At 37.9% G+C, this 144,179-nt stretch overlaps 1 protein-coding gene across 2 annotated transcripts; it reads right to left on the bottom strand.

The window, feature by feature from the left end:
- Positions 1-68,667: 68,667 nt before the first annotated feature.
- Positions 68,668-131,772, bottom strand: AHR (aryl hydrocarbon receptor). Of its 2 annotated transcripts, XM_083867963.1 has the most exons (11): positions 131,646-131,772; positions 123,916-124,103; positions 92,524-92,639; positions 88,961-89,050; positions 87,047-87,170; positions 82,723-82,853; positions 81,650-81,852; positions 79,913-80,022; positions 77,198-77,339; positions 75,165-76,422; positions 68,668-72,001 (listed from the first exon to the last, which is right to left on the bottom strand). In XM_083867963.1, exons 1-11 carry the CDS (start codon positions 131,699-131,701, stop codon positions 71,846-71,848), a joined length of 2,574 nt encoding a protein of 857 aa, XP_083724089.1. In that variant the 5' UTR covers positions 131,702-131,772; the 3' UTR covers positions 68,668-71,845. The 2 variants fall into 2 exon arrangements, with proteins under 2 accessions (XP_083724089.1, XP_083724090.1); XM_083867964.1 differs by lacking the exons at positions 123,916-124,103; positions 131,646-131,772 and adding an exon at positions 117,771-117,862 and having other exon boundaries at positions 68,669-72,001.
- Between the last annotated feature and the right edge of the window lie 12,407 nt (positions 131,773-144,179).

Genomic DNA, 144,179 nt, shown 5'->3' with positions numbered 1-144,179 from the left:
TAGGAAAGATTATTTTTTCATTAAAAATGTGATAACTTTTGGTTTTCTAATAATTTTTCTTCTAATAAATTCCTCAATTTTTCATTATGAGAGTTATCACTAGTAAAATAAAAAGAAATGATCTTTAACTGGCAGAAAATTATATGGTTTTATGGTAGACAACAACTTAGCAGAAAATAAAACAAATTTAATATGCCTGCAAGATGAACTGTTGTTTTTTAACTTCTTTCTGTATGAAGACATATTTGTATTCTAGATCTGTGAACTGAGAAATAAATATGTTGCTCTTAGGTATTTGGCAATGACATCTACATAAGCACTATTTAAAGAAAGTCTGTGTTGCAGGAAATATGTTACCATTTTAAATGTTTTCCCTTCCCTTTCTCTTACTTTTTCTTCTACCGGACCTCTGCTTATAGTAGGGCTATATTTTTACATAAGGCCAGGTAAAACATGTGCCATAATTAAAAGGGAAATCAAACTCATCCAAAAATAAAAGCCAATTAAATATTGAGGCCCTCAGTGGAAAGATAAGAATGATATCATGGTAGAAAGTTCAGTGTGTAAGAATTGGATATCTTGTCAAATGAAGGAAATAGCAAATGCAAAATGTCAACACTTCGAATCCTCAGCAGTATTTGCTCCATTTAAAATGGCAGACAAAAAAAGACAAGAAGGTTTTGCTGAGGAATGACATAAAATGGAGAAGTAATTTTTACATTGTACAAAATCATGTACACCCTTTTTTTTATTATTATGTGCAGTTCTGATCTTCAGTACCCTGGGACAGTGAAGTCAAGGTGCTGACTTCAAATAAAAACATTTCAGGCATATAGCAGCTGTCTTCTGTAGAGGGATTAAACCAGCTGGGATTCCACCCTGCAGAGCTGAATGCTGCAATGCAGTGATAGGTTGAGTGCAGTGAGATATGACAAAAGCTTACACAATTACGAAGCGAGTAGATAAACAAAATGGGGAACTGCTCTTCACCAAATTTCACAGTGAAAGGACAATCCAGAGTAGGAAACTACAAAGGGAAGTGGATACCAAAGGAAAAGTAGGGAGAGATTGCAACAATTCTGAAGGCTGGAGAGAAACAGAAAGTGTATACCACAGAATTATCATTATCAGGTGTCAGATTCTCCTCTCACTGTGATTTCAACTCCGTTTGACTGACCATAATGTTTCACAGGAATACAGTCTGGAGACTCCCATGAAAACATTATCATGGGATTCACACAGTGAAGCTGTGTAGATGTTTCATGAAACTTCCATTTTGTAGCTTTATCCCATTATGGTTTTCCAGGACAAAATAAGCACATCTGGAACCACAGCCTTCCCAACCTTCTCATGTAGTTGTTTAGTATGTAAGCTCATCTACTTTTCTCAAAAATTCAGTACTAATGAGTGCTGTTATGGAAGTCTTCTGCATTCTATTGACTGTGTTTTACCTTGTGTAACATTCTTCAGAAAATCTCTGTAACAAGTGATTATCTAGAACAACACAGTAAGCTCCTCATTGTGAATTTACCTTGATGCCTATATTAAAGAAGAGAACATTAAAAAAAAGGGAAGGAAAAAAATTCCTATGCCTGAAAGTTATTTGGACAGAGTTTTGAGAGATTTATTGGAACTCTACATAAAAGCCTGAGAATCATGTCTGCAGGAAATTAGCTATGCATTCCAAGAGACATTTTAAGTGGAATTTCAGAACTAACTCATCTCTAATCTACGGTATGAAAACATAAGACTAGAGAAACTTCCTGTCTTTCATCCTTCCACTTATATAGAAAAGAAAAAAACTTGACAAAGAACATCTTATCTAATCTTCATATGCAGTAAATGTTCTTTCAGTGTCTGTCAAAGGTCTAATCAGCAGTCTGACTGCATCTCTGTCTTTAGGGTAGATTTATGAAGACACTTAAAGTGGAGTTACCCACCCATCAGAGAACTTTTTCTGTTTCTGAGGACAAGATGAAGTGCAAAGGCTCCTGTAATGCTCTGCTGTGGTTGCAGTCCTTTGCAATAAAATCCATAAATATGTATTCTGTTTGTGTGGCTATAATGAATGGAAGAGGGGCAAAATGAATTAAGAATTCACTATGTTTGGTGGAATGTCAGCATTGAGAGTAGTGAAAAGGGAAAAATTTAGGGTGCCAGTTCTATCACTATTGTTCCACCTGGGAACTCACTGATACTAGCTCTCCACAGGTGCTTCAGAAGAGCCCTGACCTGAGTCCCAGCAGCCTGCAATACTCCAGTCTCTACTGCCCCTAACCCAGAGTAATAACAGGGCTTACATTGCTTACCACTTCAAGGCAGACCTCAAACCCCCACTGCCTCCCTCATCTCTCCTTTCCCTGCCCACCAAAGTGCTGGAGAGATCACTGGTGGGATCACTGGTGTCTCTTGGTCAGGGAAGGGCATTGGGTGAGGAGGGGGAATTGTCAAAGGGAGGAAATTGTGTCTGCTGTCATGCAGTTTGCATATGTGTGCAGCAGGGCTGAACAGATCTGCAAAGGTGATTGGCAGAAAGTAGCATTCTATCTGCAACCTTCTGAAGCATCGCTCCTTCTGAAACATCTCTCACCTTCAGATTATTTTTCAAGAGATTTAACATTATTGTAACAGATTATGATACTGGGATGCTTTTTCGACATTCCTGAATCAAAGAAGGCTCATTTGACACTGCACATTAATTTTGTTTACAGACTTAACTTGGCTGCCTTACTACGAAATCAAATGATAACTCCAAATCATTATTGTATGGATCAATTGAGGCTCTTACCTTGAGGATAGAGATTTATTTCCCAGAAATTTATAAGTTGGTAAAATGTTTCTGGATTTTATTTCTGTCTTTCTCTGGGTGCAGATGGTATGCATCTTTATATCAAGCCTAGCATCATAACCCATGGATTTGGGAAGCACATTAAATCTTCATGTCAGCCCTATACAGGAAGTTCAGTTCCTTGGCTTACCCTGAAATCAGGAACAGGCTTGTGGCACCTCAGGTTGTATACAGAAACAGGTGTGTAGGAGACAGAATGCATTTTTTCCTGTTTTCAGATATAAAAGATCTAAATACATTTGTCTTGTACTACCTTGTTAATACTTTACTAACTGCTAATGGCTTTGTGTGATACTTCTCCTAAATCCTTGTTAAATAATGCACATGAAAGCACAATTTTATTACAATTATTTTTTGAGATGCCTACTAGATAATACAAAATTAGAGGAAGGATTCCTAGTAAGGAATTTACCTCTAAAGTAAAGGAATTTACCTCACAAGTAAATACTATATCCAGTATCTGATAATCAGAATAACTAGTGGGTTACATTTGCATTCACTGCAATTGAACTTTTCTTCATTGAATTAATATAAACATTTTAACTGCTTTAATGTTTCCCTGTTACCAGTCCCCATTAGTGTAATGGCACTGCTATAACTGAGATAAATCAATCAAACCACTTGCAAAGGTAATTCAGACCATTGTCCTGAACCTGTGCTCCTGTAGCAGTGCATTGGAAGCAAAAGTAGCCTTTAATAAAAAAATGGAAACTGGTTGCCATGTCTGTACAAATTCAATTTTGTATCTTCCATGAGTTGCTAAAGCTGGTTTGGTGTGATTTCAAGCAACTTTTGTCTTCTTTTTGTCTTCTTTTATATATTAAGTCTTCTTAATATATATCTTGTTGGGACAGAGTTTTAATTTGTTGTGGTCATTGTCACCTGTATTGAGAGAGGACCACAAAGGAATGAATGAAGCCTCTACAACAATCTTGGCACAACTTATTTGCTGGGGCGCATGTGCAGCGGGTTAAGATGAGAAGGTTTATATTTGCTACTGAACAAAATTACAAGTTAGTTACCACTAATGAAGACCATTCCTGTTAACAGTGAGATTCCAGTGATGTGTCCTGGGGCACTCTGGGTGAGCTGGATGGATCCATATTAAATGGTAGTCTGGGACTTTCTCTGCAGTGCTGACTGTTCAATGCTCACAGCACATGTGCAGGGGTGGGATGTTATGAAGCCCTAGCAGAGATGGGAAAAGATTGGATCAGAAGGTTTATGATATAAGGCATGATTAAATAGAGCTGGCTGCCCTCCAGCTTTGTGTGTGACAGTCAGGAGCAGGCTAGAAGGGCTGAGGAACAGATGGCTGGTACGGATGTCAGAAAGGTTTGTGTTTAGGCACCCCATGCTAAGCCAGCTAATCTACTTCACAGATGTCCTTGCTTTTGCAGCTGTTTTCTTTAGATGTCCTTGAAAATTCAGACTCTGATCTAGGGATACTCCTAGATACACCTGATTTGATTTGTATTTTGTGCTGTTTTCACAGAATGATAAAGCCAGTGCTCAATTAAGTTCTGTCAAGTTATATGATGATTGTATTTGGCTGCAACCTATCACTGGTCCCACCACCTCTGCAATCAGAATTGAATCTAACTTATATCAGGAAACAGATTTTTTTCCTACATAAGTTTAAAGAAACTGATATAATTAATTAGGCTGTGAGAGCCTAGCAGATTTCTTGGTTCAGGCAATTGCCATCAAGCTCAGCATCCCATCAGGATCTCAGGGTTTCTGGAGGAAGCATGAGTTTATAAGGAATGAGGCAAAAATAGCTAACAGTCAGACTAGCTGGCTGTTGTACATGGCAAGTTGAAAACAGATAACCTTGATAGAATGGCTCTAAAACATTTCAATATTTTTAGATCAATAAAAACCTTTCCCTCAAAAAGGGAAAAAATATGGACTGGGATTAACTCAGTTAGTTAGAGCATGATGCTGAAACCACCAAGGTTGTGGGTTCAATCCTTGAATGGGCCATTCACCCAGGAGCTGGACTCAATGATTATGTGGGTCCCTGTCGACTCAGAATATTCTCTGAAATCTATAGGGTTTGAAGCCTACAGGCTCAGCTAGAGCTGTAAGTGCAGGAAGGGCAGTAGTTTTGTTGCCAAAGACAGTATGGTTTTAAGGGAGGAGAGCCCATATACAGTGCCATTTTAAGTTTTATTGCAATATGTAGCTGTCAAAGTGCAAAGGTCTTTTTGAGAAGGGGCATGCTGGACTGCAGCTACATGCAAATATTGGCTGCTACTTATCCATTCAGATATCAAAAGGCTGTGGAATTGGAATTGGCTCTATTGAATAAAATCTGCAGAGACTGTCATGTCAGTTAAATTCAAGAACAAGTCTGAAAACTGTGAGGTTTTATGGATCCTGGATTTTCAAGGCTTTGCTTGAATAGTGGAAATATTAACCATGATCATAGTTTTTACTGCCTATTAAGTGTTATGCTCTTTTTTTCTAGATAATCCACAGAAAACAGACATGTGTTATATGGAGGGTACTCCAGTATTTACTGGCGTATGCTAAAAAATATCTGTCTCATTTTTCCTTCTGGAAAATCTCTAAAGAAAAATTAATCCCAAATTTAAGAATCTTGTAGGATATGACACCTTGACATCTTTTTTTTTCTCCTCTCCATGGAAAATTGGAAATACTGATGCAAGATTTTTTAGTAAAGAGAGAAAGTATAATAAAATAGTGAATGGTAAAGAACACCTTCCAGCTTGCAATTTTTACAGAAACTGTAGTGTTTCATCAGGACTATGTGAGCTGCCTGCCATTGGTACCTGAAATAAAAAGTACCATGTGGCTTGGAACACATTCAAGAAAGTGATTTGGACAGAAACTGAATTTTGACAATGTGAAACACTTCCAAAAAAGCTTGCATATATATATAGATATATCAGAGGGGTGTTTTTCAGCATTGATAGTCTATCAAATTATTTCTTTCATTTGGATAGATGATTTAGGTTTGTCCCACTTAGGACTACTGGAACAAAAGTATGTAACTGTGCTGGATTTATCTTTCACCCAAACTAAGGAACCCTGCCTCTTTTTGATGTAGCTGAAGCAGACAGCTAAGGCTTCCACAAAAAAAAAAAAAAAAAAAAAAAAAAAAAAAAAAAAAAAAAAAAACCCACATAAAATTCAGATGATCTGTGTGAAAAGATGTGGCTTAAAATTGTTTTGCTTAACTGTGTATACAGAAAAGAAGCTTCTCAGTTGGAGAATAATGAAGTAGATAAAGAAAGAAATTAAGAAATTCAGAAAATTACAGAGGCCTGTCTTGGACACCATGGGTTTTGGGGTGGAGGTGTTGGCTTCAGACTGTTTGTTTGTTTCCTTGTATATCCAAGAGAGAAGGATTTTCTACATTTTTTGACAAATGTGTCAGCCTCAGAACTCAGTAGGAGGCAAGGACTTCTTTTGCTGTTCCAACCACATTAGAGGTGCAATACTTCTATTGCATTTGAGCTTTTCACTGCTAGAATTTAGCAGTATTGTTTCTGTTCCAACTAGAGCTCCCTCAAAGACACTAGCAATGCTTCAAGTCTAGCATAACTTTTTCTCTTAATTGAAATATCCCAGGAAAACCAGCTATGGGTTAGATACTCTGAATAGAAAAGCTACTGCTTCTAGCTTTATGATAAGATTTTTGCATAGTTTTTTTCACCATGTGCCTAGCAAATGGCACATATCCTTGAAACACTAAGAGAAGTGGCAATTGACTGAGTGTCTTTGAGTATTTTCTTCTGTATGACTGAAAAAAGTAAATTACATTAACTTCTTATTATGAGAAATTTGGATGGAAAAATAAACAAAGTTCTAGTTTTCTGAGCCAAACCATAAGTTAGACTTTTTATAAAGTAACTATTTAGCTGCTGGTCAAGATGAAATCTTTAACATTATCTTAGAAAGAGGTAGTTCAGATAATGGAATTTTGACAACTGATACATCCTTTCCTTTCATGGGTTTATATTGCCTATGTCACTAAACTCTTTGAAAACTCTGATGTCTTTTCTAGTCTTGCTCTTGTTGTCAATATGGTCTCTGTAAAGAGAATTTCTTCAAAGATTTCAAGGAGCCTGGAGTGTCTTGTGATGACTCAGCTACCAGTAGGTGCAGCACTGCTGAGATGTAAATAGGCCAAATGAACAAATTACACCAATTATTTTGTAGAAAAATGTGTTTGATTTCTAAAATCAAGAGTTATCAGAGTGACAGCTTAAAATCTGCTCTGAAAAAGATGGTAACTAAGACAAGCTGGAGAGATACAAAGGAACTCCTAGAGAGGAGTGACGCTCAATAGTTCTCAATTTTTTTTTTTTTCACATCTTTTATTCTTTCATATTTCTACCAGAGAATGATAATGTGGGTGAGGTCTTTTCTTCAAGAAGAGAAGAAAGGTCTAGCGTGAAGATGAAAGAGATCTTGTCTTTCATGTTTTGGATCCAGGACCCGCATGAACTGCTCTGGCAGAAGAAGAGGATGAATGCAGGTTTCCTACCTGCTGTCTAAGGCCTCCAGCACCAATCCATCTATTCACTCCTACATTTTTCTTGAAGGCATGGCCCTGCAGATGCTGCGTCTTAGTGTAGAAGCATCACAGGCAGGGGTGGTATGGGAATTCTCAAGCAGCCTGCATAAACAGGCTGCAGACCAGGGTCGAGTGGGCTTAGTTCAAAATCTTTGGAATTTTAGGGGTACACCAGAGAGAGCACACTTAGAACAGCATTACTGGAACTCACTAACGTGATACACTGTTAACCTGCCAGGCATGAAATCTACTTCCTTGTTAAGTGTTCATAATTCCACAAAATCCACAACAATTTTTGGTTTTAACATCTGAAGGGACTTTGATGTTTACAGTACAGGTTTGCTTATGATCTGCTGTGAAATTCACCCCCCTGAGATATGTTGCTGGCAGGTATGACCTTTTGGGGAAGCTGATAGTCTGGTTTAATGCTTTGTTTATTTCTTCTTCAAAGCAAACAAGTAAGTGACACAGAAAGCTGTCTGCCTTTTCTGGTGTTGGAAAAGGTTATTTTGTTTCTTTAGTATGGAGAGTTGATTTATTGCAATTCTCTCAGCATTGCTCTTACCAGCAGAGATTTTCAGACGGTAGGGCAGTTTGGTTTGGGTTTGTTTTTTTTTCTCAGTACGTGAAAACTATGATATTTACACAGTAATTTTTTACTCAGATTAAGAATATTGAAGGCAGTCTCCTGATTGTCCCCTCTTGCGATTGTGCTTTGGTGAACAACGTTTCTAGGACTGCGGTGGTGGTGGCCCTGGGAGCGCTCTCCCAGCTTGCCTTGGCCAGCCCTGCCCCCAGTGATGAGTGTGGTACAGCCCAGTAGGCTGGACAACCAAGCCGATCCGGTGGGCTTCTACCTGCGTGGCTGAGAGCAATGACAATGAGGAAAAAGGAGGACTGAGCTGAGGGTTATCCACTGAAGTTTATTGGCACTCCGTGAGGAGCCGCCTCACCTCCAGGGTGTCTGCCTCAGCAGAGCTCAGATCACCTGGTACAGCAACTCTTACCTGGGGATGGAGAGAGGGGAAGGGTAGAACAAAGGACCAGTCAGGTAAGGGTAGGGAGTGGCTCTGCACAAGACAAACCGAGGGACAAATCAAGGAGGGGAAGGAGGGAACAGCCGGGATCCTGCCCAATTACTCGATGGCCTCACTGGAACTTTCTAGACCCAGGGTAAGGCCTCGAAGTGACAGACAGGACCCAGGGGTTACATAACACAACGATTGATAGATAACTGTAACTTGTAGTGGTGTGAAATTGGGTTTTTTAATTTTGGTATAATTTTGTGTGTCTGTAAGATTTTTTCCTACTCCCACACATCCCCTGCTCCTCCTTGATTACAGTCATTAAGTCACACAATAGGCCCGGGCTAGCCCACTGTATGTCTACAATAGCCTTGGCTTCAGTTGTTAAGAATCTATTGTATCTTATCACCCAAGCATCTTGATAGCTCTACTAAGGCCAGATGGCCAGAGAGGCCTCGGGTATCATCCACACCCCTTTTCCCCTGTTTGGTGAAGTCCAGCCCCCCTGTACCTAGGTCACTCCCCTTAATTTGTATTCAGTAACACCCCTGTTGATAAGGGCAAGACAGACCGAAAATCTCTCTCTGGTCCCTGACTTTCAGACACACACTCATGCTTTGACCACCTGGACTTCTGCCCTGAATAAATACCTTTTTACCACCGATCATAAGTTGCTCCTTCTCTGATATAGGCACATTTCTGCCCGGGGTCCGGACCTGCCTAAAGCTTAACGATATCACGACAGAGCCCAGCAAGCCTGAAGGCTCTCTGGGAATGGTGATAGTAACTGGGGTAAACCATAGAGAACAAACCCTAGGGTACAAAGAATGAACCATTATAACTTACATAGAACAGTACATGAACAAAGAACAAATGCATACAATAACGGACAGAACTAAATCATGACACTACATCGGGCTTTTGAAACAGGACACTTTTTTGGATGAAACCAAACAATGATATGCCTCAGGAGCAGAGCTGATGTGATCCAGCCATCACCGGGTATTCAGTCCACTGAAACAAACTAGAGATAACCTGAAATAAAAGGTCTCAAAACATTTAACATGGGCATCAGGTCCTTGTCACCAGATGAGGGGACCAGTTACTCGGCAGCCCCACAGACCCCTCTGTGCTATTTCCTAATGCCGGCAGTCAATGAGTCCCTCACAAGACTCTAATATTACTTGAACTCATGTAGAAAAAGTGCAAATCTGTAACTTTTACAGAAAAAGTGGCTTGCATTTTAGTCAGGTATAAGAGTACATTTAGGATACAGAATTCTGAGTTTTGCTGAAGAATATGGCACAAAAGAAGCACAGATAAATAAATAATGAGTGACACTAGCCAGTAAAAACTACATTAGACAGGTAGGCTATAGCACACTAGAAGGGATTATGCTTGTATTTTAGAATAAAATGTAGTTCAGATATTTCCATTCTCACTTAGGTACCCTAGGAAAGCTGTTGCACCATCAAGTAGAAATGGAAATACACAGAAGACCAACCCAAATTTAAAATAGAGCCTCTCCCTTCCCCTCTGACTGTAATAATATTTCTGGATTAAATTATCCTAAAATATAAAATAGCCACAATTTTCTTTCTTCAAGATAAAACTGCATATCTGTTAAAGGATTTTATATACTTCAAACAATAAACTTAGTATTTTATTAAATACAGTTTGACACAGACAATAGAGGTACAGAAATACAATGTTTGGTACAATTAGTTAATAAAAAATTGGGGACTTGTATTATCATACATTTTAGATGACATGAAAGTTTCCTTGTGATCAGGACCTTTGAAAATGTTTCTAGTTTTCCAACAACTGTGGAGTGCTGTCTCAGCACTTGTCTGAAATGACAAGGCTAAGAGCTGTAAAGAAAAAGCCATGCTTACAAAACATACCAACCTCGTTATCCTGTCTTTAGAAAATGGCAGAGCAATAGCTGACATGAACACTACATGTAATGTATGTCTTCAAATGCACGTTATGAAAAGCTAAATATATTAAAATCTAACTTGCTTTTCTTTATAGAAAAGGATCCTTTTTCCAGCTAAGTTTTGCTTTGTGCAGAGACTTTCTAGGGTGCTGTAATTCCTGGAGTTCCAGTTGAAATCAGGACCTCATGATTAAACAATTCTTGTCTCATTGCCCTCAGTCTAAATTTAATCATGAAGAAAGAAATCAGTGAGTTGAAGTGATGTGCACAGGGTTACATAGAAGATGTCTTGCCAGCTGGAATCCTGATAGTATTCTGATACATTGCAATCTTTGCCATGCATGGAGGGACTGTGGGACTATCAAACAATTTTGACAGTAGTATATTTTAAAAAAAGAAAGGTGGCATGAAATACTGTCTTAGTTTTATTTCAAGGGTAGAGCTTTCAAAATGTCCACACTACCTTCTGAAAAATAAAAAGATAAATAATTGTTGAGTACTACTGCTCACTCAAGATGTCCACAATTGAATTTCTGACGCTCTTTGAGAACTGTTGCTTTTTTTCAGATCATAAAGTTTTGCTTTGAACCATATTAAAGCTAAACTAATGTAAATGAAAGTATTTATCCTAATACACTTGGATTGACTTGGAAAATTGTTTAATAAACTCTATGTAATTGTCAGCATAGTAGCAGCTGGAATGAAAACAGTAATAGTGTAATAACAGTAATTAGCTGAACATGGTTCAATATTTGTCTCTCAGATATAAATTCTTCATTACTCCTCCCCTCCCAAACTCCCCTGGGTTATGCGTCCTTCTTTTTTGCCACCTCAAGTAGGTTTGCTGCCTCAAAGAACTCATGTTCAGACTTCTGTGGTATTTATATGTATATTTAATGGATGTCTGTGTGAATTTCTTCTGGGTATTCTGACCTAGCTGCGTCCAATCAGTCCAATCATCAACAATCTACTTATCAATGTACCTATAATGTTTTCAGTGATTCCTAGGTAATTTGGATGCTGATCCTTAACTAGAAATTCATTATAATATCTTCTCAGACACTGTCATAATATACATGGGTCATGAAATTTGTGTTTATGTGTTATCCAAGCCTAACCAGCAATATGTGCAAAAGCAAGGGATAAACTCCTAGACCAGGGAGACCTATTCTTAGCAAACAATTGACTCAGCAAATACATCTATTTTCTCTTTTTGAGTTACCTATTGGTCCCTGCTGGCTGGCTCCCAAACTCTCAGAAATGTTTCTAACAACTACTGCATACCTCTGGCATGAGAACTTCTGTAAGCATGTAATCATGACAGCTTCTCATTCCAAAAATAACTTTGCAGATAAAATGAACATAAGGTTTTAGAGGAAATGAATGTAAAGTGACTTTCAATACAAATTACTCCATTGCAGCCTGTATCTAACCAATTTTCCACAGCTATCTATTTATGGTGTTTGCTACTTACAGAATACTAAAATAGTTATACAAGGATCATCCAAAACTTACTCAATTCTACAAGACTAATTGCAATGTTATGGAGTTGCAAACATCCATGTCTACGCACAGTACTAGAGAGTGCATTGGCTAATGCCTTTTGTGTTGAAGTAATGCAATTAAGTGCTTTATTGTGGCTAAATCTTGCGAAGCATGTTTTTAAAACAGACTTCAGAGTGGTCCTTTGACTTTTGAAACACAAAGTCTTGTGGTGATGACACTGTCTTTATCTGATGAAGTAACATTGGACACAGTGGGCATACTTCAAAGAAGTATTAGTCCTTGCCACAGTGGAAAGATTTTTATTTGTCAACAGAGCTAAATTCCTCACTCTGCTCACACAGTAAAAAAAAAATAAATAAATCTGTTTTCGGGATATGGCACTAGTTCAGAGCTTAAGCTGTGACATCAGAGTGCCAGGATTTCTGTAATATGATATTGTCTACTTTTTCATCTGTCTCTCCCCCATAACACCGTCTCTTTCTCTCCCCACCCTCTTGTCCCCAGAATTTCTCTCTTCTGTGGGGGGCGGGGGGCGGGGGGGGGGGGGGGGTGGGGGTGCAAAAATAACAAAAATAAATGGTAGCAAATGGAAACAATTCCACTAACCAAAAATGTGGCTGATTAGAAAATTAGGGGAAAGTGTCCTACTCTCAGGGTCTTCTGTTCTTGGAAAACAGTGGGAAAGCAGGAGACAGTAGTATGTTTGTTATTCATTGTCTCCATTTATTACATTAAAATAACTATTCCATTTTTGTTTGGATAGCAGAGTACAGAGAATGAAACATCCAACATACAATTGAATGGATAGCAGAGTACAGAGAATGAAACATCCAACATACAATTGAATATACAAGCCAAGTCGGACATTAATAGTTCATTCTCAAGCATCTGGATCCTGAATATACAGTTATACAAGTTGAATTAATATGGTTGTTTACTCACATTCTTCCGGAGCATTTGCAGCCATCAGTCCTTTGCAATAATATTATGCCCAGCCAGGCTGGAGTCTGGTGACTGGTTATTCTTAACCAGATCCCTGAGCAAACTCCTGAATAAAAAGATTAAAATACAGTATTAGTCCTTTTCACTTCTATCTCAGATGTAAGTAATGTAATTTAAAGTCCATTTAACCTTGAGTTATCTGTGTCCTTATATATATATATATATATAAAATATACTATATTAAGTACAGTAAAAAGTTGCCTAGCACAGCAATGGTTTGAAGGTATTTTGATATTCCTTCAATTTTTAACCCCGTGGACTTTTCTAAATACAGCCTGTGTTTCAAATGTTAATTTTACTTGGAAGCAAAACTGAAGCTTATTCTCCACATGTAGAACTTAATTATTTTTTAACTTTGCTGGACCTTTAGAAAGTACCACCCTTACAGGGGAAATTCAGTCAAGGAAGCTTTGTCCAGCCTGAGGATTATATTTGAAAGCCCTCTACATGCAAAGTCAGCCACTGATACAGCCTCTTTTTATTTTACTGTTCATTTTTATTCTATATTTGGGAGCTTTCTGCAGGGCTGTGTACAAGCTTTTATTTCAATGGGCTTTCCAGCTACCACTAAAATTTTAATTTGTGTGCTAGGAAGCCCTTACATTAAAATGTTTCACATTTCCCTGGAAGGTCCTATCATCTGCTAGCAGTGCTCCAATTATTTGAAAACTCAAAAAACTTAGAATTGTGTGATTTTCTTCCCAGGGGAATTTACATCTGAGATCCTTAGAGAACATCTTAAGACCATCTATTTAAAATACCCAAATGCCACACTATGTCATATACTGTGTCACAGTATATGCTTTGATCTATAAAAGGAGATAAGATGTTTCAATCAGCACTGAATAACAGCTGTCTTTAATGGTTTTAAAGATAGAACAGATTATTTCAACTATTACATAGTGTCATCTTCAACATCTCAGTATTAGAGGTGGTGAGCTCTGACTGTAAGATACATAGTATTGTATGGGGTGAAGTTTAAATATTTCTTTCAATAGAGAAACAAAAATAGTATTTGAGATGAAGTTTAGAGATTCTGAAAAGAATCTTTATTCTAAAATCATTCTTGTGAAAACTTATTTTTGGTATTTTCTCATGAAGCTTCAATTTTTGAACAAAAATTATGGAAACTTCAAAGTTTCTCATGAAAAAATTCCAAACTTTGATGTGATGTGCTAGGAAACATGAAAAAAAGACAGCTGCATGTTGATCTTCACTCCAACACTGTAGGCAAGAGAGGACATAAGGATGTGGACACAAGAATCCCAAGTTGCTATGGTGTTAGTAAGATTAGGACTGCAGTGCTATAACCTTCATGCTTATATATCCTGGGAGACAGAGTTCAGAAAAGTGCTTCTTGTGAGGGCCGCAGTCATAGCAATCTATCGATTTAGTTCAAAGCAGAGGTTAACAGTTCATTTAGTTACACATATCTGTGAAAATCTGACGAAAGCTTATCGAGGTCACATGGCTGCAAGGAGAAGCATGAACAATTCAAAGATCAGGTGAAGAAACTTGTAGTTAAGACTAGTTATTTCACTGGCACAAGTTTGTTTTGGTGCAGTCCCAGAAATATTTTAAAAGAAATTTGGAAATTATCTGGAAAGACATTCTGCATCCTCTTTGTGCATCTTCATACCATACCCAAAGTACCCTGGGTACTTTGCAGGCACACTGAGAAAAGCTGAGGACAGGCTTTGCTATTCTGCTAATCCAAAATTGTTGAGGGATTACTGATCACTCTGGGGACAGTGAAGTGATCACAGAAAGAAAGATCACCTGGCAATGGTTTACACTATAGTTAGTGCCGGCGGAAATACCACGCTCTTCCCTTGCTTTCTTTTTCAACTTTTGTCCCTAAAGGAGGGAATTTTCTTTTTCTTATCAGATTTGTTCACTGTTTTCTATATCATTTATGATGAGATTAAAATTTTAGTGTTTTTTCTCTTGAAAGTTCTGTATTCTCTCACAAATTCCTCCACACTACACATTGTTTGAAAGCCCAAACACTTCTTCCTTCCTACCTTCGCTTTCTCCTGCTTCAACACTCCCCTTTTCTATATGTTTTCCTTTGTACTTGGAGAACAAAACACCCCTCAAAAACCAAACCTTCTTCCTCTTTGCAGCACCTTCTCCAAAGTGAAAATTATGGCAATTTCTTTTTTTTCATGAATTATTGCAACTCTGTACAGTGTAATGCATTGGCTACCTAGGCCAATTTCCTGAACAGAGACACACAGTAAGAATTTTTTATGTACAAAGCATCAACCTAATGACATTTCTTCCCAGATGGAGAGAGAGACAGAGGGAGAAAGGGAGAATTTTCTGTTTTCCTGCTTCCAGCTTTATCTACTTTGGGATCAACCATTCAATCCAAGCTTAATAAAGTAATTAGGTCAGTGTGAGGCGGTTTCCCAAGGGCAGAGCCTTTTAGAATTTTTTGTTCTTTCTTAAATGCCGAGATATTATCCAATATAGCATGGTTCCTACAAACAATGTTGTGTAATGTACACTTAATTTGTATATATAACACAACACTGCAGCAAGTCATGATTATTCGAACCAAACCTGGCAACATTTCAATGCCAATTTCTCTTTCCCATTTTCCTTTTTTCTGTTATTCTTCAGGAGCCAAAGAACTTATTTTTCTTTAAATTATTCTTTTTCTCTATTGCTACCAGCAATCAATGGAACTTTTCTTAACCCTGAGGAGACTGTATTTGAGCTCAATTAAGTGCTTTGTCACTGTCTAAATGAGTGGCAGCATCCTCTCTACACCACACTGTGCAAAAAGTTCTATCTGTACAGGATATGACAAAGAGGTCCATACTTAACTCACAATACCTATAATATGTTTTCCTGTTACTAAATGATAGACTTGTCTGGTGACATTCTCACTCTGCATTTTTGTTTTAACTATATTTTAGTTTTGTTGGTACAAGTAACAGTCAATTACCATTTCTGTACTCTTTTCTGTACAAACTAGAAATGCTACACTGAAAAAGATACTCCTACGTCAGTTTAGCTATAAAGATTAATTGCTGGAAAGCCATAAAATACTTCTGTGCCAGCTAATCAGTTTAAGTAGCAATAATCTCTCTGAAACCAGAAATTCATTAATTAATCATCCCAACTGTAAATGCAGTCTTGGCAGAAAAATCAATAAAAACCCCAACCACTCTTTTAAGGTCAGATGTTATCAACCAAAACTCTGCTGTTTTACTTATGCAAGACTGCACATCTAGTTAGAGATAAGGCAACCACTGCTAAAAAACTCTGCATATGTGATGAAGAATTTTCATAAAGACCTGGGGAGAAACAGTCTTCAATTTTACTGAACTTGCTTTTTACCTCATCCTTCTCACACTATTGCTGTTGCATTTTGAGCAGACTACCAATAGCAGAGAAATGAGTAGGATTTTCACTTAGCATAAGGAAAAAGAGCCATTTTGATCAGTAATGAATTTGTAGTCTTAAGAGTTACTATTCTTTGGAAGGACCTGGAAGATTTTCTTAAGTATGAATATAAATTCTACTTGGTGAAAAGTTTTACATATGTTCTGGGGATGCATGAATGATTGAGTAATAAATTATTAAAAGTTTTTCATAAGAAAGGATGGGGTGGGGACTCAAACATAATAGATGTAAAACCAGCTAAAGACATTATTTTTCACACATATGATTACAGTGTGGTATTCAGTAAGACAAGATGCACTCGGTACTGAATCCTCAATTGCTACCAGATTTAGCTAAATCATAAAGATTTATTTTACAGAAGAATTTTGGAAGAAAAATCCATCACTATTAAGCATATTAAGTGTCTTGAAGGCAGACATCTTGCCGATACATGAGACATATATTCTTACAGTTTTCATGCATCCTTTTCATAAATATCAGCTGCAGAACTTGACAGAGGCAAGATCATTTGCCATTAGTCTTTCTTTAACGTGAGTATTTCTTGTCTCGTGCCCTGGCTTTTGCACTGTGACTCACTTGTCCATATTTCTGCCAGCAGATGGCAATACTCAACATGACCCATGAGTGTAAACAGAACAAAAGGGGGTTGATTGTTCAGAAAAGGAAGTCTTCATCAGAGTACAATAACGAAGTGACCTGATCTATTTTCATTTTGAAAATTTCACTTTGAAAGTTAGGCAAAATAGAACTAAATGGCTCTGAAACACATGTCCTAATTCATTACATTATGTAAAGCAGGAAACTAATTTTCCAGGAAAACAAGTGAATTGGAATGCAGGATTTAACTCAAGTCTTTCTTATGAGGGTAAATGTAACAAACCTTCCCAAATTCTCCCAGGTCCGTAATAAAAGATTCTTCTGGTGAAATGAATATGCATTACCAAATTAGTTTATTCCATTAAAATGTAATTTTAAAGGATCCAGCTTAGCAAATTAAAGACTACTCACTACACATTTTACAGATGCCTTTCTGTATGAATACACCAGATGAAATGTATGTGACTACTTCTCCTGATAATGATATATGTATATTTCATTTCTTCTTCAAAAATTCCCCAAATAATTCTGGTTATCAATGGGGAATGGGTGTGTAGGGTGGAATAAATAATCTTTTGGAGGCTTTTACTTCTTTTCAGCAATGCTGACAAAGGTTTTATGAATATGTTAATTCCCAAAAAACAGACTAACTCAAAGTCCAGAAACACAACGGCAGCTGAACTGCATTGAAGGACTGCATTCAAAACAGGGCTAACCCAGTATAGCTCACCTCTGCCTAGACTGGCAAAACGTGGACTTTGAAAGAGAGACAAGGAAAACTTACAACCAACCAACACCCGTTTATATAGGTTACTCACCAAGTGAAGTCATTACTCTGTGAATCATTCCCAGACATTCTGAGCTCTTCTGAAATGTCAGGAACCTTCTCAACAAACATGCAAGCTACCTGCAAATTTACAGGCTTTCATAAACTGCTTTTTTTTTTTTTTTTTTTTTTTTTTTTTTTTTTTTTTTGAGCACAATATATTCATATTAAACTTAAATTGGCTTTCAATCTGTGTCTCACCTTTAATATTGCCTGCTTAGGGTCTTTGCAGTTGACATCATGTTGAACACTGTCAGTCATTAAACCATTTCAGACACCTAACAGGTACCACTCCTCATCCTCCTCCTTTCCCTCTCCCTGCCCTTTGAAAGCTTTCACCCTTCTCCCTTTAACTATGAGGAGAAGAAAACTTTCTCAGTTTGCTGAGAAGAAATGCACCTAAGCTGCACATCTAAAATGAGACAATTCTTATTTGCTATGAAAATACTCATTTTTATTAATAACAACCAGTGTAAAAAAATGCAGAGCAATTATTTTGGAAAAATACACCATTAATAATTGAAAAATGTCTCTCATAGTCCACCAAAAAAGAATTCTTTCATTGTGACAATTTTTCCAAAAAACATTTTTCTTTTCTCATAAAAAAGCCTCACTGAAAATTTAAGTTAAATTCTTGAAAGAATTTATTTATTTATGCTGTATATATTTTCAAATGTTTTCAGAGAATGAGCATGTTCAACAGCATAATGCCTAGACGAATTATTTTTTAAAAATTTGGTGAAAAACTTTATGTGACAAATCATTAATGGGCTGTTGTGTTTAAAAGAAAAAAAAAAAAAAACAAAACCAAAACCAAAACCAAACAAAAAAACCACTTTGGTAAGTTATCTTTGCTTCAAACTGGAGTTCTGCAGCTACAGATGTTATGCTATTCAGAATGCAATTTACCTTGTTGTTAAAGTCCTCTTTGCAGAACTGAATTCATTTAGGACTGCAGCTGGACAGGATGATTTCAGTCTTCAGCTAAACTTTATAAAAATTTTGTAAATTGCATCCTTACTTCAGGAACCTCTTTCTGAAAAGGTTTTTTCATTGACTTTGTGCCTAACAATGAGATATAACTTTTTCTAGATTACTATAATGAAAAGAATTACTGCTCTGTTTTTACTTTTCTTGAAAAAAGAGTAATTTATTTAGATGATAATTTTATGTGTGTTTTACTAAAATTGGAAATGCATTGAAAACTTTTATTGCTCCTACTTCTGTGCAGTTTAAGGGAAATAATTTTATAGAAATCTTTCTCATCAAGAAATAACCAAGAAAATTAATTCCATTCAAACATCTGCAGCATTTCTGTGTATTCCTAATTTGGCGTTCTTGCAAGGGTGATTTTCATAATGTTCTTAGCACCACCCTAAGGAAATCTTTTAAGATGTCTCACATAAAATATCATATCACTACTTTCTAAAATATTTGCTTATTTCTTTCAGGGAAAACTAATTATATGTGACATATGAACAAGCATGAGAACTCATACATATTCCAAGTTAAAAGAAAACTATAGCAAAAAAAAAAAAAAAAAAAAAAAGAAAAAATTTCCACAATGGGTAAGATGAGCAGCAGGTGAGAAAAAGATGTATAGGGTAGAATCACAGATTATAGTTACCCATAGCTAATTGCTGTTTAGATAAAACATGTGCATCTGTTTTCAGCAATTAGTGTGGAGATCAATAGAAAACATATATATTTAATTAGACATATGGTTCATTTTACTATAATTGGAACCCTATGTCACTTCTGGCTCTCCATATGCAGTATGGTCTAAAATGTTTTCTGGGGTGTGTTTCCATCATATGGAAGGTGAAGCACAGACACCAGCTGATACTCAGATCTCATTGTCTTGTGCTGCTGTTAAATGGAGACATTTACGGTGATCTAACCAGACCAGAAACCAATAAAACTTTGATTTTGAATGTCATTTAACCCTTTCCCTGATGACTGGCCACACTGCATGTCTTGTAACAATCACAACTATTAATACCACATCTGCTCACCAGTATTTGAGCTTACCAGTATTTTGAATTAAGCCATTTCACGAATCTCTAAAAATAAAAAAAAATTTAATTTTATAACTTCTGACAAACAGATGCATTCAGAATAAGGAAGAATGGACATGAAATTATGACATTTTACTCCCTGAATATCCCTTATTCAGTGATTTCAGTCAAAAACTCAAACCAAGCCAAAAGAAAAAAAAAATCACAAAAAATTTCAAGCAAATTCTGAATTGACAAACCTACCCCAGCTCCCCAAATGTGTGTATTTATTTACTACTTGGTTACTGTATGTTGGTCTCATATATATTAAACTGTAAATGAGGGGAAGTGTCCTCTGCAGATACAAGCAACAACAGAATGCAGGAGGGAATTAGTAAAGCTTGTCCTCAATGCCCATATTTTCTGTATATGTGTGATATCATAAAAGTGTTCATAAGCATTTTGAGTGTTTACAGTGTCTATCCTAGACTATTTTATATGCACATTTAAATATTCCAGTACTGCTTTCCAGATTTTTAAAAATAATTTAGCAGATATTAAATGAATTAAACTGAAACAATTTAGTGAAATTCAGAGCTTTCATACAGTTCTTGCTCAGAATACCTCACGTTGTAAACATCTGCCTGGCACAGGCTAATGGATCTATTTTAAGCAGAAGTAGTTAACAGACAGAGCAAGAAAGCTCTCTTAGAGAGGGTAAAGGAAATGGCAGGCGGAAAGTTGTATCAACAGTAGTTGACTTACATGTTAAAAATTCTATGTTAAGTCTAATAAAGGATGCAGACACCAAAAAATGCAGCAGTGAAAGTGCTTTTTGAAAGACAAATGGGTATGTATGACCTGTTAAATGACCCCATATCTAAAGCATACAAACAGAAACTAAGCTGAAGTAAATCAGATCTTTCATCTGGATGAAAGATTTCAAAACCACATATCAGGAGAGCAACTTTGCAACCAGATATGGGATATTCTGGACGAGGAAACTTCCTGGTTTTATGCTCTGGTAATGTCAGGAAAGGATTGCAGTTTCATGTGGAGAGAAGAAGAGCAAAAGCAGTAAAGTACTGAATCTTAACTCTGGATCCCATATATCTGCATTTTGTAAGGTGAAATATTCAATGTGCATAAACTACTTTTGTTTCCAAGTTTGTGTTTCAGGAAGAAGTATCTTTGAACCAAATCTTATAAACACTGGATTCAAAAATGAATATTTCCCCCCAATGCACTTCACTAGAATATTTGACCATATACACTAAAAATGTTACTTTTCAGTCTAGCATGACTATAAACAAATGATGGCTTCACTTTCCATTAATGTATTTGCCTAAAAAGTTCTGCAGTTGCTATGCAGTCTTTTTATAAGAGGTAAAAGATACAGAATTAGCATTCCTCAAGCTGAGGAAATAATTAAACCTTTCTTTTCATATCTCAGGGAAATATTCTAAACTAGTATTAGGCAACATCACCACTATTTTAGAAGTGAAGTCTGGTCTTACCAGAGGGGATCTGGGAAATTGTTACTCTCAGGAACCTTCAATTAAAGAATCTCTCTAATTAATTTGGGGAGAAATTAGACAAAACACTCTTCAAAGCAGAGCAAGGTTGGATTTTGGATACCTGAAATGTTAAAATTAAAGAGTAAAGGAGTTGTGGATTTAGAGCAAGTTTATCTGGAAGTTTCTAGGTTGCAATCTTGGGTACAAGAAACTCTGTCTATGTCTCCTTTAAAAATTTAAGTTCTTTTATTCTTATAGACATTCCTCTTCAAATAAACAAGCTCCCTAAGATATTTTTGGATTCCTCTTTTGGACCTCCTCCCTTTTCTTGTTCACTCCATATTGTTAGAGGAGTTCCACTGACCCAAGAAAGCTTTCTTCTTAATGCAATAGCTGTATAAAGACATATTTCCAGCAAACAAGGAGTTGCATTTTTTTTGTCAGAAAGTTGTTCTTTGTCTTAATTATATAAATGGGCTCAAACAGGACAACCAGAGAAGAAGTGTTAGAAAAGCCAAGGAATATAATGTAGTTTCTTTCTCATGCATTGCTTCAAAGATCCACTTTGTCCTGCTTAATACTTTTTATCCTTCTTGACCCCTAAAAGTGAAACAGTCCAGAACAAAAGTATTAGTCTTGGACCGATGCCTATGTATGTTGTCAATAATTGCAGGAATTAATGGGAATTTCTAAGTATTGTTGCCATTGAATAAATTGACATCATTATCTTTGTTTTACAAGGGGAAATTTCTTTCATCGGGATCTGAGTCCTTGCTTGCCTCATGCTGCTGCCTCGGATATTGGTGCTGGACAGAGGCCTGGCCATGGAGTGCACTGAAGGCCAAAATAAAAAGAAAAACAAAGGAAGCAAAAAAACCATCTCTCTAGAAATCCATTGAAATTGAGACAGATTATGAAGTTTTGTTTTTGCAGAGTTGACAGAAGAGCAGCTGGTTCAGCCAGAGAACAGAGGGAGCTGTGCTGAGCTCTGGTGTGATGTCCCATCTGCAAGAGCAGGAGGAGGACATCTCGCATGGCAGTACCAGTCCATTTTTTGAGAGATACTAACAGCTGGTTTCATCCTTCCCCACTTTGTTCAAACTGGTTGCAAAACTCAGAATAACATCAGACATTTTGACTGACAAGGCCAGGTTTATTGCAGGGGACACCTGAGATACCTTTGCACCAAGAGCATGTCCCCACCCAGGATTTGCTGGGCTTCCCAGCTGTGTCTTGGCTACACAGCAAAATGTGTCCCACAACTGGTAGACCTAATAAAAAAGCATAATCAGGCCAAGATACATGAGAAAGAGTTTTTCCCAGTTCTCAGGTGGTAACTAGACCAGTGGTGTTGATGAAGGCACTGCACTACTTTGGAAGTTGTTTCTATAGTAGGCCATTTGGCAGGGCAGAAGGGCAGTTTCTGAGTGAGAAGAACTGCCAGTGTCTCTCTGTACCCACCAGGAGCCCAGGGCCCTCCAGCCAGGACTTAAGCACTTGACTGATTCAACACCTTCTGTAGGTTACCACTCACACAGAGATTATGCCTCTGTTCAGAGTAAAAGGATTATGTTTTACCCCACACTCTGCCACAGAGTAGGTGTCGGCAAATAACTGAATTTTGGTGCCTAGCCCTACTATTAAGAATCAAAGAGAAAAGAATTCTAAATATAAGTTTGCAACACAGTCTTGTGATTTTTTGCATTTTACGTGTGAATTATACACTTTTTAAGGAGTGATGAGCTTATCATCTTCTTTAAACTGATTTAAAAGTTATTTTGTGATCGAGAGAGTAGGTCAAGGCCAGGTAAATGTTTACGGACGTAACTGCATTGCCTAGAGATCAGAGATCAGTGCTAGAGAACACTGCTGCCAGCTCAGTGAAAAGCCCACTGCTTGTAGTCATCTCTCTAGCAACTTCTGTAAAGCTTTAGCTGCTCCAGGGAAATGGGAAAATGCCATCTCCCCTCAGCCTGCAGTTATTTAAATGCTACAGTGTCAACCAATATTATGCTGCTTTTATGTTTTCTCCATTAGACAGCTGCTGGATCTGTCTTTATGGGAAAGCCACCCTTGAAGTCACTTGACCTCTTGTTGCCTTGTTGCTTCGCGTATCTGTCTCTCAGGTCAGCTCAGCGTCCGGCTGGACCACCCTGCTAGCTCTGATACACTCAACAGTACCTTCGCGTGGGTTTTTGGTTCCGCAGCCCCTTTGCCTTAGCTGTCTCGGCCGTGGTTAGAAAGAGGGGACACTCCAGGCTCAGGGAGAAAAGGTTTTATTCGGGTAACTCAGGGAGCAGCCCCTGGTTCCAGGCCTGTGCCTCTGGGGAGTGACCCCGGGCCTCGGTTACAGGGGGTTTTTGTTCCCCCAAATCTCAGGGGTGGACACCAGTTACAGAGACCAATCACACAAAACCAGGTGGGTAAGGTCAAAATGCAATACACAACATTAACAAATCAGGTGGATTTGGGATATGGCCCTGTGAGACTCACCAATCCCTGTCAGACACCTCTCCTGAAGGTTTTGGGGCCTGGGGGATGGTGGACATGTGGGGGAGAAGTACAATGGGATGGGGGAAAACACAATAGGACGATCGAAACCCAGGGCAGAGGATTAGAGTTGTCTTGGCAACTCTTATCAACCTCTGATAAGCACATTCCAAGACAGTAGCTTTACCTGGCTAGGGTTAAAGTCCAATTTACATCAAACCTACAACTAAGAAACTTATGATACCATTCCAGCACCCCCACACCTCCCCCTTTTTCTTTTATTTGTGTCACTGGTCTGGAGTGGAGATATCTGAATCACATTCGCTGCTGGAGTCAGAGTCCGGTGGGAATTCGATGGCAAGTGTATGGCGCGTTTTCCCCTCTCTAAGGGCTGGTTTTCTGCAGCGTGGGACGACGGCATTGACGGCTTGTAGCATCTCCTTGAGAGGAGGTGTCGAGCCTGGTTCTCTGGGTATCAGATTTATTGCAGCAGTGCACTCCTCGTTCGCATGAGAGAGAGCCAACTGCTGTATCACTTGTTTCTGTGCCTCCTCTCCATTAAATTGCTGTTCCACAGCTGAAGCAAGTCGCTCCACAAATTTGACATAGGGTTCTTGTGGTTCCTGAAAAATGTCTAAGTAATATTGTGAGGGGCCATCGGGCCGCATTTTCAGAAAGGCTTTGCATGCTTGATTAGCTACAAACTCAAGGACATTTTGGGGAATGTTGGTAGCCTGGTCTGCGGCTGCTTTCCAATCCCCTTCCCCTAACAGGTGGTTTAGGGTAATAGGATTGCCTGCATTATCAGTTGCTGTGGTGGTATCCTCCAGCAAACCTGGCAATGCAGCTTTCAGCAGTTTTTTCCAAGTGACCTCCCATAGCTCAAATTCCATTTTGCTTGAGAGGCACTTGAAAATCTGCTTCAAATCAAAAGGTACAACTGTGATTCCACCAAAAGAAGTAAATAACAAGCCTTCGAAATAAGGACTATGTCGCCCATATTCCTTTAATGCCTTCATGAGGTCTTTAACAAGCGTCTGTGACAACGCTTTCCAGGTGGCTACTGTGGTTCCCTGCCCCCTGCTCCTTCGGTATGTCACCGGAGTAACTGTGGGTACCCCATCTGCATTGGCATCCCCGAGCTCCTGCTTCTCTCTCTCTCGGACTCCAGCCACTGCCTCAGGTTCCCAGTTGTAAGCTGGGGGTTGCTCCCAGCCTGCCTGTGGCACGGGCGGCTGTGGCCGTTGAAAGCTTGGAAAGGCATTTCCCGAAAAAGGTGCAGTCGGGGACACCGTGTTCCCGAGTGGGGGGTAGGGCGGGGGCGGTGCCGGTGGGGCTCCCCCTGTGGGAGGTGGCTGCGGGGGGGCGGGCTGGGGCAGGGGCGGCGCCTCGCTCGCGCCGTGGGGGGGCGGCAGGAACGCGGGCTGGGGCAGGGGCGGCGCCTCGCTCGTGCCGTGGGGGGGAGGGAAGGGGCTCCACGGCGCTGTGGGGTGCTGCTGCGGCGGGGGGAGAAAGGGAGGGGGGGCCACGGAGTCCGGTCTTTTCAGCCACTGTCCCGGGAACCCGGCAAAAGCGGCTGCAGCGCCGGCATTCGGTGGGGGGAGGGGAGCGGGCGGCTGCGTTTCCGGGAAGGGCGCCGGCAGCCCCGGCGGCAGCGGTTCCGGGGGGGGGGGGGGTTTGGGCGTTCTGGCCAGCCAGACTGCCCCGGGAGCCCCGAACAGCCCGGCCGTGGCTGTGGGGCGCGGGGGACCCAGGAATTCTCAAAATGCTTGGCGAGGGGGAACCGTGGGGGGCCGGAGCATTTTTTAAAATACCTGGGGGGGTTTTGGGGGTTTTAGGGGACTTGGGGGGCTTGGGTGATTTCGAGGAGGGGAAAAGGGGAGACCTGGGGGGTTTAGGAGATTTCGGGGAGGCAGGGGGATGGGACCGGGGGGGCTGGGGGGACTCGGGAGAGGCAGGGGGAGGAGGATGGGGGGAAGGGACTGAGAGAACGCTCTGAGAGAATGCAACTTTGTTATCTTGCATTCCTGTGATCTCTTCTAAGGCAGCTTTTATTTGCCACGGCCAGAATGCAAATTTTGCAGCCAGGACGTCTCCTGACTTCCCTAATTTTTCCAACTTTTTAGAAGCATTTTCCCAGAACCAAATGCTGTTCACTTGGTCCGAATTAACATTCGGAAAATGCAAAAACAAATACCTAATAAACTTTTTCAGTTCCTTTTTTGAGTATTTAACTTTGGCAACAATTAAAACTCCAATTAAACTTTTAAAAACCTCTTTCTGGGTGGTGTTTAGTCCGTTTCCCATTCCGACTAGCTGTTATCCTTTTCCACCACCCCTTCCCAGCAAAACCACCCCCCAAATCCCTGTGGGCGTCCTTTCCTAGGGGTAAGGGCTTCCTTCGGGTGGACCCCCGGTCCCCCCCTGTCCCGTCCCTCCTAGGGTTCCCTGAGGCTTCCCAAGCCTCTGTGGTGGGTATCCTTCCCTCCCTTAGAGGAAATATACTCACCAAGCCCTCGGGACACTGGAGACGTTGCTGGGGCAACCACGAGCCTGAAGGGACTCCTCTGGGCAGGAGCTGTTCCCTTCTTCCACCAGGGGTGCTTTTTTAGCAACCCCAGTGGCTCCGTGAAATGCTGAAGACCTCGGGACACGACAAGGCGACGTCCTCTCAGAAGGTCTCTGGGTCACAGGGTCCGAGTCTTCCTCAGGCCTCCGTGTCAGCCCCCACGGTACAGCGGGTCAAAAGGCGTCTGCAGGCCCCACAGTTGGCGCGCCAATCTGTTGCTTCGCGTATCTGTCTCTCAGGTCAGCTCAGCGTCCGGCTGGACCACCCTGCTAGCTCTGATACACTCAACAGTACCTTCGCGTGGGTTTTTGGTTCCGCAGCCCCTTTGCCTTAGCTGTCTCGGCCGTGGTTAGAAAGAGGGGACACTCCAGGCTCAGGGAGAAAAGGTTTTATTCGGGTAACTCAGGGAGCAGCCCCTGGTTCCAGGCCTGTGCCTCTGGGGAGTGACCCCGGGCCTCGGTTACAGGGGGTTTTTGTTCCCCCAAATCTCAGGGGTGGACACCAGTTACAGAGACCAATCACACAAAACCAGGTGGGTAAGGTCAAAATGCAATACACAACATTAACAAATCAGGTGGATTTGGGATGTGGCCCTGTGAGACTCACCAATCCCTGTCAGACACCTCTCCTGAAGGTTTTGGGGCCTGGGGGATGGTGGACATGTGGGGGAGAAGTACAATGGGATGGGGGAAAACACAATAGGACGATCGAAACCCAGGGCAGAGGATTAGAGTTGTCTTGGCAACTCTTATCAACCTCTGATAAGCACATTCCAAGACAGTAGCTTTACCTGGCTAGGGTTAAAGTCCAATTTACATCAAACCTACAACTAAGAAACTTATGATACCATTCCAGCACCCCCACATTGCCTCAGTCAACACAGATGGAACATTGAATAAAACCAGGATGTTGCTAGAAATCATATGACTCATTTGAACCAGGGAGGGAGGGCATTTTTGGGAATTGTTTTTTTTTTCTCCTTGGGCAAATAAGAGTTTGGCTTATCTAATTATATGCAAAGGTACACAGATTCTGTTTTGCAAGAATGTGTTTTCACAGTCCAGCAGTCATCTTTAAAAGGTCAACAGTTGTATAAGAAAAAGCAGCATACATTTTGATTTGAAGCAATACCCTCTACTTCTATTCAGGTCACTGGATCACAGGATCACTGCATGGGAAGTATTGGCATATAGATCATATCTGCTTTTTGTATCAAGACTTATTTTGTAAGCCTATTTAGAAGTATAACTGAATTCTTCTTACATATAAAACAATTTAATAAATGGAAAATACAACTTTTTTCTCAGAGTCAAGATGCCACAATCCACAGTGCTGACTCTTTTGCTATCATGATCCAGCAGCCTCCCCAAAGAGCTGCCAGCAATTGCCTGGAGGTCATGAGCTTTTTCCTTCCCTTTTTGTTTGGCCTTCTGCCAAAGCAGACTTGTTCAGACATCAAAACCAGCTCTGCTTGCTGCTTCAATATACCAGCAATACCTAATCATCCTGCTCTGCCAAATCATGGAGTGGATTTACTAAAGTACCATGGGAAGTAGGACTAAAGATACCATGTTGTAATGAAATTCATTCAGATCAAAAGCCCTGGCAACACAGGTGGAAGCAGTAAAGCTTGAGACCTCAAACTGGAAAAATGAGCACATCTATTAATCCATCAGATGGACAGTTTATAACTATTTTTCTCTCATTTTTTTGATTTATATCACTTAGACATTCCATTATAAAGTATCTTACTGCAAAGTGGAGGCATTAGAATATTCAATTTATGTGAAGCTGTCGAACAGTGAGCAATTCCAGGAGGGTGACTCTTGTATTTAGAGGTTTGTAATGCCGACAGAGAAAGTTTGGAGGAGTGTAACAGGAATTCTAGTACAACCTTAATTTTATGTATCTGGACACATAATATCTCTGCTTGCAAGCAAAGATCAAAGTGGGTTTGGTTAGAATGCAACATTCTATCATTCTTCATTACTGTGACACACTGCTAAGCAGTGCGTGGTCAGAAGTTTCCCTCTCAGGATGCCACAAGCTCTTTCTTTAACTTTGGTGAAGGGAGCCATCACCTCATCCCTCCTGATATTTTCATTTAGCTTTCACATTGGATTTCAAGATCAGCAAACGTTACACTGAAACCATGACATTTTTACAGATTCACATGACTTTTGGGACCACCAATACATTATGAAAGGTTTGTGAGCATCATGGGTCCATTGATGGCCCAAGTCTGCACTATCTTCTGAACAGGAAAAGATCAAATGAGAATGATTTCAGGATACCAAAATGTCTCTGATGCAGTGAGACTCTTAAAAATTCTGAAATCCATTTATAGGGAAAAACAAACTTTGTATTAATGGTAGTAAAATAAATGTCTGCACATACAGTATGAGAAAACTACATCTATTGTATGACTTGAAAGTTCACAAAAGCAGCACAGAAGAAACAGATGCATGAGTAAATCAGGAAATAAAGGGCAAGAGTCAATTTTAGAGAACAGGATACACAGGCAGTTTAAAGACATGGCTGGAAGCCCAAATCATAAGAGAAAGCTTTTGTAGAAAGCGTGACATTAGTTAGCATGGCTATATAGTAGGAGCTGTGTTCAGTGTTGGGGTCTACTGGTTTCTGCTCACAGAAGGTGTTGATGGTGTCACTGAGAAGGGACCAGCCCACTAAGAGGCAAAAAGAACAGGCTTGCAGCTGGTGCACACTCCAAGTTCACACCACAAGCTCCAGAGTCGTGGGAAGCAATTTAATCTCTCCAAACTCCTTCAGGGAAGGTATAACTTAAGATGGAGCTGTGCCTAAGCACAACAATTAATCTCTGTCTTAACATGACAGATACTCTTTAAGTTAAACATATTCACAACACAAATTGCATGGATAAGGCTGCTTGTTATTTACAGTGTACTTCGCTGAATCCCAGCTTGTGTCCTGTAAAGTGCCCTATTCATAAGGCAAATAAAGTTATATTGACTACGACCATGTGTTTGTTTCATAACCCATTGCCTATTGTGAAGCGTTGGTAGAACTGTGTAATCCAGAGACCTCCCTCTTGACCTACTTCAGTGATAACTGCTTTTTGTTCCATCTTTTGATAAACATTATTTCACATCTGGAAGACAGTCCCAGATATTTTAATATCTGTAACAGATGTTTTATATATAATTTAAAAATAGTTCTTAAGTGAAAGTTTAAAGAGCTGCTGCATATTACTTTTATTGTTGTTCTTATTTAAAACAAATAATTTGTAAGTTTTCTTCCTCCACCATTACAGTAATAGAAAAGTACAAGAAACTTATTTAAGTACAATAGAGTTTACCAACCAGCAAAAGTAATTTTAATGAATTTTAAAAATAATATTATTATTAATTATCAATGTAAAATCCTGCTGCAAAACTGCACCCCACACACATATTAGAAGTAATTAGCTCACACTGAATCTCCTTGTAAGTTATAAAAAGCATTGTACTCCTCACAATCTGAAAGTAACCAAAAGTAATTGTTTCAGAAGTGGCTTAAACTCTGATGTTAATGCTGTTAGTGCTGTTGATGCTGCACTCTCTAGGCATAAAAGCTCCAGTAGATTTCACCCTTCATTCTCTTTTACTGATATTGTCTCTTACTAACATTTAAATCTTTGTTTTTGTGATTTTGCTTCAATTCCTATCAAGGTATAACAGAAATCAATGCAGCAGATGATGCCAGTAAGCCTTTCTATTTGAAATCTCAAGGATGAGGTCAGTGTGGGAACAGCAGTATTATGACAGACGTATTTGCTCTCCATAAGCCACAGCTGGATCACACTAATCAGTGGCTCTGCTGCTTCTGCACTGGCTTTTAAAAAGAACTTCAATCCTCAGTGTGCTATAGATGACAGACATTTTGAGTGAACTCTTGAGGAGACTCATTCTCACCCAACAATGTAAGAGTTAAGAAAAAATCCTCTCTCCATGTTCGAAGTGGCTAAACTTTGTTATCTGAACACCAAATAGGTTTATTCCCTTTATCCCCATCTCTGTCTCCACCCAAATGTGTCCACAGAAACTTCTGGTTCACAAAATTGCTGGATTGTTCACTGAATTAGCCAAAGCAATTCTGAACTTTATTGCTAACGGGACTGAAATATTCACAATCCAAATATTCACTTCCTCAAAAAGAATAAGAAGAAAAAGAAATCTTAATTTTGTAACAATAACAGTATGAATATATGGAAAGCTTATTACACTATAAATTGCTGTTATAAAAGTTTTCTTTGGAACTTTCTTTTTTTAAGCTATAAAATAAGTTAATGAAAAAAGATAAACAGAGTGATTCATAAGTTCGTGTGAACTCTGCTAAGCTACTTATGAAGTGAATGAGGATTAGTGGTTTGTAAGAAGCGTCTGCTTTCCTAACTATGAAATTTTGTTGTTTGACGGAAGAGTCTGATTGAAAATAATGACCTCATCCACTGATTTACAATTGACCATTCTGTTATTAGGGGTATAAAGAGGCTTTCTGCTAATTATAGCTTATTTGGCTCATTAGGTAGAGACTGACATTTCTCATAAAAAAAAGAGGGTATGCTGGAGACATGTATGTCTCAGTTATAGTCTGGAATTCTGGTATCATTTGGGGACTGCAGTTTTGAAAAAATAACTGAAGACCTCATGGGCTGCAAAGAGGAGGAAGCAACAGTATAAAGGCTGGGCACTGTGCCACAGTAAATACAGAAGTGTTTGCCATCCATCACACCACTGGTCTGGGCAGTACCCAGAGATATGTCTACAGGCCAAACACAAAATCAGGTTTTGTGGCTCTCAAAAAACAATTAACTGAAACAAGTATTTTTTTAACCCTTTATTGCTTATGGATCTTATATGAAATGTGTCCATAGATGAACGAAATCACATGTACTGACTGATATTCATGAAAATCAAAGAAATTACAGTGTAGAAAATGTTCAGATTAAGAGCTGTAGTGCTGAAAAATACTTCTTCCTACATGTGGGAAGACAGAAAGAGTTAAAAAAGCAGAATTTGATCCTGAAATATTGCAAAACACCTTTTATAACCTATTATAAAAATGGCCGTGAGGTTTCTTTTAATCTTCTGTTTTCATAGGTTTTTTGACACACTTCCAAAATTTCTGAAAGCCCAGTGAAGTCAATGAAGTTTCTCAGTTATAACTGATATTGAAAATAGATCTTTTTGAGCTTGGTCATGATTTCTCTTTTGAGAGTAAACATAGACAATCATTATTACAAAAACTTCCTGTCAAACCATTTGTATATTGTAATGTTTGTGTAATATTTGCAAACAACTCTGTGAAGTTTTGGGCCTTACTTTTTTTCTGATATGGTGGAGTAGTGGATACATAAGGTACAAATGTATCTCACTGTGCTTGCTTTTGAGTAAAACAATGATTAACCATACATTCTTTTTCCTAACAATGCAGAAAGAATATCTTGGCAGATTTCCCACCTTTGAGCATTTGTATGTCTCAGTGGAGGCATGTGGTCTGAGAGCACCTTTTAATATTAATACAAGCCTCACCACAGCAATATGAGTGTTGCCACAAAAAGGTCATTGAAATCACTTAGAAAAATAATTTGAGTTACTGTGGGGGAAAATACAGATTAAGGCCAGGTTCCCAAAACTGTTGTTACACACAGTTGTTACAGTCTCACACTCTGGCTCAGTTTTGCAACTCATTCTTTGTCCATTTGCAAGGAAACGTGGCTTGATTTTCCATTAGATATAAATAGCAAGAAGTAAGAATACACAGGACTCTAGCTTTAGTTGTCAGTAATTTGCAACACTAAGGAGTGATTTATACTGAACACAGATAATCAACAAGGTTTGTAGGCCTAGACCCTCAGGAAATGTTCTTTCCCATCATGGTAGCTCTCAGAAAAGAGTCTTTATGTGTCGTAAACCTCCTCCAAGTGTTCAGGGCTTCGGTGAAAGAAGGTAAGAAAGAACTCAGCCCTCAGAGTGACTTCAGTCAGATGCAGAAACCAACTGGTTGCAATTGTCAGCGCTTTAGGCTGATCCATCTGATACACTGTAGGGCACAGAAGACAATTCATAATAAATGGAAACCAAATTGTGCACCAACAATCTGCCAATGCAGAGCTCAGATTTGAGGCAGGCAACAGACAGTTTTTGAAACCTCTAAGTGTACCTGACTTTCTTCTCACATGGAAGCAGGGAATGGATCTTCTCCTATGTGAGTCTGGCCATTGTTTCCATTAAAAAAAACATTAATTATAGTGTAAAAGAGCATAATGAACAGGTACGTATTTCTTTTAATCTGTCCCTTCACTTACTATCTGTTATGTAAATCACTGGCACAAGATTTTCCACAGGAAAAGTTGAATTAATAGGCAAACTCCTTAACCTGAAGAAAATAACACTGAAATCTTCCAAATCCATCCTAATAACTCCTACACAGTCTGTGATTCCTGAGTTCAGGCCAGAAGACAGACAGAAATATAATGAGAAACTGTCTCTGTTTAGGCCACACGGTCATCTCTTCTTCAGACCACACTGTCACTCTACAAGCTAAAGTAATTTGCAAAGGAATATTCACTGTGCTTTAGTCTTAAGTTTGATCATGTATTAAAATCAGGAGCAGAGGAGATATAAAAACTCACAATGAGAATATGTCAATCCCCACCTGGTTACAGTCTCTTTTCAGGCAGTTTTAGAGAGTGATAAGGTCACTTCTGAGCCTCCTTTTCTCCAGGCTAAACAACCCAACGCAGGTGTACTCTGAATTCTTCTGCTCTGAGGAAACAAGTCTTTTTATGCTGTTTTTGAGAGAACTCTAAAGAAGAATGAACGAACTTCTGTTTTTAATTGAGATGCACCATGCAATTCCATTCTTTTTTTTCAAGTTTTGTAAACCCGAATACCTTCATATAAAGAGAAAAAAAATTCTGAGCTTTTCATGTAGAGAGAGTAAGTTTAGATTAGTTACTAGAAAAAAATTCTTCATTATGAGTATAGTGAGATACATGAATAGGTTGCCCAGAGAAGCTGTGGATGCCCCATCCCTGGAAGTGTTCAAGGCCAGGTTGGATGGGCTTTGAGCAACCTGGTCTGGTTGAAGGTGCCCCTGCTCAAAGCAGCGGGGTTGAAATCAATCATTTTCAAGGTCCCCTTCTAAATCAAACTATTTGATTCTGTGAATCAGAGAGTCTGCCCCATTGCTGTAGTCAGCACCATGGAAGAGCCAATTTTAAAAGCATTATTATCCAAGGGAAAATGTGGAGACCCCTCCACACTGAGGGACCTTGGCATTGAAAATTGTCCTAAAATGGCCCTCAAATTGCTAAAGGAAAGTATCATCCTGGATCTGCTATGACACATAATCAAAGAATCACAGAATAAATTAGGTTGGAAAAGACCTCTAAGATCATTGAGCCCAATCTATGACCAAACACCACCACTCCCACTAGACCATGGCACTGAGTGCCACATCCAGTCTTTCCTTAAACACCTCTAGGGATGGTGACTCCACCACCTCCCAGGGCAGCCCATTCCAATGTCCAATCATTCTTTCTGTGAAGAAATTCTTTCCAATATCCAACCAAAAACCTTGTCTGGTGCATCCTAATGTCTTCTCTTTCTGTTGCTGGTTACCTGAGAGAATAGGTCAACCTCCACCTGGTACAGTCTCTTTTCAGGCAGTTGTAGAGAGTGATAAGGTAACTTCTGAGTCTCCTTTTCTCTAGGCTAAACAACCCAAATTCCCTCAGCTGCCTTTGTTTCAGACCTTCCCCAGCTTCATTTCCCTTGTCTGGACATGCTTCAGCATCTCAATGTCCTTCCTGAACTGAGGGCCCAGAACTGGATTCAGCACTCGAGGTGTGGCCTCACCAGTGCTGAGTACAGGGGAAGAATCAATTTCCCACAGTAAATTCCTGGTACTAGTCAGGACGAGATTGGCCATCTTGACCACCTGGGCACACACTGGTTCATGTCCAGCTTCTCTCTATCAGCATCCCCAGGTCCTTCCCCACTGAGCCACTTTCCAACCACTCTGCCCCCAGCCTGCAGTGCTGCATGGAGTTATTGTGTCTCAAAGTTTTGTCCTGAACAACAAGCAAGACTAGAAAATTACTGAGTGGTGATGTTATTAAGGATGTCAAATGAATCATGCAAAAGAATAATTTAAAACACACACATCCCCACCGTGTATATATGGCAATCGGGATTTAAACTAACTAGTTAATTGCTTCCAAGAACTGATGACTCGTCGAGTGTACAGGATGGCAAAGAAACAGCTCTGCCGAAGTCCAGATCCTCCAATATCCTGTCAGCTGACACTTAGAGGCTCAGAGCTGCCTGTGTGCTCCTGCTTCCACTGAGCTGGGAAATACACAGAAGTATCCCACATAGGCACTGTGGTCCTAAGGAGTACAGAAAAAAAAAAAAAAAACAAAAAAAACCAAAAAAAAAAACAAAACAAAAAAAAAAAAAAAAAACAACCCAGCAAACAAACAAGGAAAAAAATCGATTCTGTCTTGAGTAGCATTTAAACAGTTTAGAGTAAAACCACTGGGGACCACACATTCAACACACAGAAGAAACTAATTTTTATAAAACCACTTCCCATCCATCCTGAGCATAGATAGGACAGGGCAAGGGTGGTCTGGAGTCTTATCTTGAGGCATATGCACAAAAAAGCTGGATTGGTGTCACAAAGATAGCCCCTAAGTCTATTTCCTAACTTCTGAATTATCTAGCTTTTAATACTGTGGTTTTTCAAGATAGGCTGTGTGTTTATAGTTTTACTATAGAGCAGCCAAAGAATTCAAATGAGCAGATCCAGCCTTTCTATAAACCTGTGGAGAATTTTCCTCTTCATTGAAATGCACAAGAGTCTTTGCCATAGTTTCTTTTAGTCTCAGTGTTAATTTCTCACTAGAGAGCATGACTCTAAATCACGATGTCTTTTTCTGCTACATATTCAAGCTGGGAAAGTTTGGAGAGATTGATTAAACTTACCTTTCTGTCCATTCTCCTCATACTCCCTGACTTGCCTTTGATACTTAAAATTTCCGGGGCCTAAGTTCTTGCATATTTCAGTCTAAACCTTGACATCATAAAATTAGTGTGTAACTCATGACTAAGCTCTAGCATGTTACAGAAATATCTTGGTTTGCCTTCCATCTCAACTGCTTTTAAGACCGTAGGTGATTCTTTTCAAACAAAGCACTCTGATTCAAGTCCATGTCTTCCTCTGTCGTTCACCACTGAGAAATCCATGTTGGGTGGGCTTAGACAGGGTGGGATATCCAGCTAAAGGTCTTTCCTCTGTCTGATCTGTGTATAGGATTTAAACCTAGGTCATCACTGCAAAGCAAAGCTGGAGGTGTTCAGTTCTGATATCCTCTCAGACTCTCTTGTCCTACTGTGTAAAAATACTTAATTATTCATTAAGTTTAGACAGAGTGTTAAAATTACTATATTTAGATCATAATATCTGCACATACAGCTACCAATGTGTGTGTCAAGTGGATCACCTTCAACAAACACAGACTTTGCTCAGCTTATTCTAAGTGTAAGGCAGCTCTCTTGGGAGGAAAGCAATTTTATTTCAAGGCCTTGCTCCAAATCAAATTTATGGGGACTTGAATTTTAGGATTCACTGCTTTGAATTCAGCTGGGAAAACAGACTTCCTCTTTTGGCTTTTTTTAACATCACTTTTGAATCTACCCTACTTCTGGAATTGATTTGTAGCTGTGAAGTATATGTTAACAGAGTCCTCTGCCCTGTATTCAAAAATCTGCAAAAGGACTACCTTTTAAAAAAGAGCTAAACCCTGCTCTTGCCTGGGAATCCCCTACTGGCCAACTTAAGTTACCTCATATACATCTGGGTGTTTTTTCTGAGCCTCCTGGCTTCAGATATTTAAATGCACTCTACCAGTTGCCTGGCACTAATTTGGCTGTTGAGAATTGCTCCTTTGTGCAACTGAGTTCTATTTCTGTATGCTCAGGCCAAACAGGAGGGAGGGTGATGGCTCTGGGGGCTCATTGAAGGTTGTGGGGACAGCAAGGGTGACACTGTCTCCTTGGTCAGGTGGAGAGCTTAGAGACACTGGGAAAGTTCCTGTGAGCCCCAGGCCAGGGGATGGGCACAGCTCACCTCTCTCTGTGACACCACCTGGGACAGAACCCAGCCTTGAAACTTCAGGCAGTTGTTCAAAAGCCAAGGAGAAAACATATGGAAAGAAAGAAACGAGGGAACCTCATAAAACACACCTGCATTTAGAAAGATGAAAAACATGGAGAACAACCTGAGATGCTTTGCCTGAAGCAAAGGCTGTGGGTACTGCCAGCTTTTTTCTGTGCAAACAGAAACCCTTGGCAAAGATTTGAGGTATGAGGTAATTGTTAGCAATGTTATGGTTAACCAGTATCAGATTGGTACACTTGAAACATTCTCATTTTAGAAGGCTGGATTTTAAGAAATGGAGTGAGACTTCTAGAATTTCTTTCACTTGATAAATCTAGTGGAAATAATTTGGACTCCTCAGAAATGTTATTCACAGTTTCCTCTCCTATTCCCATCCCTTCACATGCCCATAACAAACTGTGGTCTCCTAAATAATTTTCCATATGAAACCTGCAACTCAGCCCAGGTAAACTCTGTCAGGATATTATGTCCCTGTTTCATGTGTTATTTCTCATTCCCTTCATTTGAAGAGTGAGAGGAATGTGTCTCATGTGTCTTGCCCCAGGGAAGCTCCCCACCGCAGTACAGCAGGAAGACAGCAATACACCTGAACCAGTGCAATTAAGTCTTCTCAAAATGATGTGCTGCCCATTATTTATGTCTTGCATCTTTTATGATGATCACTAGCAAAATAAGGGATGGCAAAGCTAGTGTGTTGTTCATGGCACCTCTGTAAGCACAGCCATCTCCTGTGTCCATGAATGTTTCATTCTGTATGGATACTACAAATAAGAGTGAGAAAGCGTCTTTCTTTGAAAATGATCATTAGTCATTCTTCAAAGCATAAAAATATTTTGGGATGGAGTAAATTGTAGGCATGCAATTCACCAAATTATTTTTTGTAGCTGAGTTTCTGGTGGGATTTCATCCACGCTTATATTGCGCAGGCTTTCCTTATTTTGCTTCCTGGTTTATGTTTGCTTTATGATCTGTAAATATATCACAAGGAAGACTATTGCCAAGGGATATATCAAACTAACATTTTCTAATCAATAAATTAAGAATCAATAGCAGGTCACACTTAAACTTTCTGAGAATCTGACTTGGAACTTTTAAAGTTGAGAAATGCACAACATCAGTAAGCAATGCTAACAATGATTCATTCTCCTCAAATAAAACCTGTTTCTCTTCCATAGGCAAATGTAAGAACTTTGCTTATATAATGAGAACTAAGAGAAATTATTTATGGAAAAAAGATTAGTTTTTGATAAAGTACCACACACAGATTAAACAAATGAACTCATAAATGAACATATGTTAAAGAAAATGCAGATAGATTACACACTCCACCCCTACTTCTTCAAACTAATAAAACTGATAATACCTTTTTCAGGCCAAAATATATTTCAGCTTTATTCTGTAACAAACTTGAAAAGAAATGGGGAGTGTCAACATGCAGCTTTCAGCTGTTGTACCTGAAATGCAGAAAAAATATTTTACTATTATCTGTACCTGTCTGAACTTGCTGTACTTGCTACTCCGGGGGTGCATTCCACACAAGTATGTCTGATGTCTCTGCTTTGAAACAACCAGACTGTGTTGTGGGAAATAAACAGGTCGGTGGCACACCTACTTATTTTCTTTTGTTATGCCTGCCTTATCGGAGAAGGAATGTACACATCACAACCTCTCATGTTCTATGTTAATGTAGAGTGACTATGGAATTCTTTCTGGATTACTCTGCAATCTGCAAGAACAAGCAATTACAATAGGTACAAAATAAGCACTGAAGGCTTCCATAATAACCATACTCTGTAACTTAGTTATCTAAAGCCCTGTTTAATGTTTTAAAGACTCTTTCACAGGGATTCTTATCAGTTTAAAAAAAGTAAAAAATAATGTCATCAGCTGATATGTCACAGACATGTTTTTAGCAGGACTGGGCACTGAAAAGCATGAAAAATTATGGTTTATGAGACTGAAATAACTCTTCAATTAAAAGCACAGTGTATATTCTATTTATTCCATCAAAATAAAACAAAATTGTTTGCTTCAATGTAATAATTAAAAAATCATTTAAAAAAAGCAAGTTAGCAATCTAAAATGAATGCAAGCCATCATTGATTCTCAATTGGACAGTTTAATTCTGATCAAAATTATACTGGGACACCTATTTTTTATACACTCTAGTGTTCTTTTTCAATTTATTAAAAGTAGTCACTAATAATCACTTTACATGTTGAAAACTGACTATTCTAGCTTTATATCTAAATCCGTAGTCTTGCTAGAACTTTACCATTTATGCTGTTGCCTTTGAATTAATATTAACTCATTATCTTAAAAATAGTTCTCAAAGGATATTTGATTAGGCTATTCCATGATTTTTCTCAACCACCTGAGAAAAAGCCATCATTCAGCAATCATATTTTTGTACATATACTTATATATGCCTGATAAATCGAGCTTAGCTTTTCATGTGTTTAAGATACAAAAGAGTAGTTTAAACACAGTAGACAGACACAGGGCATGCATGAGGGATCAGACTCATGCAAAATCACTTTACTGCTGTCCCAGAAGTTGTCAGAGCCTCTTCTACAACATTTGTAACCCTTTAGATCTGGGACTATGTTACATCAGTATTTCTTCACACAGGGGTATGTGAAGAAATGCAACTGGTATATGCAACTGGCAGAGGATTGGGCACAGGGAATTGAAAAATGTTCAGACAGAGAAAAATAGAGTGAGAACAGTTTATCACATTGTCAGCAGCTGATGGAAAGCTCGATCTTGCCCAAAGAGCTCTGTGTCCCCTGTAAAGTGCAGGCATAAAACCAAACATAATGAAAAAAAATAATAAAAATTAATGGCATATGATGCATAAATCACCTATTCTTGAGTGTCCATTGCATAAAATCCTAAGCTCAGCATCTCATCTTTATCTCAGATGAGATAACATCTGTCCTTCATTATCTTCACATGCAGACTTCTCTCTGATGTGTTTGTGAATAGCTCTTTTTTTCTCTGATAAACCTGACATTACAGGACTCTCACTTGCATTAGAAAACAAGGGTTCTTTTTGTTGAATTACTAGTAGTAAGTCTTTCAGAGTTATGTTTTTAATGAAAGTTTCCATAGATGGTGGATTCTATTTGTATGGCATTACACTTCCATAAAAACAGTAGGTCTTCATTGTTTCCATATATACCTCTTATAGTTGTTTTTTGAGCTGGTCACAGGGAAAGCTGATGTCATGTAAAACTTCTGTGAAGGGACCCTTCCAAAAAATTTTGGATCATTATCACAGAAACAGATTCAAGAACAAAAGTTTCTGTGAGGGCCAGAGGAATTTTTACCAACCCACCTTCCTCATATTGAGGTACAAGGTTCAGCTTAGCTGTTCTTGGCCATCCTTACACTCACATGAGCCACAGAAATACCAATGAGTGTGGTGTTCTCTAGCCATGACTAATTTTGGATCTAGGCTTTAATTTCACCTATAGTGTCTGAAGATGTCTACTCATAAACTTCCGGTCATCCACATATAATGATTTCTAGGACAAAATAATAGATATCTACATCCTATCAACTTCCTATTCCCTTGACTAACCCCAGGATGAGTCTTATCTGTAGCTTTGTTTGAGCAGTAACTGGGTATGATCTCAAACTCCAAGTATCTGGAGAAGACATCAAAACATTTTCCAAAGTTCCTGAAGATACTAAAACAGCTGCATGAAATAATTCTGATGTTATTAGGCAAGGATGAGAAGCATCACAACAAGGTGAAATAAGTGACATGAATGAGGCAAGAAGAAATGCTAATACCTTTTCCCTATCCTTGAGAGTGATATATACATACATAAATATATGTATATTTCAGCAGGATTGTTCATGGTACTTTGCAGACATAAGAGAGCTCCTAGAGAAATTACCATTTAAGGTTATTCGTCATTGCTTTACATGAAACTACTAAACTTGGCAGGATCCATATTCTTTTCTAATATTACGAGGGATAAAATAAGCAGCCAGGGATCCTATAGACTGAGTAATGCTAAAAGAAGGTGTTTTATACTGTAAATCTGGCACCCTCTACTTCTGTATCTGGATGCATCTGGTCTCAAGATGGCCTGGAGTGGAAGTGGACATCATGGTCATGTAAAAAATTCCTCTATCTCAGCTTGAGAATTTGGCTGCTCCCAAGCTGCAGGTGGTCCTCTGCTGGGGACACTCTCTCTTGCCAAGAGCCCTTAGCTGAGATGGGAGAAAGGAAAGCCCCACAGTTTCCTGTTTTTTTGAACTGAAGTGTCAATGACCATTATTTATTAACTGACAAAGGGGCCTTTTTTCCTCTCTTTTAATTAGAAACTACAACAACTTGCTTTTCAAAGCTGAAAATACTTGAAATGATCCCAAGTAATATTCCAAACCCACTAGCCTGAAGCTGGCAGTTAGAAACCTAATGAAATCTGATCGACTGGCTGAGCCCTCCTTTTCCTACACACATACTCACAGGCACACACACGCTCGCCTTGCCCAAAAACGCAAAAAAAGACCCCAGACATGGCAAGTGCATTCCTTTTTAACAGTCATCTAAATTTGTCACACATTTAGTGGACATTTTGGGATCTATCCATGAGAGATTACACTTAGTTCTTTGAGAGGCAAAATCTCCTTCATGAAACCTCCCAGAGCACAGTAAGAAAAGTACATTCATTTCCCAGGCTATATTTAATTTCATTGCAAGCTCATCACAGGGCTTTATAATCCTCTTCTGTGCAGAATATCTTCATGGTCTGAACTCCTCTTTAGCAGGGTAGATTTAGCATTTGCTGTGGGAGGGGGGAAAATCTAAATGAAGCTGTGCTGAGTTGCAGCAGCTGCTCCACCACAGGCTCCGTTCTCCCCATTTAGCATGATCTCTATTCCAGCTCAGGCCTCTGCAGCACACACAAACACACACACTAGCTCACAAGATGTGAGGGTTTTGTCTTTTAATGGCAAAGTTTGACAGGCTGCTTGCTGCTGAGGTTCAGCCAGATACAGCTGGTCAAAGCAGTGCTGCTCATTTACATCTGTCTCCCATGCACTGAATTCTGTCAGGGTTTATTTGTCATGGATGGAGTTAGTTGTGAAATGCTCAAAACTGGGAGAATATGGAAGATACAACATAAAACAAGCATCTGTTCTGTGAGAAAACTGAAATGCTGACACAAAGCAGAGTTAAAGCTCAAGCAGTTTAAATGGCTGAATAGGTCTCCTGTGTTTGAGAGCTCCAGGATTATTTAGTCTGTCTCATTCAGTCCTCTTCCTAGTAAGTTCTTCTGCCATAGCCTGCTCACAGAAACAGGATTTGAGTCTGTATTTGTATTGTTTTGCATCTCAAGAGGGGCTTGGAAATTGTGATTGGACGGAAATAAGATTATGTCACATGTGTATAAGGAGCAAACTGTTTAGAGATGGTGTATGACTGAAATGGTTTGAGGAAGGGGGACTTGGGATGGGGAGTGGGCAGAAATTGGGGAGGTGGGAGATGCATCAGCAGTGCAGATGTGAAGCAGGGACTTCTTAAGTTTGGCTTGAAGAATGCCCACCACCTCAGACCCATCTGATATTGCTGGCCTATGCTTCTTTTGCAGAGAAATGCGTGTCTGCAACATGCTTATTTAAACTCATCAAGTCAGCTGCGTGTTGTCCACCTGTTCCTCTCCAGCAACAGCAGGATCACTTGCTAGCTGGTCACATGCTTTCATGATGAGCCTTCGTGATATATTTGCCACCAAGCGGAAATGAATTTTTAAGATTTTTCTGAAGATATTATGATGCCCAGAAGTTTCCAAGGGAAAATATTTAATCTCTCTGAAAACATGGGGAATAAAACCTCTTTATAGATTTTCAGTCAATGACTGCCTCTAAGAAATGAAGGTTTGCAGAAATATAAAACTGACATGTGGCGCTTTTCATGCAGTACATTTTTTTCAAAAGCACAAATATTTATGAGAAATCATGTTTCATTTCCATTTGCACAAAGTTCTATCATATGTTCTCATAGCTATGTTTGATGACACATTTGATGTCTCTTCCCATGACAAAAAATCTCAAAAAATAAATTTTCAAGGATAACCCTACTTGAGTTAGGATATACTTTTTCCTATACTAGCTTTTTATAGGCACAGGAACATCAGTGTTTTCAAAATATTCACAACACATATTGCATATGCTAAGAGATACACTTAAATCTTGTTGATTCAAGTGTGACTTCAGCATTTTAAGTTAAATACACACTTAAACTCTTTGCAAATGGTGCATCAAACACTTGTTAAAACCTCCCTCTTTCATACCAAAGGGTCATAACTTGGAGTTAGTGCAGCCACTCCGAGTACTTTGATCTCTGCAACACTCTTCCTTCTTGTCTGCGGCCCATCTGTTCATATCCTTGCCCCAGTTGCCCTCCATGAGAGCTTGTGGGCTTTCTGAAGTCTATTTAGGTGGGATGCAGCAGAAATTCAGTCCTGATCCACCAGAAAGGCTAAAACATTGACATTCTTTGAGTCAGGAGTTAGAAACTCTGTCAAATGTGAAGAGGAACAATTTGCAGCTAATTGCAGAAAACTGCTAGTAATCCATGAGAAGAGGCACAGATTGTTTGACTTTTGAGAACTCAAACAAGAAATCCCACAAATTTCAGGAACCTCAGAATTCCTCTTGCCCATGGTGTCTTTACAGTCTTTCTCTAAACTCATCCTCTTGTCCTTTCAATGGCAAGTTAGCTACCCCTTTGCTCCTTTTGTGTGTATCATTCTTTGCCTTTTTTTTTTTTACAATCCCTTTCCCAACCTCCTCGTTACCTCCAAGAATATACAAGTAGATAAATAAGCAGTGACTGTGACCTCTCTCTGACTTTGCTCTGCTTCCAACAAAAACACAGTGCAGGTTGATGCTTGAGCAGAATTCATGATAATTTTAATCCTTTTGAAACAAATGTTTCAATGTTTTTGTCATCTGGAGCTCTAGGATAAACTTTGGAACGAGAATATTCTGTCTATATTTGTTTGCATAATTTTCAAGATCTTTATGTCTGTTTGGTTTTTATTTGTGTACATATATATGTGCGTTATATGGTGTTCACTACCAAATAGAGATAGTGGAGTCTCTGTGGAGTCATAGCTATCTGTGGAAAGTAATTCAGAAATTTGGAACTCTCTTCCATGTTCAGGGAGTCAAACCCCTTCAGCAGATCAGCATCACCCTCTTCCAGGCCATAAAAATGCAACATTAAACCTGTTGTGACCACTAACTGGTTTGTTTTTTTTCTTTGAAGTGTCATCATATGGAAGTCTGTACAGAGAGCAGATGTTTTGTCTAAATTTCCCCATTTCTTTATGTCAACTATGCTCTGTCCTTTGTATTTTTACTATTTCTCTTACATTAAGAGTTCAATAATAACAGAATCTGCCTAGTTTGTCAAAGACATAAGAAATTTTGCTTTTTCATATCAAGCACTTGACACATGGTAAGTAGACAGTGCCAAAGGTGTCACACACCAAAACCCTGTGACTGAGCAAAAGGGTACAAATATCTCCATTCTACAGAATTCAGAACTCCATTCCAAATGCAACTGGTAACTAGTTTTGGACAATATGCCATGTGTTTTCCAAAGGAACTTCTGGATTTGCCTGGAAGAAGTGAACTGGATTGCTAGACTGTGTAAATTATTAATTTCTGTAATCCTGCTTTGGGGTCCACATTCCAAGTGTATATTTACAGGTTCTACTGTAAAATAAAGGAAGGCTAGGTCTCAGCTTGTCCAGCTGGTAAATGTCAATATTTACACCTTTTTGTCTGCATTAGGAATTCATAACATCTTAATTTAGAGAAATTTAATGTAGGTAACCAATATGTATGGATTTCTTTGGGCCTATAAATACCACTTATTTTTTTTAAGAAAACAGAAGGATTAAATAAATACAAATGTATAAGTGTGTTTGAATTTTCCCATGCTTTAATAGTTGAAGAAAGAGCTTCAAATTTGTAGTTATTTCTAGGACTTGCAATACCAAGTCTGAGATCAAGCAATTTTAAAGAACATAAAATTTATTGGAACCACATTGCTCTTGTTCTTAGAAATCATCATTTTGGCTTTTAAACTAATATAATTTTTGTGGAAAATTAATGCTTGCTGCTAATAACTGGATACTATTTCTAAGAAATCCAGGAACAGTCTTCTGATAAACAATTAAAAATAATTTGTGAATTTATCACATGGCCCAGATTTAAATTTGATCAGATTCTCTACTGTCTTCATTTGCATTATTGAGAGCTAATTCCAGAATTAAGTGGCTTAGTTGCAAATTTTTGAAGGACAACGATGATGTTGATTATTGCATGAACAAAGCCTAGGATTTTTGAAGAACTTAGGGGAATTAAAGACCCAGCTTGCAGTGGAATGTAGACACCTAAAGCTCCTAAAGCATATTTATATTATGACTAAAAGATGTTTTGTTACAGAGTTACTTCCTTATAGGTTGTAGTGGTAACTATTGGTTAAGTTTTGCCCTGAGACCTCTGCTGTAGGCAAGAACACGAGAAGTGCATGTAGCTCTGCCTTTATGGACCTCCAGCCACCACCCATTAACAAAAAAATTCCAGGCATGGCAATGTGAAGAAATAGCCTATGTCAAGGAAAAATCTCCTTGTTTCACATCACACTGTCATAATAAATCATGGATATGAGCATAACAACGACAGCAAAGAAGATGAAACCTCAAGGTAATGGTCAGTGGTTGAACGTGTCAGCTTCTCCACCTCAGTAGAGGTGTGATAGTATCAGTTCTTAGAATATGTTACTGATATTTCTCCCATCCACCCAAAAAAACCTTGGGATGAGACAGAAATGAGAAAATTAGTATGTTGCGGTGTGTATTTTGGGTTTCCTAAAATTTCTGTATAACTTTTGTTATTAAGTTTCTGTACTGGTTTCATTCCTTCCCCCACCCTGCTTCCCGTGATCACTGCTGTTAACTTCACAATAGGCCTGGCTCCCATCATTGTATGTCCCTTAATAGCCCTGGCTCAGCCCATCCTTACCTATTTTATCTTATCATGGACATTTGATGGCCCTAGCTGTACCAGGTGGGTCGGGCAAGGCCTCAGGTATCTCCACATCCCTTTTACCCCTAAACGACAATGTCAAACCCCCCTCTACCTTTGTCACTCCCCCCTCATTTCCATGAGTAACGCCCAGGTTCATAAAAGCAGGAGAGACTCAGAATCAGGACTCACACTCACACAGTCACGCTTTGACCACCTGGGCTTTCGCCCTGAATAAACACCTTCTTTACCACCAAGTATGAGCTGCTCCTTTCCTCCAAGCAAGCACGCTTCTGCCTGGGATCCAGACCTGCCTAAAACTTCATTATATCATGACAGAGCCCAGCTAGCCGGTTGGCAGCTCTGGGGACCATGATATTAGTAGTTTAAACTTGAGGTAATGTATATTAGAAAGGCCTTCAATTTTCGTTTTTCATTTGACATGCCCTCATGAATCATCAAGCTTCCCCTTGAAGTGCTGCTTTCAGCTGAAAACATGGCATTGTGCAATCCTGCATCTTGAGTATTTAAAAAAAAGAAGGTATTTCTTAATATCAATTTTAGCCAGTTTTAGAAAATCAATCTGTGACGTTTCTATCTGGAATGTTACTGCAACAGCCTTCTGCACAGCAGTTTGTGGTGCCATTCAAAGCTCTAAAACACCATTCTCCTAAACTGTGCTGGCCAGGGCAGTGGGAGATGCAAGGGCATGGATGGACAAGACTAAAAGAACAAAGGTGCTTTTCCAAATGTTCCTCTGAATTCTGGATAGCCAAGGAGAGACAGTGCCTAGGGAAGATCAAGGTCAGGCAACATTCCAGTTAAATATGGGGATCTGAAGTAGAGAGGTAAAATTACTTCAATGGGAGAATACATTTGGTGATTGGAGGCAGGACTGTGGGATGAGTCTTCCCACAGCCACTTAGTATAAAAATTTTTGAGGTAGGCAAGCTGTGCAATGCATTGCTTACTACATTAAATTTAGTGCTTTAGGTTCACTAGGATGTCATATGTAAACTTATGGTATTATTCAGCCCACACTCTCCCATAAGAAGGGACTTTTTTTAGCTATAACTAATAATTATAGAGCATTAACTTGGAACTCTGGTCCAGATGACAAGGATCTGCTAGCAGTAGCACCTTATGATCTGGTCTGGTTTGTGTTACTGATGGAAAGAAGGAGTAGGCACAACCAGTGTTTTAGACACATATTTAGATCACTCTTGGCAACCCCCAGAATGGTTAACATACACACTCTCACTTCATATTATGTTTAAAATTGAACTGACACCTCTGTCTTTCCCTTTACTTTCAAACTAAGTAATAAATCTTTGACATGCCTCAAATGAGAAACTGGCTAACCCTATTATTTTTCTTGAGATGAAAAAAACCCACAAAACAAAACCTAATAGCTAAAACAGAACTAATTTAGTTGCAATACAATGGACTAAGTTTTTGGCCGTAAACCCTACGTGTGGTGCACTAGAATACACCAATAATTTCTCTTGGATAAGAGAAAAATGCATATGGTTGTTCTAAAGTATACACACACAGAGAAAAAGTCACAAACCTTATTGATTTTGGCTGTATTTGTGCTTATCTAACCACAAACCATGGTTAAAACTATTTTGGCAGTGTAATAGTGCATTATATAGTTTATTGCTTTTTGTTTTGGAAACTGAAAGCTGCTAAGATATTGTGGTTTGGAAGCTGCTTGCAGAGTGTATACAGTGTTTCTCACAGGCACACACTTTCTCTGTATTTTTGTTTTGTCAGTGGATTGCAGACATCTCATACAGTTAGGCTTTTATGTACCTTTTCAAAGACCCTTAAAAAGTGTAGGTGGACTCTCCGCTCAGTTTAATTTGAGTCACTGCTATGGTATTAAAAGTTATGTGTTATACCATAGTAAATACAATAAAAATGTGTTACACCACCCCAGAAGCTGTTGGTTTTTATGGGTTATTGTAACAGGTTTTGATTTCTTACCTACTAACTGAATATTTATTCATTTTACCTTTCCTTGAGGAAGGTTTCCTATCTATAAAAATACTTCCCTTTCTGAAACTTATTGAATAAATAAAAGAGAATGGAATTCCACAGTCTTTTTTTTTTTTTTTCCATTGTGTATGTCTAAAGCCAGGACACACACACAAGGAGTAAATGGAGATATAGGTGAATAAAGAAAAGGAATTAGAGGGGAAATGATGTTGGGGTGTGTGATTGGCGCTGATTCTGTGGGACTGCAACAGCAACAACAGAACTAGATTTTATATTGAGAAGGATCACAGTGTTTATGGTTTAGGTTATTTTTGGGGGGACACTGAATGTACAGAGAGATATGAGGGGTAGTATCAGGATAGAAGTGGTGCTTAACAATTAATTGGAATTGAGAAACCTGTTAAAAAGCTTTTCACATAGGGACACTTGGGCCATCAGAGTTGTACCAGGGACCTGCTTTACCTGGAGACCTGCAAGGTAGCCTGAGGCTACCACAGGAGTGTTTTGCTGAAAATGAAACCAAGTGTGATGAGATTTCAAGGATTATTAGGGTTAAAAAAAAAAAAAAGTTTCTGTCCAAAGGTTACAGCAGAGATGCAAACTGTATCAGGAGTTCATGGGGCAGATCTCCTGATTTCTCAACGTGGTCCCATTGGTAATTCCTAACATAAATGAATACATTTAGTTTGAGGAAAGTTTCATAGAGATTTTTGTGTTTTCTCCCTTTTACAAATAAAATGGAAAACTACTGTTTAAGTCTATCTCAGTGTCTTTTTCATCCTTTTACCTCTCACTTGTATATATCACTATCAGGGGAAGAGCAGCTTGAGCAGAATTAACAGCTTTTAAAAGGGATAAAAAATTTCTTTCTCTATTCACTTTTATTTCAAGACAGAAAGGCTGATAGAAGTGCAAGGAAATAAATTACTAACTTATAAAAGTGTTTGCCAAAGAGAAGATGTTCCATTTCGTATGGTCCAATATGTGAGTTGAGAGGAAGAAGGGATATATTTTTCTAGTGGAAAAATACTATCTCCAAGATAGTCAGGAGAGTGAGAAGAGGCTGAGTGGTGCCCAGGTGCCAGCCTCTCCCCACCACAGCCAGGTCTCCCAGGGAACTTACCTGGCTCTGCCTGGCACTGTTCAACCCCAAGCACGCTGAGGCAGGCACTCCAGATTATGGGCTCTGGGTATGCCTGGGGACACATCTGCAGGCACATGGCACATGGAGAGGAGTCTGGCCATGAAGGAAAGTCTGATCCAAGACATACACAGAAATTCAGAGCTAGAGGAATAAACTTGAGGATACATGTTTTTAAAGATGACAACATGTGATGAAATACAGACTGCATTTACATGTGGTGAAGTAAAGCACATACTTTATAACATAATCAAGCAGCTATTGCGGTGATTCTACACACAGTGGTTCTCACACTATTTCATTTTATTGCCTTCTGTTACCTGTAGCCATGCATTGATGTATAACAACGATATGTGGGAGTAATAAATATTAGGATGCTTTCATTTATGGCATGCCACTGAAGGGAGAAAAATCAATGTGAAAGAAATAAAAAGGGAAAGTAGTCTTAAAGGCTGAAGCTATAAATCAACATTCTGCAAAGGGCCAGTCAGATTTATTTGGTGCTTTCACTGCAAAAATACATGACAGTGGGAACTGGTTGCCCAGGACAGAATAGCAAGTAGGGCACACAACAGCACCTTTGCCTTTGCTGGCATGGTCAGCCCCTGCCAACACAACTTTGCTCTGACTCACTAAAGGTCTCCTTTTTATGTTAATCTGTCTTCCAGCACCCTGGCACCTGCACTGGGGTGGGGGGACCCTGGCTGTGGTCAGGGCCAGCAGAACCCTGGCAGACTGCAGAGAAGATGACCTTGCAGCAGTGCTTGCAGGCCATGCTGCCAGGCTGGCTCACCCTCTATTTCACAAGAGCATCCTCCTCCCTGTCTCCACCATGATGTAGACATCCAGATCTGTACCACACACTGGTCCAGGTGGGGCCCACATACTGTGTGCAATCTGAATGCAAACTTAATTCCAGGAAACATAGCTTTCCTGCTGGCCTGACTAGGGAAGGTTAGTGTAGGTCTAGGCTGGGCTCCCAGATTCTGAAGACAACTGCTGGGGAAACAGAGGTGCTTTTCTGCAGCTCGGGGAAGTTCTTTAGCCTGGTCAGTGAGCAGGAGAGCGCTGCCAAGGGGCCCCTCCGCTGTGGCAGTGTTCAAAGGGACATGGCAGTCACGAGTGCATTCAGCGTGCCTTGCAAATGCCTCTCTAGCCATGGCCTGTCGGGGATTTAGGAAGAGGAATGCCTGTATCCCCAGCTCCCAGCTGCTCAGCCCTGTCAGAAATGGGCCCATCCTGGTGATGTGCTGAGATGTGAACCCTGGCCCCAGGGAACTGTGGCGAAAGAGGAAAGCATCTCTGGTGTTTATGTGTCCTCAGGCTTCTGTAGCAGCTGTGTGCTCATACTTGGTGCCTCAGTGCTGCATTCACCACTCAAATTCTGCTTGAGACCCCCAGTGTGAATCCAGGGTCTGGATCTGCCCACTTAGGATGCATTAACTGGCACACAGTGTAATCCCTACTCTTTCTAAAATGGGTCTTTTCTTCTCTGTCTGTTTATCTTCCTTCGTTTCACCTCTTGTTGACTCCAACTCTTCACCTGGCCCCTAAACTGGCTCTCCTCTTTTGACCTGCAGGTCTGGACCCATCCTGACCAGTCTGTCCTGCAAGCACCTTGTCCAAATCCAGGTTTTTCTCTCAGTCTCCCTCTCCAGGGCCTCTCGTGGCTCTGGCCAGACAACTACACCTGTGGCTGGTCTGCCTCAGATGATTCCCCAAACACCTCCAGATTTTCTCTACAGCTGCAACCAAGATCCTTCTGTGATCTTCCAATCCCAGAGACAACAGCTGCTCTTCACCAAAACTGTGGGGCAAACTTTAGTTTCCATAAGAAAAGGATGAGCAAATTGTAGATTTTTTAAAAGTCTTTCTTTATTATTTCCTTCCTGAAAGCCTTCTCCGTGAAGGGGCCCACAGGTAACACACAACAGGGCATTGTGTAACTTGGTGCAATTATGTGTTTGCTCTGGTAAACAAACAGGGTGCAGAACCCAACCAGCTCCCAGATTTTGTACTTTCCCCAAGTGTTTTCACAGGAAAGCATTCACATTTAACTTCCTCTCTTATTGCAAAGGTTCAAAGCATTCATACTTGGCATATGGTTTTATTTTATTTAGAGCTTTATTTATCCTTGTTTTCCCTGAGTATAGAAGCCACCATAACGGAACTGTTCTGTGATTCAAATATATGTATAACTATATAGTGAAAAAATGAAAAGGGAATTTAAACAAAAAGTAAGTGCACTCAGCACTAAACCACAGCATATTTCCAAATGATACCCCACACAATCATTACATTGCCTGTGTGGTGGGATAAAATGAAAGCAACCTCCATGGATGTTTTTCAGCAAAACGACAACCATGACTATATAAATATATTTATAGAGGTATAGATAGATATATAACACAAAATTGGCTAATACCACTTGAACTTTATTTCTCTCTGGAATATCCTTGTTTACACAGTGATTACCTTTGATTTATACCAATCTGAATGAGAAAAGGCATACCTGCCACTTACAGACAATCAGACCATCATAGTCTCTCTTGTATGTAACCTCTGTAATAAGCATGTGTTCCATTATTTTTTTTCTTCTTATACTGATAGCTTTACTTTGCATTTGTATCTGGTTTGATTTTTTCTTTCAAAACTTATTCATATGTGGAAAGGATGGCTGAGCTAATTTCAACAGCTGTTGAAATTTTCAAAAATATAAAAACATTTATTATGTAATATAGCTTTGAACCAAACAGATAATTATGTCTAAAAATTCATATGTCTGAAACAAACTGTAATGCCACAAAAAACCCATTCAAACAAGGTCAAAATAGACAATCCCACATTTTACCTTAGATTTTAAAATTTCGAGGAAGTCTCTGTATGAAGTGAACTCCATACATTGGAAAGAGAATACTTTTTGACTAAAATTAGACATGGGATTTATTAGTGCAGGCAGATATCAGATGTTTACCCAAGCTGTTATTATGCCTTTGAAACTAAATGCTCAGTGGAGATTAGTAAAATTCTTGACAGTCACAGAAAACACCACTTTCCAATTGGAGAAGAAAAAGTTGACAAACTATGGGAGTGTCATAGTTAATCTCATGAAGAACAATGAGTTCTTCAATTAAAAAAGGGAGTATCTATGCTGCAGTAATTTAATATCTCCCTTTTAAAATGAAATAATGATCAAACAATTTGCTGTACAGATGCATTCTCATTGCATTAATTGTGGCAGGGCAAACAAGTTCTAACAACATGGTCATTAAAACCGATCATATTTCAATCCAGACCTGGAAGGTTTCAGTAGCTAAGTACTGCAAGACAGCATCTTTCATATTTTTGTAGCTGGCTGGAGGCACCCTAGATCTGTAGTAACCCAAAGGTTTTATTGTCCTGAATAAAGATCTACTGTTTTCTTGGCAAAATGAAGCAATAGTTTCAGTTCCATGTGCCAGTACAGCTCCCACTGTCATCAGGGTCTTTGTGGGCTGTCTCAGCACACTAGCAGGAGGAATTCAGCATTCAGGACTGTGAATTTAGATGTCACCCCTAGGAATATTCACCCAAAGGACAGGTTGGGAGAGCTTGCTGTGGGAATGTCTGAAGGAACAGACAGTATTAAAGTCACCCAGGCTAAATTAAAGTGTAAAATATACAAATTGTTTCAAATACTTGTACATTTTATTTCACATGTTGACACCTGCTGCAGACCTGCTGCAGATCTGCTGAGCATCTCTAGAGGCTGCAGGAAATGTGCTTACTCTAAGTCACACGCTGCATGATCTTAGCATCAAACTGCAAAGTGTTGGAAGACTCTGCTTGCTCTGCACCTTCTGCACTCGTTTTATTGGTTGGTCTTTTGTGAGAGTTATATTAACACCTATATTAACGTTATAGTGCTTGTGTCTGAATTTGAACCAGTCAGGAAAAAGTCTGTGCTATATTTAGAGAGAAAGCTTCTCTTTCTTTCTTTATTAGTGTAAATTATTTTGCTCTGAGTCAAGAGCTTCCAGACTTACAGGAAATTATAAATAGGCCTCTGCTTTACATGCAGGAGAAAAAGGCAGTAGGGAAAACCCCTCTAATTTGTTTGTATGAATGATAGCATATCTCTTTTGCACAGTGCTTGAGGCAGTCTCATTGAGGTGGTGCTTCAGTTTTGGAAATGACACTCTGCAGTGAATCTAAGCAGATTTACAAAGCTGGTGGCAAAGAGAGGGATGGCTGAAGGGCAGGAGCAGTTCACATCCAAGTGCAAACAGGTACAGGACTCCTGCCTCAGTAAAATATAGTCCCCAACATGGTGGACTGACTGAAATAATTTTTTCATCCGATCTTGAATGGCCCAGGCCTATGTGGATGTTATGCCTCCTACTGAGAGCTTCTCTGTGGGACTGCTCAGGCAATAGCTGAGTTAACGAGTTAAATCTGTGAAACTGAAGTGTATAGTCAATGCCACAGAGAGAATGCAGATTGGACTCAGCCTGCCTCTTTGAGTAGTCTAGACAAAAAGATATATAAAATCAATTTGGAGTGAAGCAATTATTTTCTAATTGTTCCAGACTTAATCAGTTAAATTTTTGGACTGCATGTCTGATACTCATTCTCTTCTAGTTTCAGTTTCTGTAAATATCTTCCCAAATCAAACAAGCCTGTATTCCTACAGATATCGGGATGCTTTCAAAGAATTACTGAAAAACATCACTTGTGGAAAGGACTGCTTGTGAGCCTCTGCCCTCCAACTTCAGTCTGAATATAACCCTGCAAGGTTTTCCCATGTGTTGAGAAAATCAGAATGTTCTAGAGCAGACTGCAGCTTGCACTTTTGCTTTTGTCTGTGTCACACCATGTGCCCTGATGACCAAAGGAAGGTGGGGAGGGGTGGGGTTGGCCATGAAGCTAATTCTGTAAATAATATATATCTTGCAGGTATCACAGGTAGGAACCTTAGAGACAGATTTTCGCTTTTGCCCTTGAACAATAGTAAAAGAACATTTTGGACAAGAAGATCTACTTGATTACTTTCAAAGTTCAAGATGTATTTTTGGAGAGTTGAGAAAGAATAACTCTAGGTTCAAGAAATGTAATCTTTTGGAATATGAGCAAAGCCCTGAAAGTCTTAAGAAAGAGGTTTAAGAAAATAGGCCAAACTAATTCAGAAAACTTTCTTGAAAGTTGCCTCTCCTGCTACCAAAAAAGATAAGAAAATCAGGGAGTCATTTTGCACACAAGACTAAGTCACTTTCTAGCAAGAAACTGCAAATTGATTAAGACTTTTCACTCTGAAGGTGGGAGTCTGATGATGCTTTTTATTGTGCCCACAATAAGCTTAACCTTGGGCAAGGATGAATTTGATTATAAGAAAACTGACTAAAAAGAAATTAGAAAAATCAAAAGGACACAAATTAGAACTGTTCTTGCTGCAAATGAACCACATTTTGAACTCTGATGGATTCTGGTTTGTCCATAGTGTTGTGTGCAATCTTGAATTGTAATGTTTCATGTACATGTAATGGTAGGTAAAAGTTACATGTTTATTAAAATAAAAACTACAAGGCTTAGCCAATATATGATCATCCTAGATAAAAGCTGATTCACTTTGGCCCAAGGGCAGAATCACTGGAATAAATCCTACTAAGCGCTAAAATCAGAAAGAATCAAAGCTACAAATCTGGCATGCAAGAGCTTTAATCCAGAAGCACTATATACATTGCATTATAGTTTTGATTTTAATGTACTCATTGCTTGAGGAAAAACCATCTGCTTTACATTATGCCTGCAGTGCAGAGTACATAGATTTCATGGCATCTCTGTACAGAATAACAATAAATGGACTGTGAACCATTCTTCAAATATCTTCTTTAAGAATATAACAACTGGTATAATATTTCAAGGTATGAAAACACAAAGAGAATGAAACAGAATAACTGCAAAAATGCACTTTGAAAGAATGTTTCAGAATGGTCTTGGTCATGTTCCCTTTATTTTGTTGTCCATTTTGACAGCTGGCCATCTTCAGCTGTCACCAAAAAGATTGATTCAAAACTTTCACTTATTCCTGCTTTAGAGATGCTAGATGCTTAAATAATAAAAGAGTTATTATATTTGGAAGATATACTTATCTTCTGCAACATGAAAAGTGCTGGACATGTTCTGCGCTTTTTTTTCCTCACAAAAAAGTTATTAGTTAAAACACTAAGGAAAAAATTTATGGAACTTTGGATTTTCAAGAATAGATTAAGACAGAAAACTTTTCTAGGCTTTACAAGTAGTTGGGTTTAGAAAAAGTTGTCAGGTTGATTTCTGGAAGGGGAAACATTCCATAACAAAAAACCCCAACCAACCAACCAACCAACCAACCAACCAAACCAACAAAAAGGCATGATGCCCACAAGTGTTTTCCAAAACAAGTCTGTAACCTGTTTTTGCACAGAAGTAAATCTAAATATCTGGAACTGTCAGACAAGCAGCACAGATGTGATGATGATCATAATGTTACACAAGCTTTATAATTGTGCAAACATTATCTAAAGCATAAGGTAATATACGTGGTTATTATGGTCACCAACAGCAAAAAGTTCAGAGGATGAAGCAACAAGGTGAAAGTAAATACAAGTCAATAGAGCAGTTTTCCAGTCTTTTGATGAAGAATGTGTGCTTGCTCCATGCAGTGCAAGGCAATAGTACTACAGTGAGAATTCATCCAGGACAAATGTCAGTTAAGAGCCTGAAACATCAGTGGTGGCCAAAACAGAACTGATCTGGGATAATGGGACTGCGTGGTTGAGGAGCAGGCCCTTAGGTCCTGCTGTTCCGTCACTGTGTGAACTAGATTCCCCTGCTTTGGAGGATAAATAATCATCGTCCAGCCACAGTTAGACCAGTAATTAGAAAATTTGTCCTAACTATCAGAAAAATGCAGTGGTGCTTGATACTTTTGTGTGTGGGATGATATGACCAAATTCCTTTACCACCAAAGATCTAGTGCTGGTGACCTGGAAGTCCTTCTCAACTCATATCAGAGAGCCTTTCTGTTTACACTAGACCTGACTCCAGTGTCTGAATCACTCTCCAGATTTCACTTGACTGTAGGCTGAGATCTTTGTTGATAATAGTTATTGAAGTACTTACATCAGGCTCACAAGTAGATTCTAAAATTAGGCTGGTGCTGACTCCACACCTTTTCACTCTGCTGTTGTTTCTGTTGCACTTTTCCAATTGTGTTAGTCAAGACAGAACTATGCTCATGCAGACTAGCCAGCACAGTAATTCTGATTCATCCATGAATCTGTAAATCAAAAGAAGTTTAAAATGCTCAATAAAATAGTCTCATATGCTGAGGTCTGCAAACAGAGAATATGAAAACTTTTTTTTTTTTTTTTAAATTCCACTTTAATTAAATGAAAGGGATGCATATTTAAGTAGGTAATCTAGAGAGGAGTTACATTTTATCACTGGGGTAATCTCCCCTGCTTTGGGCCAGCCTCATTACATGACTCAGTCTTCACAAGTGAGCAACCAAGAGCGCAGGTTCTCTATTCTCATCAAGATCTAGTTGTACTTATGGGAGACGGTGAATGGATCCCTCTGGAAAAAATCTGCCACTGCAAAGGCAATAAAAGAAAAAAGTAACCTTTTCCACAAGAGCCCACTTATTCTCCATGCTCAAATCAGAAAGGTTCATCTCTAGCAGCTTCTGTCACTGCACCTGACTGTGCTAGGGAAAAGTGGACTGGAGCTCTTTTGTGAGTACATCAGAGAAGCTACATTTCTTTGAGTCTATTTTGACATATTTACAAAAACAGAAAAACCAGGAAATGTATAGCAAAAATGAAATATAGGTAATGGGACCCCAAGCTAATTTTCATTTACATTTATTACTTTAGATTTTATTTTAGCCTGGGACTGAAAATTATTTGGATGCAGGAGATCATAAAACCATAGAGCATCTTGAGTTGGAAGAGGCCCATAAGGATAATGTTATACCCTAAGCCTTCATTTTTCCTGTTGGTAGACAAAGAACACTTCTTCCACTGCAGTAAGCAGAGGAAGTGACCATTCATTCTAGTTCCCTTTTTGGTATCTAAAAGAAGACTATGAAACTAAATTAAATCATACTAGCACTTTGTCTGATGTGACATTGTGTACACTCTTTTCTTCCTCAATGTAATTCAGTGTCTTTCAGCATATAGCAGAATCCAATTAGACATAATGAATCATGATAAATATCATAGATTCAAGTAGGAAAGGTGGCTTCCCCAAAACTAATCAAAGCAACAGGGAAAGATTACTAAATGGGTCAAGGGAATAAAATATTATGCTATAATTACACTAAATACAAAGACAGAGTCTGAAGACCTTACCATACCTGGCATCTGTTGGGACCCAGATGTCAGAACGTATCTACAATGTTCTGCAATGTTTAGAGTCTGGCACACTTCAAATGACAGTCATCCCCAAACAAAGTATGTCGTACAGAAAAAAACCCCTTAACTAAATGACCTTTCTGGAAAAGATCATGTTGATATTTCAGGTAAATCGGACAGTGTTTATAAAGAAAAATGCAGTAAAACATTAATGAATGCCTCTGCATTTGGCAAAGAGCCAAAGAAAAATGCTGTACACTGCTTTTCAGAGAAAGTGAAGTTATTATTCCCTTCATGGGTGTGGGATAATTGTTATGTGCTTCTTTGAAGCCAAACTTTTTCAAAGGCAATTTAAAGCATCAAGTAAATTGCATGTGTTTTAAAAATAAATTACCTCTTTTATTGACAGTACAGATATTTGGCCAGGAGTAAATCTATAAAAGGAGCAGATTTATTGGAAGAAGCGATAGGAAGGTGTTCTAAAGATTAGAACTCCGTAACATATGAATTTTTCTGTTGTTGATTCTTACTGTAACTATTCTAACAAGATGATTTCAGTGGTAATTTGGTTCCTGTATATGTATGTATGTATGCATGTATGCATGTATGTATGTATGTATCTATCTATCTATCTATCTATCTATCCATCTATCTGCCTGATTTCCTTCCCTAATAGCCCAGACCTTGGTAAAAGATAGTTCTCAGATTTATTCATAGCAGAGATTCTCGGTACACTCTTTGAAACATCTCTTTGAAACATCTTAGATTTATTTAAAGTAAAGTCTTCTCTTGGATAGATAGTCTGAATGATTTAATCACTTGCAACAGCTAATATGAGGGTTTACATTCTGCACATGTCCCAGGTGAGTTGTTTCACATACTTCTTGGAATTTTTTGAGTCATAGATCAGTTAGTTTGTAAAACTGTAAAGAATCGTCCGCAGAATTTTTGGCCTGGTCAGCAAGCTTGTCTTTAGCCAATTACCTCATCTGCAAACAGAAAGTCTCTTCAGAATGAGAAATAGGAGATAAGAGGGGAACACTTATGGCAGAGCTTCTAGTGGAGAAGTGGATACATCATCTTTGAAAAATATCCAACACTGTCCCAGCTAATTGATCCTAACCAGAATCATGCAAGACATATTCTGAAGGGATCACAATCAGCTTTAAAAGATTTTGCTTGAAAACTACCTCTTAAAAAACGTTCTTCCTCCTCACCAGGCCAGAGATCTGAAGAAAAAAAAGTAAGCATAGAAAACTAAGCTGAGTGCCAGCACTTCCAGCAGAGCTCAAGTGCTGAGATCACTGTATCTGGCTGTCATGCCTGCCTAAGGCAGCCTGCACTGATTGCTGTAACACCCACTGGTACTGGCAGACAGCTGGCATCCCTACCACTGTAAAAAGCTTTCTGGTTGACTTTCATATTCCCTGTCACAGAGAGGGGAACACTCAAGATGCCACTGGTAGCAACAAATGGATGATTCCCAAGGACTTCTGCTCAGAGAATATTAATACGCAAGACACAACTTTGCTGAATGTGTTGGATAATTGATAAAATGGGTTTATGTTGAAGGCTGAGCACCAGAGGCTAGAACAGACATGCTGTAAGGGGGTCACATTTGGACATAAGTTCTGTGTTTTCCTTAGTGAGAGGAGATGGGCAGTTTCTTGTCCATAGAAATATAAGTTCGTTCTGCATTCCAGATTCTGTGGTGATACAGTTAAGTCTTTCCAATTTTAAAAAGTTTTATTGCAACAACATTGATCAGTTATGACTGTGTTATGACTGTCCATAAGGACTGCAGCCTGGGGGTAGATTAGAAAGACAAGAAATTGCTAAATTCAGTTTTGCCTTCCCCTTGATTTCCATGTCTGTGAGATGGTATGTAAATCAAACTGATTGCCTATTAACATGTTAAACAAATCCACATGCTGATCATGTCAGAATGTAAAATTATTTCTTAACTTTTTTCCTCCTAAGTGTTTCTCAACAGCATACAGATGCCCCAACGTGGTGGTGATTTCTACATCAGGAACAGGCACCAATCTCCCGTGGCCTGCCAGCTGCTTCTGTAAAAGTTGTTGAATTGCTTATGTAGATATTTTGGATAGCCTATAGCTAAAATTGCACTAGATGTCTGTGTTTCGGTCCTTGAATATCTTCCAGTGTGTCACTTACCAACGTGCATAGGAGATTGAATTTAAGAGGTCAGAATTAGAAGATTTATTTGTGCAAACACCAGCTGTGTATACTCGGAATAATTAAATGGCTGATCTTGATCTTATACCTTAGTCATGCTTTTGATATTCTATAAAATACAGAATAAAGCTACAGCTAGCATTACTTTTGGTAACAGATCTGTTCCATTTCCAACAGTGAAGTATTTCAAATAGTCACTTTTCATTACTCTGAGTTAAGAGCAAAATGGATGATGACGTTATCGCTGAGCGAGGAGGAAAAGATGCATACCAGTAAGGCTGTGTCAGTAGATTGCTAATTGCTGTGTCAGTAGATTGCAAAGGTTTCAATTTCTCAGTGAAGGGCAGGGATTACATTCTTTAAAACTACACAGATGATGAGGAGAGGCTGAATGGCTGAGGAAGAGATAAAATAGAAAGGAGGTACAACACAAAACCTGATTTCTCCACCTGTAGAAAACATAATCTTCCAAAAATGTTTAGAAAATAAAGTACATTTTTGTTCTATTGTCTCAACCTCTACAAATAGTGTATCATCATTTATGAAAAACATCTGCCAATTAGTGGCAGGACTGAAATATGGAAAGATCTGTGGTTTTGTTCTATTGTCATTATTTCCTACCTTCCCTTCTTTGATGCCAGAATAGTTGTAGCACAGGTCAGAAAACTAAGGTTAAAAAAGCCCCCACAGTCAGTGTTTTTGAAGTTATAGGCATAAGAGCTTTTCTCTGTTTTGCATGAACGACAATCACCTCCAGCTTCAGAGGCAGTAACCATTCCTGCTGGGATGGGAAAAAGGTTAGGAGACCCAGAGGTGACATTCAGAGCCAGAGACTGCCAGAATGTTTTAGGTGTATATGGACAGTACAGTTATTTTGCAAATATGTTCTGTATTTTTCTACATGAACAGGCAGAAGTGATCTCTATCCTGAGGCACAGAGTTCTTAAGTAAGGTAGGCCACTTCTAAACTCACCTGTCAACTTTAAACAAGGTAATTCTCTTACTTTGCCGACTGAACTAAATCCACTGTGACTGGGCCTCCAGGTGAGGAAAGAACAGTCAGGGTACAGACATGGACAGGGATAGAGGGGAAAACAGAAAGTGAGTGAGTAAATCTATATTCATCTTTTTTGTTTGTTTCTCTCATAGGCCAAAAGGATTCCACAAAACATTGTGAAGAAATATTTAGAAGTGGCAAATATTTCCCTGAGCTTCCCAAAGAAGCTCAGATAACTTATGCTGCAATTTGACAAGTTCTATAAGGTAAAAAGATATCCTGAGCAAAGGAATATGTATGCTCAGCTGCTGTGAAAGTATTTGATGGTAGCTGAGAACACCTGCTGCAGGGTAAGATATGACATACAAAGGCTATCAGCTAGGGAGTAAACACCTTCCTTTTCCAGTTCTTCTGGATATATTTTGAAATGTTTGTATGAGTAATTTCCAAAGGTTTTGTATGAATTTCAAAAACACATGAAACCAAAAAGAAAAAGCAATTTGGTAGGCAGCTTTTATCCCTTTAAATGCACACAAGCAAACATCCACTCTTGAGCTGTGCACATCTGTTTTTCCCACAGAATGAAAGGCCCCAGTCAGGGACCAAGCAGAGTCGTGAATAAAAGATGGGAAAAAATCCAGTAAGTCATACAAATTGTTTGCAGGGTACAAGCTAGTTCAGTCTAGGTCTGAGTGTCCAACACAATGGCACCTCTAACTCCTAAGGGACCATTGCTGGATGTCCTACTACACCCCAAACTTCCTTAATATTTTTTCTTTCTTCCAGATTTATCCAGAAGCTCCCTGTTGCATCCTCTTCAGTCAGAGCAGGTCTCCCTTACCTTTTTATCTCAATTGTTCAGGAAATGCAGATTGTCAACTCTTCAAAAGTATGAAGAAAACAAGGAATTATTAGTGGTGGAGAAAGAGACATTGGATAGAGACAAATGGAAAGCTCATTTGAAATGGTATTTCAACATAATGTTCAGCAAAATAAAACCAATATAAATCTGGCATGCATAAGGAATTACCTCATTTAAAGGAGGCAAGAGATTTTCCCATATATGTATGCCTCTAATATAATGAACAATCAATTCAAGTAATGCCTCTTTGTCCAGTGCTGATGTAATGGACTACATTCACTTTGAGAAAAAAAGAAAAGAAACCCAAAACCCCCAAGCCTCCTAAAAATCCCAAGCCCCCTAAAAACGCAGCTGGAAGAAAGAAAAGTATTCCAAAACACAATAAAAACAATGGGCTTGTGTTACAAGGGGAGGTTTTTATTGAAGAATTATCTTGTAAAGAAAAAAAAAATAGCTGGTCACCTGCCACTTCTGCTGGATCATTCTGTTTCTTTTTCCTTTTCTCTTCATACAAATTATTTTATAGCATGGTGTATGGAAATACCAGTCAGTAAATACATACTGTTCAAATTGACTACGGGTGATCATCAAGAAATATTTTGTTTTGTGCCTCTCTGGAAGGCTGTTTCATGAGATAACTATATAGAGAGACTAGAAGGAAGAAATGAAGAGGAGAAAAATATAGGACAAATAAAGGGAAATCCTTCTCGCAGGGAGAGCTTTTACAGGCCTGCATGAATAGGAGCTAACACAGTCACCCCAGTCAGACAGATTAAGCTTTTCTACAATGAGGGATCCTATTCCGTGAGTGTGAGGAGAGAGACGATGTAAGAGATCTTTGCATCATTCTGTGATCCATTAGTAATGTTTCTGTTTACTGATGCAGTTGATTGAAGTTAATCAGATGATGTATTTCTACTACAAGCTCTGCAGTGAAGTAGCCATTTTAAATGTTCCTGACAGAACAGCAATCTCTGCTCAATCCAGCAGAGATTGACAGTTTGACCAAAACCTATAGAAAACTATATGTCAGTTAGTTATGCAGCTCCCCAGGAAACACTCAGCAGAATGATGACAAGACTTTCCATGAGCAGGGCAAAGAGCACAATATAGCTGTAATTCACAGCCCTTGACTATTTTTAGTTTCTAGTTCTTAAAAAGCAGGCTTTGATACATTAAGAATTTAAAAAAAAAAAAAAAAACAGAGCAGGATGTAATTTATCCTTCAAGGCCAAAAATGTTAGCCTAAAGATCTCTTTAATGTGATCTTAATGGCACTGTACTGACATTCATCTGATGTGAATGATTTTATTTAGGCAGACTAACAAAAAAAATCTTGAAAGCCACAGAGCCTGCACTGTGGTTACAAATGCATATGATCCCAGAAGCAGATAAGTAGCTGATTTGCTCCCAAATGTGCAGGATCTCAAAATACATTAATGGTGTGTGAGACTTTTTTAATCTCCAGCCAAGAGTTACTATTTTTTCTCCTTCTGCTACTAGGCAAGATGTGCCTGGACATTTTACAGTGTGTCATAAATTAAAGAACACCAAAGGGACCTTTTGTCTTTATTATAGCAATCTACACCAAAACCACAGTCTGATTTTTTTATTGTAAATAGAACAACATATCTGGTTTCTAATTCCAGAAAGCTGAGCAGCAAGTTGTTAAAGTGGCACTGAAAAAGCATTTCATGCATGACTTAAGAGGCTGAGTGTAGAAAATTGTATCTGAAATTATACCAGTAAAAATATAGTATGGTAAATTAAAGGTCAAATACTAGCTCTTGAGGGATGGAAGAAGGGTCCTTCATCATTCATTGCCTGGAATTTTTAAAGTGTTTCTCAAGTTTTAGATTACAACTAGGAAGTTATAAAAGGCCCCAAAGACATAATTCCTCTAATGTGGGGAGTGACAAGGGAACTGTGAGTGGGCTGTAATACCTGGCTGGGTATGTTTATCTTAGCCAGAGAATTGCTACCTACCTCTCAACTGCTGGCAGTGGCTTGATTGCTCCTAGGCAGGAGAACTGACTTGGGGCTGCATGAAGATTGACAGCCCAAAATGTTGTGAAAGATTGCTTTGAGGGAAGATGTGACTCATAAGCAACTGGAAAAGAGAGAGCAAAACTATTGCCAGGTTCTCAGCATGCAGGGGGCAGAGGAGGAAGAGTGATGACAAGGGACAGTCCCAGGACAGGTATTCTACTTACCAAGTCTGCTGTAAGATTGATGGTTTAGGCCTAAAAAAATTTTAAAAAATCCAAACCCCCCTGCTCCCCACGCCCCCCCCCCAAAAAAAAAAAAGAGCCCCAAACAAACAAAAAAACACCACCACCACCACCAAAAACAAACACCCAACCAAACAAACAAAAGACCCAAAAAAACCAAACCAAACAAAACCACCAAAAAAGCTCCTCTAAAGCAGAATAGAGGACTGATATGCAACGATCCCTTTATGCTGCAAAGCAGGAAAAACTGTTTAAGCTAACACACGCAAACACCTATGTTAGTTATCTGTGTTACTTTCAGTGCTCTGGGCTGCTGTAGCAGGAACCACTCATCAACGTGCCACGGGTAAAGAAAGACAGCAGCTGCCAGAGCAAGGAACAGAGAGTAGTGAGAAGCTGCAAAAAATGGTAGCAAAGAAGTCTGTAAAAGCTACAAAAAGCAGATAAGCAACTTTGCAGCTGTTCAAATTGGGTCATGTTACCCAATAGATTTTATCGATTGAGGGCTCCTGCTTAAGTGGTATCTCAAAGTGCATGAGAGTTGACCTAACAGTTGCCACATCAGAGGAAAACAGATTCTAAAAAAGTGTGGTATTTGCTTTAGGCATTTGGTGTTATAAATCATCCTGTTTAACCAACTTACTGAAATTTTTTTTTTCACTCCTCGTCCCTATTCCCCTTTAAATTACAACTGCTAGGTGATCTGTGTCTGCAAGCCTGGGAGTCAGCTCATTTGGAACATCGAATAATTCAGATCAGTTACTCCAAGTTCCTGGGTAGAAGCTCTGCTGGGTATTTGTTGCGAGGATCCACATTTGAATGCAGTCCTTCCTGCTGCCAGGTGAGCCCTGGCAGAAAGCTTGTGCTAGAACCACAAGGCTGTTGCATAAGAGGGAGTCACCAGTCAGACAAGTCTGGTCTAGGAGCTTACAGTTGGCTCCGGGTCCTATGGTGTGAAGAGCACTTAGCACTGTGGATCTCCCTGCAGTGCCTGTACAGGAGTTAAGAGTCTTGGCAGCAATTCTGAGCCATATTTGTCCTTTGTATATCCTATTAGTGACTTCAGCTACTGTGCAGTGCTGCTGCAGGAGTTTGGATACCTTGATCCCTGACGAAACAGGCAAGTGCTTCAACCATGAAGCAACAGTTCTTACTCTACTGACTCCCACAGGCTAAATTCTTCACCTGCCTTTGCCATGTGTCAAAGTGATTTCAAGGCATTCTCACAGTATATTTCAGCCCTTACTGCAGAAGCTACACTGTTGTCTTCATTCAGAGGCAGCAGACTGAAAATTACACTGATAATATCTGAACGATAAGCTCAAATTGGTCTCATACTACTGGTATCTATTGGAGCAGGTTCTGTAAGATTTATATGACCCCTGAAAGTGGGCAGATGTGTCTATTAATACAAAAATACTCTAGTTCTAAAAATAAATAAAGGCAATGAAAAATATTCCAGTGGTACATCTACTCAAATCTGGATCTTTTGCCACGTACTTCACTTCTGTCCAGATTCTAGAAATGGGCACGCTGACTTCAAAGCACTTTGAACTTCCACAGGTTTTGAAGTCACAGCCGAGTCAGAAAATCTGAATCTTTCTCATCTGTAGCAAGAAACATTTTAAATGCTGGTTTTAGATATCTGCAAAAAAAGGAAGGAATGGAGCAAACTTGACAAAGTCACTTCACACAGTTATATTTAAGGGGAAAAGTCAGAGCTTAGAGGCATTTGATGAGGTTTATCTACATTCTTTAAACTGATCATTTCCACATTTTTGCTGCTTAATAATAAGATTCTTGGTCTCAAGGTCCTATGATTGTTATTTTACTTTGCAATATTAAAATTGAAATATAAAGTTAGCAAAACTTTTCTTTGCCTGAGAACTTCCATTTATTTATTTTATTAAGAACAATTGAGGGGCTGAAAGTAAATTGGAGCCATAAAGCTAAGTACATAAAAGTTTATGTACTGATTATAAGTCTAGGTCTGAAGTTTAAAGTAGACCCTTCTTTATACTGAATGAGGTGTCACAGGCTCTTATTAGCCTTTCAAGTCTTGATTAGATGCCAGTATAATTAAAACATTCTCTGGCACACAATTATGTGCCTTCATGATCACAGGCTGCTCTCTGTGTGTGCACATGCACGTTACACAGCACTGCTACCACCACCCACCAGGGACTCACAAATGCTACACCATTTTGTTCAGTAATTTTAGGTACTTCTGCAAAGAACTGTTCTATTTTTTATAGCTATTGGCAGTACTGTGAAGTCCTGATCAGGTTTTGGCATTGTATTTGGAACTCTACTGGCAGGAAGTCATTCTGCACTTACTCTACAGTTTCATTTATAACTCGGAAGAGCAGCTTGCACCTTCTGTAGAAAAACACCTGAGAGACACTTATGAACATAATGTTAATGAGAAATTTCAATATTTGTGCTTTAAAAAAAACATGTATGTACATCAGTATGGACAGCTAAAATCAAACTCTCCATTGAGGCCATTTGTAACATATTTCAGCTGCAGAGATCCTTCATCTACAAATGTAAAACCAAGTATGAAGACCATGTTAGTTTTTAATTTTGTTTGCAGGCTTTTATGTCTAAATCTCCATCCAAAACTGATTATGTTTCTCCCCTCAAGAGCATGAAAAAATGCTGATGAAGAGCAGAATGAATGTCCTAATTGCTGGGCCATAGACTATCCTGGGAATCCAGCACCACCTCCTGAAGAATCCAATTGTCCTAAGTGCATGTCCTAGATCCTAGACCAAAGGACACATACTTGCACTCTCATTCTCTCCGTTATTCATGAACTGCTTGTTCCAAGTGGAACGACTTAAAAGGAGAAACTTTTTCATTTCAGGATATCCTAGGAACCACTATGGAGAGCAGTGCTTTCACAACCAAACTTCAAACAAGGTAGAGGATGGAGCTAACTTGTTTTACTTGCACATTAGCTCCTTTTGACAGACTTTATGGCTGCTTTCTGTTGGACAAATTTTCTTGGTATGTTCTGAAAACACTGGTTTGGGCTACACAGAGTTGCAGGAAACACCTGGCATGCAACTTTGAGGGCTTGGTAGCCAAGTAGCTCAGTATTGCCAGGATCCGAGCAGTTATGGAATAATTGAGGCAACCAAGCAAGGACTCTGATGATTTAAATTTTGCTCTTTAAAAAAACATGGATTATTATTTAGAAACTAGAAAAGAATACAAATACCTTCAAACACCTTTCAAGTCCACTGAGAGTGACACCATCCTTTCTCTCCTTATACCTCCCACTCAAACCCTTTTACTAACAAGTATCACAAATTAATTTCATAGTTTCTTCTAATTTAGCTCTTACTTTCACTAACAAAGAGTTGAGTTTTTAGTCCATACCATGCGCCAACACATGCTCACTACTCTGTGTTGTGGGAAGTCTGACTGTCCATAACCAGAAAAAGGAGAAAATCTGATCTAAAATTTTCATTCTGTAAGAATAGGAGGAACTTTTACATTTATTATTATTATTCCCGTTATGCAGTATGAAGGATTCCAATTAGTCCAAACATCCCTCAGACATTCTCTACTGCTTCTATAATTCTTTTTAATAATGAAACTTCTCAAACTTATTTTTATGAATTTCAGACATCCAGATGATTAGGATCATATATAGACCTCAAAATATGTTAAAATATCTGTTGAATTTATTAATTTTGAAGTTAATTTAGTAATTAATAAAAGTTATAAGCAGTGTTGCTTATACTTTGATTTGCATCCAGGCCAGATTCAAGACAAGTAAGAGCCTGGTAACTTCAGCTTAAATCACAAAAAATGTTTAAGGTTGAGGGACCTCTCCTTTTCTCAAAGGAGACTAAAATGTATATAGCTTTATTTAATACTAATAACATTTTGTGTGGGACATTGAATAGAAATCCAGGTTATTAAGAAGAAAGCTCATTATCTCATAAGACTGACCTTTGATTTCATATATTTGGTTGAATCTTTGAAATCTTTTCTCTTAGATACTGATGCCCTAATACTATAGTTCTTCATTTGTCAGGAAGACAAACTTTGGGAGATAAGCGGGTTTATAGAATGTGGGTTCACCAGAGAAATCAATGCACCAGAACTTGCTAGAGTGAAAAAATGGATGTCTCTCTCTAGAGCTGGCTCAGATTCATTGATAAGCAATCAAAGAGAGCATTGCTTCCTGGAGGGAACAGGAACGAAATGGGTGAAACTGAACAGTGGCCCATGATGGAAGTTACATGTTTAGATTGTGCAAAGTATACAATTGGGAGAATTTTAATTTTTAGTTTAAGATGTCAACTTAAATTTTGGATGTCAAGATGTTTTGATGTACTTCTAACTAAGTAATACAACAAGTGTCAGCTTGTACAAGTGTCAGGGAAGGATGCCTGGGCAGAGAAGAAAGAAGGCAGGAAGATAATTTGCTAAATTAATCAATGACACAATAAAAATATTAAAAGTAGAATCAGGCTCTTACTCTAGATAGTAGAAGTAACTCTACTTTAAAAGCCAGTTCTCAGATAAACAAATTCACCTGAGAATAAAACAGCTCTCAGATTAAGTGTGTGAGTGGAAGACATGGTTCCTCACTAGGAAGATCTCCAAAATACCTATTTGGAAAAGCTTCCCTCTGACAGATGATGACTTCTACCAACAAATTGCCTGAGGTTTTGATGCAGTGCCCTACTGCTGATTTGGTATCACCCCGGTTGTTAACTTTCATGTTGAATTAGGTAGGGCAAAGAAGAAAAAGCTTCATAAATCATAAAGCAAATGGCTTTCTCCAGAAGAAAGTATCTCCTTCCTTCAAACAAAACTGGACAGTAAGGTCCTACATTTCTGGGAACAGGTTGATACGTGGCTTGAAGGTGTACTTCTAATGAATGCAAGAGACTACAAAGAAAAGGATGTCCAGTGTTGCTTATATTATTGCTTGATTATTTCCAGATGTTACACTATAGATTTGCAGTCCTGTTGAATTATACTTGTACCTTAACATGTCTTTTGTGCAGAGCAAGGAGAGTAGGCAATAGGACTGTCATACAGAGTTCATAGCCTAGTATTGATTCCAGGTAAGACATCTGTCTTAATACATTTCACATGACAGTGGTGTAGTTCCAGTCAATTAAATTACTGTCCATCATGGCACTAAACAGAAGAACTATTGTAAATTTGGTAAACTGCATAGGGAATTACAGTGAAACATTTGATTTAGCATTATAATTTAAAAGATTATCATGCAAGGCCAACAGAGCACACAGGAAACAGTAATATTAGCAAATATTATTAGAAATAAACTAATTGTTTTCTTAATGTCTCTATGAACTAATAATAAACAGTAAATACCAATATAATGGAAGCACCAACGGCCAGCTACAGATCACAAGAGAACATGCTTCTTTTCAGCAGCATCAATGCAGAAGTCTGTTTCTGCCTCAGTACTGTTCAACTCTGAATTTACTGTGACTAAGCAAAGAATATAAGAGCCTTCCAACTAGTAATTGTGGCTTGCTATTTACAAACTTTATTTATAAATTCATTTTCATGCAAGTATAAAATACTAATTCCATGGACAAATACACATTTGTTCACCACTCTAAATTATATACAATGTATTTGCATCTAATATTCAGAGAAGTGCAAAGTCCACAGTGACGTAAATAACAAGTTTTGTAAACTATTTTAGATGACAAGCTCTCAAAAGATATTAGTAACCATATGATAAGTTTTTTTTCTGTATACTGCTGAAATCAAACATTTTTGTAGTAAAAAGAACATACATTTCAGCTACATTCAAGTGAATATTTTATTACCATGTATTATGTCTTACAAATTTTAGTGGAGATGAGCAAGAGCGCTACAGAATCATACCTTAACGCAAGAGGTGTATTGCATGGTATGTGCAGGCAGAGCAAAGGAGAGAGAACTGGAAAGGAAAACAAGGTAAGAAAACTTGTACAAAAATGGACAGTAATACTGACTAACACTGGGTTATAATCTTACTTATAACAGACCTGAAGGGCTAATAGAGATCCAATTCAGAAACACCTGTGCACTGTAGGTACAGTTTGGTGCAGATCAAGAGTGCACTAATACAGTCAACATTGTACGCATAAGATAATGCACAAAAATGCTGATATGCATATAAACAACTAACTTGTTTACATTAAGTAGGGCAGCACAGTTGTAGTACTGCATCCTTGGCACTTAGTGATAGGACAACATGTATTTGGTTTAACTAAATTCATAAACAGGATATATTATGGTTTGTAAGATGGAGCACATACATTATCCCTTTCAACCTTCTGGTTTTACAGCATTTTTTCCAATTTTCCAGTTCAAATGCAAACATGACACACTAGCTAGATATGGAAGACGTTTCAGATATTGACTTAAAACATCACCTTCAATAAACAAAAAAGACAGAATTAAGAGTTAATTCAAATTATAGTAAGTGAATTTGTTACTATTGTCTTGTGCTGAAAACAAAATCTGAAACATGAAAAAAAGAAAAAAAAAGGAATCTTATAATAAAACCCACAATGTCTTCATGGGCTTTTCCTGAATAGTAATTGTTTCCTTAATGTCCCTTTCGTATTTGCTAATTTCACTTAAAAGAACTGCTGAACTTATTATTCTGAAAAGTTGCAACTGAGTTACAAGTTTGGCCTAATGTATCACATCACATAGAATGGAAGAAAATATGCTCTTCTTCAAAGAAAGCATGTTTCAGCTATGAAAGGATTCTGATTTTAAGTGATTGTCCTTTATTAAACAGTATTAACAACTATCTGGAGGGAGCCAATTTATTTTTGCCTGTTTCAAACAAACTGGCTAAATTGCCATTTTACATTATATATAACAAATGTAATAAAATTGTTCTTAACATATAATGATGTAATACTTTAAAATTAACTGCTTAAAATATTTTACAAAGACATTTTATTATATATGAACTATACAACACACAAGAGTATGAAATATTTTGAACATATACACATTTCTGTATTTCTCACGTAGATTATTATTTTGCACCAAACATTGGTGTTTGCAATTTTACAGTCCTCAGATAAAAGCAAAACAAAACCCCAGAATGTTTAGTGGATATGTTTAGTTTGGGTTTTTTCCTGAAAATAAAACCTATTGCAAGGAGAATTTTGCTAATGATTTTTTTTTCTTTCCCCAATTTTGTATTTTGCACAAAACTTTCCAAATGGATCAACATACACAAGAAGAATAACGTCTCTGTTCTTTGCAGTGCAATTTGCCAGGGATAAAACTGAAACCAAATTGACCCTTTCCCCATTATTAACATTGAAAATTGCAGTCAAAATAATGTCAATGCCAATCATTATTGAGATCCTTTGCCCCTTTTATTGAAAATGCAATCCTTTTCAATATCCATTTTAATGAAAATATTTGCATAGAGCAGCCTTGTATTATTTCTAAAGAACATTATGAGCGTTTTAACACAAGATAAGGCACATGTTTTTCAGCATTAATAATCTAAAACTAATCCTGAGGATCTGCTCCTCCCCCTCAGCAAAATCTGGTTTTTTTAATATACCCTGTATTACCTGAAGAAAGCAGAAAAGCAGTATAGAAAAAATTCAAATTCTTTAGCTGAACTAAACTCAGAACATTAACAACTCCTGATAATAGTGTAACAAATCCACAGATGAACTAAGTCACTCTCTAAAAAATAATTGTTAGAGGGAAAGAAAAAAGGACATAGCCAGTAGCACTGTTAGCTAAAAGTTCACATACTAGAGATGACATTAACAGTGAGTTTTGCTAAAACAAACTCCCATCAGAAACAAGGTAGCTAAATTGTGAGGCACTTAAGGTTGACATGAAAAGGAGGAATGCAAGGGGTCTGTTTCATAGAAAACCTGAAGTTGCATATCATATCCTTGTATTAAGCCTTCTATTAAAGTGCTAGAAATGGAGACTTAAAACAAAAGGATTCAAATACAAAATAAGTGATTACAGAGCTTAGTATGCATTAAAATTAAGTGCTTTTGATTCTCAAGAATTTAGAGCTTTTTAATAGTTTTTTAAAATTAAAGTCTGGAAATAATCCACGTGTGAAATCACCTTCCTTGTGCCATCAATGCTATTTGTAAAGTGCCCAATTATTTTCTAAACAACAAAACCATTTGCCTTATCTTATGTTGAATAGCATGACATAGTCTGTAGTATGTATGCAATCCATACTGCAAGGACACAGCCAGCCTGATGGAAAACAGCATATGCATACTTTTAATCGGAAGATTTAATTCCACCTGTCATTCTAAAAAGCCAGGTCTTGAATTACATGTCCACCCGTATATAGTGCAAACCAACCTCATGTTCTCAAAATGTAATTTAGCTGGTAAAGTCCGATGCTCAAATAGAGACTTATCAAGCTTTTCCTCAGAGCAACCTGACACCCAGACAAAATCACAGATGGAGCTCTAGATCTGAATCACATAAATCCACTAGATGCCAAATCTGAGAAGGATCTGGGTTCTTTTGGATGATGAAGAGGCTGAAGATGTGTAGCAGTCTGTGCATTATTGATCACATCTAACTGAGAGGGATATGATTCATTTACATTTCCTCCATTGAAACCATTTTGGAACTGGCAGGAAAAAAAATATAAATGGTTAGTACAGGAAACCAATTTATTTATAATTATTTAAAATCTCTCCAAAAGACACATTAGATGAAATAATCTTAAAATACATTGATGAGCTTTAATTGGTCTTTTTTAGTGATGATTAATGAGAATTTAATTTTCATTCAAATAGGGACTGAATCATCAGGGAATCTTACCCATGTTGAAGTCAATGGGGGCCCTACTTATGGCTAAGTGAAGAAATAATTCTATTATCTAAAGTGCAATAGAGTTTCCATTTCTAGAAAGTACAGTCTGAAAACTCCTGATTATCACATCCAGCTGTTACATTTTAAAAGCAACCTATTTACATCTTTCCATGCCTGCAGTGGGATCCAGACATAACAGCTCCTCCAGGAATGCACATGTTCTATCCATAAGCTGAAGCATACTGTGTACAATCCACTGGATGAAATGTTGCAGGGTGGGCTCTTTGACAGCCTTCATATTGACAATGCCAAGTAAGAGCAATGAATGGCTTTCATCAGTCTTAACATAATTGTTCACAGGATTATTTTAATCACCTAATGTAATGCTTCCTGTCATGCTATGGACTTTATCTACAAAATACTCCATTCAGTCATGCAAAGAAAATACAACAAAGTATTTTAAACATTTCCATCATCTCTTGAGGAGTAGCTTATATTGTAAGTACTCATTCCTTCAAGGTTTGTCTTTAAGAACATGTCTTATACATTCATTCATTCATGTATCAAATTATGCTGGGTATTAGTTCTTCCTTTTTTCCTTCTATGCAAACATTGAAATTTGACTAACTGCGCACAAGTCTAACTTTTTAACAAGACTATAGCCATGTGAATTATGTATTTAATCAAAGCTGACACTTTTAAGAGTGTACACAAGGATTATTTCTGAAAGAACCAGGTTATTTCAATAGTCTTCATTAGTAAGATGACCACACTCATTAAATTTTTAGGAATGTTCTCAACGTAGAATCAAGTACTTATGAAGGTTTCTCCTGCTTAATAAAGGAATCAATCTATATAACTGATCCTAAACAAGCAGCCAAATGATCACAGGCCTTTCTGTCCTTCTCTCTGACTAAAAGTGATTTTAGACTACACTGGTTATGCTCCTACCACACTTATAGGCAGAAGGTCAAGGTGCATGAACACAATAGACATTTCTAATTCTGTAGTCTCTTATGTAGAAATCAATGAGAGCTAGAAGCCTGAAAAGATACCAGTCATAGCTTGTATAGCAACATCTGTCCTCTCACCACTGACAGGGAAGTCAGTGTGCTAAACCCAGCCATCAAGGCTGCCCTACTTTGGTTTGGCTGTATGAATGTGGGCTCAGACAGCAGTATCCTATCTGCTTAGTCACACGAGGCTTGTGCTTAGGAAGTGCTACTCAGCCCATGCAGCACAAGAATATCCTAACAAGAGCAGCTGAATTTGCCTCTGAACAACTTAAGTAAGAACAATTTTTCACAAAATGGGCCTTTGTTAATTTTTTTTACAACAAACTAAATGTCCTATTATTATTGCAGCACAGCATTCTAGTAAATGTGGAGCAATAGAGAGAATTTTTTTCAGAGATGCTGTCTTAGTCATTAAACTTTTTATAGATAGATGTGAAGAAAATACAAGGAAGAAAATTTAAAAATAGAGATCATAACAAAAATTATTAAGGAAGTGTGAAAACAAAATAATCTGCAAAATAAATGCAATTGAAACCAGCCACTGAAAATAAAGAAATGGAATTGCAAATGCAAAAGCTGTTCAAAACTGATGCATCACTTTAGTACAGCTTTTGTGAAAAGAGTAATCCTTTGTTTTTATAAAGATAAAGTTAGATGGCCCTGGAGCTGCTCTGCAAGCCTATTAAGCAGCACTCTGAAAGACTAAACACCGAGCACAGACAGGCAACGCATGGCCAAGCCGTGCTCAGGTTTGCACAGTGCAGTTTCTCAAAGTCTCTTCATGCAATTCCAACCCTTGGCACTCAGGAAGAAGCCATTCATCTAGCTGAACTGTTATATTTTAGGTAAATTTCTGCAATTGCATGCTTTTCAGCAGTGAAGTAGTTTAAAAAGGGGAACGTTTCATACTTGTATTAAGCATGCAAAAAAAGGATATGTTCTAATTGCATTCCTCACCTTTGTCTGGCATAGGTTAAATGCCAATTAATACTTTAATTCTCTAAATGCTTATGCATGTGCATAAGCATTTTCAGGATCAGTACTTCAGAACATTAACTTGTTGAGATAAAACAAAAACAAAAAGAATTTTTGGCTCTATACTTTAGCAGCATTAAAAGGAATAAAGGGTACAACAGAAAGTACTCCAACAAAGGTGACTCAGAATCAGGAACTAGTAATTGAATTATATTTCTAAGTTATTTTTATCAATGAAGAACAGTATTTACAACTGTAGGCTGTGCTACAGCCAGAATCCTCTCTTCTATGGCTTTTATTGTGCATTCTCCTTGGTGAAAAAGGACCACCTTAGCTTACTGTGACTATAACTTTTTCCAACTCTTTTTTTCTTCAGCAGTTAATTTAGACAGCAGCTTGAGGAATAAGCTGGCTTTCACTTATAGCAATATATAAAAACTTTTTTTGCAGTAACATTGTGTATAGGAGTGAAATAGTTCATATTTCAGGCCATTTTTATGATACTTTAATCTAATACTTTCACCAATCCTAAAATTGTTGAGGTATCTGAGTACCTAGACAATAGTCACACTTCAAAAACATTTTTTTTTTAAACTCTATAACATATTTAATGAAAATGAGTGTGCCAAGCAAACTCAACTCCTCTCTAAAGGGTCTATCAGCAAATTCCAAGACTTGGACCAACCTACTTTTTTTCTGTTCCTATCAGGAAAATTACTGGTGTAGTACCACAGGCTAATTCATTCACTCTTGATTAATACTGCCAGAGAGAGCTATCAGACTGCAGGTATACATATATTTAAACTTGGCCAAATGCAACTCTCTTCACTCTAATGAACAATTTAAGCAAAGACATCCACACACTGCTAACCCACCCATTTCAAACTCAGCAATTCAGTCATGACAAACTCTGCCACCCAGCAGTCACTGAAAACAGTACAAACTCGATTCAAAATGCAAGCAATGCAGCAATGCTGTTTACCATACCTTGTTCCCCAATGTTTGTTGCTGCTGATTTGTCATCATAGGATCATACTGCATTTGATCCACGCAGCTGGGCTGTGCCTCCTGTGTGCACGGGTACATAGAAACAGCGCCTGCATAGCATGTTTGAGGAGTGAGCATAACTGACTCAGAGTTTATCCCACACTCAAGGTTTTCAGGGACTTGCTGCAAACAACTGAGAAAATCCTCGAAGTTGGAAGAAGTAGAATAGTTGGATACATCAAAACCTGCTGCAGGAAAATCCATTTGAGCAAAATTAGAAAGCTGGGGCATCATCGCTGTGGGTTGCTTGTAAGGAACAAAGTCTTGCCTACACTCATAAGGGGAAGTGTTAACTTCTGATTTGTAGGAGAACTCAGATGTACTGGCATGCATACCAGGGAACATGTATTGCTGGGGCTGCTGCTGTGAGCAGCTAAGAGGCATGCCAGAGCTCCAATTTGTGAACATCCCATTGACTTGCATATGTTTCATCTTTTGACAGAGCTGCTGTTGCTGCTGTTGTTGCTGTTCCACAAGCTGTTTCTGGTGCTGATGAAGTTGATGTGGATCTAAGTCTTGCTGTACCATGCAACCTTCATTCTGGACTAAGGGCTGCTGCTGGTTACAGTCTGAATATAAGAAGTCAGATTTATTTAAGGAATCCTGAACATAAGTCAGGATTTCATCAGTTATGTTGATGTCCCCAATATCATCCACATCAGGTAATTCAGTTTTAAAAATCTCCTCATCCTGCTGAATACACTTTAGATCTTCAAAGTCAATACCCAGACTTTTCATCATGCTGTACAAATCACTACTTTTGTTATCCTGAAAGAGTGCTGCACTGTCTTCAGGAAGTGGAACAGTACTGTCCTCCATCAGCTCCCGTTTGAGAATGTTGTGATTTCCAGCAGGCAGGAGATTGTCTGTCCAGCCACTGCTAACAGCACCACCCAGTTCATCCCTACTGTTAGCAAAGAAGTTCCGCTCAAAAGAAAGTTTATGTGATGCTGGAGGGCAGAGATAAACAGACTCATCTTGCCTTAACATGACACCCAGGAGGGAGTTTGGATCCACAGACTCGTCATGCAGCGTTGCTTTGGCTCCTTTTCCCACTGTGCTTTTACTCTTCGGTTGAGAGGGGTCCATAAGGCTCGACATAGGGAAAGATACCTCATATAACACAGCCTCACCAGTGGCAAACATGAAGGGCAACTTCATGTTACGCTTCCGTAGATGTTCTGCCCCTTCTTCATCTCTGAAAATAAATCAGATATTTAGCATGGTACAGCAGTACTAAACAGTTACTCCAATCTTTTTGTCCCCTGGAATTAACATTTAAAAAATGAACTATTCTATTTGTCGGCATTTTTCAAATTCCTACCTATTCCAGCTCAACTTGGCTGAGTTAAACCAAGAGGCAGATTATGAAATAAGGAGCTTATGACTGTAATACCACATTTACATATTACATTTGTAATTAAATCTAGATAGTGTACACCATTTTCTGTGCATTATGGACTGAGGTGAAAATAAGTGGGCTTTGTTCCATGCATTAAGCCTTTCTTGGAATAGCAAGCAAATCAATACTTGAAATATCTCTCTCCATTTTACAGACTCTTAGCAAAAATTATTTAATCTATTTAACAAGGCTGAATTCTATATTATATAGAACTTAATTTTGAACTAAAATTCAGGACTGAATTTGTTATTGTTCCTTGTCATTTGTTGTTCCCGCTACACAACTGCAGCTGGATTTCTCAGTTTTTGCTCATTGGGATTGAAAATGATGGATGGAATAACTTCATGCTTCTGCTCTGAAAAGAAATCAATATGTCTAAAGTTTTGTGCAAAAGGACTATGCCACAAGTTCTGAAATATCAGAATTCATGTTTGTAAGCAAACTGAAAGAATTTGGGTATTTGGAATATAAAGGGGAATAATTTAAAAACAAAAATTCCTTTGTGAATATAAACAGCCTCAAACTAGTTTTCAGTTTTTGAAGAACACTGCTTTATGAAATGATGACTTACGTAAGAGGTCGTTGAGTGGCAATGATGTAATCTGGTCTTCCATTTTTGTAGACAAGACGTGCATTAGCCTGTAGCCAGGCCCATCGATTTTCTTTGGTTAAAAGCCTAAATACAGTCATTCCACTCTCACCTGTCTTCATCACTAAAGAGTAAGCATACTGGTTACTGTCCAGCAAACAAAATCATGAAAACCTGTATGTCATGAAAGGAAGCCCATCTGTAGAGAAATTTTACAAACCTCATGTCCTCAATCACTCAGTTTGGTGTGGCACTAACACATTCCCAGTGAATCACGAGGACTGATCAAGATGTCTAATTTACTTGTAAAACAGAAGCCAAAACTACAAGGTGTCTGCTACAGATTGGCAGCATTCTATACAGGGCTTTGTCCATTATTTCTTCAATAACAGAAATTAATAAATACTAGAACACGTAAATGACAAAAGCCCAAGTTTCTCTTACCTTCAAAAAGCAACTATTACTTTAACAATTAGAAAACACATTAGTTCTGAATCCAATTCTTTCACATTTTGACAGGTTTATGCAGAGGTACTTAAAAATCTTATGTTTCATCCAACTACCCCTAGCAATGTTTGATAAACATACTCAATTGTCACCATGTATTTCTGTATTGGGTTTGTGTGGCCAGGTTTTGGTAGTGGCAGGGAGGGCTGCCAGGGGTGGCATCTGTGAGAAGCTGCTAGAAGCTTCCTCCATTTACAGCAGAGCAAATCCATGGCAGGTTCAAGGTGGACATGCTGCTGGGCAAGACTGGGACAATTAGAAATTGTGGTAATGCCTCTGTGATACCATTTAAGAAAAAAAAAGTTACTGTGCAGATGTAATTGTGGCCGGAGAAGAGCAGGGTGAGAATACGTGACAGGAACAACTCTGTGGACACCAAGGTCAGTGAGGAAGGAAGGGCAGGAGGTGCAAGAGCTGAGATGCCCCTGCAGGCCGTGGTGCAGACCATGGTGAAGCAGCTGAGCCCATGCAGAAGCATGGGGATGCAGAAATCCACCTGCAGTCCATGGAGGAGACCCATGCTGGAGCAGGTGGATACCTTACAGGAGGCTGTGTACCCATGGGAGGCCCGTGCTGGAACAGGCTCCCAGCAGAGACTTGCAGACCCATGGAGAGAAGACCCCATGCTGGAGCAGGTTTCCTGGTGGAAGGTGTCATTAAGGCCTTATTTTACTTCTCATTATCCTGCTCTGGTTTTGTTAGTAATCAATTCAATTAATATGCCCAGATGAAGTCTGTTTTGCCTGTGACAGTATTTGGTGAATGATCTCTCCTGGCCCTTATCTTAACCCATGAGCCTTTCATTATATTTTCTCTCCCTTGTCCAGTTGTGGAGGGCAGAGATAGAGAGGCTTTGGTTGGTGCCTGATGAGGGGCTTTGGTGGGTGCCTAGCATGCAGCCAGGGTCAACCCACTACAGTCATTCTGGTGCCGAAACCCAGGACGATTACAAGGATTTTCAGATAAGGACTGGGAGAAATAACAGGCAAAACAAGTACTGAACAATGTTAGAAAGTAGAATTATCATGGGGAAGTTTTGTTGTAATTGTGGTGAAGGGACAGGGGGTGGATTTTGTGCAAACTGTCAAATTTCGTTCTGTGTTTTGATGAAGTTATCTTGGTTTTTGTGTGGGGAGCTTTAGTTTATTTTGGCTGGTTTTGTTGTTCTAAGTGAAGGTTGTGATGAATGTGGATTTTAAAGATAATTCTTAAATATGTGATTCACAGAGGGCAAGGGGTGGAAGTAATACAATTGCTCAAACCCTCTGCATTTCTAGACAGGAAAATTAAATAAAATGTATTAGGAAAGTCTAGGAATCTAAAAAATCCTTGCTACTAAACTTCTTTTATTTTAATTTTAGCATCAAAAATGTAGCAAAACCAGTTTTAAGACAAAATTTTGAACCATTCAAGTTTCATCCCCTTCTACTCTGGAACTCTCTTTTTCTTTATGAAAGAAGCAAAACCACTGATAAGCAGTGACTGAGCTGCACATGAAACAGAAAATGTGCTTAAATAGGTTGAGAACAACCTGCTGAGGGGCATTGTCTATGAGGGGATAAAAGAAAAAAATTAACTTTTCAAGTAGAAAAGAAGTACCATAATATTCTGAAGATGATTCTGTAAGTCCCAAAGAATACTACATTATAGCTAACAACAAAAGTTTTTTTTAAAAAGTCCACTAAATAGTTATATATCAGATAGCTGGTGTTCCTTAACACTGCACTTCTCTCCATAATTGTTACTTAAACCAACTCAAGCTGCCAAGAATCAAACCCAGAAATGTTTGGATGCTAGCATGTTAAATCAGAGATTAATTTCTGGTAAAAATCTTACATTAATATCAAAAGAAAATGTTTCATTTAACTTGCTAACAGGAAAGCTATCTCTGGCAGTCTCCTTGTCCAAAGAAAGTTGTTGAAATAGCAGAAGTTGGGTCGAGCAGAGAGGGAAGTGAGAAGAGCAAGATGTGACAGACACTGGAATATTTATCCTGAAAGGGCCTAAATAGGAATATTAAACATTTCTTCTACCAGTGTAAGTTTTTAGAAGGACAGATGGATCATATGAAATGAACAGTGTTCTTTTTGTTAACAACCTTTTTTTTTTTTCTGTAGTTCATATTGCATTTATACTGAAAAAATACTCCATGCTTTGATTTTTCAGCCTTTCTTAGGAAATGAAACTTACTTCGGATGTGATTTTCAGCACAATAAAGCATATCAGCTGCATGAATAAACTGGTATCCTGTTCCTCGCATACATAGCTCTGCTTCGGTGTATCCCAGGATAATCTTTCCTCTGTAAGATAAAAATCAAAAAATTGCAACCCTGCTGCTGAACCAACTCACAAAATGAATGTCAAGCCAGTCAATTATGGCTAGAACATTTCTGATGCAAGTTAGTTGCTATATCAATTGTACGCAGAAGCAGAACAGCTCTAATAAAAAACAGAGTCAACAAATCATAAAATTTTAACTAGTCTGCCAGGTTGCCTTCAGTGACTAGGACTGGGTTCACAAAACCATTAGATCATAAAAAAAAAAAAGTGAATGCCTACAGCCAAACTCTCAATTCCATACTACTGAACATATTCACTCCTAGCAGGCAGCTCCCATTAGTCCTGTTTCTTATAATTTACCTATAGGTGCTTGTGTGTAGAATTAAGTAGGAGTTTAACTTTAGTTATCTAAAACTTCTTGTCTAAATTAGAATTTTTAGTAGCTTAAAGTTCAAACCCAGATGTATCTCAGAACTACATCCCTTTTGCTATTGAGTGGTTTGGGACCCCTGCATTTGCATTTAAACAAGATATGACTCAGAGGACAACTAGCAAGAGTTGTGTTTGACCCTGGCAGCTAAAATTAGAGTACTTTACTAGAGGCTGGGGAGATGAAACACTTAACAAAATTCATGTGATCTCTGTGAGACACATGATAAAAAGACATAGTCAAAAAGAGACCTAAACAAGATTTGAAACAAAGAAATGGAAATTCAAAGGCAAAAGGTAAAAAAAGGGGGAAAGCAGAGATGAGGAACAATATACATAAACTGTAAAATATGAGAAAAACTGAAAGATTCAAGTGGGAAAAAAATATCAAACAGAGGAAAGAAACATCTGTGTTAACAGTTTGTTAACTTTTACTTGTATCAGCTTAGAGAAATAAAACATTTTGGTCTCTCAGTAGACAAAATGCGACGTAATTTAATTCTATCCTGTAAGTAGGTATGCAAACCAATATGAAAGACTCCACTAAAAATGAAAGCATTGTCAGTCAAAAATAGGAGGGAGAGGAGAAGGAAGGAGGCCAGAGACTTTTATTTTGATAAAAAAGCATCATAATGGACTTCTTGCCATTTTGATGCATAGTAACATTATTTTGATCTAGTATTGCAGTAGCGTTTCCAAATTTTACATATGGAAAATAATGGTTTTGAAATTTTGAAATAGGTAAAAGTTATAGCATTAAAAAGTATTCAATTTACTTAGAAGAAAAAAAAATCCATTGTATTTTACACCTATTTGAACTGAAGAAGAAATGTGGAATGAAATGAAACACTTGTTCTATCAGTTCTAAAGCCAAATTTCAAACCAGATTTAACATGCAACTTCTCTTCTTCCCTAATTTATTAGTGTGCTGTCTTTTGTTTTTTTCTATTTTACGTTGGTTTTGTGGGTTTTTGCTTTGTTTTTCTAACGACTGAGAGTCAGACAGCAGTATGCCCTTTCAAAGAAATAGACTATGGAAAACTTATTTCTCTTTACTTGATAGAAGGGCTGGAGAGAAAAACCTTAACAGCTTCTAAACAACCATCACTGAAAGAGTCCATATGCCAAAAGAGTAGCCTGCTTTGTATTTCAAATACATACTTGAAATCTATTTCATCAGCAGATTATTAGACAATTACACAGAATGGTTTCACCTACTTTGCATCACAGCCAGTAGGTGTGAAATCCAGTTTGTGTTTAGTTCTGAAGATGAAATTTTTGGTTCGTATCTCAAGGATAGATGGTGGCTGTAGGGGTGTAGCTACTGCAAACAGTGCAAGCTGAGGGGACAAAGCAGCCCCATCCTTCCCTTTCTTGTTTTGTCCATGGAGAAACTTCAGTCGTCCTTGAAAATTCATAGCCTTAAGATGAGGAAAAAAGTAATTGCTATAAGCTGTAGATATTTAAAAGCAAGATATTTCTGTTGTGATGTAAAACATATATTTTTCATTTTTCTAAAGTTTCATCACATTCAAGCTTTATAGAATGGACGTTACATACATAGCTGTAAAAAGCTGTAAAAAGTACAGAACACTGTTGTTACACACCTGAGTATGTCACTTCAATATCTACTAATAAACTTACTGAAAAATTAATTAATGGGAAGATTATTCTGTAAAAAAACAAAAAAAACAAACATGTCGTATCAAATGTCAACTGGGCTTCTAATAATCTAATGAACATACATGCATGTAATGATATCATTATTTCTCTTGCAAATTTGTATGTTCAATTTTGCAATTGTAAAGAATTATATTTTTTAAGATATCCCAAGGAAGTTGATAAACCCATACTTGTTTTAAAATCTAAATAATTGACTAACAAAAAAAATGCATTAAAAAGAGCAAGCACAAACTTTTCCAAATAAGGAAAAACTATGGTCCTCTTAATTACTATAATTTATTGCATCTCAAGATACTCAATTTGATACAAGAAAATACTCTTGTAATGCTCTTTGATCTACAAATGACACAGCATTTTACAAAACCAGTTGCTTATTTGCATTTCACTGAGGAAACTGGGCTATGAAAAATGAGAGAATTTGCACCTGGTTGTGACAACATCTTAAAGGGGAGACATTCAGTGTCATTAACTGAAACATTGTGGTTCAAACAGCTCAGATATCTTTGGAGACCTAACAAATAACGTAAGTTGCTGCACCTCTTGTTAGGATAATGCAGATTTCCAACTTTTAAGCCTATATGGAAGTTTTTATGTGACTCCATACTCACCAGGAATCCAGATGAATTATCCAGGAGACATCGTAACCTACAGATGAAATTCCTTTCCATAAAGGAAGAATTCTCTGGAGGAAGTTGGTCTGGGTTATAATAGGTTGCTGGCTGTGAAAAGCCATTATCTCCTGCAGGAAAGGATTATTTATAAGGATTATTTTTAGAAGAACACCTAGTGAAGGCTATCTATAACAAACGATCCTCTATCTCATAAACAAAGCGTTAGGTCACGACCTGAGCAAGAACAACAAACTGGAAACATCCTCAGAACCTATAATGATTGTAACACTGAGGCTAAGCATCAATTCTTCTGATGGGATTATATTTTACAGGCTATGGTACTTGAAAACTGAATGTAATTTATTTTAAGTGTTTTTTTTTTTTTTCTTTGGGGCTTTTGTTTGTTTGGATTTTTTATTTATTCATTATGTTTGTCAACAGCCTAGATTCCGGATCAGTTGCAAAGAGAAGAGTTCTCAGCAGAGAACATACCCATGGTTCCTACAATGGCAGGATCTGCAAAAAGGCACAGCAACTACAGGAACTGAGTATTCAAAAATTCAGTAATGTATTAAACTGTGAAACTTACTTTCCATACAGCCAGGTGAAAGCAGTAGCAATAAATAAAAATCAGCAACTTTAGGAAACCACCATAAAAAATCAGAATGTTTCTCCAATGAAGGCAAAATCACCCTACTAAACAGTGAAAATATTTCTGGGCTCTGCTGATCAAACCACCATATTTATCTCTCCAGGTATACCTGGAGTACTCATGTTTTGGGGGTTGTTTGTTTTAAAAAACACTCAAAGCCACGTTTGTTAACTAGGATAACAACATGGTATCCTTCCACCTCATCAGGATGAGCATTTGCTGCTAAGTGGTATTTACAAAACAGACTTAAACATTTGGAATATAAAGTAAAACCAGAAAGTAAATCAATAAACTTTTGATAGAATACATATGTTTTACATGAGGCTGCATATACAGAGATACCAGAGCATGACTACTCACAGCAAACTTAGCAAGACAATCCTGTTTGCAATATATATTTTAAAAACAGCCATTCCCTATTCTATTCCCTATTCATACATGCAGAAAATTAAGAAAAATCCAGTTTAAAAAGACATTTTATGATAAAATAATCTTTAATTTAAAAAGTAGTCCATGCACTCTCAGAGAAATGATTTTCAAGTATGGACAAAATAATAATACAGATTTTAAGAACCCATATTGACCTTCCAGACATGGAGATGAGGTCAGGGAGAGCATGTCACTTAATAATACACCACATTATATTTTCTGAAAAATAATTTTGTCTCATGAACAGCTGGAAAAACTTACAGATAGGCTCAGAGGTTAGTACACTGGCAGAACAAACCCAAAGGTAAACAAATCATTACCAAAAGCCAGTTCAATTTAATCTCCTGTGAATTCAAGCAACTGAATTGGAGCCAAATGAGATTGCTGATGTCTTACCAATAGGCCTTGCAACCTACTTAAATCCTATAAGTAGGCTGAGTTATCCAGCTTTTCAGATAAAATCAGGAGATACCTTTTTTCCTAAAAGAACAAGGGGATGATTGCAAGGGCAATTTTTGCTGAATAAACTTCAAGATATGGAGAAAAATAAACCTTTTTTTGTCCTAGCTGGTAGTGTGACAAAAAGGGATAATCTGAAATTACAGCCATCTGAAGAACTGTACTGTCCAGTCACCATGAGCAGATCCCACAGGCAGGCCAACTCAGGTAGTTTTAGTCCAAGACAGTTACCATATAACTTTGAAATTAGAAAATAAGAAATTCCCACACTTGTCATATGGATGGCTCTCAACAGACAAAGCAAACTTCCTTTGCAGAAATTTTTATTATAAATTGCTTAATTGATGCTGAGAATTTTCAACACTTCTGAGATGGTGCTTCTCTAACAAGGTCTCTGAAGAAGCAATGATTATGAAGGAAGAGCATCAAAGATTTGCAAACCCTTGATGCAGATCTAGTACCCAATAAGCAGTGCCAAGGTTTCTGCTGGCGTCCTTGGCACTGGTAGGTGTGTCCTTCAGCATTTCTGCCACAGGAGAATTTCAGTGCTATTCTTTTGATAAATACAGAGCTGAAATTTGAAGGTTCAGCAAGTCCAGCTGGATCCTGTGCAGTTTGTCAAGTTCCATAGTAAAATGCACATTTCCCCAGTGTGAGAAAAGCTGTGGTGAAAGAAGTGGCTCCCAACAGGAGGGGAACAGAACTCAAAACAGGAGGCAATGGGCTTCAGAACTGAGCCTCCTACACTTGTGAAAGCAACACTGCTGCACTTTTCCAGGCAGACAGAAGGCAGGAAGGTTTTACTGCCAGGATCTTGAAGTGACTCACTGTAAGAAGGCAGAGAATCTTACAGAGCATCTACAATCCCTGGAGCAAAACTACCAGTTAACACTACAGGGGTTAGAACCCATATCCCTCATAAAGCTCACACTAGATCTCATCAATACCATAGAGCAACGTGCAGAACACGCAGTGCATTAAATGCTTGTCTTAAACTCACGACCATATGGTTGCGCAACATGAGAAGTTCAAAAGATAATCCAGACTTAATGCCCCAAAGCAGATATTTAGGACTGAAAAATCAGAATTTTGCAAACTTCTCTGGGAACAAGACAAGGACTGGGAGGCATGTCTGGGAAGCACAGTAAGAGCTGAGGAAACCACTGGTTTACAGCACACCAGAGTATTGAGTGAGAAATAACCAATCCAGGCTAACTGAAGCAGAATCAGTTCCCAGATTCAGGATGGAACCTGTGCCCTGAGCACAATCTTATCTATAAATATTTACAGAATGCTAGCTGAATGTGTTAAAACAGAAATAGATTAAATTTGCAAAAATAGAGAGGATCCTTATGGTCATAGCATTATCCTTTGCTATAAATCTGAATTCAGTCTAAAAATCCTCAACATCTAAACATTTTATGCCACTTGAGGCTCAAAAGTCATCATTGAATCATAGAATGGTTTGGAATAGAATGGACCTTGGAGATCACCTAATTCCAACCCCCCCACCATGGATAGGGACATCTTTCAGTAGAGCAGGTTGCTCAAAGCCACATCCACCTAGGTCCTGAATGCTTTCAGGAGTGGGGCACAATTAGCAGTTTTTAGCAAGCTAGAAACACAAGATACAAAATAAAGAGTTGTCTGTAATCCTACTCAGCACTTCCTGTTATTTAGTCACGTATACTGTAGAGGCCACTCCAACCTGATGTCATACTTTTCAAACAACCTTTTCTAAATTCATATGCACTTGCTTAAGGTCCATAGAAGACAATTTCACTCCAAAGCAAACAGGATGAACATCTGGTTTCTGAGAACTGTACTCTTTGCTGTGCTGAACTGTACTATTAAGCTACTGCACAGCTAGTTAACTAGTAGAGATTGATCTGGAGATGATATAATACCATTGATTGCTGAATGAAAAACTGAAATATCCTGAGGTGTGTTACAAACACAGTAACTTTTCTCTATCAAATCGTGGCATTTCCATGCTCTGATTTTTTTAAAAATTAAGTCAATTTAAGGTTTATTAAGGAAATGGACTTTTTATGGATTAACAAACCCCCTATAATCAAGTCACAGTAACAGAATATTTTACATATTTAAACAACCATTTGGCATGTTTAAACAACTGTTGTGCAAAGGAAGCATTAAAATCGAGCAGTTGTCTCAATGGCTTTGTTGTCATTATGATGCAGACACATGCTTCCTGTATTACACAAAACTACCTGCACCCACACATCTTTGCTCTGATACTCAAATGCAATGTGTTTCTCCCTTGGTTGTTTCTCAGTATAGCAGCTCACTTAAGCATCAGCCAGTAACATGTGACAACTCTGCTCTAACATGCATATTACTTGATCTTAAAGGCTCATCTATTTAATCTTTTATTTCTCTTCCCTTTTTATCTCCAAGAGAAGTACTGGTCTATGCAGCAATGAATGCACTATTCCCAAAGTGACACTGTAACTAGCACATTCTTAGACTGATCAGTCTAAGAAACATTGCCACCTATACTCAAAATTAAAGTCTTCCAATTTAAATTATAATTAGTATTTTAATGTTGCTGTGCTGTGAATAACAGTGATTATTTAAAGTGCAAAAAATAGTAATATTCACTGTTGGCTAATTGTGTCCGTAAAATTCAAATAAATTTGAAAACCACTATTTCTTCCTTTATTCATTTGAAATTATCTAACCTTTTTTATGCAGACAAATTTAAAAAGCCTAAAAAACAAACAACTAATCTGACAGGCAAACAATAAATTCTGTTTTCACCTTGTACACTTGGTCCAGAATCGCCTGACTGGGCAGGATTTAATGCCCAATGGAGCTGTCGTTGAAACTCGGGTCTGTCTTCTGTGTGAATCAGTTCAAATACACTCTGGTGTATAATATCCGACTAGGAACCAAAGGAGAAAGGTGAGGAAGAACAACAATAAGAAAATCATATAACAATACGATACAAGCTGTCTGATTGACAATGATGTTATGGACATAGCAAAATCTATTTTGCTCAGAGATAAATACATACAATCACATGCAGGTGGCAAAGCTTCATTAAATAATTTTTAGTAGCACAAGGAACAACTCTGTTACACATATGACTAAACATGGGAAACAATAATAAAAAATATTGCCTTGGGAAAAAAAAGTTACATTATGTCAACTATTTTTTAGTTGCTTTTACCTAAGAATGCCTGGAAACGCTATGCTTAGGTTCTGTTTAAATTATTTAATTTTATATACTGGTAAATAAAGTACTTGCCAGCTAGTACTTGACTTAATACCCTATAGGTGCTACAGGAATACAAAAGAAGCTAAAGACCCTGAACCAAACTGCCAAAACTAAGTGCAGATTACAAACTGGATTTGTTTGCCCGAAAAATTTGTAATTTCTTAAGGATGTGCTAAAACATGTAATTATTAAGCCCTTATTCCACTACCAATTGTGTGATTAGGAATGTGATCTAAATGGCAAAGGCTCAAGAGCAGGGATCAGTGCTTAAAGGAATTTAAGGGGGGAAAAAAAACCACTCAAAATATTCAAGAAAAGACTCAATTGACTGAGAAGAGTTAAGATCCCCATTTTTGGCATGTTTCAAAAGCCCAACCATTATATAAATAGAAAATATTTAAATAAAACATAGATCTAACATAATTGAGATGAAATGACAAAAGCAGAAATATATGTCAAATTTTGCTATGATGAATTTCATAAAACAATCAGTATTTTCCAGAATAAATTGCCAGAAATGCTAATTTTTGTAACTTTACTCCTATATCATGCAGTTGATGTGCTGGCATTACTTCACAAATGTTATACACAATTTGTTTTCCAAGCTCTTTTCTTTTTTCATTCCCCAACACTGATGTAATATGTAATCCCAGGAATAACAGTGGGATTTTTTAAAATATTTTTTTTTACACAAAATTTCCCCAATCTCTTATCAGTTACCTGAAATTGCAGACCAAGCAAGGTTTCTTGCTATTTTTAGACAGCAGTTGAATCTATCAATATGCAGTATCCACAGATACACATTGAAAACTATAACTATCATCTTCATTCTATCGTCTTCCCATAAAGCAATCCCAGGAGTTTTCTAACAAAGGCAGAATATGCCTGCTCTGCCTCAGTCTTTACTACCTTGGCACCTGGTTTTCAAGCCCAATGAAGTCAGCTGTAATCAATCAGCACCATAAATAGTAAAAAACAAATGCTTGTTTTGAAATTAAAAATTAAATAAATAAACAGAAGCAAGAGAACAAATTCTAAAAATACCAAAATCACTCACTTGATATTTATAAATCTCAGGGCATATGGAAATAATTTTTCATGAAAGGTTTCTATTAAAATAATTACCTTCCCATTGAATTATGCCTCACTCAGCATCATAAACTGGGTAACACCACAGTATAAATTTCAAACAGTTGTTCCAGTAAAGAATAATTAAGTGTGAAAATTTCCTATCTTGCCTAACTCAACTTTGGAAATTATATTCCTGTTGTGCTTGGCCTGACATCCTAGCTATGTAAGCTGATAGAAAAGTAATATGGTTACAAAGTAATTCAACCTAAAGAACCTGAGATTTTTATTACAAAAAAATTTTAAGACCCTAAATATGAATTTAAAACCGATGTCCCCTGAAATTAGGCAAAACCTCTGAAAAAAACCCAAAGAAATAAACTTACTTGTTGGAATCCCAAGTAGTCTTGGATAGTAGAAGAGACATAAAAGACCAGAGCATCGGCTGTAACAACTAAAACAAATCCATTTAATGCCTGGGGAAGAAACACAGCAAACTATCAGCTTCAGAGATAAAATTCCAAATAATTACTGTGGCTCTAGGTCTACCTACACTGTAGTCCCCCAACAAAATGTGAAGCATGCAAAAGCACATAGCACGAATAGAAGGATTCCTCATTGCATCTCTCTACAGTATATGTGTTAAGATGATGAAAACTGGATCTAATGAAAAAAAACCTAAAAACCTAAGCTTCTTTTTTTATTCAGTGGAGAAGTCAAACTGTGTTGATGACTTTTAAATACTCTTGATTGTACAAGACAAGGGGACTGTACTATGAAGAACTATAAGTTCATCTAAGATCAACCACAGTTCACAATGCTTGTGTAGCTTAAGCCTTGGATATCCCCAGCTGCCCACAGCACAAGTGAAAGCCTTGTCACAAACCCAGTCCCAAAATCCATTCTATTCACAGTACAGACAGGCCACTGTGGACAGGAAATCAAGATCCCCTATACAGTCCAAGAAAACATTTTATAGTTTACTTAAAATAGAAAACCTCTGCAAAAGTGGACTGTTACAAGTAAACAATGTTTTTGAAGAGATTTCCCCCTCTGTGGAGCAGCAGACCAGGCGGCTCCACACTCCGAGTCACGCAAAGGGCATTTATCTGAACTCCCAATCAATATGGGCCATGGCAATTGTTGTGATAGCAAACAGTACATTTGTGACTTGGCAGCTCATCTGAAAGGTGCCGATCTACTTCCATGGATTTCGGTCAAGATTTAACAAAAGGCAGTCTCTAGGGGCTGGATTGAGTATATTGTGCCACTTAATTTCCTCAGCTGCATTCAAAGACAAATTTGGCCAGCATACTCAAAACACTTTTTAAAAAAACCCTCTTTATTTATGCAGAATTAGTGTACATAGAAAATATAAAGTAAGTGTAGGATATCCTATACCTTACTGCAACAAAGTAGTAATACATAAATTAAATATCCGATTAAATGACCAGTCTTTAAATGCTGTGAACCACTCCGATTTAATGTGTAGATATTATTTCATCTACTCTCATAAACAGTTGTTAGCTCTATAAAAACTCCTTATAAATTTAGTAAATTTTACGTGAATAAAGAATGGGCTAAAAAAAAAAAAATCAATAATAAGCCGAAAGCAAATAGCACAGCCAATCCAAGAAATCTCAAGTGTTTACACAGAATCCTCGTTTTTGATGAAGCTTGCAGTAATTTCATGGGAGCAGAATGCCGCAGTGGCAGGTGCTCATGTCCTCTGCTGACCCTGTTCTGCAGGGCATTTCACCTCAGCTGCTTGACATAAAAAATCTGCAAGCTGCACAACATCTAACTTTGTCTCAAATGTTAAAATTGGTTACTCTGGTCCATTCCATACAGAGCTACCTACACCTTCTGTACCTGGAATTCAATCACATTTTGCACTGGCCCTGGTACACAGTTCATCTCAAACCAGGACTGTTATTGAGATAGTCATATGCGTTATTTAAGCCAAAAATTCTGTAAAATGTATATATCTGGATATACCAATAAGTGAGAGATGAATTTTGATGGAGGTTTTTGCAAAATGCAATCCAAAAATAATTACCTTAAAACCTTAATTAAATTCCTTAGTGAATTTATTATTCTGGAGAACTGAAGAATTTGTGCCTCTAAAAATAACTCTCAATGCTCCTAATAAAGAGGTAATTAAAAAATTATTCATCATGGTTGAGAATTAAGTTTTAAAAATTTCTTAGAGGTCGTAATTTGTCTTGCATTTTTTATCATAAACGTGCTTGGGTTGTAATAGATTTTGTATTTAAAATAAGAATTTGTAGTAATTTAAATAATTTTAAAGGAAATTTAGCTTGCTTTTAAGGAAGGCACATTTACGTATTTGACTCTGTGCTTCCACAATATATTGAATTGGCAAAACAGTTTCTATGTTGGAAATTAAAGACAATTTTCTGTTTCTAAGGAAGCAAGCAAAAAACTAATGAACAAATAATAGCAAATAAAGTGTTTTTTCATTTCACCTTGGCAAAACCAAAAGAAAAAGTAGGGAGATAATAAAAGGAAAATGTTCATCATCAGTCAATTTATTCACCTGTGTAACGCAAAAGACTTTAGCGCCTAAGTAGAAGGGAACGACTTTATCAGTATTTACAACTTACTGATTCCCACTATCTTCTAGAAAATTCTCAATTTCATCACACTCATGAGTTGTTACATAACCCGAGAAAACTTCATCTGCATATTCATTCTCATAATTTTTTTCATGCATATAAAATATTTACAAAACAAATTAATTTAAGACATTCAGTTAATTTACTTACTTCCCAGGAGAGGAAGAATTTTCAGTAACAACTATATTCACTTAATTTTCATACTGGAAAAGAGTTCCCTCTTATAACTTCCACTCATAAGTTATAAAAAACCTCCTATATTGCAGATGAAATAGATGCCTCCAATATAAACCATATATTTCAGCTTTTTAGTTTTTTTTTCTGTTTAAAAGAAAGCTGTTCACTGGCAGTAACTCCACAACACTTTTTTCTCATACTTTATTAAGATTGGAAAATGAAATACATGCCCTAGTCTTTTTAGTTGGCTAGAAAACAATTTTTAATTAGTATCAATTTAAAATAATTGCTTTGCGGGATTCTTAGAACCTCTTTTCATTTCTAGTCTTTCAACACTGAAATTAATTTTTTTCTAAGCAAACAATTGGCTCTGACTGAATGGTTTGCCACTTTGGATAGATAGATCAGTGTGAAACCTGTGTAGAAGACTGACTACCAACATATTTCAAATGGAGCTGCAGGTGTCCATAAAATCTATTTTGTGAAACTAATGAGAACACTGTAATATCTGTATTTCTAATTTCTTCAGTTTAATCTGGATTTGGTAGTATACAATTATCCATATGCTTTGACACTCTAGGACATTAAAACAGGCTACACAATTAAGAAAATCTGCACTTTTTAAATTAATATTTTTCATTAATTCATATGAAAATTATCCAAAGTATTTTAAAAATTGTCCTGAATATACACTATGTATGTTGTGTTCTTTCCGACCACTGAGAAAGCAAGATATTTCAGCAAGCCCAAGGCCTTTGAAGGAGAAATTATTTCTTTCAGACAACTAGTCATCAAATTTGCAGTAAATTAGTAACTTATCTGGTCCTTATAAAAATTGTTCCTTTATATTAACATCTTCATTAACAACAGAGGCAAAGAGATGGGGGACCCCCCATAAATGACTTAGAAACATTGAAGAGAAGCCCATATTCTAACATCCACTCTGAAGTCTCTACTACAAAAAAAAAAAAATCCAAGAGCTGTTTAATATCACCCTAAAGAAAATGAGGAAAGAATTTCACAATAAGAAAACTTTTTCTATCTCATAGCTGAGAATCTAGTTTGGTAAATACAGGTATTTGGGGTTTTTTTAAATTTAAATCTTTGTACAATATGTCTATGGCAAAACATACCTGCAATAGGAGTTCTCCTTCCAGGATCTGCATCCCTTCTCCACATTTTCCAATTCTAGAGGTTTCCTGAATGCCATTTCTTTCTGGTCTGGTAGAGCTAGATGATTTTAATGCAACTAGAACAAAGAAAAAAAAATTGAGCAATCTTTGAAAGGCTCTTACAAGAAATTTAGGTAGCAATCTGCTATTTTACGTTAAAGAAAAATGTATATATATGTATATATAAAATAAATCCAATCTAATGAAATATTTTTGTTTCCATGTCAGAATTTTTCCTTTTAGAGTGAACTTTCCAATTTTGTCATCCTTCTCTTTTCTATATATAATACTTTCACAACAAAATCATTAATATTACAAACAACCCAAGCCTCATTATTTTAAACCCTTTTTCTTTCCTCTCCTTTTCTTTACTCTAAGACTCATTTCTAGTTTGCCACTCTTGTGACAAACAAAGGGCGCTTTTGTTTCCATAGTTCATCCTCCTAATAACGATAGCAACTCTGTGTTAACGTAGGAAAACACTTGCACTTATTCTTATCCCACCTAATTTCAGATATCAAACTATGGTTCACCAGACAGGTAAACCTGCTCTAGACCTAAAGCTTCCTTTGGGGAAAGGATGGAAAGAAACATGAACCCTAAATGCATGCTAAATAGCAAAAAATCCCAAGGAAACAAAGAAAGTTATTTCAAACAAAAAGGAGTAGGTATTTCCTGTCATAGTTAAATTTAAATCTTTCAAACAACTAGGCACTCTTTCCAGCTTCAGATAAAATACAATAACAATGAATCATCATTATTCAGATCACAAATATTTCTAATTGAAAGAAAAAATTACCCAATGACTAAGAAATAAAGAATCAAATTATATTGATACGAAGTTCCCAAAAGACATTCCCATCTCTGCATCCTTCTAATAAACAAGGTGCTACCAAATAAAACTACATACTCAAAGATCACCCATTACTCAGAATTCACCTACTTTTCAAAGCTTAAAAAAAGAGGGGAAAAAAAAAAAAGTCTTCAAATCTGAAATTAGTCTGTAGTGTCTAAACAGCTTAAAATCACTTGAGCAATTGTACCTTAAACCTTTACCATAACACTAAAAGCCACCACCTCCAAACCCCAAAAATTCTATGCTGCAAAGCAAGGGAAATTTAGAATAAAATAAAACCTACAAAACAACTGCACTTCTGTAAAATACAAGTTTCTCATAATAATGGGATATTCAGCCTTCAAAATTCAAATGATTTTTCAACCTGCTGAAAATCTTCATTTTTCCACTGTTCAGAACTTTAGTTGAGAATCCTGAACAACTTCTGTTCACTCACCTTTAGATTACATTATTTTTACACTACATATATTAACTGAAAGATAAATGATGCCTTTCCCATTTTTTTAAGCTATCATGGCAGCTAAGAATTTTCAAGCCAGACAGTTTTCATTAAAATATACCTCAAAGGCACCACAGAGGAAAAATGTGTTCTAAAGAGACATTAACTAATTAATCAGATCAGAATGTATCTAAAGGTTTGCTTTGAAATTAAAACTCTAAGGCTGTTCTTCCTACAAGGCAGTCAAAATATCCTGCAACAGGCCACACGGAGGAGAGTCTCAAATTCATGTGAATAGGTTATGTAGCCAATTTTTTTTCTAGCATTATTTCAAAAGGATCTATGGAATAGTCCCTAAACATCTCTGAAGCAAACAGGCAGTAGAAGAAAATGTTTCAAAATTTATATCATATGATTATTGAAAAAGTCCACATTCGGTGAAAGCTGCAAGTAAAGACACCTAATCATCCTTGCCATTCTGCAAAATACTGTACATCATTAGATACAAGTGGGTTTTTTCTTTTATAATGTCTGGTAGGATAAAATACTGTCAGAGAGATAAAAATCTATCTGAGCTCCTGTGCTCAAATGTAGCTGATGCATTGGTGGCTATATTCCTCCTAACTTTCAAGGTGCACCAGAGGTATGTGTGAAGTTAAACATTTTCCTGAACTGGAATCTACAGCTTGTGCAGAAATCAGAATGTGGATGGAATCAAGCTGTTTACAACTAAGGCACATGGAAAATTGCCAACAATCTAGACTAGTAAAAATGGAAGATACAGTGGAAATTAGAGCTGTATATCCATAATTTGGTATACAACTCCTAAAAAAAAAAGAAACAAACCCAAATTTACCTTGTTCTGACACATAAATCACAGGCCTGTTAGTGCTTGCTGCCCAAGTCCCTGGCACTGAACGACCCCAGATACCAGGATGCACACTTGTAATGTGTCAAATTGACACTTCTATACTGTCAAATTGAAGGCTACCAAAACCAAGGAACCTTACATCACGGGAGGACAACCTTGCCAAGCAGATATTTTCAACAGACTTAGACACACAATGATGTGGCCTCAGAAACACCAGCTAGAGATTTAATAATAGGTAATAGAAAGGAGAACTAAATCTTAAAAAGCATAACTCATCCAAAAGTAATATTACAGTCAACATCACCTAGCTCAAAAGTAGCCATGTTTGTTCTGCTAGTTCTCATAGTCTGTTTTACTCATGTCATCAGACAAAATAATCTCAATAGTTCATTACTTTAGAGTCTTTGAATCTCTGAATTAAATAGAATTCATCATGGGCTAACCCCTCTCAATTTTCCTGCACAGGAAATTAAAACATGAATACTCCCACAGAGTAAAGAGGAAAAATCTGTACATGTACTCTAGAATCTATTCATTATCAAATTACTTCTCAGAATTTCCCATTAATAATTTTAAAACATTAAAAAAAAAGAGTAAATTTTCTTATACTTGTAAAAAAAAAAACCAAAGTCAAATGAGTAACCAAAAAAAAAAACTCAAACCAAAAGACATCTGTTACAATTTTAGCAGGAGGGTTGGATTGTAAGCACCTGCTTTCCAAGTTGGTTAATGATTGTCATTTAATCCTGTATCCTGTGTCCAGCAATAAGCACCATTTCCATTGCCTAGACTTCTCTGACTTGAAGTACTGAATCTCAAAGACAACTAGACAGTGATATTTAATAGATTTTTCTAGACAAAAATATATATATATATATATTCTGATACATTTGTTTTATGATTGTGAAATGCTTTAGCACCCAAGCCAGCAAATGTAAAAAACAGTTGTTTTTACATAACATATACAAAGATAAATTAAATAACAATGGTTACATCAGTATTTACCAGCTTCTTATCTCTGGATTTAACTGTTACATCCAGGTGATAAGAGACTTACATGGAGACGTAGTGTACTTTACTAGACTAACAGTATGGAGTGGGGGGAAAAAAATGGTTTGACGCACAACTACTTTTTCAGGCCTGAAACAGAACTCTAGCAATTGAATTCTAACTACTGTCAAAAGCTATCTTTCCTTTTAAAACCATTTAAGGATTCATTAAAAAATTATTTTCTATATATAAGGACAATAGTTATTAGGTGATTTTCCTTCTTTCCAGGGACCAATAGTCAGTATAAGAAACTGCATGAGTTACAAGCAGCTTGCTGAATCAATTAATAATTCATGATAGATTAATTTTATTAATTATCTGCTGAGATATTCAGACGGTAATCTAATATGAGGAAAATTACCACCACCTCATTTAATCTCTATGCTTTCCTTCAAGAGAGCCTCTAGTCCAAGATAAAAAAGGTCTTTTCACCTTCAAACACCTGTGATCTCCAGGGTTTATATTTGGTATGTATGATCCCTTCAAACTTCAACCCACAACCATCATCCTCTTCCTTCCAAGGCTGTCACTCCTGTTCTCAGGAAGAACCTTTACCATGATTTCCTCACTTGACAGGCTGCTGCTCTGAAGTCCCAGCTCCACTATTTCATCCATTTCAGCTTGCAAAATCAATGACCAGGCAGCCATCTGAGCTACCAGAGCACCTTCAACAGGAATCCTGTAAATGATGACTCCTTATTCTCTTTGCCAGAAGTTTCAACTTTATGATTCAAGAGAATCATAAAATTGTCACAGAGCATGTCCAAAAACACTCTAATCGATGTACTTGAGAGGGCCCTACCTGTGCTAATTGTTGAAAAGTTAATAAAGTTAGTGGGGGTGCAGAGAATAATTCATCATAAGGTATATATGTTAGCAACTATCTAGCCAAGTTTCTGATGAGCATTCATGTAGAAGCCTGATTTAAAACATACATACTTGAACTGTTGAATTAACTTTATTATTTTTAAAATTAATTTGAATATTACTTTAAGAATACAATATAGATAGTTAAATTACTTGAAGACAAAGGCATTCAAAAACTGTTCCACTTGCCTTATTCATGAAAGTGACACACCTACAACACTTATACAAATATTCAAAAGAAATATCAAAAAACAAAATCTAATAAAAATGCCTTTAACCTCAATGTGGCTTACATCGTATGCAATAATCAGTTGTCTAACCATAGAACAACAGAGTATCATCCATCAGTGGGTATCAGGGCACTGTCAATATTCACCTGAGCCAAACCAAGCTTCTTATACTGTTCTCCTCAAATCTAGAAACTACTAAATTTGGAAAAAAAAGTACATTTTTTTTTTCAAGTCACCAGAAAGAACAAAGTAAATGAGAAAAACAAATAGAAGTATTTTTTCTGTGTTGAAGCTTTTCTGACATAAATGCACATTTGTTGGTGCTCGGTTGTGAAGCCTGGAGAGATTTTTCTCCACTGAAACCTGAGCATTCACACACCAAATGTCTCTTATTATCAAAGGAGTGAAAAAATGTATGGTTAAGCTTTCCATCTCAAAATTCATCTAATCCAGCCACGTGTTACTGGAGTGCTGAATAAAACCATTTCAGCAACTGCTGGCTGAAAAGCTTCATAGAAGTTTGATGTGTTTGTAACCTTTTCCTTTTCTTACCTTCTCTTCCCCAAGGAAAAAGGATAGCAAATTATTTTCGAGTCAGGGTAGCTCACTACTGAGAGGTGTAGAGAACAGTATCAAGATGCCAAATTTTAAACAGATCTTTTAAAATCATATTGAGACGCAACAAATTTCTTTGAGTCAGACTTGGGACAATTTTTACTTTTAGGCGAATGATCTGTTCAAGTCTAGAACTGTATTGAAACAACACTTGTCTAATATTGCAAGTATATCACTAGCACATCAGTCATGCAGCCCTGGAATTTAATCTTAAAGAGCTTCCCAGAACTGCTTTAAATCAAATCTTGGCAGTTTCCAAAATCCGGCCAAACAGGTCAAAGTTTGCAGTCAAAGCCAATTGAGACCGTTTCATAACCTTTTCAGTAGATTTATAAATTCTACGTGTCTGTTCTAGATTACTGTACAAAAACAACAGCTCTCTTGAGCGGGGTGGTCCTGCTCCAGCAACAAATGCTAAGCTTCAACACCAAGGTCACCAGCTAACACCAGACAAGGAGGGCACTACTGAGAAAACAGTAGTTTAATATTAAACTCTTGCCTAAATCATTAACATAAGCTAAACTGTTTATACTGGTGAAAGATCCATTTTAAGTGGGAGAAAGTATTATATATACACACCCACGTACGTAGATACATGCAACCTTATCTATTTCCATTACTTAGAATTATATAAAACATTTTGCACCTGCAATCTCTGACACTGTCAAGGCAAAAATGTTTATGAAAGTTAAGTAACACAAGGAAAAAATGCAATTAATTATTTTTCTAGTAAGATAAAAGATGCATTTACTTTGTATTATGTAAATAGCTACACTTCTAGATAGCAAAACTGTACATTTTAGTAATAGGAGAGAAGGATTGCTCAGTATTCAGAGATACAAGAGAAAATACATAAAATTCAGAATTATAATAACTAGTTCTAAAGTCATAGTTACGTTACATGAAGCAAGATTGACTTCTGTGTAGGCTGCACTTACAAGTAAAACACATTACATGTGTGGGGAAAAGGTTTTCACTGTCTTCTGCATGCTTAAATTTTCCATTTCCTACTTTCACATTTATGATTCTGAATAATTGTCAAGATAGATTTACAGTGGGTCTTCTTCCTTACATGTCTGAAGATGAAATAATTTTAGAGCAGTCTTCCTGGCAAACTGAATTATAAATTAAAGTATAGCTTCTAAATTACAGTAAACTGTGGGTGGGTGGAGCAATGTATAACAGTGTGTGTTGTCCATTACTACTGAAACGCCAAAATGTAAATACGTTAATAAAAATGTAAAAAAAACATCACTTTTCTAACATGCAGAGCAGCATCAGAAGATTTCAGAGCAGTATCAGAAGAAAACACCTTAAAAAAGCAGTTAAGGATTTTGAATAAGTGGATTTTGTACATATAAGCAAAATGAGGACGAAATTGTACATTTGGTAGTGATTAGTAACAAAGAATACATTTTTTCCCCCTTAAGCATCAATGAATGCACCTAATTATGACAGTACTGGAACTGTTTTCAAATATATTTTAAAGCAGAAAAATTACCCATGAAAAATACCCAGGTGCTGCCTTTGATTTCCATAAAAAAGCCAAATATAGTTTAAAAACTCATAACAACCAACCTTCACCCTCATAAGACATGGTACATTGATTCATAAGCATATTTTCAGCTAATGTGGAAATACATGTCTACATATTTAGGAAAAGCTACTGAGAGAACCAATAAGCCAGAGAAGACAGGTATTTCTTGATTTGGCCTCAAAGAAATTATTCATGGTTCATAGAAAGAGAAAATGTCATGAAGCAGGTATCACAGGAAGATAAATCATACCACCAGGAATACTTTCAAAGAAATGTTAGTCGATTATAGTTGGTGAAAGAAGTAAAAAAGATAAGGAGGGGGAATAAAACTTTTACTAGAGTAAGTTTTAACAAGAGAGGGGAAAAAAAAAAAAAGCCTGAAAAATTATTTCCAATATTTAAAAAAGAAGAACAGAACAAAGATAAGTGGTCAGGTTCTGGGCATTTCCCGGACTTTTGAGAGTCAGTAACTTAACTGCTGTACAGATACAAATTGCTTACTGATGTTACAAATCTCTAGAAATCAAATATTTCCAGGTGTGCAGACTTTGTGACTGCAACCAGAGCCCAGCAGGGCCACAGACCTGCACTGGACTCACTACCAGCTCTTTGCAGGTGCACCTCTCCATTTCCAGTCATCCAGTATTTTCTTTTTGGCCCAAATTCAAACCAAATAAAATGCATGCTCATCAGCTATACAATCAGACACGGCAGATAGAGCACCAGTCTACCATCTGGGAGGATGTTCAAGCATAATACAGATTTTATTTAAGAGAGGAAGAAATGTAGGACTTGCCCAAAAATGCTCAGGCTAAGAACAGGAAAAGGAAATTTTCATCTCCAAGCAGGTGATTCCAAAGCTTTAAAGTGTCTTAATACAAAATGTTTCAATAGAAACTTAGTAACCTATAGTGGCTGCCAGCAAAACATCTACTACAATATAGCCATACGTATTTGCTAAATTATGGGGAAATATACTTTTGGCATAATCAAGATACAGAAATTTCAATATTAAGGTTCTACTAAGAATCCTACTTTGAACATTTCAGAGACCATGGATAAAAACAGACCTACAAACCAAAAATAAACCAGTAAATACTCTGTCAGCATTGTACTGAAATTACTCAAGGTACAGCTCCAGAACTTCCCAAGGGCCTCGCTGTACTTACACTTCAGACATGTCTTCATACATATTTTACACTCAACAAGAGAAAAGAGCAGAAGTGGTACACATTACTTCAACTGCTGCAGGAGTCTAAAACAGTCTCTTCATTGCAATCAATATATAACGAATATATGTGAGGAATAAAAGTAGCACAATGTTTTTCTCAATACCAAGTACCATGATTTTTGAATGTGTGATATTTCAGATTCATCTAACAAAACCCATCTAAAGTTTAAATGACCTTGTGTTTCCCCTACTGTACAAAAAAAGGTCCAAAGTGAAAAATACTATTTTTCATCTACCTGTGATCAAATAATATGCTTAAATAATTTAGCATGAAAGCTATTTTTGGCATAAGGAAGTCTGTTGCTTGCCCTTTCAAAATTGACATGTCTGGAGTTCAGTTCTACTTCATTTCCAGGTCTATGGCAAGGATATATTTCCAGCGCTCAGAGTTATAAATCATAAAACTGACAAAAACTTGGCAGGACTATCACCTTTTTTCTACCTAAACTTCAATCAAATTTCATTGGCCAAGACTCAAAGGGAGCCACAAATTTGCCAAAATTACATTTCTGAATCGCAAGATTACTTATAAGATAGTAAATGAGTACACTCATTTGTTCTACTGGAGGAAAAAAAGAAATAATCTTTTCTCTAAATCTAATTTTGCTGGTTAGTAAAATTTACCAACACTATCAACAAACAAAAGCACAAAAAAACCTTTCAAAAAGTTTCTAAACCCTACGGCTTTTGTTGATAAACGACCATATTCCAGAAATACTGTAGTGTAGTATTTTAATTCCCCTTACTTCATGGTAATTTATACTTGAACATACTATTTGAATATGTACCTTCTAAACAACATGATTTTCATTTAAATTTGTAACTTTTTTCCATTTAAATAGTTATTAAACTACATATATAGAAAAAAAATACAAGCCCATATCAGCTACTTTTCAAAATATCTTGAAGTTACAAAAGGCGAACCAGCAAGCTGGTAACTTATTTGCTGTTTAACAAGTTGTGTGTTTAGTGGACCACAATTTAAATCCTAAAACTCATTTATTATAAAACAAGGAGGTACTTTAATAGTTGGTTGTACTGAAAAGTTATTGTTCTGCTAAATGCAGACTATACGCGTGAACACTAAACTGGAGGAAGAAAACTATAATTCTTTCTTTCTAACACTTGAAATATGGGAAAGCCTGTATGAAACATCTCTAACTCTTCCTGGCATTATTTTTATACTGGCTAAAAGCCTCTTAGAAGAAATTAACCCTAACCTCAGTCTCCTATGGAAAGCTGAATAGGTAACAGCAGGTAAACAGGACAGGAATTAGATCTTACCTAATGAGTTTATGATGGGCTAAAGGCATAGCAACCTCCTGAGCCAGAATTTGGACAAGATACTGGGTGTCCACTGTTATTTTGGAGAAATATCCAAAACTTCATGGTTAAATATCCTAAAAGAACCATGCTTTAACAGCAGCAGCCTGCAAAAGCGGCAGCTGTCTTTCCCCACAGCTTTAGTCATGGCAGCACTTTAAGACAGCAGAACTCTGCACCAAAAAATGAGGAAGGCAATTAATAGTGCAGAATCTGTGGCTTACGTATATTTTCCACACCGTAACAGCCACTATTATACATTTCAAGTAAATATAGGATTATAAGATACACTACAGTATATACACGGGGCAGGCTGGGTGGTAGGCAGGCAAGAAAGAGAAAGATTGAGAGGCTGAAAACATGAGGAAGTTATCAAAAATATGCCTAAAAGTAGAGAGGAAGAATGGTTTTGTGGTTCTGACATTGTCTTCCTGTGCGTTGTGGTGGAAATCATACAGGCACTGTGCACTTCATTTCCTCAACCATGAAACCAGAGCAGGAGCACTTCAGCTCCACCAGCACTGCAAGGAAAAATGCAGTAAAGATTTAAAGTTCAGATTCTCTAGCTGGGAGAGATTTCAGTGCTCTGTATGAAAATCACATTAGATTACACAATGCTTAAAAGTTATAATTGCACAGTATTTCAATATCATCTTTCCTGACAATTTTGGTTTGCTATGTTGAACTATAAAGTTGATGAATTAAAGACTTATGAATCGTTATACCCTCCATATAATAAACAAGGTAAAAATTTCAATGGCTTCCTATATAGATAGAAGAAAAAGGGAAAAAAAGGTCAGACTGGATTTTATCCCAGACACTTTTATTGAAGACTGTGCTTAGGAGGCCACACAGGACAGAGGTCTGTGTTTCTGATCTAGCATCAGAAAACAGAAATAGTAACAGTGAGCATTATATAACTTATGTTGTTGCTAAGGGTTAGGCTGTGACGCAAAGGAAAACTATATTTTATTCATTACAACCCCAAGGAGGAGGGAAAGAGAAAAGCAAGGAGTGCTGCAAAGAAGGGGAACTGGAGCACACAGACAAACTCTGGAAAAAGAGGACTTGGGGTAACAGGAACCTCTGCCTCTGTCATCTGCTCTCCCCACAGGGATTCATTTCACAGAGGGCCTGTTCTAGTCTGTCCATAAGTAAACCTGATAAAAGCAGTCTGATAAAACCACAGACGAACCATGGGTGTAACTTTGAAAAGCTTATTCCAATAATTCTAGCATGAGATGATTTTATATAATAAATATTTAAAATATTTAAAACTTTCAATATTAAAACACATCCTGGACACAACAAGTATTAACAAAAACTTACTACTGGAACAACTTATTTACTCATCTTTCTGAAACAGCTGCTCAATTGAGTCAGACATGAATGAACAGTAAACTTAAAGCAAAACAATATTTTCATTAATATGTTACCAGGTACATCTACCAGTTCTCATAGACAGAACCTTTTCTTCAATACCATAAAATATTTTAACATATTTTATGTTTTTAGGACTCTAAATTAATATATAAAATTTTACTTATTATTTTACAAAATCCCTCCAGTTAAGGTTCTATTCCTAATATTTCTAAACACAGAAATTATACATCCCTTTCACAGCATAAGCTATTCAGTAAACCAAAAGGTACACAACATTTTTAAAATATTTTTAATAATTCCATTCTACTTTTAATAAATTGCTTCAGAAATCAAGACAGATATTTAAATGCTATTCATTAAACATCACCACTTAATAGACTCACAGATACCCATATACACAGAAAGCTCCTACCTTGATAAGATTACCCTGGAGGGCAACCACACACACAAAGAAAGATGAGTGATAGGATAGTATCAAGATTTCAGTTTCTTGTAGCACTTTCATACTTTAGAAGAACTATGCGGCTTGTGTGGACTGGCAGAATTTTTTTGGTTGAGGAGGGGAGGGGTTGGGGCTGTTGAGGTTTGGGGGTTTTTGTTTGTTTTCTGTTTGTGCTGTGGGGAAATTTTGTTTGTTTTGAAACTGCCTAGAAATACAAAGATTGTTCTGGGAATCTGACAGCAAAAGGGATCTCTCTGGAGTTGTGACACTACCTGGCCCTGGAGCTCATAGGTACCCGTGGTGTGTTGTTGCAGCATCTTATATCTCTGAAGCCAACAAACAACACTACAGCACAATTTAAAAGGGATTTCCATCTGCTTCCACATAACTTGATTCCACAGCTTTACAGTGGGACTTTGCTAGATGCTCAGAAAGAACAGCCCCTTTCACTAACTCTTCATTTCACACGCATTCCTTTCTTGTTTGGGAATTCCATAAATTTTTATTTCTAAAGAAACTACAACATCGGAAAGGCTGTGCATAAGTAATTACCATTTCCTTACAAAATGCTTTTTGAAGCATGTTCAACTTTCACTGCACCTGAAATGCCATTAAAAAGATAAGTTGGAAGACACAATGTTGAAAAGAGGGCAAAGCAACATTTTCAGACAATAACTGCTGTTATATCACCACAGTAAATATTTAGTTAAATCTCAATAATACTTAGTTCTTCCTCCCTCTCTCTCTTTTTTTTTTTTTTTTTCTTCTTTTCTTTTTTTTTCTCCCCTCACTGAGATTCTAGTAAGGACTATTTTGCTTATTTTTCTAGAAATCCTGAAATTGCCAGTGACCATTTTATCATGTCCAGCTTATGTCCTCCTGTGATAACACTGCCCATTAACTTCAATAGCTCTTCTCCTTTTTTTTTTTTTTTTTTTTTTTTTTTTTTTTTTGGTATTTCCCTACTTGGTATATTCACAGACAGCACTCATAACCCTACCCTGCATTCTGCCATGCTAAACATGACAAACACAGTCATCTCCTGTAATATGTACTCTCCAGGGCTCCTTTGTTCCTGTTCCTGTGATATTTGTAAGACCCTAACTTGATTTGAGAAACTGAATAACATCTATCAGATCTTCTGGAGAATCTCAGTTGTTTTAATCTGTTTGATAAATAGAGTAACCCTGCTCTACAGGAATGTACCCTTCAACACTACCTCTAAGACTGCTTCAAGAGAATCTACCAAAATCTTCAGAAGGGAGAAACAAAACACAGCAAAGTCCAATGTAATAAAAAGTCTTCCACATCACTTATTTTAGTCCCACCAGAAAAGCTGAAATGAGAACTACATGTTTACAAAAATACTTATCAGTATTTATTAACTACAGCTACTGAAGTGAAAAACATTCTTAATATCTTGGTTTAGCCAGTTATTGCCTGGCTCCCAGACTCCTGAAAACAGTTACGTAACAGGAAACATTGTTTTAACGTGGACAATTGCAATAGAGATGGATATGGCTATAGGCCAGAGTACTGTACAACTCCAGAAGGCCAGATCCATATAAAGGACCTGATACCTAAAATTTGGGGTTCTACACCCAACATACTATTTAGCAAACTCCCAATTTAAATATCATATGCTTCAGTTTCCTAAGTTCCACTGTAAGCCCCACCATGCATAGCTGCTGTATCTCCCTCTGGATGGGTGGCTTGGCACCCACTTCACTGTGACCCTAAGCATGGTGCAGAAACTGGATTTCTCCTGACTCTTTCCCCATGTGGCATAAATCCAGATTCTTCCGACAGCTGGTAGCCACTGATTCTTTTACAGGTCTGAAGAAAATTACATAGCTCCTTTATGCAGTATCAGGATATAAACCCAGGTTTTATTCACTCCTCTGCTAGCGGTGGTTCCCACTCCTTCCTTATCCACTGTAGAAGAGGTCTGAAAGCTGGGGGTACAGGTAATACCTACACTTCCTGTTGAAAAATATCTGCCATATAGAAAAGAATAAAAAAAAGTTTCTCAAGCCTAAAAGATCAAATCAGAAAGCATGTTCCATCTGGGACACTGACCAAAAGAGACAACATCAGTCCCTGACCTAGTTCCCATTGAAAAGGTACCGCTCTGTTATGGGATGAGTGTTCCATGGGAAATGCATAATCTAGTCCAGAAAACTCAGATCTAGTAAGGTAATAAAGAAAAATGAGAAGTCACGTAAAAGAGAGCATACTGAATTAATCATGACAGAACATTTTTTATGTTGTAAAAAGTGTTTTTTATAGATAAGGCTACAATACCCATAAGGATATCTGCCCACAGAGTGGACACTGCAATAGAGAATTGGCAATCACTGATATTGGACTCCACATAGAAAAGAGAAACAGAAATAAGCTTTGGGCCAAAATTTGATTGCAGTTTTATTTATAATAAAAGGAATAATGTGCACATATTTTCTTGTGAACACCTGCATGATATTAAATTTGTTTTTACAGTTACACAGATTGTTCATGTTGTTACCAAGATAAATGTACTTTGCTTCAAAATTTCAGTTAGAAGTTTGTGCCATGCCTTTATCAAGCATATTCAGATTCATATTAGAGTAAGCACAAATCAACTCATATTTTAATGGTGCCATCTGTCATTTTTTTCTTGTATTTCGCTGCCAAAGCAACGAAAGATCAAATGAAATAAAATCTAAACATGAGGTTTCATTTACCCTGCCACAAGAAATAATTTTCAAGGTGGCAAAGACAGATCTGTTTGATAATTATGTATTTTCCGCTAAATTGTTCCATATGCTTAGAATATTTGGGATTTAGCCAACAAGAAAAGCAAAATCACTTCTTGTAGTTGAGCAGTTCCTCCCCAAAATACACATCAAGTTAGCCTTGTGCAGATGATTCTTAGGTAAAAAGATTTACATTAACTATTTTTTCCACTATGCTCATTAGAAAAAAACCCAACACAGTTACAGAAATATATGCATTTAGCTTAACAATTTAAAATGTAAGCTAAAATAGTGCAAAAATACTTTGAAATACTCTAGTAACAATTTCACTCAGTTGACTCCATCTGCTTTACTAAGCCATTTGAATTAAGAACACTTACAAATACGTTCCTTTGACAACTGTCATTAATGGCAAGATATATTTTTATATAAAGTAATCCAGTTGCAGCTCTTCACCATATTTGTTTAATCTTTTAATAGAAACTAAGCTTTGCTTCCATATTTAAGACATTTATTTTAGTTCTAAAATTAATCCATCAAATTGAAGATTAGCTTTGATAAACCAGAATGAGAATCTATTATTAGTTTTAATATGTTAGTGAGGGAGATGCATATAGGACAGATGAAAAGATGACACAGAACTCTCTACAGGATTCAGATGGTGGCTGTTAGTGAGAGGAACCCCACTTCCTTCCTGCATCCTGGCCCTTTGTGCAGGAGGATGCTGAACTCACCAAGAGTGTTTTAATTAGAGTTTATAAATTAGGGGATATTCTGATAATAACTTTTTTTTTCAAATATACTGCTGCTATAAACTGTTTTGTAGAAATAAGTCCGGATGGATTCCAGGCACAACTTCATACTAATTTCCCTGACCTTACAGCACAAAAGAAGGAAGAGCAAGATGAGAATTTTTGGCAAATGCTATGCACATCCTCCTAACTGCCTTGCACATCACCATTTTTGTAAGACTACTGCCAATCATAATTTCAGGATTTAATTTAACCATTACATTTAACACATCACAAATTTATAGAAGGACAAGTATGTTTCCATTTCTAAGCAGTTTTCAGGTCTGTTGGAGAAGAGCCTGCATACAAGCACATTCTGGATATTAATTCTGCAGTTCAGCTTCAGATATCTGCATTCCAAATGAATATAAAGTTGAATGATCCTCATTCTTGTAGTAAAATGTAAGTAATAAGATGGCAAGAAATGCAATGGTTCAAAGAACTAACGAGTTTGATTCAGAAAGGTGAGACAGCCCTCAAACACTTTCCTCCACACTTCCTTCCAACCTGAAAGTGGACGTGGTGTGCTCCAAAGCTTGGATAGTTTTAGCAGGGAACATATTTGCCTTTAAGTTATGACATCTCACAGCATACAGTGCTCAAGTAAAACAAACCCAGTGATACTTCAACAAAGTAAGTTGTAAATCACCACAGCTCAACATTCATCACTGCTCAGCTTCAGTCAGGGCTGCAAAGCTCAACAGCCAACGCAAGACCGGAGCACAAATGAAGTTTAGCAGAACGTATCAAGTAACACATATAGCTGCAACCTCACAATTTTATAAGCCTCCTTTGCATACATCAAATATTTGCAAATGAGATGGCTAATTATTAAATGTCACTGAATCCAACATTACACGTAACAAGGAGTAGAAAACTACCATTACTTTTCACTACAAGTTTTAATATTCCATAACCAGTTCTTAACTCTCTCTGACCCAAACATTCAACTAAAACAACAAGGCTGTGCAATGCTATTGGAAAAGTTCATGATTTATGCTTTTTTACTAGTTTAGAAAAAGTAAAATGAGTCTATACTGTTTTAGTTTTGTGGTACATATGTATAAACAACTCAGCAAAATAAAATAAAATTCATCCTCCTAAAAGCATAAGTAGTTTCTCAGGCATGTTTAAACTGAAAAATTCAGGTGTAAAAGGAAATTAAAAAGGCAGATTACTGGTGATGACTATATGTATGACTATATGTATGAGCAGAAGAAGGCACTGACCTGTACAAAGATAAAATAACAGGTGGGATAGACAAGATCTGTTTTGCACAAAGGATATATACAACTTCTGAGATTTAACTGAACTTATTCAGTCTCAAAGAAAGACAGACACAAAACTGCCAGGCATTCATTCTTCAGGACAGCTTGGCTTTGTAGGGAAGATAAAAAGGTAATACTTCTCTAAGCTTTCCAAGTCTATTTCTGACTCTAGCAACAAAAGAAGTTAGGAAAAAAGTAGTATCTAATGTATCAGATTTATTTTCCTGTTCTTCATGCGTGTGAAAACTATTGACACTTGTCTCTCTCCTCAAACATAACTGGCATAATTTAGGGGTGAATTAAAAATAAACTATACATAAATCAGTAATGTATTTCTTATGAAAGGAACTATGGCTGTTTAGTCTAGTTAGTACTGTAGTAATTTACAGTTTTTTGCTTTTATGTACCAAATGGCATTTCCATCCTTAGATCCTAGTGCCAACAAAAATCCACTATTTCATTCCAAACATTTAGCAGTATTACATTTTGCATACATAAACACATAGTTGCCAGCCTTGCAGAATAAATTCAAGTAACAAATACTTTACATCCAATCTGGAATCAGCAAAACAGCAAAAGCTTCTCCTAAGAGCAATTCATCTTGCTCATAACATAACAAAGAAATCAGAACTGATTGCAACTTTCACTGTTGCATGGTGTAAAAATACAAAAATAATCAGCTTTTATAAAATAATTTATTATTTGCATCTTTTAGTTCCATTTATCTTATGCATGTAACTTTCTTTTACAGAATGTTTAAGTAGGGTGACAATCCTTAAATTCGAGTAACATGTAGTCCATTATCACATTCAAAAAGTAAACAGCAAGATTCATTTTCAGAGATGTACATAGAAAAGGTGATGCTGCAGCAATGTTATATTTGAACTTACTGCATCAGCTAAAAATTTACCAGTGTGAAATTAATTTTTGAGTTACTAGAAATTACATAATTATAGTTTAAGTGTAAAATGCTTAAGGCTATTATCAATGTCTTAAGAGGAAGAGAGTTCAGTGGCCTTGAAATAATCTAAATGAAGCAGATATCCCATTAGATGGATTTTTAAAAATTATTTCCTAGGTTGTTTTTACAAAAGAAAGCAGCATTTTGGGAAAACTTGTTAGTGCTTTACTCCTACTGATTGCAATGATCACTATCAAAAGGAAAATCATAAAGCTATTGAAACACAGAACCGATTCCCTAAACATCTCTCAGATGCTGCCACATAAGCTACATCCTGTTAAATATTAAGTTTCTAATTAGGGGAGATTAAATCGTCTGGTGTTATATCTTGGAAAGTGATAATCTTGACTACATATTTTCCATAGAACCTTCCACATACCTATAAGCCTGAAGTATATCTGTGCACATAAAGTAGTATGTTTCAGATTTTAAAAGTTCCTTGAATGCAGAGTTCAAATTTTTGATGCCAAGAAGGTTCTTAATAGCACCTACTAGGTTCTTCCATCAGGGAAGGCAACCAGAAAGGGGAGAATTTGGTCATGACATATAAAAGTCAGTAAACACCTCTATAAAGGCAGGAATTTCCACCAGAGAAGTCCTAGAAGGACCCCTTGTAAGAATCACATAGCTGAGCAGACAGTGCCATCATGAAATCTAATTCAGAATATCTGAAAATGTCTGATATGTAAGTGTATTTTCATTGCTGCACCTTCTTAAAAAAAAAACTGACACAATTTTTCCAAAAATCTCTTCCATTTAATTTAACATGTCTCTACTTTGACATCTACTTTAATGCGGTTATGGAGTGGGGTTAGCTAATGCAGACAAAGAATCTTCAGGATACTTGAAAGATACCTCAAGTATGAAAATATTTACATACAGTGTAAATTCCTGTGTTTTATTTTCATCTTGAATGAAAACATGACCCACTTTATCAACACAAGCAACTGTAGTCTTGGGGGCCATTACCAAAAGCAAAGGGACACAGATGTTTTCCTGTATGATTTCACCAAGACAAGAGTTTCAAGTGGCACATGGCACTGAAAGAGTCTGCATCAGTAATTTTTTCCCAGATGGGTTTAGAGCAGAAGTGTTTTCTGAACCGTTCTAAACATCTAATATTATATCATTTGAATCTGTCTCTTTCCACTTGATTCTGCCTTCCCTCCCCACTGATGTTCTTTAATCAGACAAATCCCCTCCAAGAGATTTTAAAATAATTTACATATGGGTTTTCTGGGAGAGAAGAGGCAAAAATGAATCTTGTCTAGGATACTTAAGAACTTAAACTGAGAAAATAAGGCAAAGAGTTGAAACTGAAGGACAGTCTCAGCTATTTAGGTTAGTCTGGCCAGCTTAGTCTGGAGATTCTTCCTCACTGTTAGAGGAAGATACAAAAGGACAGCAGATAGTTTTCTTTCTTTTAATGGAGAGAGACACTATTTGAGTGCAAGAGTGGGAGCCCTTCTAAAAACATGTCATTGTACACAGATGTAGTGGCTATCTTGAGCCATAGTAATCCAGAGAGAAGATGCATTTCACAGCATTAGCTGCCCCTCAGCGCTGCTACTTTATACAGTGTATGGGAATGGAAGTAAATATGTGCACAAGAAACGCATCTCCTCATCTCCTTTGCATTATACAAACACAGACTGGTATGGATGTTTACAGGTGACATAAAATGATGCCAAACTAATTTGAAGTTACAAGGCATGGAATGAAAGCACTTGCTAAGATTCCTCTCAAACACAGCCATGGGGTCTTGATTTTGCACAAGGTTTTTTTGCATTCTTCTGTTTTGGTCTAATTCAGAAATTCAAATCCTGCATGAAACAACTGAACCAGACTGAATCAGCATTCTTGTACACAACAGGTAGAACCTAATTCTGACATTAGGATCTCGAGGGCTTTCTTCTCTTTACTTACAGGAGGCACAGTAAGACCCATTACCTTTTTTACCTTGTTAGTAATCCAATCCTTTGCCTGAATTATTTTTTCTTATATAGCTTATAACATTTATTACAATATTCCACCATTATCCAGGCTTCCTTATTGCTTAACGTAAAATGTTCTTCTTTGTTATTTTAACTATGCTTTCGGACTTCTCATTTGTGCACACTGATTTTATAGCTTTCTCTCTCTTTTATGACATGTCTGTCTCATTTAATTTTCTGATATGCATCCTAATGACTTTGTAAGTGTTCTCTATTTTCATCCAGTCTTGCATGCAATTTTTTTTTTTTTTTTTTTTTTTTTTTTTTTTTTTTTCACTCTATATTTTGTTGGGAAAACAATTCAGGAAGAGATCAAAAATACAAGTGATCCATATCATACATTCATGATTTGAAATGCATTCATTCTTGAAAGTTTGTCACAACTCTGGACTTCTAACATATTCGAAATCACTCATTATGATGAGTAAGCAGGTCAGAACAATTTCGTGAAGGGTGATCTGCTTGCACACACAGGCACACTCAGATTTTTTTTACTTTTTTTTTTTTTTTTTTTTTTTTTACAATCAAGCCTTTTTATTGTTTTCAAAAGTTAGCCTAATTACTTGGCCTGTCCAGCAATACCAGATTTTCTTTTTTAAGCCTATTCTGACTACTTTCTGCTAAAAGGAAGCACTTTTAATTAAGTAAGCAGAAATTGTGTCTGAGAAGGAAAGCACCTAGCACAGCATAATACTCAAAAGTCCAGATAATTAACCACCTTTTTAAAAAAACATTTTCTCAATCCATATTCCTTTCTGTACCACTAATGAAAAAACATTAAATCAGCAACAGAAATATCCAACCTTACCTTGAACTGAAACTGCCTAGTAAGCTTTTCTTCCAATGGTTTCAGAGAAGCAAATGCCTATTTTGCTCTTGAATTATGAAGTGAGTTGAATAAGTAAGCAGTGGGTTTAAAATGTTTTCAAAATATACAATTTAGACTAAATGCAATTCTAAATTTCATTGACAGTGCTCTTCTGAACTCCTCCTAATTCAGCTTAAACATGCAAATCTCATAACATCAGCAGTTTATCCTCAAAAAAAATTCTTGATGATCTCTTGACTTTTGAGGTACTAGAAATATCTTGTCTGAAAGATCACATTCTAGTGCTAGACCCAATAAAATGGAAAGCTAGCATGAACATCAGTAGTTTAATGCTTGAGGTCTTAATGTCCTTTTTTCCACTCACCCAGACAAATACAAAATATTTGCTAAATCTCACTCTTCAAGTCACAGCCCCTACTATCTATAAAATTTACTACTAACCAACAATACATGTGCACTACCAACTACAGAAAAATTATTAATAAAAGTAATGAACAAAAAAAGGCCTGTTGCATGCTTAGAGCAAAATGCTTTGCAAAATATCATACAGTAATAGAACCCTTTTCCCTACAATATCACACCCATGTAGAACATCTTTCTGTTAAAAACATCAACCGTAGCTATGACATTCTGAAATTTGGCTGAAGTAATAATATTGAAGCAATACACTTACTGGTTTTAGAAACATTTTAGAGAATGAAGACACTAGATTTTACTAGATTTGCCTAACATATATACCGTACTCTGTTTCAAAACCTTCGCCTAACCCAAGAACTTAAAGTGTAAGCAGATTGTGTATGGGATGATTTTCCTCAACTTTCACAGTATAATTTCTTTTGAGCCATTCCCAAAATGTAGCTCAGAAAGCCCTAAACTGCTTGTTGAACTGGACTGGTGTTTCTCCTAAGACCATTAAAAGATTAAAAATATACATCTGCTGTTAAAGATCTGAAAAACCATTATACACCACTGAATTGCTCACAACACCGATTAAAACCAACCCAAGCTCTGCTACACAAGTAGCTGAACTCGGGTTTTTATATGCTTTTAGTCTTTTTAGTGTTGCTTTTTAGAGAAAGAGTTAACAGCATTATTAAGTGTGGAATGTTAAGTGTTTATGCGGTAGTCTCCCTTAAATAGGGGACACATCCTCAGTTGCTACAAAGTGGTACTTAACACAATCCTGTTTTCTTAAGTAGAAGGTAAAACCAACAACCAAGTTGTGTATTTTTTTCCTTAAGTGACTGATATTGAACTTATTTCACAGCATAATTAATCAGTCCAGAAACACCACACTAAGTCAACATGCAGGAGCCTACAAAAATGAAAGTTCAGTCACTGCATTTGGAAGACTCAACTCCTTGCTCACACAAACAGTTGCACTTCCTATAGCAGATGTTCCCAAACTATGCTATGCATTAGGAGCCACTGCTCCTGATTTGGGGGTGAGAACGAAAACAAAATAAAAAAGAATAGAAAAATAAAAATGGAGTCATAAGTAGTTGCAACAACTATGCAATAGGCTTTCACTTAAAGCCTAAAAGCATGTGTGTGCATTTTGCTAAAAATACCCCCATCGAGCTCCCAGACTGAGAGAATGTAAAAGCCAAAATGAGATTTATATGGGAGCTGAAAGGCAGTTTGCCATTTTTGAGAGCAAGAAGTGCGCAGAAGGTTACAGGATCATGAATAGACTATTATGTCTTTGTCAGAGGGTCAAAGGTGGGTGGGAATTTCTAAGCTTCTAATGCATCAGTGGTAGTTCTCCTCAAAGCAGAGTTGAGAAAAAAACAAGCCTCAAGAATGATTGCATATGGCACGTATAATGCAGCAGAACAGCAATTAGTGTGCAGTGTTTTTATGATTAGCCAGTTGCACCTAGTCACCTGATAAAATTTTAGTTCATATTTTATTTTTAAACACACATAATGAATAAAACTTCACTTTTGCTTTTATCCTGTACTCAGAAACAGAAAAGTAAATCTCAGGAAACATACAATTGTTCAAATTTGTAATCTCTCACTTGGGCTTTGAAGCTTAACAACCACATACCAAACTGTATACTGCTTGTGGTTTCAAGACTTAGAGGCAATGAACTCTTGTCCCCGAACTATCACAGAGATGACAGTCACCTGCTGAATCACCAAACCCATATCCTGGCATACACACATTTCTTCTGAGCTATTTCCCATTCAGTTGCTTCTTGGTACATCATCTTTGTTTCCTCAGAAAAAAAAGGTCAGCAAGAGATGCATGGTGGTAAATTGCAACTTATCATCAGATCCATTAATGTGATACTGCTTTAGCCACAAAAAGGGGAAGAAAAGAGGCTTCCTAATTTTTTTGAGGTGAGGCATGAAAAACAAAAAGAAGAAAGTGAAGTAATTTAATTCCTTGTGGAATGAGATCTACAGGAAGTTGAACCTAGATTAACAGTTTCCTACTTCTGAGTCTTTGGTTCCTAAAATCAGTTTTCTCCTCCTATGACAATTTTTCAATATGTTAGAACAAAGCAAAAGTTAATCAAATATTACATATTGTTTAAACTGCCATTTGTTAGGCTTTTGTCTGTAAGAAAGACAGTAGGTTAACAGCAACTAGAAAATGACAGCTATACCACAGATTTCTTTTTTTTTTTTTTTAATAAGTCACTAAATCTGAAATGGTTAAACCCTCTGGTTAAGAAAAAAGATCATATTGAAATAACTGTTTCTTTTTATACATCAGTATTATTTTTTATTATAAAGCCTAGGAATCAAACATGGTTTTTAAATTCCCTTTGCAGTTCCCATTTATTTCCTTATCCATCAGTTTCATTAGGGAACTCACAGAAATTTGGACCTGGTACTCAAACATTAATTCAAATTCCTTTTTTTCTCTTTTTTTCTCTTTTCTACTGAAAAAATGCCTTAACTTTATCTCCACTGAACTGATGGCTCAACAGCAACTTTATAGGATTTTTGCCTGGGGAATTTCTCTACTGTTTTAACTGAAAAAGTGGAAACTGTCAATTATATTCTATACATGAAAGAGGACAGTTCTACTAGTAAAAGGCAATAATGTTGAGTTTTGCACCTACTGCATTAAAAGGGCATGGAAGTGGGTTTGGAAAGTTTCTTTACATGACCATTCCCTTCCAACCCCTGCTATATAAAAATAGTAATGAATAAGCACTTTCTAACAGAAATATCTCTTATTTAAATTGAGGGAGGAAAACATTTCACCAAAAGAGATGAAGTTGTATTTAAACCCCATTCATAATTTCTCAGCAATTTAGCAGAAGGCTTTCTGAAATGATTGAATTATGGCAAGGTAATCGAGTGGGCTTTTGGAGGATTGCTTCCTTTCCAGACCAAGAATGTCTTTTCTCTACTTGGGATATGGGAGTTACTCTCAGCTTATTTCAGTGCCAGAGCCCATGGGCTTATCTTGTAAAAAGCCACATGCATGTCCTCGGTCTGAAAGATGATTCCTTCCTTCTTCTTTGCAGAAACTCCCAGTCACCCCTGAACTTCACAGGTTGCCATTGAGATGACAGTGAGACCTCAGTTGTACTGCACAGGGGGAAGTGGAATGGATTGCTTGGGACAGAACTGGAGAGATTCTCCAGAGATGTTAACTCACCAGCTTGGTGATACAAAAACAACTGAAGATGCCATAAAACTCAAGGGAAACAGCATTAACTGCTCTCCTGCTATCCGCAAAACCAGGTGCCTTTCATAAAAGGCAGCTTGTTTGTCAGGCATGATTTGCCCATTGCCTATAAATGAGACAAGTATTACCACCAGATAAAAGCTGAGAAAGAATTTCTTCACCTAAGACAGTAGCTGTTTCACAGCAGCACAGCCATGTTACAAGAAGCACTGAGGGATTCAGTGTAGTTGATGCTCCTAATGCTGAAGGTAATTGATTGCAGGGGCTCCTACACAGGGTTTACAGTCAGCTAATATAGATCAAGACACAGGGAAGGGGGACACTTCAGAAACACATAGGCTAATACATTCCTAAAAACTCTTAGTCATGGGGCTCAAACCCTTTCTGCATTAAGCCTTGAGTTTTACCTTCAAATGATGATGGGGTGTGTGAAGAGGGGGAACTTTTTTCCCTTCTACATGACTAGGTATAGCTCATTAGCATTTATGCCAGCTGATGACATACTGACCAGGAATTCATTGCTATCCTTCTTAAGGATCAGCTACAAACTACACAATTAAGTAACTGATCATCTGACCTATTAATAGACTTCCTGTCTACAAATTTCCCTTTAACTAGGTCAAGAAACCATATTAACAAAAGCCTTCATTATCAATGTGCTGTATGAGACCAGATGCATTTCAACATCCTTTAATGCAATCAAATCAACAGTCTCTGGTAAGATATTACATATAGCACCATATAGAGCATGACAGTATCAAAGCAAAATCAGAGCAGCTGTCAGGACAAGCAAGAAAGACACTTTGTTTTGTTCTAGGCATGTCTCTTATCATTGTCTAGTAAAAGCAAACCACACAACAAATGGCATCAGCATGGAGGAAACTGGGGGCTACCCTTATTTTTTCCCTCCAAATAAGTAAAATACAGCATACTAAAAAATCTGGCATAAAGAAAAAACTCAATAAAGGAGAGACACCATCCTTCAGTTTGTAGCTCAGATGGAGACACCAAGAGGAAAAGGGGAATTCACTCACAAAGCTAGTGTCTTCTGGTGGCCCACAGGAACTGTACTGCTGAAAACAGAGTTTGATGGGGAAGTCAGACTATTTGACCAGTCAGGCAGTGGACTTACTCCAATAATCCCTGCTTTATACAATCAGTTAGAATTTGTCTTGAGGGGCCAAGTAGGTATATATTTCAGCATATTAGATGTTCTACAAGGCCATGCATAAAGTGTGCAGCACTGTGCAATTCAAAAGGCACATGGGTTGAATTTCAAGAGGCAATTATTCAGTGGAAAAAAATGAGCATCTCTTTGTTCAATTAAAAACAGAGTTTAGCATGCATCACTAAGGGCAACTAATTCCTATTTGTAGGTCCCCTTTAATGTTCACAGCTGGCAGGCAGCAAATCTACATTTTCTTAAGGCAGTCTCAGATAACTATTCATTCCAGTTATTACAGTTTAGTTCATTTAAGTTTCTAGAGTAACTATGGTTAAGTTTTATCATTAACATAATACCTTGTTAAACATACAGATTGGACACAGCACCGATGAGCAGGAACTCCCAAGAGACTTTTCCCAGGAAACATTTATCAATACATTACTTGAAACTTTGAAGAACACATTTGAAATTCATTATTTTCTACCTCTTTAAAAAGAGGCAACTAATGAATTAAAAAATTACAATGACCAAGCTCTGGTAAATAGAATTAGCTTCTAGTTATCTAGCTGAATCTCCAAGACAATTCACAAAGCAATCATTCTTTAAGTAAGTAGTTTATGAAAGCATGCACCCAGCAGAGACTGTTTTAACAGAGATGAAGTTTTGTTTACTCAGGAAAAACAAACAGTGTTATAACTGGCTAGAACTGTAAACATCTACAGAGCTCAATCACACAAGTCTTATTTCCTGTTTGATTTTATCTGTATTCTGATAAGGCAAAACTAGGGCATTTCTCCCCTTGGCAAGAACACATAGGAGAAAAACTGCTGAGTCATAGACAGCAAAGACAGCAGCAAAAAATATTCCAGTATAAGTAGATTATTTGTACACAATTTTAACGTGAATTCATACTGAAGCCTTAAATAACTAGGACATATTTCTAAGGTCACAGTTAAGCAAACCATACTTCTACAAATTCAGATGGATGAATCATGAAGCCCATGGAAGACAGATGTTGAGAGCCCAGTGCAAGCTCTTGTTATAATTCTCCACTCAAACTGTCATTGGAGGAGGGAGCAACAGTTGTGGTGATTTGTATAACAAAACAAAAAAGCTACAAATCACATGATCTCTTTAGGTGCTAAAGTACAGCAATAAGGTTAGCAAAGATTACAAGACTTGGAATACACAAGGCCAGAGAAGCAGTGGTACTTCCCGAGGCTAGGCTTTTTAGCTTGCTACCTGTTCTAGGTCTGAACATCATACAAAGGTGTTAATCTCCAGAACACTGATGTCATTAGAACAGGATAAATAATATTTTAGGCTCTGATCTTGCAAACAAGAGTCAGCAATCCAGAGCAAAGCCCAGAACAGTATGCTTAAAACTAATCTCCCTATAACAAAGCCTACAGAGAAAAAACAAATGCCCTGCATACTGGGAGACAGGGTTTGCAAGAAATTCTACAACAGCTTCGTGGAATATAAGAGGCTCCTAGGCTTACTCTTCATATGCTTTTGATTAAATAATACACATAGGGCAGAGAAGAAGAGGTAACCTTTCATTTCTCTTTCTTGCAAAGGCAGTTCTAACAATGATTAACATCAATCACTGAAATACCAGAACGTAACAGGAAAAAATCCAAAGAACACATTAACTGTTACCATTTGTACTTGGCTTTTCCTCTTATACTAGAAATACATTAGCATTTTAAGTTCTTACTTTGTAATATAAACAGAATTTTCAATTTTAGATGTTCGGTTTGGGTTATATTAAATTGCATCAATCCATTGGGGTACAGAGCTACCCAGCTGCTTAGTGACACAGCACTCCTAAAAATAAAAGCTAAGACTGTGGAAACATACACATTTTGAGATTTAGAGTGATGTCACAGCTACATGGCTTTAATCATCATTTTTGAAGATCAGAAATTAGGACTTCAAAGCTTAAATCCCTACTTATCGTCTGTTACGTAAAATACAGGCTAAAATAGTCTGTAGCAGACAGTCCCAAATGGTCAGTGTGAATCTCAGGGGATTGGGGGCAAGGGGGGAGGTTTGGAGGAAAAAAAAATAAATAAAGGAAACAAGCAGTGAAAGAGTAAGCATGGATTAGGAAATTATTTGAATGGTATGGTAGTCTGATACTGAAATAACTATACAATTCCAAGGTTTGCATTTTATATTAATTTCGGATTTGTGCTGGGGGAAAGACAGTACAAAAGGAAACAGAGTTGGTTTGTTTGGGATGGAGTTTTTTTCCCAACTATTTTTTTTTCGTCCAACTCTCAGAAAAGATTCACAGAATTTCATTCAAAATTGTGAAAATTAACTCATGTGCATGGTATGAAACACCAGATACAGAAAAGATAATTAGAGAACAATCAAACTATGCGGGGTATTTGCTACCTTGGGTGTAGAAAAACAGCTCAAGACAATCATGAATCAAGCAATACTAGCCAGGCCCACTAGAAGCTGTCGGCAACAGCAAATTCCAACGCAGCATCCACATAAACACCCAAAAGCAGTAAGTGCAGCCTAACTCCACTGCTCTACAGGGCTTTTGCTTTTCCTGGTGTGAAGGTCAAATATCTAGCTATGCAGCAACAGGAGCAGGGAAAGGAGGTAACATGAAAGGGAAGTCACATTTGCAAAAAATACACAAGGAAAACTGCATTAGACAGACATGGCAGGCAAAAATGATAACTGTCTAAAATAAAATCATCTTAGGACAGAGCTACTGTATTATCCTGGTCTTACTGGGCTGTGTTTTAATAATTTTTGTACTTTCAGGTCTCTGTTCCAGACTGCCACCTGACACTTGGCAGAAAGGCTATCTATATCTGCTAGAGTGGATAGCTGCCCTTCTTAGCGTGACACAATAAATGCATTGTCTCCCACTTTGCCTGTCTTTCCCATTTTCACATCTCAGCCATACTCTCCAGAACAGGAACCACATGCAGTCTGTTCTCTCCAGCACACAGTATGATAGAACAGTGGGCATGACAGGAAAAACATATTATGAAAAAATATATTTTATGTGATGACAATGGCTGCACTGCAAATTTAAGCCATACGACGCCAAGGAATGTGTGTTAATTCTATTACAAAGTTAAAGAAAAAAGGCAATGCAAACTTCGTGGAAAAAGAAAATCTTAATTATTTTGTTATTGCTGTGCTTGCCAGAATCACTAGCATCCCACATAAGAAACCAATTCTAAACTAATTTTGAGCGGAAACTTTCTTCTATAAATGCAGAATACTGCCCAATAAGCAAGAGGGGGATAAAACCCCGCATACTTTAAACCACAGGAATTCTTAGTGAAATAGATGAAAGGACAATTAATAAGCAACATGCTGAATTGTTTCTAATGTATTGATATGCACACATAATACAGCTACTTCATTTTAGATTCTGCAAGCCTCTCCTTTATTTTCAGTACACCTTTAAAAAGAAAAATCATGCCACTAACATTAAAAAAGTGACCAGTCATATAAACGCTACTTTTAACCCTTTAATCTGTTTCATCAAAATCCCAAGAACAATTATGAATGCTTTTCTTTACCACAGTAAAGTGTTTAAGTGACTATCAATTAATCATGTAAGGACCAAAGATAGAGGCAAAAGGGCTTTTTCCTTTAGTATGCATGGGGAACAAAGCCTATGCCTAAATAACTGTCCAGTTGTGCTCCAGATGCTGAGCTCACACTAACCTCCATCCATACAAAGAGCTGTTGTCCCACATTCTACTTTATATTTCTCACTGCTGAATGCACATATACACGGGCACTTAACAGCTAAATGAACTGAAATAATAGCAGACAACATACAAAGGTACAAAGTCTTTACTGATTGTCAGCAGACACCTGCCTGATTCATCCTAATCTCTTAAAAATAAAAAGCTTGCCTTAAGCCACTTTCAGAAAGTATCTTACATGCACAAAATAAACACTCCAGTGGTGATTTAAGCTAACCTGCTTGACTTTGAGGACTGCTAATCCACTTCAGAACAGGAGGCAGAAGTGCATAGTTGAAAAGTGACACCACCCTAAAACACTTTTTAGCATTAATTTGCCACACAAGACTTTATAAAGAAACAGACTTGAGCCTCACTATTTTAATCCACTACAGTTTCTTTCTTGAGTCAAGGTCAAATTTGTACATAGAAAAGCATGCCAGAGTACCTGACACGGGCATACAGAAAGTCTGCTGACATCATGTGGACTCAAGACTAACCTGATCACACTAAACTACAGTGTACGTAAATGTCACTTAGCAGCACAATAACTTCATTAACAAAACACAGCAATCAAAAGCAACTGCTTAACAGAATACAGTCACCAACACTAAGATCTTTTGAGGTTGTGGAACAGTAAAATGCATAGACCTATTTCGTACAACCTGAAATGTGGCGAGCATGCAGGGGTCTACCGTATTTCAGTAGACCCTACAGATAAACTCACCCTTCTCTAGCTCCAGAGAACATTCTGTACCACTCTACCATCTTAATAACTAGGGTCAAGTGAAGATGTTCTTTGGCAGGTGTTCTTCTATTTATACATATATATATATATATATATATATATGTGTGTGTGTGTGTGTGTATGTGTATATACTTAGCTTTTTTGTAATACCAAAAAAGCCTTACAGACATTTAAGTAAGGCACATTTATTCAAATTGATGAAACGTTCTGAGATGTCTTTCACGAAACAGTTCTTTTTCTCCCCCCAGATTTCCGCCTTCAGAAAACAGACATTTACTTTAAGTTATTTAAACTTGGAAAAATGCAAGTGTTTTCTCTGAAAAAAATATCTATTGTTACAGCAAAAACTTGGGTTTCCTTTCAAGCAAGATCATATGATTACGCGTTTATATTTTACTTTCCGCAGGAATTTACACACCCCCCATTTGCATCCTGTTATTCATTGAGCGTTTCCCTTTACTTCAGCATGCTGCGTTAATAAAGTGGAGCGTTGGCTCGGTCTAGGCACTCAAGGTGACAATCAGTGCTCCCTCTTGCATTTGTCAGATTTATTTTACAGGGCTTTCCGCATATATCCAATGACACAAAACACTCTTTCAAAAGAACCTTTCTGAGAAGCCCTCCACAGAGCATGAAAACCAAACCTAGGGCTTTTCAGAGTTTTTTTGCTAATTCCGTTCTTCAAAGTACTAATTTTTCTTTTGGAAGGTGAATTTAACTGAAATAGATTCCATGTTATTTAAGACAACTAAAACAGTTTAAAGACCTAATTTTCAGTCTTCTGTCTTTCAGTCATAAATTGGTTACTTTGTTTATCTTCAATTAAGCCATCAATGTTAGTCTTCAAATACCTTCTGATGGAGATTGATACTAACCTAATATGTAATCCTACTACACAAAGGCCTGAAAAGAAGTAGCAAAAAGACTTTTTCTGCTAAATAAACCTGTTAAGACAACTTCTACTGAAAGTATCATTTATTTTTTTCCCTATAGAGAAACCATAGCCTTAACTCTAAATCACAACTTTAAACTTTACTCCAGGACCTTCAAGTGCAATTTGGGGGGAAAGGGCAGGAAGAATAAAAAACAAGCCAGTTGCATTGCACAAGAAATTGAGATGAGAAATTATTTTCACCTCATCTCAAGTAAGACAAAAAACTTACAATCTTGGAATTATTTAAGAAAACATAATTAAAACAACCATAAAAAACCACATTTCATTGAGACTAGAACTTCTTCAATCTACCAAGGGAACAGAGAATAGCAAAATAATTTCTTTTACAGCCGTCTACCCATCTTGCAAAGATTTTCATGAAACTGAGGTGTCAAGAGAATTCTCATTTGATGGTAGAAAATATTTGCATTTGAAAAAAGCACTGCTAGAAATATTTGGCCAGCTCTAGCCTTAGAGCTTAGACTTCATACTAAGAATTGTCCTGAGCAAGCACAGAAATCAAGACACTTGGATATATTCTTCAAGCAATAAAACAGAATATAAATTCATAAGCACTAAAACTGAAGCCAGTTGACACAATAAATGAAAATAAACATTCTGTGTTCCTGCAGGAAAAAGTGGAACTATTTTAGATAGATTTCTTGAATCCTTTCATCATGTTTTGGGGGCTAAGAGATTCTTAAACTGATAAGGACAGAGGTTATTTTAAGAGGTTGAAGAAAGTTTAAAAACAACTTGAAATTTAATATCAACTCCATTGCAATTGAGAATCTTTAGCCACAGCTGATCAATTAGACTTCATCTTCAATATAATAACTGTAAAATCTCAAGGACTACTAAAAGAAAAAGACAATTAATTAAATACAAGCTTCTTGCTTTATTCCTGCAATGAATAGGATCAGACTATCCCTGCCTTTGAAGAAACTGGCATGAAGCTAACCAGTGCATCTCACCCTACAGAGCAGCTCAGGTAGAGAAGGAGAGAGAGGGACACGACTCCTTGGCCAGCTCAGAGGTGACCAAGGACACACACTTCTGACCCCATGAATACCCTGAGTGCTGCTGTATTACCTTTGCCAGAACTAGGGTCAGTGCACACCTGCCCACATAACTGGAGAACCTCAGCTGTCGTGTTAATGCCTCATGTCCTGCATTAATCAGGGCTTGGACATAGGAAAGATTTTGTCTCTATTCTTTACAAGTCACCTTTGCATTAAAGTGTAGGAAGGGGCACTATCAATTACTTCATTATCAAAGCAAAGTCCTTTTTGATGCATCATTAGGCAAAATACAGCTGGATGGGAAGTCATAGGACATATTTTGAAACAGTAATAGTTTTATTAAGGCAATTTTCAGAGGGGGAAAAGAGAAATCTCTTGGGTATCTTTGACAGTCTGATGAAAAGGATTGGAGGACTCATTAAGGGCAATATTACTTCCAAATGCAAAGCTTTGAATGACTGGCGACCTAAGTGAAATACAAGTAGTTACATTTGGTTTCAAGAAAGTGGAAAGCTTACTTTACACAGTTACATTGTATATATTCAAGCAACTGGAGGTTCCATTAAAATACAGATAAATTTAACAGTTTTAAGTACTTAACCAGCTGAAATCAACATCAAGTATAAACTGAATTTTACAAGCAGTTCAAACCCAAATAAATTCCCAATGCTTACCGTCAAAAAAACTTTTAGCTCTCAGGTAACTGACACTAAGCCTAAGCACAGACAGCTTATCCAATTTGGCGATGACATCCTGAGGGAAAGGCAGCAGGCTCGCCAAGCGGTCCAGCTCCGCATTCAGGCGGTCCCTGTGTCTCTTGGATGGGTTGGACTTGACTCCTTCAGCTGGGGATGGCTTTACACTGTGGCAGAAAAACAAACACAACATAAATGCCAGTTCCTTTCCAAAATGAAGGCAAATATTTGCCAAGCTAATGTTACATATTGTTTCAAACAACCAAAATGTTTTCCCAAGTTACTTTGTTTCCTATTGAAAAAAAAACCCACCCTAAAATGGCCTAATCTCCCCTCCAACACAAGTTTCTAAATGAAGCAGTTTGAGCTACACCTATTTGAACTTTTGAATGAATATTTGAAACCTTTGAGATTCCTATGTTTTCAGTCAAATGTCACTTGAATTCTTCCAAATGTTAGTATTCCAAATAGACCAAAAACTTTTAGTAATATTTATCTACAAATAAATTCGACAGTACACTTTCTTCACTTCAGTAACCATTTCTCAGAGATATCCTTAAGTTTTATCAGTTCAGAAGAGGTCACTATTAATTGAATACAACAAAAGTTTTAGTAACTTGCTAGGCATCCAAAACTATACTAAAAGCCATGGGATCTAGCTCAGCCAGCCTGTAAAACCTTTGCAGCAAACACTGGGAGCTCATCCTTTAAGTCATCTCTCAGCTGAAGGCATTTCATTTGAGTACAGCATGGCAAAAGTATATCTTTGTACAGTACAACGAACATTTTTAAAAGCTTTGTGTTATGATTCACATAATGAAGTTTTTGTAAACTTGCTATTTTCCATTCATATCCACCCTGAGCTCCAATTCCAGATACTTGGATACTCACCTCCTCCCACATACACGGAAGTCTGGGAAAAAAAGTTTAAATCCCAACTCATTTAAATTACAACTAGTCATTACAAGCCAACGCTGAAACTGAATAATTTATATCTGCCTAAGCCGTAGTGCATTTTATTTTCTTTATTAAACAGTTTAAAGTGACTCATTGTCACTTTTCCAGTACTGCAGTTCTATGTGAGATCTACAGCAGTTATCAATTTGTGCTTCTCTCCTTGAAATATTGGTTCTGCAAGATGCATGACTCAAAAATACTGAGCAGAATGACATTCAGCAGCTAATTTCTTCAGTATTTCACTTAGCCTGCTCCCAACTGTCATCCTTATATCAATTATATGATGAGCAATCGCAAAAGTTCCAATAGTTGTTTTTGCCACTGCTTAGAGTAAACCATACAGAAAAGTAATTTCATCTTGTATTTTTAGTCAAATAAGTACTGATAGACTGAACATTTATTTTTTCGTTTGTTTTTACTTTACATTTCAATTACATCTCTTATTAGTTTAAATCCAAACCCTTCTTTTCACAGCCATTGCTTATTCAACTGTCACTTGTCAAAAACTTGCACTTAAGCCTGGCTGCCTGACCCCAGCACTGCAACTGCCCTTTTCCACATTAAAGGAGCCTTATGTGGAGCCTGGAAATGCGAAGGCACCATAATGCAAAATGTTGATAACAGACAGAAATACAATATATCGGCAGGAATTATTTCCCAGATGGATAAAGTTAAACTTGCTGCAGAGTAAATACCGTAAATTAGTAGTGCTTTAGCCTAAAAACATTTGAAAAGTGGGGAAAACAGTTGAATCAAGAATTAGGACAATTCTCCTGACAAAAAACCTAGGTGCATCATCAATGAACATTATGAACTTTAAATAATTTAGCAAAGTTTTCTTCATATTCTCTTATGCTGGCAGAAAACTAACTTGTATGAGCCACATGATTAGCAAAACTTAAATACAGCCATAAAAAATAAAGTTAAAAAACATCAAACACTAGCAGCAACATTAAAGGGTATTTCTTAAATATTTTTATGTATTACACTGCTTCTAAATGTAGAAACAAAATAATGAATTTCAAACATTAAGCATGTAACAGTTGTGTAACAATCAGTGAACAGATAACTATTATCAAATCAAAGTGGGCTGCTTCTGAAAAGCAGAGGACCCCATAAAAATCATTTAACACACAAACTTTACAAAATAAATCAGTGCTAAGTAACAGGCTTTTCCATCTTAACAACTGTCCCCTGCTTTGCTTTAAACTTGGAAATTGACCAAGGAGTTGAAACTATGTTCAACTTGCAGTCTTCTCATCAGATTGTCAGTTAGATGTGATTGGTTTTCTACTTTACATTTACTTTGTAAAGATTTCTCTTAGCTAGCTCAAAGCATTTCTGAATACTAAGTTACCTGTATTTGCATCAGAGATGCAAAGCCATATTCTCTCCCCCAAATCAAATGCCGATTATCCCTCATTTTCCCTTTTGCCACCCAACTAAAATTCATGATATAAAAATGGATCCTTCAGTGACAAATGGAATAAGGGCAGAAGTGCCGGGGGCAAAAGCAGCAATTTAACCATTTTCCATCCACTTATATAAACCCTCGATGCTAAAGACAGCCCAGTTTCAATGCAGAAAATTATCTTCAAGGCAAATTATGTGCCATGTCAAGATTAAATCTGTGTTTTATTTAAAAGAAAAAATAAGAAAAAGACTAAAAGAGGGTATGTATTTTAGCTGATCTTCCCATTCTTAATCTTGTACCCTTCATAGGAAATCTGAATTCTCCAATCAAAGGCCAGAGGTCTCTGTGCACTCAGTGCCTCTGGACTTTTTTACAACCTTTGTTACCCAACAGCTGCAAGAAAATCAAAGACACTTAATTTTTGATTTAACAATTTTAGAGGATCAACACCATCAACAACAGCTGAGTGCTGTTTTCACAGGTCTGCTACCGCATACTTAGTCAGAATTTTTCACTTCACATGCTTATCATGTGCACCTTCATAAACATTAATCATAAATATTTAAAAAGTGCACAGTTACCTGAGTCTTAATTACTATCAAAAGGCCAAATTAAGTTTCAATATTTACATGCTCATTTGTATTATTTTAAAGGGAAATTTTTGCAGTTTCCAAGAAAATGCAAAGAGAGCACAAGTTTTTTTTGTTCATAACAACATAAAACACTGGGGGAAAAGTAGAAAACCCAACAATCAAACACTGAAAAGCATGATACCTTGGTAACAAGACTAAAGTGTGAAATGAAATTAGAGAATAAAAGAATGTGCAAGAAAAACACTAGAGATAGAGATGTGCTTTTAAAAAACCAATTTGTTAAAAATCCCTAATTAAACCCCTAATTATTAGTTCATCAGAACTATCTTATTGCTTAGGAAAGAGGGACATAAGGAAAAACATACAAGTCACCTAACTAATGGATTTAATCTTCTCAGCTTTGAATATTTTTCATCTTATATTTAATAGTACATGCAATAATGTATCTTTTTCTTATGCATAGGATTTCATTGAGTGGAGGGCAGGTATATAAAATCAGTTACGACACTAAGCAAGTATTAGAATCCTAGAAAACCTTTATTTACTTTAGCAACCAAAAAATACTTTTAAGCATTTACTCTTATTTCCCATACTGAATTTTCAGAATTACTGAAAATTCAGCTGATGATTTCTTTGGAAACAATGGATAAAAATTACAGACTATCAACCTCTTAAAGTTATTGTCAACCAATCTCAAAGGGGCAGAGACACTTTCCAGTGGCTCTTTCAGCAGAGACTGAAACCAGTCAAGATTCAAACTGCTGAATGGTTAAAGTTGTTTTACTATAAAAACCTCAATCAGTGGCGTGCCACTCATCTGATGGGCTACTGTTTGCCATCTGGTTGTAAATAGTTACTTTAGGTTGGTTTGGTGCATGAAGGATTCAACCAAAGTGATAGGAACATCCACAACACCAATCAAGGATGAAAGTTTGGCACTCAGTTTTAACATATTTTGACATGTTATTTCATTAAAAACTTTCTAGGATAACAAGCCAACATTTCTTGGAAAAAAAGAAACAAAAAATTACGTTCCTGTCTACTGACCACCTTACTTATATACATATACCTCCATTTGCTGCAGATTCTCTTTCTAAAAAGTATTCTTTTGCAAGAAACATTAACCAAAACCAACCAATCAAAATAACCCACAAACCTTAAAACAAGTGACTCTTAAGTAGCAATCTACATGTAATATACAGCTACCCCCAGACTGACAAATACATATATAAGTTTATTCTATGTCTACAACAGTCTTACTGCCTCCATTTCAAATAAGAGGTGCAAACTGCTTTGTAGCAGACACTGCTTTACACAAAGAAATATTTCAATGATTATTTTTCTTTTCTGATAAACTTCCTTTTTGAAAGCTTATTCTGGCACTTCTTGTTTGTTTGCCTTGAATGAACACATAAATAGTTTCAATTTTTTAAATTAAAATGTTTCTTCTCTTTCTAACACTACTAGGACTACTCATCACTAAAGATCAATCAGTCAAAATTCTGGAGTACCAAACGGCACAAATACATTTAAGATAACAAAGAAAAACCTATCATGTTTTTCTTTTAGTCTACTATATAAACAAATCATTATGTATTTTGCCTCTGCATAGCATGAAATATTTAGAAATCCCCACCCCATTCCTTGTCTATTACATTTATCCAGTTATACAAAACGATTCCTATCCAAACACTGAAGAAAAGAAAAACAAAACAAATCAGAGCTAATAGGCAGAAAGCCATAAAAACTGCAAGTTAGAGCTGTACTTATATAATACCTTTCATCTCACGTTAGAATCTATCTGCAGCAAATCCCACTTCTATAAATCTTGCATTTTTCCCCTCCAATTACAATGCTACTATATTAGTTCCCTTAATAAGCAAAAGAAGTTGAAGCCTTGGGAAAAAAGACAAAACCAGAAAACAGGGGCCACGCATTGCTCCCCGAGCCTCAGTGGGGAGTGAAACATCCCCCAGCCCTGCTGCCACCAGGGGGACTCACAGGGTTTAAACCTTAAAGAGGGAGGAAATTGAAAGACTCCAAGGTATTGAGAAAATGATTTCTGTAGCATATTACAAGCAATTGCAGTGCACGTCTTTCGCATCTTTTTTTTCTCTTCCCTTACAGGACGAGATAACAAGATGAATTGCAGGAACAATTGTCTATTATGTTGCCTTGCAATTGCTTTTCTTTTTCAGCCGCAATACTGTAATTCCCAACTGAATCAAAAAGGCATTATTTCGACACTTGGCACAGTCAGAAAATAGCCTGTGATTCCCTCTCAAATTCAATTCTCTACAGGACACATAGCAAAAACTGGGAGTTGTAAGGATTCTTAAATTTCTTAAGTTTCTTAAATTGTTTCCTAAATTGTTATAGAGTTATGACTATGTCTTTCATGAGTTATTTGTACCTGAAACAAGAAGTATTTCTTCGGTTTAATTTTTTTCCCATGGCAACTATGGCATTATATTAAGACCTTCTTCCATTTCTATAAGATGTCTACACAGATTACTAACCATTATGCTCCATTAAGAGGTACATACATGGCTAACAAAACATTAGAACTATCAACAGATATTATTCTTCTACAAAAGAATTCTTCTTCACCTCTACCTTTTTCTTTTCTCTCTCTCTCTTTTTTTTTTAATAACTGTGAATTCTACTGAGAGGAGAAAAAATTGAATTCAAACAGATTAAAATGACAGTAGTGTCAAACCTTTATAAGCCAGTATCAAGTACCTCTTTCCTCTCTCCTGCAATCAGTTAAAAAAAGCTTATTGCATGTCTCACTTTTTTTTGGCCTAAAGGTGTTGTCTGTAAGTAGTTATGTGAGAAATCAGAGCCCTCTGACCCACTAGCAATGTTCTCCAAGGCTGGCCCAACAGAAGCAGCAACCAAAGGCCATAAGGTATTTGAGAAAAAACAAAACAACACAAAACAAGAAAACCACACGAACATGATAAATGTGTTAAAAGCAAGATAAATGTCTTACATAAAAATAATTTCCAGTAACCCATGCAAGGTGAGTTAATAATCCACTTTGTTTTACCTCCACTTCAATTACAGATGAACAAACTGTTTCAATAAGAATACTTTTATTTTGAGAAGAAACTTCTTCCTCTGATCCTAAGGCAAAGTCCCTCAATAGATAAATAGTTACCATTAGTAATAAAGCTTCAAGTTCAACTAATCACAGAAGTTCAGCCAACTTAGGTAACAAGAAGATACAGGGAAAAGGATTACTTACATAGACACTACAGTAAGGTAAAACAAAAAGGTTTCACATCCTCTAGCCAAGGCTAACCAAAATTTAATCATAAGCTAGACATTAAGCGATCTTACCAGCAAGGCAAAACACCTCACCCTTTCACAATCAGAACCATTTGCCTTTACTATTAGTAGGCTACAAATGCCACCAATACATTTCATTTCCTCATAAACAAACATTGATTTCATTCCTAAAAATCCAAATCTACAGTGTGAATTGAATTGCGTACCTCTATATTTTTATTTGGGAATGAATGGTCAAAAAAGCAGGCACTGGTCTTTTCATAAGTAATGCATTTTCTAGCAGGAGAATGAAACGTATATATATTTACATTTTTAGACTTTTTTTTCCAATTCACGGGGTAAAACCCCAAGCTATGTACATTCATTCTAACAATTCCAATCATAAAGAAGCAAGCACTCAAGCAAATTTCCTTTGCCCCAAGACTGAGTAGCCTACTGTGAATCTAAAAAGATATCATTGACAACATGATTTCATCAAATATTTTTCATTCTCTCATTTAATGCTTTTGTAGCCCTTGTAGTTATTTTACATCTACAAAAACAGCCCACAGAAATGCACTGGGATTTTTTGAGCTCCACTTATTTTTCTTGCAACTCAGTGGTTTACCTTTGCTACTTTTTATGACCCATAGGTTCTTGACTTTCAGTTGAAAGTGCAAGTTAAGCATCTCCTGTAGCCTCAAAATTCCCCTCTCATGAGAGCAACGTTTTAGTGAAGCATATAAAACCCAGGACACAAACATAAAGCAGGTGCATCACACAAAATTACTCCAGCACTAAGCTGTTCCCACACCTTCAAAAATATAAATTAATAAACAAAAAGCCACCATATAGCCAGGCTTTTTTTTTTTTTTTTTTGCTTTTTTTTTTTTTTTTTCCAAAACTGGTCTACAGCACTTGGGTTTGGATTTCTTTTGCTCTGCACAAATAAACGCGTCTCATGTGGTACCGGAGGACTCAAGAGGAGGGTTCAAGGCGGGGGTTCAGCCCTCCCGGGCAGGCCCGGAGCGGTGGGAAGCGGCCAAGCCTTTCCTGGCCCTGCGTTCCCCGCGGAGACACCTGAGCGGGCCGCCGGCCCCCACCGGGGGAGCGCGGCACCCACTCCGGCACCCGGCCCCGGCCCCCACCCCGGCACCCGGCCCCGGCACCCGGCCCCGGCACCCAGCCCCAGCGGGGCCCGGCGCGGAGCCGTCACCTCAGATGCCTCCCAATGTAGGTCAGCCGGCTGCGCCGCCGGCACCGCTCCCTCCTTCCACCGCCCCGACCCTCCGCGCCCCGACACTCCCTTCTTTTTTTTCGGGGTGAGGGTAAACCCTAAAAGTAGTAAGAATCCCGCCGGCGCCCCTGCACCGCTCCGCCCCCCGGCGGGCCCCGCGGCAGGACGGCGCGCCCCCGGAGCCCGGCGCTCGCTCTCCCCTCCTCGCCCGCCCGCCCGCCCGGGGGCCGCTTACATTTTCTGCACAGGTTTCCGCCGCTTGCGACTGGCGTAGGTGACATTGGGGTTCATCCTTCCGCGGGCGCCGCCGGCCGGGGGCCGCCGCCCCTCCTGCCCGCCTCGTCCCGGCTGCCGGCAGCGAGCGAGCCCCACCGGCGCCGCAGCCTCGCCTGGCCTCGCCTCGCTCCTGCTGCCCGCGGCCGCCCGGAGCTCCCTCCCTCCCTCGCTCGCTCGCTCGCTCGCTCGCAGCGGCGCCTTCCCCGGGCGGGCGAGGACGGGAGGCGGAGGCGCTGCGGGGCGGGCTCCCAGGTGATCGGCGGCGGCTACACCCACTCGCCGCCCCCGGAGGGCACAGGTACGGGGGCGGTCGGGGCTTTCCAGCGCCGTTCGCGCCGCGTCTCCCCGCCGAGGCGACGCCGTCTCCCTGCCGGCTCCTCTGCGGCGGTGGGAGGGTGCGCGGCGGGCTCTGCACCCCGGCACGGCCGCCGTCTGCTGGCCGAGCGCCTGTCAGAGAGCGCGGCGCCGGGACCGCCCCGCAGCGCCCGGCCCTGCCCGGCCCTGCCCCGCGCCCGCTCCCGGCCGGGCCCGCCCCGGCCCGGCCCGGCTGACAGCCCCCGCCCCGCTGACAGCCCCCGCCCCGCCCGGCTGACAGCCCCCGCCCCGCTGACGGTCCCCGCCCCGCTGACAGCCCCCGCCCGACCCCGCTGAAGCCGCCACCGCCCCTGGCCGGGGAGGCCCCTCGCGGCGGCGGCGGGCGGAGGGAGCCGGGGCGGCCGCGCCGCCATGTTGGGAAGGTCACGCCAGGAGAGGGAGGAGCGGCGAGGGAGCGCGCCGGGTGGGCATGGGGATGGGCATGGGCATGGGCACGGGCATGAGCATGGGGATGGGCATGGGCATGGGGATGGGCATGGGCATGGGGAGACGGAAAAACCTCCAGCCTCTGGTGGCCGGGGAGCGATGCGAGCGGGGCCCCCGCGGCCCGTGAGAAGGAAGGTCAGCTCTGAGCTCTCATGCCGCCCCAATAACAGAAAATAATCCTGAGGGAGGCGTGGTGGGGGGCGGGGGGGGAATCACAGCGTTCAGGTGGAAAGACAAATGGCACCGGCTCACGGGCACCGTGAGGTCCGTGTCCGCCACTCCCCCGTCCCCCCGCCCTCCTCTCGCCTCCCCCGGCCCGACACCGGCACTGCCGCAGGTCGCCCCGGCAGGGAAACCCAAAATAACACGCGAGCGCCCAAAATAGGGGATTACTGGGGAGAAGCGGAAAGGCACCGGGCTCCACCGAGGACAAGGACGGCAGGACACCTGGGGACAGAAGGGAATCACTGGGGCAAGGCCGAGCACCGGGAGGACCGGCTGCTCTCCGTGACCGGCGGGATGATGTCTCGTGAGGTGATGGATCTCTGAGATATTACACTGACATTTTCGGCTAAACACTTCTTTCAAATAAAAGCTCCTTTCACAAAAGGAGCTGCATGGGAAAGTTACTGCTGGATTTCTGACTGGTAAAACCGTCCGAGGAGAGCCCGGTGCCAGTCTGACCCGCCGTCGCTTCCCCCGCCCGATCTCCCTCCTGCCGCCAGCATCAGAGCCCTTCCCTCCCCTGGAATAACCGCGATAAATTTTGTCACAGCGCTGAACTTGTGAGCCCGGGAGTCGCCCTGTGTAAGCGCAGGTTGTCCGCGGTCGCGGCTGAGGCGGGAGTCGGGCAGAGCCTCCTTTTCTCCCTCTCCGAGGCACCCGCGCCCCGTGGGCCGGCCCTGCCCCGCCGCCGGAGCCTCTCCAGGCCCGGCGCGGTGTCCCCGCAGGCCCCGCAGGCCCCGCTCCCGCGGGCAGAGGCCGGGGCAGTGTCCGTGGTGCTGCTCGGGCTGTCAGCACCGCACCCGCGGCGGGAGGCTCGCCCTTCCCTTCGCTGCTTGCTGCAGCCCCTTTGCCCGGGCGTTTCTGCTCCGCTCTGCCCGCGGAGGGGACAGCGACGGGCCCGGTGTTACCGGACGGCAAAAACCGAGGGCTGAGCGCGGCCCCGCCCCGCGGCCCCGGGGCGCTCCTCTGGGTCCCGCGGGGTCCCCTCGGGCCGCCCTCGGTTATCAGCTTAATTCCTCGGGTTTAGTCCCCTGCCATCCTCCGCCAGGGGCAAAGCACAATGAAGGCACAACATGCAAATAAAATTAATTTGACTAAACCTTGACGATCCTAGTGGGCTTGTCAAATGCCAGGGATTTGTCAGATGATGTTTTGAAAAAAATAAGTCTTCAGAATACAGCAGATTTGAAAATATATAGTGAGAGGACCTTATGCCTTGTGAGGTCAATGCCTTGCAGTCACAGTCCTGCCGATTTTCTGACCTAACATTTTTGCAGAGGATGCCAACTTTTTGGTAGCTTCTTTCCTCTGTCCCTCTCCTCTTCACTCTCATATCTCTTCCCAGGATCATGCCAGCATCCTAGAAAAAACAAATGGATAATACTGTATGTGTCTTACTTCTTTTTTCCAGCCTCTTTCTTCTTCTGATTTTAGAGCTGAAACTGGAAATTCATGCATTTTCTTCACTCCAAACGGATCCATCTATGGAAGCACTCAGTTTCTTCCAGCCTCAACTTCCCAGTCCCTTTCAATGTTCTTTTCAGCTCGAGCCTCTTCCTAGTTACTGGTTTCTTCCTCTGTTAACACAAGTGGGCTGTGATCACTCCATACAACATACATTGCTGCTCTGCTTTCATCCTTCTCTTTACTTACATTATCTTTGTGTTGAAAGGTTGCAGGCATTGTTCATGGCTCCTCTTCTAATTTTAAATTTAATTGCTTCCAGTCTTTTATTTATTCACTTTGAGATTGAACAAAGACTTCTTATTCTCCACAAGATCACAGCTCTTTCTTGATCTCTCATGCTACCTAGGTAGCAGAGAGACACCTGTACTTATGCTGTCTTATTTGCTAGCTCCATATCTACTGGAGTTACATGAAGAAGGAAGTAGCCTCCCATGATGGACTTCATCTCCCAGTTCCCTTCTGAGGCCATGGGAATTGCACATCACTGCTGGGGTACTGTGGTTACTGTTAGCTCTCTCATTTGGAAATAGAGAGTAAGGTAAATTCATGCTGCTAGGCAGAAGAGTTAGATAAGTTCATGCTGCTAGGCAGAAGTTGCATCTTCTGTACATTTGCAATCCAATCCACTGCCTGTTGTTAGAGATCCACTGCAATGGGGCAGCCAGCAAATAGAACATTTCAGATGTTCAGCACACAGAGAATTGCAGAATGCGTGGAGAATGTCCTTGTACATTACCAGGGCCTTTCAGCTAGTTAACTAAAAAATTCTAAAACTTACCCACAACTTTTGCAAATCAGTTCTCATCTGATGTTCTTGCTGTCTCGTTGTCTAATGCACTATCTCAGTATTTTCATTTCCATTTGATAATTTGGGTACAGTAGAGATGTTGCCTCTTATTGAGTGTAAAACAAGAAAACCTATGTAACCGTGATTCAGCAATCTTAGAATTTCCTTCACAGTATATGTTTTTTGTTGTACTTTTTATTATTTTTCTTTTTTGAACTAATATTTTGTCATGTTTAACAGCATGTTTGGTCTTGCAAAGGATGACTGGGGTTAATGTCACGTGGATGATTTAAAAAGGTTTAATTCCTATGGAGATCACTTTCATGCTGACAGTACTCTCATCTCTTCTCATTTTATCTTTAGGCTACTACCTGGGTATTTTACTAGGTGTAAACTAAAGAACACATCTACCTGGAATAAATTCTCTCAAACCACTAGCAAGCACTTTTCTCCTCATACTCAAATCCAGCATTTTTGCACTTATAGATATGAGCTGTGATGCCAATCAATAATGAGATTTTTAAGAAAAATATGTTTATGCATCTAGTGAACTGTGCCTTTCCCCATCCACAGCATGTGGAAAGTCCAATATCCAGTATGCCTTGCAGCTATCATCCTCTGAAACTTCCAGAGCTCTCATTTGTCAGCAGTCACACCTGTTGCCCTAACTCCAAAATGAACTGTATAGCTCATTTTGTTCCACACAATTCCACATTCTGCCTAATTTCTGCATCTCCTGCCCTCTTAACCTCTGTCTCCTGGCCCCTCACTCATTTCACAACATAAGGGCTATTTGGAAGATGGGGTTTCTACTAAACAGACAGAAATTCCTGAGAAAGCTGGAGATTCACAGGGTCACTACGAGACCAACAAAAATCTTGTCATTTGTCAGGAATTTATAAGAATTATAAACACTGCTTGTTATCTTAGGGTCATCTCTGACTCATTTCTAGCTTTTATCCTACTCTTTCTGTCCATGGCCAAAATTTTACTTCCGTCAGCTTAATTCTGTGTGCTGACTTGTTCTAGCTGTTTGCAGTGCAAATAACAGAGGAAATCTAGGCTGGTTATCTGTGATTTCTTTTCTCCTTCCTTGGAGACACGGAAAGAAGATTGGGATTTAAAACTGTGATTTATGCATCTCAGGTTTTATGGATATACAAAACTATTGCTGATTTTGCAATGATGATTATTTTCTGTGTTCTGCTGAGAAGGAGTATCTATGGCAACTCAGATGAGTCTTTCTACTCATTTCAGGGAAGTAATCATCTGTGGAAGATGAATGAGAGTTAATGAATCGCCTATATATGGATTCTTTGGTGACTGGAAGGGTTATACAAATCACTGCAAGAAACTAGGATTGTTGAGGGAGATTTTATTCCACTTCTGAAAACTTAAACAGAAGTTATTATATAGAGAACAAAGAAGTCTAGTAATGGGACTAATATTACAGAAGCTTCATTTGCAGGTACTTAAGTGAATTGTCTACAGTTTTAATGGGAAATGGGATTTACATTAAACTTCTACCTTCCCCACTCTGCTATTTATATTTTTGTCAACATAGGACAGAGACACCACATTCTTTTTCTTTTCTCCCATCCAGACACCTACCTTCCCACTCCCACTACTCTTGCAGGTGTTTCTGATGTGTTAGTGTTTAAAATCACACACAGTTTCTATTGAATATTAAACCTGAGGAGCATTTCCAGAAGTTGAAGAGCCATATCAAGGATGAAAAATGTGAAATATAATTAGTGTTTGGGCAAGTAGAATATAATCCTCACATAGTGGCTCCTGCTGATAGCTGTTGGTTAATAATGGTGCTTTAATTATTCTATATTCATTGACTTACACTAATCCAATGTAATCTATAGGATTAATTGTTCCAACAGAGCCCTCAAAAATTCTTGAGTAGATGAAAAACACATTTAAAGACTGTGTTCAAGATTTTTGAACTTTGAAAAAGTTTGGGAAATTAGTAAGTGTCTCCTGTAAGGCAGGATCATGATTCTGCTCAGATCCTATGATGTATAAACCAAAAACCATGTTCCATCTCTAAGTACAGGGATAAAGGAACAATAATATTATAAAGTAAGTATAAAATTCAGTACATTTCTTACTTTTCTCAAGTTTTTTCTTGTATGCAGGAACAGGTGGAAGAAAACAAATTTATACAGAAACTGCCTTTGTACAAGAGAACTCATTTTTAATCAGAAACCAAAATGTTCTGAAGAGCTATACAGATATAGCAAGCAACTTAAATTAAAGTTGCCTGCCTAAGACATTCATCAATCCTCTTTTTCCCACAAGCATTGAAAATAAATTTTATATTATAGCTAAAATAGTCTTCCATTATTATGCCCAAGGACCTTTGTTTTTGTTCTGAAAAGTAAAGAGCCACTAATTTTAATCCAACATAATCCACTCCCAATCAAGTACTGGGAAACATAAAGCAATCAGTGATAACAAGTCATCTCTTCCCAATGAAAAGTCAGGATAAGCCAAGAGAACCTCTTAACCAAGACACCAGCAGTTAGACACCAGTATGACTGACAGTATGACAGTATGACTCCTTCCTCCCCTCCTCCTTCCTTGTTCATGGATTTAAGTTTATGTTTGTTACATGGATATGCAAAGAATTAGGTCTGCAACTACAAAGCTGGTAAGAGAAAAATACTGGTTTTGCATATATTGTGTGATGTTTCCTGCAGTCAAACCATCAGGGTCAACAAATGCATGATGTTTCCGGGATCCTTCCACTGAGGCTCACTGGCACAAAAGGAATCAGATCCAATATTTTCTTAGTTTCCGATTTAAGGTGATTGTATGTAAACTGCAAATGGCCGCTGGCCTGTGCTAGCCCCTGAACTGTCCCTGGGAATCATGTGGGAACATGCTGAAGCTGTCTAAAGGATGATTCTAACAATTTAAATCTACCAGTGGTTGTTTTAACATCCTGGAAGTTCCACAACACTTGTTAAATTTACTAATACAGATTTAACCTCAGAAAACATTTGCAATGCTTTTGGCCATAAATGTTCCAAATAGCCTGCAATCTATGCAGGATGCAGAAGCAGGAAAGTTTTGGTCACAACAATAAATCACCATGACAATCAGCAAATGTGGGCAGCATATGATCCAGCTCCATCACAAATAAAATCTTGTCGCACCAAGACCTTCTGTTCTCTTATACACACAACAAATACATAGAGCTGATCATTTTACTTCTGCTTTAAAAACACTACTGCACTTTATTTATTAACAGGACTTTGTTGCTAAATTGGCTTATAATTTTAACAAAAGCTGTAGTTTGAGAGGTCCTGAAACAAGCTTACAATTATGATGGCTGACTCAGTAGGCTGCAAATTCTCTTTCTGCTCTCATTAAGAGGAAAGAATATACACAAAGTAAGACTAATGAGTAAAAAAATTATCTAAATTAGTCATGACAATGTTGTTTCTGTGCCAGAGCTTAGTTTCTGTGAAAAGAAACTTGAGGTAATTTTAATAAATAAATTTTGGTGTAGTACATTTTAATTTAATCTTATAAAACCTTACCATGACTAAGATGAGCTACAGGTATTGTATCAATGGCAATAGTATTATTTCTCATTCTAGTGGGATTTCCTATCAAATCTAGTGGGTATACGAAGAGAAGAATATAACAAAAAAAGCAAATAGATACACAGATATCTAAATGCCAAAGACCAAGGCTAAAACTAATATGAGATCTGTGTAATTACACAGAGAGATATCCACAACTATAATGTATAATTAATAATGGACAAGAGCAAACAAACTAGAAAGCCCAAACACAGTGATTTTAATACCTGCTCAGGAAATAGCCAGGTTGAGAACAAAATTGTGGTCTGTGTTGGTTTCATTCAAATTATTTTCATTGACATGATACAAAATGCAGTCATTCTTTGAGTCCATAGTTCTCTGAAGCATAGTGAGCTGAATCTGTGTCATCCCTAACAGCTAATTGCCCTACCCATTATTTACTGCCTTCTGTCACAAGCACACTGCAGCCTTCCCAGGTAACGTGCTCAGGGCTTACTCCTAGAGACTTTTTCTCATTGAGTAATTGTATTTTTATAGGCTTTGTAATTTAGACATCCAACATACTTTCCCATCCAGAGTGACTATAATTTTCTGTCATTTCAGCAATTTTTATTTTTTTTTTAAATTTCATTTCTGACTGAGCCACCTGAGGAAGTGAAGAGAGGAGAGAAGACAATGCATCTGGTTAGGGCAGGAAAGTAGGGAAACAACTGCCTTTGGAGAATTAAAGCCAGAATGGATCCTGAGAGCTACCATACTACATAGAACAAACAATAATGCTGGAGAAAGGGTTACAGAAGCAGATATCTTTTCAGTGGCAAAACTTGAATGCTTTTATTCTGCAAATAGTAGTCATGGCTCATTATTTCTTCTTAGCATTAATAGAGAATATGCATGTACTGAAAACTGCCTACAAACCACTTTATGTATTGTTTGCTTTATCCTTTCTATTTTTTTCCACATTTATCCTGTTAAGTGTCCTAACCAGACTGTGTTTACATGTATCCCTAAGCAAGCCACAACTGTTGCTAGCTACATATCATCTTTATGGTCTCATTATCTCTGGTTCTCTGAATTCTGTCTGGCTTACAGTCTAACTTTTAGTATTTAACACTTGCTTGTAATGAGTCTTCTTAAAGCCTTCTAATCAATGTGCCCTGCATGCAAGATAAATGTTTAGCTCCTCAGTTATAGAGACCTGCATGTTCATTTTCCCAACTAGCTGTCTAGCATCAGCTTCAGAATAGGGCCTCGGGTGTTGTCTGAAAAGTAAGATTTTAACAATCTCAGCTATGCAGAATCTGTCTCTTAAATTTTTTTTTAATGTTATACACATACAAAAGAATCACAGACCAATGTCTAGCGTGTTCTTTTGTAGTTGAGAACGTTCTTTAAATATTTTTCTGTTTCCAATAATAAAGATAGTGAATAATGAAGATACTGAATTTGAAAACTATCTGTCCAGTGGGGGGGGGGGCGGGGCGGGAAATGCTTTCTGTTTCTTCTAAAAAATACTGCCTCATGTATAATTTGTATTTGGATTACATATAAGCATAACATTGTAAATAAATGACAAATAAAATACTGGACTGGATAAGAGATATCATGGGCATTCTTTGCAATAAAAGGTATTTTAAAAAGAAGTGCTTGTTTTTAGCGTATGTCTTTAATCTTCTGAAAACACTAGATTAAACCAGCTTTGAAACCTGCACATTATCAGGTTTTTATGTCAGTTTTCTTAGCAATTCTGATAATCTCAACACAATATTGTCAGAACTGTTTGTTCAGTGTTTTACACAAATATTCTTCTTATCCTGGCACTACAATAGATTGCATCAGCAAGATATCATGAAGCTTTAGAAGTTCACCATTTTCCCTAAATAGCCAATGTTATCTAAACTGTCTGCCAGAGATTAAAAGTTGCTCATTTCAGAGGTATAAAATACTGCTTGTTATTTCTGAGGGTGTCTATCAGAGCCATTTCACAGCTTCTTTCATGAGGAGGACTTACCAAAAAGGATGCCCTAGAGGCAGCAAAACTCCAGCAAACATTACTTTTTCATCCAGGATTCCTTTTACATGAATTGCCTGATTCCACACTTGGTGAGTTTGAATCTGCTTACAAAGTTAAGGGTGAGGTTTCCCTAGAAATGTGCAGCATGATAGATGATCCTTCAAAAGTAGTTGATACTTCTTTCAAGGAACATGTGGCAATATTTTGAAGTAGAGTAGGATTTGAAAAGAAACCAAAAAATAAGCATAGAAATTGGGTGAGATGATCTCATTCTATGTTGAGAAAGACAAGCCACTGCATGTTGTTCTATCTAAATCTTTCAGCTGGCCTTAAAGTGTCCTGTGGTCTGCATGATGTCTCAAGGCCAGTGTGATATGTTTAAAGTGAATTTCCAAAGATGAAAGAAGTAATTCCTGTATTTGCTTCTACCTCAAGCCTAAAAGAATCAGGAGTTGCAGCTGAAGGTTACTTCAGTTATGGAAGTTGTCTTATTGAACAAAATGCAACAGTTCTGTCAAATTTTCTATTGTCTGTTTTGTTTGCTTGTTTCCTGATAAACATTCCTAGTATACCTACTAAAAATATAAATAGTTATAATATGAAGTGAATTGAGTCTATATTGCATTCAGTTCCCTAATTCCACCAGATCAGGATATCTGGCGTAGTGTTTTGCATTCTAAATAATAAAACACTATTGTTCTTGGTGCATTTATTCATTCCTTATCTGATAGAAGTAATTAAGATTCTCTATAAAATTTTGAGATGTTTAATAACAAAAAGTTTTGGGACTATTTATTAGAGTCACAGAAATGTTTAAGTCTTACTTTCTAAAAGGGGGATTCCTACAGTACTTTTCTAGAAATGCAACTGTAGAAGAACAGATAAAGCTGATGAAAAGCAAAGAGAATAAGCACAGCAAATAAAGAAATCCAGAAATAACAAGAAGCCAATAGTTAAAAGAGGTAGGTATTGCAGAGAAAACTAACAATGGATATGGAGCAACTTGAGACCAAAAGAAGACATTAAGAAAATCTGAAAAAAAGAGACAAAAGAGAATATTATTGAGTTCCACTAGCAGCTTATAGAAGCATGGAAGCTATTATTGTAACAGCTCCCTTGGAAAAGTCACTATAACAGCTAGTGATCAATATGTTGTTACATTAAAAAGAAATTTCTTAGAGCTTTTATGCCAGTAGTTACAGGGGCAGAGAGCCATACAAGGAATTCTACAAATTTAACAGAGTATGTATGTCTGAGCAGCACTATCTGGGTCACTGCCAACATCTAAATTCTATTTAATTTCCTAGGTATGTTGCCTTTCAATCATGTTCTAGAATAACCAGTCCAAAAAAATGGACAAAGAAAGGGAATGATGTGGGAATAATTTTCAGATTGTCCCCATAGAATCTTCTTGGGTCTTTTGGCTTCGCAGAGCATATTGTGAATTTACAATAATTCTTCAGTGAAGCCCTCAGGGAAAGGCACACAGAGTGAAACCTCCACCTCCCCCATCACACGATCCTTCTGCAATAAACTGAAAAAAGAAAGCCTTTCTAAAAGGAGACCTGAAAACTAATTTACTTTGGGACATTAGTCATCCTGTCAGAACCTCTCCCCAGTAACCATTGTTTCAGCAGTCCATGTGCCAGAATGTTATGGCTAGATAATATTTGTTAAAGACATATTGCTACCCTTGTATAAAATATTTATGTTATTCCCATAACATTCTCAATAAGTAGCAAATATATATTTTGTAGTCTCCATTATTTCAGGCCAAGATTTGAACCAAAGTCATGACAACATTTGCAATAGATACAATGAGGCAATTATCTTGATCAGGGCAGAACCTGGTAGGTACCTATGTATGTGTTTTCCCCTTGTTTTCCTTCCCTTTGTAACTATACAGATGGAAGAAACATAGCTCAGAGGGATTTTTTGCCCTTTGTCTCAAACTTTTCTGTTGTTGGCAGAGCAGAATAGAGAAAACTGCCAGTTTAGGATTTTAAGCCTAAAATAATACAGTTCCTGACAACTGGAAATATGGTTACCTTAAAATCATGGCTGCAGGTCACTTGAACTGCTTTTATAAAATGAAAATAACAAGAATTTCAGATACATTTGTGCCATTTTACTCCTGTTGTGGTTATTGATTCTCTGATTTTGCTGAGTTTGTTCCATTAACTACTTGTATCCACAAGCAGCTAAATAGTCACTACCCTAACATAATTCACACAGGATGATGCATAGCATTAAATGTGAAGATGATGCTCTAGATTGTTTAGGCTTGTGGTGGCTAGAACCACCTCCTGTGAGCCTCTCCAAGCTTATTACAGCTGCATATACCTGTGTGTGTATATATATATATATACACACACACACATACACACACACACATAAAAATGCATCGAATTATCATACAATGATTTGTATGCACCTAACATACACTCAGATAAAACACTAATTTCTTACACCAGGCTATATGCAAACCCAAAGCAGAATTTTACATAAATTAATAAACACTTCTGGTTTAAGCCACAGTGTGTCATGGGGGAGGGAATGGAAATATTATAATACCGTTTTTGCTGTTAATATTATTAAGACTAGGCTTTTCATCGAGATTTTTGGCATTCACATGGTGTAAGAACATCCAGTATTGGTAATATTTGATGTATTCATTTATTTGAGGTACTTTCACACTGATAATATATTTGCATGTGTTCAAACAGCAGACATAATATGTGTTTTCTGAAATACTTGATAAGGATGGCATAACTTACAGAATAAACTTTGGACAGTACTCTGTATTTTAAGTCACTTGTGTTTTCTTTGTGAAATAAAACATTACTTTGAGTAGCTAGGTCATTTCCATCTACAAAAAGGTACAGAAGTCAGTGTTTTGTCTGATGGTATTTTCCAATCCCTTCAATCAATTTAGCTTAACAGATGTACGGAGGCACACAGATGGAAACAATCTTTTTCAAGCTTGATGCTCAAGAAAATAATCAGGACAGCGATCTGGTGACGCTAACCCTTATGTTCTTTGTAACTGAAACTATTGCAATGGTGATATTGGAAGAAAAAGAGTATTATTTTTTAGAAAACTATGAATTTTGTGCTGGCTATCTAATATCCAACCTATATCATTCCCAGAAATCACTCCAATTCAAAAGAAGTGGCCATCCTCTCAACACTGAACATCATGCTACTTCTGTTGGAATTAATGTTTCATCCAAACTGCAGATGCTGTTAGACCCCGACCCTGTGTGCAGGCAGTACCTGCATTCTGTAGTGGAATAAGGTGAGCTGCAAGTCAATATAATTTTCTCTCTTCCTCTATATTTCCTGTACTCCAGTTTACACTGGAAGACGAAACATCAGTAGAGAGGAAAATCAGTGTGTGCTGTGAATCAGGGTAGCTGACCTGCAGGATCAAACTGCTCAAGACTGTTAGCCCAAATGCAGTCCAGGAAGATATATTAAAGAATATAATTTCAATAGAAGATAATCAGTGAAGATTACATTTGCAATTTCATCATACTTTTTTAAGGAGTGATAGGATTCAAAATAAATCTCTGATGGTGCTCCTTGGTTTAATGAGCAGCCACCTGTACTGCCAGATGTACAGATCCTCAGGCT

This window comes from Zosterops lateralis (genome assembly GCF_965231275.1).
Source record: "Zosterops lateralis genome assembly, chromosome: 1".
Lineage (NCBI taxonomy): Eukaryota > Metazoa > Chordata > Aves > Passeriformes > Zosteropidae > Zosterops > Zosterops lateralis.
Note: the sequence above shows the minus strand (reverse complement) of the source record. Positions and strands in the feature narration are given on the sequence as shown.

Bases quoted from the DNA above. Each gene is read 5' to 3' on its own strand.
- AHR (XM_083867963.1), bottom strand. From the start codon at position 131,701: ATGAACCCCAATGTCACCTACGCCAGTCGCAAGCGGCGGAAACCTGTG. The intron at 92,640-123,915 runs GTAAGCATTGGG...TCTTTGTTCTAG, and splicing joins AGCTAAAAGTTTTTTTGACG to TTGCATTAAAATCATCTAGC. The intron at 87,171-88,960 runs GTAAGTTTATTT...TTTGGTTCCTAG, and splicing joins ACTACTTGGGATTCCAACAA to TCGGATATTATACACCAGAG.